We start from the raw sequence: 144,179 nt of genomic DNA, 5'->3' as shown, positions 1-144,179 counted from the left end.
TGGGTCAGACCAAAGGTCCATCTAACCCAGTATCCTGTCTTTTAGCACTGGCAAATGCCAGGGGCTCCAGAGGGAATGAACAGAACAGGTCATCACCAAGTGATCCATCCCCTGCCGCCCCGTCCCAGCTTCTGGCAAACAGAGGCTTGGGACACCATCCCTGCCTATCCTGGCTAATAGCCATTGATGGACCTATCCTCCATGAATTTATTGAGTTCTTTTTTGAACCCTGTTATAGTTCTGACCTTCACAACATCCTCTGGCAAAGAGTTCCACAGGTTGACTGTGTTGACTAGTTCAGGCATGTTATGAAATGTCACAAATTTGGCCAGAACCTCAGCTATGGCCTAGCAACATTCATCACAGCTAAGATGAAAGGAGTGTAGATGCTCTTCATGCTCTCTCAATCCTGGGACTACTCTGCAAAATTGGTTGTAAATTAAGATTGTGAGTGAAAGACTGAAGTCAATGGTAAATTCCCACTGACTTCAATGGGGCCCAGGTTTCACCCTTTGGTTTTAAACAGACTTATTGAGGATTTTCTTTGTTTTGTTTTTCAAAATTATTTGCATTAGAAAAATAAATTCCAAGATGGTCTAGTTTATTTTTCAGTATAATGAAGGCTGGTAGAATTTTGTATACAGCAGATATAAAAGAATCACAGGGCCAGATTCTCAGGTGGTATAAATTGAAATCAGCAGAGCTACCCTGTTTTACACCAGCTGATGAACTGGCACACATCTTTAACACATCTTTTGACTTCCTATGTAAAAGGTGAACAAAATGGAATGTGTATCTCATTCACAACAGGATCCAATAATTAATGTTACCATTATATGTGATCCACCTTTACAGCCCACAGTAGAACTGAAATTAAAAAATCCAATCCCTAAATTGTATGTTTTATTGCTTGAAATGGTTAATAAGTGTGGGAATCAAGACAGGTGGGTGAGAGACTGACAATTCTACCGTCACGATATAATTTAGTTCTTGTCATGCTTTGTTCCTTTGTGCAGCCATTAAGTCAGGCTAATGCAGCCACACAGCACCTAGCATGGTTTTCCCTGGGGCTGGGGATCTAATGTCAGTAGGGTACGATCCAATTCACACCGAGATGGATACATTAAATCTTTTTACTTGGGGTCTTGTCAAGAAAAGCCGATCTGCCTGCTATCAAATGCACTGAGAGCGCCCCAGCCCATAAAAGCGGCTTTTTGTGCTCATTGATACAGAATAGATTGTCACTAAACCTCTGAGGCATGTTGTCAAGGTCAATACTACTGATCTTTTTTAACAATAACTGGGGGGAAAAGATTATATCAAAATATGACCTTTAAAGAACCTCGTCTTTGGAGAATCAAAATATTTTTTTAGTGAAAAAAGGATGAAATATATGTTATTACCTATGGGCTTCCTCCACCCTCCCTTGCTAAGAAACTGGCAGTTTTTATCCACTGTAGTGGAAGGATAGCTCAAGAAACCATTTAGAGGTAGCAAGATAATGTTATAACCAATGACATTCAAGAGAACACTAATTTGGAGAATTTACACAAAGACATTTACAAAATATTTAGGCTATTTGGGGCCATAAGTAAATTTTTCCAGCTGTCTGATTTGCATAGTAATATTGATTCATGTATTTATGTATTTACATTACTGTAGCGCTTAGGAGCCCTACTTGTGGACCAGCACCCCACTGTGCTAGGTGCTGTACGAACACAGAGACAGTCCCTGCCCCGAAGAGCTTACAATCTATGTGTAAGACAAGAAACAACTGATAATTTCAGGCTGCTGGGAGAAGTACAAGGAAACTGTGAGACAATATGGGCAGCATGATCGGTTGTGGTCTTTTCACACCAGCAGCATTTAGATAGCATTTTTCATCCAAGACTCTCAGAGCACATAGCTAGCTCATGTCATTGCATGATCTTATTACTGCTATCCTCATCCACCCTTTCTATCCCTCCCTCTTCCTATTGTTTGTTACCCTCACTTGTTGTACCTGGTTTTAAATTAGATTGTAGGATCTTCGTGGCAGGGACTGCATCTACCTATCTATTCATATAGCACCTACTGCCTTAATCCTGAATGGAACCTTTGTACACTACTGCACTGTAAGTAGTAAATTATTCACACATTACATGCAATCCCAGTGAACTGCAGCTGCCTCTTGGTGTCGCCTATTGGGCTCACAATGGGGGGAAAAGGACACATTAGCCCGGGAACACCAGGACAAACCCTGACTCTGAAGAAATGCGCCAGGGAACCTTGAATGGACACAGTTCTCAGCTCACCAATATGCCTCTAACCTGTTCTGAGGGGGCTGCTTATAAGGTGAAAGGGTCATTCAGTTGCCAATCCACTACGTTTTTAGCACCTCTGCTGAGCCTGACAAAAGGATGCTAGTTTTGATAAAGACAGGTGGGCTAAACCAGAAGCTCATTTCATTTAGGCCATCAAACAGTGCTCAGACAGGAATGTAGGAATTGCTAGGCTGGATCAGACCCAAGGTCCATTGAGTCCTGTATCTTGCCCTTGATGGTGGCTGGTACCAGATGCTCCAGAGGAAGGGGTAAGAATCCACCAGTAGGAAGATGTGGGATAAGCTTCCCCGCACATAGGTCTCATTGTGGTCTCTGATAGAGATTAATTTGCACCCTGAAGCACAAGATCATTAAGAACCAGGCACAGATCTGAACCTGTACTAATGAATGCCCCTTTCCATGCAAAATGCATGCACAACATGGCCAGGACTCCGGCAGAGACACCCACCCTCTGTATACCGTGGCCATCTAGGCCACAGCTTCACTGCAGTCATGCCTCGTGCTCTACATATGGATTTTTTTTTTTACTGCACAACCCATTAAGAAGCCCCCCACCACCGTCCCCCCAGGGAGGTAGTTCCTGTGGCATGCCGAGCTATTGCAGATCTAATGAACACTTGCATATGTAGGAAGTGTGGTTTTTCAATGGGAAAAAGGCCAGTCAAATCAAAACCAATTTTCACCAGCACACTCAAACACACTTCTCCTACATGGCAATCATCTGCCTACTACATTTCATAGAGACATTGATTTTTAAGGCTAGAAGGAACTATTATGACCAGTTAGTTTGACCTCCTGCAAAATACAGAGCACAGAACCTCACTCAGCAATTTCTGTATCTAGCCCACAACGTTTCAGCCATAGTATATATTTTAGGACATCTAGTCTTGATGTAAAGGCTTGGAGTGATGGAAAATCCACCACACTCCTAAGTAAATTGTTCCAGTGGTTAATTACGCTCACTGTTAAAAAAAAAAGTGTGTGGGGGGGGCCCTTGTTTCAATTCTCTAACCCCAAATGTTACAGCCCTATAAGTGTTACAAGAGAAGGATGCATATTTTAAAAATCCTGGACAGAAGTTCATTTTTTCACCACCCTTGTTCTCAGAACAAGTTGAACCATTTTAATTCAAACTCTTTTTTTTTTTTTTTTTTAAATCCACCCGTGGACATCAACAGGGCTTGGAAAACGCCTCACTGGACGTCATTAGTTCCTGAACCTTTTCGCACTGAGATTATTTGCAAGCAAGCTCCTGCAATGTCTGAACAGCCCTGGGTTCAGTAGTGACTCTCCTGGGGCCTTCGGCACGCCTTCTAATTTTGAAGTGGCTGCTACGTATGGATGAGGCTCCTTGAGGCATATGGACATATAAGCACTTTAGCCCTCACATTACCAGGAGAGCATGTAAAATTCATACTGCACAGTAGTGGCTGTTAGGGGCTGCAACTGTGTGGTCCTTCCTCAGATTCCGGAGGACAGAGGGAGCCAAGGGACACAACTCTGACTGACTTCTGTATCCACAGGAGAAAAAGGGCTTGGCTGGAGGGGAGGTGGGGGGGGGGGGGAAGGGGGAGACAAGCGTTCCAGTCACCTGCTGTTTCAAGCACCTGTTAAGGCAGCAAGTTGCCGATCTGCCAGCGGAATGATGGTGGCAGCTGGCTGGGGAATAACTTTGAAGGCGTACACAGGAGAAGGCAGAGTCTCTTGCCCTGCAGTATAGCCAGCAAAGTCCTCTCATTCCAGAGTCCTCCACTTCCCTCCTTGTGTACCAATAGCCCTCCCCTGCCTCTTACACAGCATTGTATGCTGGGGTTCTGCGGCTTATCAGCTGCCAGGTACACGCACGATGGCATATGCCTTTTTGCATACAGTTCAGCCACTGACAGGGGCAAAGCAGTAAGACAGTGGCCCAGACAGCATTATAGTATCACAATAGCTACACTATACCTGAGGTTGAGGTTCTCTTCCATTCCAACCCTCCCCTCCCCCTTCTTTTAGTCACTTATAATATCCCTTAAAAGTGGCACTGAGATTTCTCAAATTTGGCCTGTCCCAAAAGTGAAGGCAGACTGATCCTGTGGTTAATGCACTGGACTGGAGCTCAGGAGAGCTAAGTTAAATTCTTGGCTCTGCCATAGATTTCCTATCTTGTCTTGTGAAAAATGAGGATGATAATATTTATTTTCTCCTACTCCTTGTCTGTCTTATTGTCTAGTTAGAACTGAAGTTTTTGGGGGCAGGGGCTGTCTATCAGTGCCTGTATGGACAGCACCTCAATCTAATCTCTTTAGGGCAACTGTAAGACAAACAGTATTTAATAATATTTTGAAAGTTTGGGAACTTTCAGGCTTTGTGTTTTGCCTACTTTGAGTTATATGAAAAATGGTGTTTTTCAGTACTTGAAACTGTACTCTTCTTTCTTTGGAACTCAGAAAAACAACCAACCACATATCTTAACCTTACCTAATAAAGATGTTCCTGAAATCCATGCACTTTATTTCTAAAATGTACCTATAACGACATGCCAGAGTTTAACTGAATCAGTATGTTCTGCTGATGTCCTGAACCATGAAAGCTCTAGACATTTGTAAATGTCAGCAGGATTCCAACATGAAATTCCAACATTGGTATTTACTTCAGGACCTTCATTACTATTTATTCCCCATGTACATGCTCAGGCATAGATTTGAAAGTATAAATATGCTGAGGAAATTTCTGTGGACAGCAGAAATATGGTTTAGAATATATACAACCATGAGGCAAGAGGAACATGTAATGCACAGGAAACATTAAACAGAGGCTTTTGCTCGGAAATCATCTTTTTATATGCTCTAGTTCAGTTTATACTTCAGCCATCAGCAGCAGGGCCCATGCAGAGGTAAGGAGAAATTACATTACATTTACATTATTTTTCCTGATGTATTTAGATCAGGGTGATAAATTAATCATGACTCATGGTCTGATTCACAAAAGTTTATCGCCTGGTTTACACTCCCGCATTTGCAGAATTTAAATGTACTGCACTAAAGGACACTCCGCAGATTTTCTATGCACTGAACCCATCATGTGCCAAGTGCTTCCTTTCTTTTGATGAACAGAGGACCAGTGCTAACCAGGAATGTAGTGCCCTAGGCAGAGCTCCAGAGGCAGCTCTCCTCTCTCCTGAAGATGGCTTAATGGGTAGTGCCTGCCTTGTGGTGGGAACAATGGGCATGAAACTGACTCCCTTGCTTGAACGCTTGCTAATAAAAACCAGCAAAGAAAACATTCCCTCGTTCACAGAATTAAGATTCTGATCCTGCAAGGTGCTGGGAGCCTCCTGAGAGGTGTGTGGCCTCCAGGGGTGTTGAAGGCAAGCAGAATCTGTCAAGAAGATATTAGAAGCTTACAGAATCAAACTTGAAGACTATAAAAACGGCCATACTGGGTCAGACCAAAGGTCCATCTAGCCCAGTCTCCTGTCTTCTGACAGTGGCCAATGCCAGGTTCTCCCAGAGGGAATGAACAGAACAGGCCTTAATCAAGTGATCTGTTCCCTGTCGCTTATTCCTAGCTTCTGGCAAAAAGAGGCTAGGGACACCATCCCTGTCCGTCCTGGCCAATAGCCATTGATGGACCTCTCCTCCATGAATTTATCTAGTTCTTTTTTTAACCCTGGTGTAGTCCTGGCCTTCACAACATCCTCTGGCAAAGAGGTCCACAGGTTGACTGTGCGTTGTGTGAAGAAATACTTCCTTTCGTTTGTTTTTAACTGCTGCCTTTTAATTTCAATTGGTGACCCCTAGTTTTTGTGTTATGAGGAGTAAATAAAGCTTCCTTATTTACTTTCTCCACACCAGTGATGATTTTATAGACCTATATCATATCCCCCACTTAATCATCTCTTTTCCAAGCTGAAAATTCCCAGTCTTATTAAGCTCTTCTCATATGGAAGCTGTTCCACATCCTTAATCATTTTTGTTGCCCTATCCTGTACCTTTTCCAATTCCAATATATCTTTTTTGAGATGGGGTGACCACATCTTCACGCAGTATTCAAAATGTGGGCGTGCCATGGATTTATATAGCAGCATTATGATATTTTCTGTTTTATTATCAATCCCTTTTCTAATGATTCCCAACATTCTGTTGTTGTTAAGGATTGTTAAGGGTCTTGGCGTAGGCTTTTCTAAGTTTCCAAAAGAGCTAGGAGCAGAGATCTCACAGTGAGTGGGACTTGTGCACCTAATTCACTTTAGTGCTTTTGAAAATCCCACACTATGGTTTTAATAATGCTCAAATCTTGGCTCCTGCCTCAGGCTGACTTCAATATAACTGGGGGAGGAGGGATTACTGCTCCCCTTCGGGCATGACTTACACTTTCCTTAGGTAGGGATGAAATGTGGTGCATTGTGGAGATGGTGAGAAGCAGAAACAGCAGTATTCTGGCCCCAAAAGCAAGTCTGTACAAACCAGGGAGTGGGGATGGGGGCAGTCTATGTTTATTGAGACTTTGTCCTTTGGATGTTGTATCTGCTCAGTTTATAAATAAAAAAAGATGCTGCTTAAAAAAAAAAAAAAAGCCCAATCCCACCAATTTGGGATCTGAGAGCCAAGCCGGGTTCTTCCGTCTCGCATTTCACCACCTGTCCTGCCGGCCACAGTCTGCTCTGACTGGCACCTTATCCTGCCCGTGCTGATTACTCAAATGTGCCTCATTTGCAAGTGAAGAGGTGGGTTTTTTCCTACCCATCCTGCATATTCAGCCTGGAACCTGAAGGTGAGCTGGTTTCTTTCCTTCTCATACGGCCTCAACAATAAGAAAGCTTCTGCTGGCCAAATTATTCCCTCCCTTACACCTGGGCAACTCACTAGTTTAGAGTATTCCACAGCAATAGCTATGCCACCCTATTATGGTCAGTGGTTTTCTTCTCTTTTTTTCTTTATCTTCCTGCATCCTGGTCCACCAGTTTCCACCACTTTCCTGGTCTTGTGCTGATCTGCTCAGGCTTCTGAGTGTCTTGTTGGTGGATTTGGCTTCTTTTTCTCTTATTCTGAGTGACATTTCTCTAAGTCGCCCTCTCTTTCCAGGTGGTGTCCATATTATTACTTGCTGGGGAAGTCGTGTTGGTGGCACTTTTCAAGCGTGTCCTAAATTTATGTTGCAAGAAACTCTTTCCAATGGACTCTGAAACTTGTCTGTGGGTTTGCACAGGTGTAAATGATTGGCTCTGTAACTGGAATCTGTTGCTGATGTAGCAGAAGGAATAGGTCCAGCTTATTCCTCTTAGCTGTGTTGGCTAGGAGGTGACTACAGGGATAAAACAGTCAGCAGCTGTGTCTCTGAATATACATATGGTCCAGTTCTGATCAGCAGGAAGGTACCGTTCTTGTTGTTCAGAGCAGAGTTGCACTTGACAGGGGAGATACTAGTTGGAAACAGTGAGCTCAGGGGCATGGCACGCAGGTAATTGGGAGACAGCAGCATCAGAAGATGAGAGAAGGGGTCAGGGATGGAGCCCTGAAGACACATGCAAGTGAAAAAAGCTGGTAGAGAGGCAGGATTCAGACCAGAGCGCTGAAGATTCTGTTTTCCCGTTCAATAAAAACAGTCATTGAATTTATAGCCCCCCACCCCCATGCCAAAGTGTGTGGGGTTCTGGACAGCAGAAGAGAAACAAATCCAAGATAAAAACATACACTAGACTACTGCTCTTAAAATATAACGCACAGGGATTCGGTTCAAAAGCGGGAAGACTGGAAGGGAAGGAATATTCGCCCCAAACTAGCTGTGTGTGAAACACTAAAAGAAAGCACCTAGCAGATGTTTTTAAGTGGAGAAGGGCCAAAATGAGAGGGATTTCAGAGAGGAGCACATAGTCGTCTGTCAACTTCAGCTGTGATGGGTAGATGCTTTCAGGGGGAGTGGGCAAGAGTGGGTTGCCACCAGGACAGGGCTTAAGGTTGGTTATGCCTAGAGCCAACCCCAGAACCGGCTTTGAAAACTACCACCGCTTAAAGATGTCGGGCGTGATGCTCATTTATACTAAACGGCCCCTTAAGGGCCCTTCCCCCCATTTTATACCATCTGTAAATGGCTGGGTTTCTTACAGTAAATGTAAAGAAGGCCCAAAGGCAGGGCCTTATTCAGCCTGTGACCCTGCTTCTGCATCATGGCTCATCCCATCCCATGGTCCCCTCTTTTCCCGGAGGCAAAGGGGCAGCAGGATGGGGACCCATTCACTCAGGAACATCAGCTGGTCTCTTCTCCTTCCCCATGCCTAGAAAAGTAGGGATAGCAACTTATACCCTGGCTTTCGGAGTCCCTCGGCAAGTGGCTTGGCTGGCCCCACTGCACTCTTCTCCTTCTGCCACACATACTGTTGGGTTGTCGTTGGTGCGGGATATTCCCACCCGAACCGTAGATCTTGGATTTAACACCCATTGTGTATAAGAAAAGGAGTAGTATTCTGTTAAATAGCTTATGAACCCTCGAGTGATGTTCACTGTCTCCTTTATTTTAGAAGCTGCCATAGTATGTACATAGCCGGCTTTGCATGTTTGTGTGTATTTAGTAAACATGGTAATTTGGGACCCAGCTGGGCCAGTGTGACTTCATCTTTTTGTTGTAAAAAGAGCAAAAGATACAACAACACCCCGTTGAGATACCTAGGGAAGATCACACCTCACAGGGCTGTTGTTTCAGGCTGTCTGCAGACTCAGGCAAAGGTAGCATCGGTGATGTTCAGGTCATGTTTTGCAGATTTTCTTCTAAGTATGCGGGTTAGAGTTTTGCACTTTTTCTTTAAATGAAAGCTCAATTTTTGTGTAATCATATGACCTAGGAGTTGGGGCCCTAAGCATGAACCTATAGTGTCTATGCCTTACTTTAACCCTGCCCAAAGGAGTACTATCTGCAGGTTCCATGGAGCAAGAGAGATGCAATGGATCCTCATGGAGGTTTTTCTTCCTCCTCCTGGCAGGTGTTGCCATGGATTGGGGAGAATTGGCCCAGGGAGTGTCTGAGGCTTAACTTCCCTAGATAGGGCTGCCCTATTTGGTACCTTCAAGACACTTGAGAAGAATGATGTGACTGATAGTGTTGACAGCAAGGTGGAGATTCTCTATTGATTGGCACTTGCAAAGTGAACAGCACCTGAAATCTGGAAGGGGTGTAGAGAAAGGGAGTGTCAGTGTTGGGTTCAGTGGAGGTGGTACAGGGGAGGAGATTGGCCTGCAGCGTACATGTGGTCACTGGAGAACAAGGAACCTGGGGTCATGGCAGCAGTGGGCTCATACATAGTTTAATTCTTTGGTTAGCTAGACTTTGCAAACTCCTCCCAGTACTCAGTGAGGGGTGGGAGGGAAGAAGAGACATTCAGAGGTAGAGTAGGCAGCTGGGGCCACCAGCACCTTCAGCAACAAGTGAGAGGAGAAGCTGCATCTTAGCTATCAGATGAGGGGGTCAGGGAACTTGGACACTGTTACAGCCAGGCCCTGGCTTCTGAGGGCATGGGAGGAACAAAGCACTGATTCCAGTGACCACTCACCCAAGCGTGTATGCACCGTTATGGCAACTTAGCATGTTGGCCTTTGCCTAGTTACATAGGGGCGAAAGGTGGGAACATAGCAAATAATACCACTGTATTTTACAGAGGCTTTTTTCCACGCACAGCAGTATTAAACCTTTCAAATGCCAATACTTTCCTTTTTTGTATGGTTTAACACATGTTTTGGGGTGCACTGAAGGACCTTTGTAGCAGTCCTAAGGACTTAGGTCTCTTTCTAATCTCACCTCTGATATAAGAGTAGCCCAGCTGAGGTGAACGGAGTTACATAAGCCTAAAACTAGTGTGAGTGCAGAATCAGGTCCCCAAGATCTAAAACAAAATTAAAAGGGTCAAATCCTCAGGTGGAGTAAGGGTGCATAGCTCCATTATCTTCATATACACCATTGAATTACACCAGTGCAACTAGGCAGTGTTTTAGCCTTGTTGGTTCCAGGATATTAGAGTGACAAGGTGCTCAAAGTCATATCTTTTATTGAACCAACTGCTGTTGGTGAAAAACAAACCTTTCAAGCTCTATGACAGGTTTCAGAGTAACAGCCGTGTTAGTCTGTATTCGCAAAAAGAAAAGGAGTACTTGTGGCACCTTAGAGACTAACCAATTTATTTGAGCATAAGCTTTCGTGAGCTACAGCTCACTAGCTCACGAAAGCTTATGCTCAAATAAATTGGTTAGTCTCTAAGGTGCCACAGGTCCTCCTTTTCTTTTTTCAAGCTCTATGGAGCTCAAAAGCTTGTCTCTTTCACCAACAGAAGCTGGTCCAATAAAAGATATTACCTCACCCTCTTTGTCTCTCTAACTTTATGAATGCAATCTTTTACATTATGAACTGGTGGCAAAGTACAATGATTACTCTAACTACACAGCCTGGATATTACCTCTTGCCAGGGCTGCTAGTGTTTTTACACAAGACAGGCAATTATGAGCTGACCCTGGGCTTGCTGAGAATATCTTAATTCTAAGGATGCACCTAAGAGGTAAATGATGTTAACATTGTAGCAAGGCTTGCTAATAACTGACATGAGATCTGGCAGGTTTCCACCAGGGTACAAAGTTCCCATGTTTATTTTTTATAGGGTAAATGGAAATGTATTGTAATCTGGACGTGTTAGCTTGTCTTGAATTGTAATAAGTGCAAATATATAAAATAAAGAGTTGTAAATAGGGCAGATGCATCCAGTAAAGAGATCATGGTACATCAGACATGCTACTTTATTCAAATCAGCAAGTCCCATTACAGCAATGTTTTCTGTCATACTTTTCCTTCTTTGCTTTGTTAGACCTCCACGTCTCATGCAGTGGGCTGTTTCATGCGGCATTAGGAATTCGGGCTCAGTGGGAGGTACTATAAGCATCAGTTATTTCCATTTCAACTGAGCTGTTGCGATAGGTAATTGCACTACATTTTTGAACGTCTGATGTGCGGTGCACTCCAGATTGTGAAAGCTGAAATGCGGAAAAGTTATTTCTCCCAGCTATTACTTTCATGCTGAAACAAGCAGCATAATTCTTCCTTGGATTTTATATTTAACTATGCCGAGAGGAAATGCATTGTCTCAATGAAAGTATGATCTTGTGCATAAGGTAAGAACCAGGAAGCAAAATCAAGAGAGGGCAAATGTCGCCTCTTATTATATAACTATGGCCAAGATTTTCAAAAGGAACTAATGATGTGGAGTGCCTCAACTTCTCAGGCAGGTAAACAGACACTTTAAAGAGGCCTGATTTTCTGAGAGGGTGGGGGTCTTAGCAATTCCTGAAGGTGTCCTACGTCTGTGCGCCCTAAAATCTGTGGTCACTTCAGCAAATCTTGGTCAAGAATTCTATGTTTTGAGGTAGAATGATATGATCTTAGGACTTGAGTCTGAGGAAAGGGAGTGGGGTAACGTGCAGTGCTAGCCTCTGGTGACATACACAACCACTGACTTCTATTCCGGGGGCCACTAGTGACTTTGCATTGCTTGGCTCCCGCTCCTTCTGTCAGAGGTCTCTTGCTCTTGGAAAAGCCTCCTGATTCATGAGGCTAGTCCAGCAAGGTATCCAGCTGGGAGCTGAGGGTGCCCATGGCAGAACTCCTCTGCTTGGAGAATCAGACCCCATGTCTGTGATATGCCTTCCTTGTCTCACCTTCAAATTCCTCATGAAAACATGGTATTCTTGTACAATCTTCTGATGCTGATTTCCCCAGGGACAGTATCTTCACATGTTCATCTGCTATATAATGCTATCCCACAGATTGTGTCTCTTTGAGTTAGATAGTAACTAACTCAGGGCAAGGACCTTGTCCTTTTACATGTTTGTAAAGTACCATGTGCACTTATAGGTCTCTATAAACAATAATATAATAACCCCTAAATGGAACACTCCTCTAGAATGTAATAGAGAATTATAATCTTACTAGATTTTTTTAGACAACCAATAGAATTCCACAGGAAGGATAATAAATCCTATAGGGGGGTTTTAAACAACTTATAGAAAAGGTAACAAATGAAATTTGATAGGTTTTTAGAATTTCATAGAGCCCTTTAAAATGTCTGTAGAGCCCTCTTGGTTTAATCCTTATTGAACTCTATCAGACGTTTCCATAAGGATGAGATGAAAACAAAATGGGAGGAAAAAGAAGGCAAGTTCATTTTCGCCCAATTTGTGAAAAGCAGCATTTGTAGGTCTCACAATCAATTTTTCAGTTTTTCCAAAGAGCAGAAGGAGGCAAATTTTTTTCAGCTGCCTTTTGTCTTAGCAAACACTCCTACTAAATTTCAGATCAGTCCAAAAGGCTGCTTTCATCAGTCAAGTGCAATGGCAAAAATGGTGGCAGGGCAAAAATTATGAAAAGTCATGGTAAAAAAAAAATTAAACTGATGTGAATTGGGTTAAAATTCAATAAGATAGTCACAGGAATCAACATCTTTCCTTACCTAGCATTGTGTGCAGCCCTACAATATGTGATGACTCAAAATATTCCAGGTTTTGCCTGAATTACTAAGTGGAACTCGATCATGTCAAACAGCTCTGCATAGCAGGCATGGATGAAGATTGGCTTCCTCAACTACAAAGACTTGAAATATAGAAATAACAAATCCTTTTAGCCACTTTTTCTCTCATATATATAATCTGGCTAATATTGTCCTCTAAACAGATTTTTGTAAGTAAAACAGTGACCTTCTTTGTCATTATGCTTGTACTATGCTTTGTACTAGGATAAATGAGGAACTTGTAACACTGCTGTTAAACTCATGATTTAACAGCTCTATTACTTCAGAGCTTTATTTTTCTTGTTGAATATTAATTTAAACTATTTGCAAAGGAGCTGCTTATCTTATTAAATCCAGTGCTACTGGAACGATCAGCTTCACATGAGTGAAATTGGGATTGTTATGCTTGATCAGCGTAACAGCATTTAATAAAGGGATCTTGGCAAACCTCAGAACCAAACACTAGGGGGCTCCAGCACCTTTTGTTAGGAATACGCTGGTGTACAATAAAATAACACAGTGAAAGCTGAGTGAAAAATTACCTCAGGGTACTATGCTGAAGGCCGGCTTTTCTACAAAGAGCGGACTACAACTGTTGGCAGCATGTTTGATGTGTGTCTTCCTCTGATTCCTGTCTGCATAATAAAAATGAATAAATAACCACATGAATCTACCATTGGAATGAATGGAAACACTTAGGGTGTGAAAAATGCTAAGTTTGAGGAATGAGGTTTTGCTGAATGAGTGTGAAGTTTACGTGCTTCAGCAATGAAAAATTAGGAAATGACCAAGGTAAGGCTGCAGCCCGCACTTCAGCTCTGTCCTCCTCTGCGTACACATTATGCTGTTGCTGTTGTTTCGCCTTCACCTTGTCCCGTCAATTGGAGTCTTGTTCTTCACCTCCAAATGCTTGTGTAAAGTACATCTTCCAAACTGACACCAACCTTCCTTATGTCCTCCTTCCCTATCTCCAGCCACCTCTTTCTAGGTCTTCCTCATGGTCTTTGTCCCCTGACTACGGGTTCTTGTATTCTCTGGCTAACATATCCCTCACCTTGTCTCATGTGACCCAGCCATCTCAGTCGACACTCCCTTAGTTTTTCTGTGATGGGGGAAGGGGGGCTAACTGCATCATAGCTCAAAACATTTCATTGTGTAGCCCAGGGGTAGACAACCTATGGCACACGTGCCAAAGGCAGCATGGGAGCTGATTTTCAGTGGCACTCACACTGCCCGGGTGCTGGCCACCTGTCCCAGGGGCTCTGCTGCTGGCCTGGGGTATGGGCCGCCGGCCCCCTGCCAGCTGGGGTTCCGTCCGCTGGCCCCGCTCAGCCTGCTCCTGGCCCCAGGTCCTGGCCACCGGCAGAGGGGGCTCTGCTGCCCACCTGGGGTCCTGGCCGCCGGCCCGGGGCTCTGCAGCTGCCCCCAGCTGTGGCCCACTGGCCCCAGCCTGGGGCAGTAAGGGGTGCAGACAGGGGCAAGAGGGGGTGCAGCTCAGCACCCCCACCTTAAAAATTGTTCCAGCGCCACTGTACTGGGATATTTTTAAGTCCTGATTTGCTGTTTACATTACTATCATGCCACATGGAACAGTGCACTGCGTTTGACGTTGAGATTAGAATGTACATGCAAGAACCGGAATCAGAATTTTCGGACAGATTTCAAGATTTCCAGCGATTTGGCCCAATGCTTTCTTTTCTAATTAAACCTGAAAAGTTCAAGGAAAGCGACTTGGATTTGTCTGTATTTCAGTGGATGGGTGTTGAAGATTTCAAAATGCAGCTCATTCAGTTAAAAAGCTCAGAATTGTGGGCATCAAAGTTTGGAGATCTGCAGGGTGCACTTGAAGCTACCGAGAGAGATCATGGGGCCTCTATTCTGACCTGCTGCATGTTCCTGCCAGTGAAATTTAACTGTTTGAAGAAAACTGGTTTGCAATTCTGTCAGCATTTGGATCCACATACCTGTTTGAACAGGTATTTTCGCACATGAAATCTGTCCTCTGTCTCTCTCGGAGCCGGTTACAACTGATCACTCAGAAGCCTGTGTGCAGCTTAAAGTATCCAAATACGTGCCAGTCATCGGAAAACTCAGCAAGGAAAAGCAAGGGCAAGGATCACATTAAACTGATAAGATCTACATTTTAATTTAATTTTAAATGAAGCTTCTTAAACATTTTAAAAACCTTATTTACTTTACATACAACAATAGTTTAATTATATATTATAGAGTTATAGAAAGAGACCTTCTAAAAATGTTAAAATGTATTATGGCACACGAAAGCTTAAATTAGAGTGAATAGATGAAGACTTGGCATACCACTTCTGAAAGGTTGCCGACCCCTGGCTGTAGCCTATCTGCTCTTGTCTTACTAGCGTCCACCTGAGCATTCTCATTTCAGCGGTATGAAGTAGTTCTTCTCTCTTCCTCATTGGCTCGCATTTTTACCCATAAATCATGGCTGGCCTAATGGTGCTCTTATACACTTTGCTCTTTAGTTTACTTGGCATATGCTTATCTCAGGGAGTTAACAGGAATTCTCTCAATTTATGCCAAGCACTCTTCATGCAGGTCCTAACATCTGTATCCACATGCCTATCATGGCTCAACACTGAACTGAGATATTTGCACAGACTGTAACTCTATACCAGCTAGTTCTACTGGCTTCTTGTTGTCCTCTCAATGAAGCCTCACATGTATTCTGTCTTTTGTCAGCTGATTTGTAAGCCATTTTCTTCTAATGCAGCCCTTCATCACTCTAGATCCCTTTCCAGTTCATATTTATCTTCTTGGCACAACGTAATGTCATTGGTGAAAAGTATGACTCATGGAGCCTCTAACCTAATCTGCTGCATCAAGGTGTTCATTACTATCACAAATAAGAATGGTCTTAAGGTAGACCTTAAGGTAGACTTTGATCCTTGAGGTAGACCTTCTCCGTGACTATAGTCAGTGAATGACTGACTATAGCCAGAGCAGCTCCTTGCTACCTTTGTACTACTCTCATACATGTCCATGATAATCTGAACATACGTCACCAGCAGCTTGCATGACTCCAATCACCACCACAACAATTCTCTGGGAACTCTGTCATAAGCCTTCTTTAAATCCACAAACTCTAAATGCAATTCCTTGCATTTCTTCTGCACTATTTGGGCGGCAAACATGGCATCCGTTGCTGACTTTCCTAGCATAAGCTTGACTTGATTGTTGCTTGGTTCATGCTCCATCTCCTCCTGAAGTCTTTGCTTGATAATTCTTAAATTCTCCTGAAGACTTTTCCTGGTCGAGGTGGGTTTGAAGATGAGGTCTCACTCCCTAGAAAATGCCTCATGTGGCCAGCATAATATATCACCTGTGGCAGTTAAACTCCTATCACTTGCCTTCTTGTGACTGAGGTTGTGATCCTAAGCAGGCCTGTATTCACATCCTACACACTGTTGTAATAATCTATGTACAAAATAAGCCTTGTGAGATATTATCTGAGAACTAATAATTCACTCATTAATGTTCTTGCATGATGTATGTTCGCGGTGTAGATTATGGATCTACATACATGATGTATGTAGATACATAATCTACACCGCGAACATACATCATCTACATACATGATGTATGTTCGCGGTGTAAATTATGGATGTATGCTGGAATTATTACTAAAGTGTGTTTACCAACCACCCCCCACCCCGGATATGCCTGACTTAAACAGGTCTGCCCTAGACAAAGGAATGTGTGCTTCTCTGACCAGCCTGGTCATCAGGCAGAGACAATGAAGGTCCATTTTTACATATTAGATGTAAGCAGAGTCTGAATGAGCTCTCTCCTGACATTTCATGATGTGTTGGGGTGGGGGGAAAGATTTCAGGAACAAACCATGTTCCTGCATAGTCACGCCTGCTTTGCACGGGTACACAGCATGGTGGAGCTGCTTTCCTAAAGTCATCAATGTTGGCTGGTGTTGGGTTACAATTCAGTTTAGTATTAAGTGCAGGGGTAATGAAACATTGTCATTCTTATTGTATGAGTAAAGGAGAGTAGAAGTGTGCCTAGCCTGCCCTGAGTGAGGGGGGTCACCCTAAACTGAACCTCATTCACTAAGCAAGGGGTAGGGATGCCAAATTGCAGTGGGAGGGGGTGGAGGAAAGGTGTTCTTATCTGCTGCCTAAAGAGTCCTAAACAATATTTGACTCTCCCCTCTTTACTGTTTGGAGAAAGAGCTGAGTAAAGGTGACTGAGAGTCCTTGTTTTGTTCAATGATAACTATAGCTGAAGTCACTGATAACCAGGTGCTGAGCCTTAGACCTGGTGTGGGACAGTGCTGCAGTGAAAGAGACTGCACAGCTGGCGCTAGTGGTGAGGTTCCCAGCTACCTGCTGAAATCACTGAGAGCTGGGTGAAGTGGTGGAACCTCAGAATGTGACGTTCCAACAGAGACTCAGCGGGTGGCAGCAGTGGCCAACGGGGGTGGTGGAGTGAATAGCGGCAGGCAGTGACAGCAGAATGAACAGTGGCCACTGTGAACCAGTTGCTGCGGCAGCTGCAGCAGCTGAGACATGGCTCAGTGCCTTCCCCCTGCCTCCTGGGGTGGGGCGTGAACTCATGTGAATGCAACTCTGGGTCTTTGCTGACCTAGGACAGCAACTGCGAGGTGGGTGCAGTGGAGGGAGAGGGGAGTGGCGTGTTAAAGGAACATTTGTTTGTTAGATTTTCACACCTCAAGATGAGAAACTTAGGCAGAGGACACTACTCAATCTACTCTGTCTATATACAGACTCAGAGCTTGCAAGAGGGGAAATATTGACTCTTAGATGCACCCAGGGCTGGTGTTTAATTTTCCCAAATGACTGGGCTGGGGGCTCAAGCTGGTTCCCCAGAGCCATAACTAAGCATTTTAGCAACTGGGGTGAACAAGCATGTAGGGTTGTGTGCCCCCTCCCCCAGATTTCTGCCTTCCATTTAGCATAGACATCTTCAAACTGTGGAGTTCACCTCCCTAGAGGGATGCGCCCCACCGTTTGAAAACTGTCACCTGCTGCCAGGAGCCTGGGTCAGATTTTGCTACCAATAACAGTTACTGACATCGATGGATGCTCTCTTTTGCTGCCTGTCACATTTTGATACCCCTACCTTTGTCATCCCCTGGTCCAGGAATAGCAAATTTTGACAGAGCTTCAATGGTCTGTCACAATTTGCTAATCCTAGACCCGAGGATGACAAAGGTGAAGGGTAGTAAATTGTGACAGATGGCTTGATACATACCCCTGGTGCACCACACTCTAAATCAACACAAGCACTCCTGGTGAGTACACTCACCACCAAGACAAGGCACCAAGTAGGCATGTGCACAAGTGACATACTAACTGCAGAACTGTGTGCTGACATACCTTGAGTTAACAGGAGTTTGTAGTGTAGATATAGCCTTAGGTCTATGAATTATTTTGGAGAGGTAACAGCAACACTATGAGGCTAGGCCAAGATTCAGTCAGGGGATTAAGCTCCTACTTTTGTGGATCTGGGCCTCCTGCACCATAAAGGCTCAGGAACAAAAAGGCACATAAAGAGAACACAATATCAATTATTTATTTATTTAAAATTCCATGACTCGGGGATGTATAACTCATGATTTTTGAATTCTTGTGGTTGTCCAGCAATCTTGGGGTTGTAGATGTGTGTTCACTATGTTGTGAAGGCCAAAACTATAACCGGGTTCCGAAAGGAATTAGATAAATTCCTGGAGAATAGGTCCATCAATGGCTATTATCCGAGAAGGTCAGGGGCACACCCCCATGCTTGGGTGTCCATGTCCCCAGCCTCTGACTGCCAGCTGTTGGGAGTGGATGACAGGGGATGGATCATTTGATGACTGCCTGTCCTGTTCATTCCCTCTGGGGCACCTGGCACTGGCCACTGTCAGAAGACAAGATACTGGCCTAGATGGATCATTGGTCTGACTCAGTATGGCCGTTCTTATGTTCTACTGTCATTTTTACTGATGTTTGCCTTTGAGAATTTTGCCTTTAAGGAGGATTTAATAGGAGATAGTATACTGCCCTTAGTGAATATTTGGGCACCAAGTTCTACACACAAGCAATGACATGTGAAAAAGCACTAAGGGCTGGATCGAGAGGCAAAACAAGAGTTGGGAAAGGCCATCCCCATTGGTGGATCAAATGAAAATGAAGAAGTTTTGACAGCCGACCAGAAAAATCAGTCAGACTGGAAAACACATGAGACAACAGAATAAACTTGTGCTATAGAAAAAATTAGAATTAAAAATTAAAATCACGGTTAAAAACCTAGGACGTGGTATCCTAGAAACAGATGTCATTGCTAAACCTACTAGCAACTCTTTACTTATAAATATTCTCAATCGTTATTTGCTATTAAACTATAAACGAAATAGCCCAATGACAGCCATCTGCACCATGCTGAGAGAGGTAAATGATGAAGTGCTAATAGAAATAAAAGCAAACAATTTGAAGGATCAAAACTATATTTAAAATGGATTAGCAGGAAGGGAGGACCATTCAGAGAATCATCAGCAGCAAAGATAAATTTGTGACCTGCCAGGAGACTTTATACAGAAATATAGACCGATAAGGGACTCAAACACTCACAGCGTGTGACTCAGTTTTTGGGCGGCGTATGTAAAATATTTCACTGAATCGAGTCTCCTGCACCACCTCAATATGCTAGATCAGATAGAGAGGAACTGCCGTGTCCAGGCCTCGGGATGACCTGTGCCTTTGAGGACACAGCCCAGGGAAGCATGTGCTGTGACCTACTGTCCTGTGACAGGGAAAATAAAAAAGCCCCTCTGCCCCACACCTTATTTTTGCAAACACGGCAGGTGGCTCAACCCATCAGAGTAACTATTACCCCCTCTGCCACTCCCTGTGGGTTTTGCCCTCTGCCAGCACCTCACCCATGGGCAGGGGTGTGCACAAGGGGGGCAAGCAGTGGTGCCCCCCCCATAGCTGGCGGGGGCATAGAACTCCTCTGGCCCTGGGGCCACGGGGATGGGCTTGATATCCTCTGGGCCACGGCGGGGGCACAGAACGTGCCCCTCCAAAAGCCATCAAATTTTTATTCCTGTGTCCACCCCTGAGCCAGGCTTAACCCCAGCTCCTACTTCCCTCTCTCATTCCTGATTTTGTCCCTAGGCCCCTCTCTGCCCCCGCCTTCAGCTGATTGACCCCCATGCCAGTCAGTTTGACTGACCCCATGCCAGTCAGTCTGTGTGACCAGAAACAATGGGAGCTCCATTTACATAGGAATCAGCAGGGGCATGGAAGCCCACAGGGGAAAACAGCATGAGGTCATCCTGACTCTTGAACCAAGGTCATTGAACTTTGGAAGACAAGTAAGGACAGAATCCATCTTTGGCATCCATCATGAGACAGATACGAGGGAACAAAGCTCTTGGAAGCTGAAAAATATGCATCCTTCAAACAAGTGGGGGTTGGGGTGAAGTCTCTGGGATATAGGTGAGAAACCGGCTTAGGCAAAGATCCTTCACCAAGGAAGACAAGGGAAGCAGCACCTTGTACTTTTGTGGAAGGTCCTGACTGAGGGAAAGTCAGCCATGGCTGGGAAAAAGAATGACCAGTGAGAGAACCCATCTTGAACAATGCCTGCACCTTGCTGGATTGTGTTAAACTTTTAGATGGGTGTTTTCACTTTTATTTGCTTGTAACAAACTCTACTTTTTTTCCTTTTACTTGGCATCACTTAACCTATGTCCTATTGTTAATACATTTGTTTTATTTTTACTAGAAACCAACTCAGTGCTGTGTTTAAATGGAAGGGTGTATTTACCCCAGGTAAGTTGATACACTGTGATGTGTTTTTGTGTCTTTAGAGAAACAAATGAACCTTATTATTTCTTTGAACTGTCCTAGAGATGGCTGGACATTATAGGACACATGGTTTTGGGAAAATTTGGGACTGGGAGTGTGTTGGGATCGCCTTGCTGGTTGTAATCAAGGCTGGTGGAAGCCAGAGTGTAGACAGGTTGCTGGGGTCAGTGCTGCTGAACCAGGGCTGTTTAGCACACAGACATTCTGGGTGTGACCTGCATATTTGTTGCTGACTATGAATGTCCCAGGCAAGGAGTTAACAGTAGAAAAGCATTCTAAGACAGTCAGGGTTGCAGGATGGTAAGAGGTGACACCCCAGAACCACGACACAGACGTTCTTGACAGAAAGTGGGGTAGGTATTATGTCCCCTAGAACCAGATTGCAGCTGTGGTAGGCCATTCACCTAGGGGGAGGGACTCCAGTTTCAAACCAAGAACCTCTGGCGTGCCCAGCTGGTTTGTAAAAGTTGTGCCAATCACACATAGTCTATGGGTCTTCGTATTCAAGGAGCATATCAGTACAATACTAAGGCGTTCCCCAGAAATGATGCACAATGGCTGTGGAAAATGGGAAAAGGCTACCGCATTCCAAGTGGGTGTGGCCAAACAAGAAAGCCCAAGAACTGTTTGGTTTTCCTGAATGTGGGACCAATGATTGGAAAAATCAAAAGAAGTAGCTGAGACATTGAAAAGGAGACTGCATGTCACCAGCATATAAGAGACAAAATGGAAGGGGTTGGAATCCACAAACATCAGAGAGTTATATTATCATAGCTGAGTAGCAAGGAAGACTAGAGTAGGAATAATTGTAGCAGAAATACCTAAAGGATAAGGTAGTGAACATACAAAGGAAGAGCGAATGGCTGATGAAAGGTACAATTGCACTGAGCAGAGAAGAAATATTTCAGGATATATGCCAGCATGTGCTGCAGGTCAGTTGCATGATCTGAGGAGCAGGAGGAATTCCAGCTGGTGCTGCACGGAGTGATAAGTGAAGTACTGCAGTCTGAGTACCTGACTGCCAGAACCACTCTCACCAGATGTGGGAGAACGCAGTGAGGGTTACAATAATTGGCACCAAGGATGAGGCTTTGGAACCAGAAATGAAGCTGGTTAGGATATCTTAAAGAGCCAGAGCTCATGGTCTGATCGTTGCCAATACATACTTTGTAAAGAAGGAGCACTTAATTATAGACCAGAGCAGTGCCAACATGTCCCAGATTACTTCCTGGCAAGAGGAAGGGATTTTTTTTTTTTAAGACTATAAAGTGATCCCAGGAGAGCAGATTGCAAAGCGACATAGATGGATGCATATATCCATTACAAGCATGCTACAGTCTTTAATTAGGTGATCACATACTATTTCTCAAATCATGCAATGTGTAATGTCATTCAGTACTACTATTACTCCAGGGGGAATTCTGAGTCACTATGCGTGTGCAGAATTCTTGTCCCTCTGCAGAATTTATTTGCTTCCCCACAGAAAATGACCCCCAAACAGAGGAGAGGCATGTGGGGTCACGTGCCACTGCTCCCTCCCATTTCTGCGAGTGCAGAGCTGCTGGGCTGAAGGAGAGTGCTGCTTGGCTTCGCAGCTGGATGCGGCCTCATGGGCCCTAGCACCAGTTGTGCTCCCCTTCTGTGCGCTGGGAGCCATCCTGTTTTCTGTACAACAGTGAGTGCCCGCTGGGGGGAGCAGGGGAAATAGGGATGAGGTGGGAGAGTAGGCGGGAAGGAAGGGGTGGGATAGGGCAGGTGAAAGGGGATGTGGGAGTGAGGGGAGGCAGTTGGGGCAGGGGAAAATGGGGAGAGGGGAGGGGATTGGGTAGGGGACAGTAGGATGGGATGGCGAAGAGTAGGGGATTGGGGAATTGTGGGGGAAGCAGGAGCCCAGCATGCAGCATCCCCTTGGCAGCAGCAGTAGCTGGGGCTCCCCCGTTAAGAAAGCCCATTGAACCTCCACCCCGACAAGCACCTGGACCATCTCAACAAGCTCCCTGCACCCAGACCCCCACCCTACTGAACCCTAACCAGCTGCACCTGGACCTCCACCCCACCCAGACCCACTCCCACAGCTACCAGACCCCCCCTTCTGAGTCCACCACATCCACACCCACCCTGCCCAGCCCCATCACCCAGACCCCCTCGGCTGAGTCCCAGCCACCATCACCTGGACCGCCCTGCAGAGTTTGGTTGTTCCTGCACCTGGAACACTCCCCAACAAGCTTCTGTGTATCCAGATCCCCCACTGAGCCACCTGCACCCAGATTGCCCCCACACAGAACCCTCTTACCCCACACTTGGAGCCCCTCCACAGGTGGATCTGGCTGGGCTGAGCTTGCCTGCCCATGCCTGGTGCAGAGGGGGTCTTTCTGGGGCCCCGGGGTCTTTCTGGGGCAGGCCTGGCCCTTGCGCTGTGTCAGGGTCGTGTGCAGCCTCACCATTCACTCCAGGGCCTGGAGAGCGGGTGCCTGCAAGGTGATCTCCCACTTCCATGCAGTCAGTGGCCTGTATTCCCCACTGCATGCTGGAGCTTCCATGGTTATTTATTGACAAATAAAATTTGCAAAATTTTGCAGAATTTTAAAATACTGTGCACAGAATTTTTATTTTTTTGGTGCTGAATTCCCTCAGGTGTATATTATCTATTTACACATGCACTGAGGGAGAATATACCCATAAGCAGGAGCTATGACCACAAGCTCCAAGCTCTGAAGGACCCCAGTTTCTCACATAATTTAAGCATCATATCACTGTTACACCGACATTGAATGCCCTAAATAACAATAACTCTGCTGGTAAATGTCTGTGGCCCCCAGGGGTCTGTAGTCCAATCAAGCCTGACCTCCATAGGTTTGACCGGTCTCCACTTACCTGCTTGGTCCTACTCCTGCTGATTTAGTTGGTGCCAATCAGGACTTAAACAGCTCTAACTAAATCTAAACAGATTTAACTGCACTAACTACAGTGGATCAGAGCAATATCACAGCTGCTTTTATACAGGCTTGATTTTTTTCCATTGCTAAGATGCTACCATGATGATTTATCGCATTTGTGTGCTCGTCATATAAATAAGCTGAAGCTACTGGCGGGTCATTTCCTGAGAAGGGTCCTTTGATTTGGGACTCTCTCTTCTCCAAAGCTGTTAATCTTTCAGGCATCTTTTTTTCCCTTTTGCTAAGGCTGTTGAGGAGGTGGATTGCAGTGGAGCTAAAACAAGCAAAGGACTGCCCATATTTTTAATTTTTAATTCCTGGGATCAGCACCCAAACATGGCAGGGGCCCCTCTGGCTATAAATATGAGAGCTAGAAACAGGAAAGATCAAGTGGTGAAATGTACATTAAAGCCCACAACTGAAAGGAAATTCTTTGGTTTCAGTCACTGCTGCAGAGCGAGTGCTCATCCCCCACTTTTAAAACTAGACACTCCGCAAAAATAGCTAAAAAGCCTAGTTGCTTCATGTAATTTTTTTTAAAAAGCTCTCCAATACTTTCCTGCACTGTTGAGAAGCTGTTTTAAATCTTTAACTCGCTATTAATAATAAAACAGCTTTCCTCTGCAAGGGATCCGCCTCTGAAAGTAACAACAAAAGAGAAATCCCTTGCAGTGTACAAGAGAGACTTCAAAAATAAAAGCCAAAAGAGCAAACAAATATGTACCTGGTCTATAGAGGCAGCTACCAGGTAAGAGTGATGGGGAATCTGGTGAAAGGGAAAGAGTGAAATTAAAACAACATGGATGTGGTCTCTAACAACAAATGGATAACGCTGGTTTGGTGGGAGAGGGAGCTCCCTGAACTCCGGCAGTACCATTAGTTTCCTTTCAGGTACCTAATACTGATTTAGGCAGATGTGACAGCTTTCTGCCTTGGAAATGTTGAAGAATGTATGGTGGATGTCCTTATAAAATCTTTCATTGGATCATCTGTACCCTCAGCTAAGGTATTGCTAAGTGCAGGAGCAAGAGAAGAATTGAGGTCTTGTTCTGACTTAAGTAGATATTCCCTTCCCCCAAGTGATCCTCTTTATTTTGTTTCTATTACAGTGTAATAGAATCAGGGCCCTATTGTGGTCGGTGCTAGACAAACAGATTGTAAGAGAGTCGCTGCCCTGAATAGTTTACAATCTTAGGCATCGATTTCCTGCATTGTGTAGCATGATGCACAGGTGCATAACGCAGGATCAGGGCCTAACCAGGCAAGACAGACAAATGGTGCTTGCTCTCAATGGTGCTCTCTCACTTACATGTTGCTAATATAAGTACGAGACACATTCATAAGACACTCTGATAGGATTTGTATATGTGCATAAATGACTCGATTTCCAATCAGTGTGTCTGCCTTGTTCCACAGGAACTGTATAAAGTGGGAACTGGGGGCAGATCTTCAGCTGGTACAAAGTGACGTCAATGAAGCTATAATTGACACCAGCTGAGGATCTGCCTCCTGGTCTTTCCTCAGGTTGTGCAATAAGTGATAAATATATTTGCTCCCCTTATAGCTATTCCATCCTCCCATGATAAGGCCCAGTCTCACAAGCTGCGTTGGCACCTTTTGCATAACACCAGGACTCCTCTATTCCCACCACAGTCACTGGGAGCTGAGGGCACTTGGCAACTTGCAGGACTGGGCTGAAAGATGTAGTGAGTTGGAATTAAACCGTACGGCATCCTGGGCACAGATCAAGGCATATGATCAGGCCCAAAGTGAAGAATGAGTATGATACCAGCACCATTACTAACAATGAACAAGTGGGGAGGAAAATCTCTGATCTCTTGTGAAATGACTATTTTACACACAAGGAGTGGGGTTTGGACCTGGGCTTTAAGAGACTGAGCACAGAACTCAGCCCTGCAGAGGCAGGGTGGGGATATGGAAGACAGGGGATGGATCACTTCATGATGACCTGTTCTGTTCATTCCCTCTGGGGCACCTGGCATTGGCCACTCTCGGAAGACAGGATACTGGGCTAGATGGACCTTTGGTCTGACTCAGTATGGCCACTCTTATGTTCTTATATGGTGGCATTAAACAACCTTTGTATCTTCTGGAGCAGCAGCCGGCATAACTTGAACAGCTCTGGGGGCCTGTGAACATTATGGCAACCTGTCTGGGCTGCCCTAATGGCCACAGGGCTGTGAGCTTGCCATCAACATGTCCCTCCCTCCTCAGGCATGTCCCCTGCAGCAGAGCTTGCAAGAGGGCACTTGGATGGCAGGCATATGGCTGCTTTTCACCATGCCTGCTCTAGGGGAATCCTACCCCACCTGTAAAAAGGGCTTTAGGGCCTCTTTACGGTTCCAGCCCTTTTACGCGGCGTACAGGGTCAGAGTGGTGGTGAAGACCTCACACCAGATATAGCATTCCCATGTACTGTGTTACTGTAGTAACGACCATCAGTAGTAGCCATGTTTTGTATGTCTATAGCCCTTTGAGATCCTGACATGGAAGTGTTTTACAGCTAACCCTGGTGACCCCCCTGGGAGCAACATGAATGATATACTCATTTTACAGGTAACTAGTAGTCATCACTTGGACAGGTGCACACCAGGTTTGCATGGTAGACTGCAGTGATGACATAACCTCCTGGGCCAGATCCCCAGCTGGTGTATACAATCATGGAGCTGCGCCAGAGAGGATCTGGCTGCATGCAGTTCTGTGGACGATTTGTTCTCATTTTATTCCTTATGAGCCTGATCCTGCAACCCTTAATTTGTGTCAGTAATCCTTACTTGTGCAAGCAGTGCCATCGGTCTCAATGACACTGCTCACGTGGGAGGATTGGGCCATAGCTCTGCATAGTCCATTTCAGGCCTCATAGTCTGCAAGCAGCTTCCTGTTCGTAGAAACTTGCCAGGTAGAAGGCATTGATTCTCTGATGCCGGGATGCCTTCCTTCCTCTCCGCATTGCTAGTGTCACATTTTTTGCAACCAGCTACCTTAGCATTCATGTAGTAAAAACTACCTGTATTCACCCCAGATCTGATCTTCCCGTTGAAGTCAATGGCCAAGCCCTGACTGGCTTGAACGCTACAGATTCTGAAAGCATATGGGGCTCAATCTGGCAAGGTGCTGAGCCATCTGGTGTGAAGCACTTAAGCATGCACTTAAAGTTAAGCATGCGAGTAAGACGTATTGACTTCAGTGGGACTTCTCCTGTGCTTTAAGTTAGTTTCACTGGATCAGGCCAGAGTTTTCAGCACCTTGTCAAATGGAGCCGTAGCAGCAGATTTCCGGTACTCTAGTGGTGCAGTTTATTAACTTCCCCCAATTAAATGGATACACACTGCATCCAACCCCCTGAACGCTACCTTAGCATGGAGTGCAGGCTCCACCACTGAACAAATGTACAGGGTCTTAATGAAACTGAGCTTTAGAAAATGCAGGTGTTGCAACACCGGCCGTTACTCTGTCAGGGTGTTCATACAATTAGCTTGAAAACCCTTACTGTCTGGGGAGAAAAATACACGGGGCTCAAGGAACTGCCATAGGCAACAAGTATCTCTTTTCTCTACTGTGTCAGAATGAAGGGACAAAACAAAGTTTCATGGGTGGTCCACAAGTGGAGAGAAATCTTTTTCTTTCCATCCTCTACAAACAGCAGTAAAGAATACAGTGCTTTCAGGAAGCAGAATGTCCTGATGGCTTTTCATGACATGTACCTTGCTGTGAGTTTACTAACCATTCTGGTGCCATTCATTAACAGGGGGAAAGCATTTTGAAAAGCTAGTTATTTGGCATATCCTAGTAAGGGTGGCGGTATCTGGCTCTGTTGCTTGTTTGACTACAATCCTGCCAAATTTAAGCAGTTCAATTTGATCATTAGTAAACTAAATCAATTAAAGTACATGGAGGCTTTCAAACATTAACATGTTTCTTTAACTGTTTTGTTAGATAAACCATGTATTTTTATTTGTTTGCTTAGCAGAGATCTAGCTGACAGTAGGATCTCATAGATCTCTTTAGTTATGAGGCTGTACTGTGGCCCAGTGGCTTGGCTGTTGGCCTAGGACTGAAAAAACAGGAATTCTAGTCCTGGGTCTGCTAGTGTTAGGTGTTTGATTTTCGAACAAGTCACTTATCTCTGTGCCTCCATCTCTCTCTGTTAAATGGAGAAGCTGATCAATGATATTTGCCTCCTTTGTAAAGTGCTATGAGGACAGTGAACATAAGAACGGCCATACTGGGTCAGATCAAAGATCCATCTAGCCCAGTATCTTCCGACAATGGCCAATGCCAGGTGCCCCAGAGGGAACGAACAGAACAGGTAATCATCAAGTGATCCATTCCCTGTCACCCATTCCCAGCTTCTGGCTGATGAAAAATGCGAGTGTAACATTATCCTGGTAATTGCTCAGGTGTGTGAAATAACTCAGGGTTTGCCTACACAGGAAAAAAACATCCTGTGGCAGTGAGTCTCAACATCCAAGTCAACTGACTCAGCCTTGTGCTACGGGGCTGAAGGTCTTAGCCCTGTAGTTGAAGAGCCTGGATGGGCTCCAGCTCCACTCTGAATGTCTATGCAGCTATTTTTTAGCCCCACAATGAGAGTCTGAGTCAATTCACCTGGGCTCAGAGTAGGGTTGCCAGGAGTCAGTTTTTGACCATTAAAAGTCTGGTCAGCGGCGCAGCGGGGGCTCAGGGCTAAGGCAGGCTCCCTATCTGCTCTGGCTCTGCGCTGCTCCCAGAAGCGGCCGCCAGGTCCCTGCAGCCCCTAGGCACTGGGGCAGCAAGGGACTGGGAGGCTCTGCGTGCTGCCCCCACCCCGAGTACCAGCTCCGCAGCTCCCATTGGCTAGGAACCATGACCAATGGGAGCTGCGGGGGCCAGTGCCTGTGGGCACAAAAGCAGTGCACACCGTGCAGAGCCACCTGGATGCCCATTCGCCTAGAGGCCACAGCGATGAGGCGGCTGCTTCCTCGGAGCAATGGTAAGCACCGCTGGGATCCTGCCCCCCGCCCCTCCAATCCTCTCGCCCAGCCTGGAGTCCCGTACTGCACTACAAACCCCTCATCCCCAGTCCCACCCCCAGCTGGGGCCCTCACCCCCACAACTCCCTGCCCCAGCCCGGAGTCCGCTCCCACACTCCAAATCCCTGATCCTTGGCCCCACCCAAGAACCCACACCCCCAGATGGAGCCTTCACCGCCCTGCACTCCAACATCCTACCCCAGCCTGGAGCCCCCTCCTGCACTCCAAACCCCTCATCCCTGGCCCCACCCCAGAGCCTGAATCCCCAGCCTAGAGCCCATAGCTCCAACCCCCTGCCTCAGCTGGTGAAAGTGAGTGAGGGTGGGGAATAGTCAATGACAGAGGGAGGGGGGAATGAAGTGAGCAGGGGCAGGGTCCTGGAGACAGGGTGGGGCATGGGTGGGGCCTCAGAGAAGGGGCAGGGCAGGGGTGTTTGGTTTTGTGTGATTAGAAAGTTGGCAACCCTAGCTCTGAGACTCACTGTTGTGTTAGATGTACCTTAGTATCCCACTCCTATGAGAAGCACCTCATGATCCTTTGTTGACTACAAGTCAAGGGTTCCATTTTAGGTCTTACCTGAAGGATAGGTGTGAGTTTGAGGCTCTAACACAGAACTGGTTGCTGAAGAGAAAGTCAGCCACAGAATCTTGACCTGTTTCTGTTAAGTGTGTTTAGCAAAGGGGAACATAACCTCAGCTGTGGCTGGCTTTGTTAAATCTGTCTATACTTGTGCTAAAAAGGTGCAGTGTGTTCCTCCCCCAGCACAACCAGGATACATTGAGCTGTGGCCAGGAGAGGGCATGACTATGCCCCAGTCTAGAGCTGGGCAAATAATGGATTTTTTGGTTCACTGGCAACTTCAAACAGTAAAAAAACAAATTGTTTTAGGTTGGACCAAAGAGAAAACTGGTTTATTTCTTTACTGAAATTTTTGGCCAATGTAGATGTTAAAGAAAAAAATCATCTTGAGTTGAATGAAACATTTGTTTGACCCAAAACAAAGTGTTTCATTTTGATTTTGAGCATTTTTAAACATCTTTGACCCCAGTCTCAGTCGTGGCCTCTAGGTGTTGCTGAAACACAAATAAGTAGTTACCATACAGTAGCTCTCACAGCCAAGACAGCAATATGTAGATAATACACAGAGAGAGACACACACACACAAGACAAATAAATACAAATATAAAAGATAGGGCTCAATTCTCCACCCTTCTTGCATCTAGTGTGGTCACTCCCACCTAAGCACAATGGCTGTAAAAGGCTACCATTCTGGTGTGGTAGTAGTAAACACTGACTTTGCACAAACAGGTCTGACTAGTGACTACACGACGTGCAATCCAACGGTGAGTCTTACCTCTAGATGGCTTTGCCATGTCTCTTGACTATCTTCACTAGAAATGAGCGGTGCGATATCTGCACTACTATCACCACCAAGCATTAAAATCCAATTTAGGAAATGTTAGTCCTGACCCTGTATATGCTTGTTCTGTTGGGTGCTCCTTTCTCATGCAAATAGTCCAGCTGAAGTAAATGCCACTAGAGTTTTCAGGACTGTGCTCATGCTTTGTTCCATGCACAGGGCCTGATTTTCATTTAAACTAAGGCCATTTTATTCATAGATTCCATGGCCAGAAAGGGACCATTGTGATCATCTTGTCTCACCTCCTGTATAACATAGGCCATGGAACCTCCCCAAAATAATTCCTAGAGCAGATCTTTAAGAAAAACATCCAATCTTGATGTAAAAATTGCCAGTGAAGGAGAATCAACCAGAACCCTTGATAAATTGAGTTAATGGTTAATTACAATCACTGTTAAAAAGGGTACACCTTATTTCCAGTCCGAATGTGTCTAGCTTCAGCTTCCAGCCATTGGATTGTTATGCCTTTCTCTGCTAGGTTGAAGAGCCCCTTATTGAATATTTGTTCCCCATGTAGGTATTTATAGACTGTAATCAAGTCACTCCGTAACCTTCTCTCTGGTAAGCTTAATAGATAGACTTGTCCTCATTCACTAAGCCATGTTTTCTAATCTCTTAATCATTCTCATGGCTCTTCTCTGAACCTTCTCCAATTTACCAACATCCTTCTTGAAGAGTAGACATCAGAACTGGACACATGATTCCAGCAGCAGTTGCAGCAATGCCAACTACAGAGGTAAAATAACCTCTCTACTCCTACTCAAGATTCCCCTGTTTATGCCTCCAAGGATCATGTTAGCCCTTTTGGTCACAACGTCACAAAGGGAGTTCACGTTCAGCTGATTATCCACCATGACCCCCACATCTTTTTCAGTCACTGATTCCCAGGTTAGAGTCCCCATCGTAAGTATGGGTACATTCTTTCATCCTAGATGTATACATTTAGCCATATTAAAACACCTTGTTTGCTTGTGCCAAGCTTAGCAAGTGATCCAAATATCTCTGTATCAGTGACCTGTCCTCACCACTCCCCCAATTTTTGTGTCATCTGCCAACTTTAGCAGTGGTGATTTTATGTTTTCTTCTAGGCCATTAATAAAAATGTTAAATTGTGTAGGGCCAAGTACCCATCCCTGCGGAACCCCACTAGAAATACACCTATGCTATGATCATTCCCCATTTACAATTACATTTTGAGACCTAGCACTTCACCAGTTTTTAATCCATTTAACATGTGCCATGTCAATTTTATATTGTTCTAGATTTGCAATCAAAATGTTGTGCCATACCAAGTCACATGCCTTACAGAAGTCTATATATTACAGCAACCCTATTATGTTTATCAACTAAACTTGCAAGCTCATCAAAAAATATATCAAGTTAGTTTGACAAGATCTATTTTCCATAAACCCATACTGATTGGCATTAATTATATTACTCTCCTTTAATTCTTTATTAAGACTCCCATATCAGTTTCTCTGTTATCTTGCCCTCAATTGAATATCAGACTGACAGGTCATCTCGTTTACTCTGTTTAAATATTGGCACAACATGAGCTGTCTTCCAGTCTCCTGGAGTTTCCCCAGTGTTCCAAGATTTATTGAAAATCAAAATTGAGTCCCACAAGTTCCCCACCCAGCAATTTGAAAACTCATGGATGCAAATTATCTGGCCCTGCTGACTTAATGTCTAACTTTAGTAGTTACTAATTTAACATCCTTCTCAGATACCAGTGGAATGGAAAGAGTGTTGGCATGTGATATGACCACATCTGATTTTTCTCATATATAAAATAGAAATATTTGTTGAACACTTCTGCCTTTTCTGCATTATTGGTAATTCTACCACTTCCGACTAGTAATGGACCACTATTATTGTTAAGATTCTTTTATTCCTAAAATACTTTTTTTAAAAATCCCAACTCCTTATCATGCTTAATTGCAGTGGTCATCGCTTTTTCATTGTGTTGGTTTGCTTCTCTTACTAAATTTCCTGCATTTCCTAGCTTCTGATTTATATTCATTACTATCGACTTCCCCTTTCTTCTATTTCTTTACCCCACCCTAGCTATGTATATGGGTCTTAAAGTTGGGTATATATTTTAATCTTTAGGGCCATTACCTTTAAAGATGATTATACCTGAATGTAATTATTTCCCCAAAGATTTTCAATAACCCCTAAAAGCAAAATGTGATTCTGCAAACTCATCCCCATGCTGCTAGTGTTAACTCATATGTGTAGACGGATTGGGGCCAAAATTGAGGCCTGCCTACAGTTTTTACTTAGTCCATGCTCAGATAAACCCCTTTGACCTTACAGTGACTTAGAAAGTAGTTTGCCAAAGTAATGAATAAGTAAGGGCCTCAGGAGCTGGACTGCTGATCTCAATAGAACTACCTGCATGAGCAGAGAGTAGTAATAGTTTCCTCCGCTCTAGAGAAATTACAAAAGGATTACCGGTTGATCAATGTTGGCTTTAAAACATTTTTTAAATCATGGATTTTTTTTTCTCCAGCATATATATGTGTGTGAGTGTGTATGTGTAAATGTAACTGAGTTACAAACAATCACCGATGCTAGAAAATGTGTATTACATTAATGGTGAGTTTCAGCTATCGCTACCTAAACTCTAGTGTAACTTGCATTTGTATCTGAGAACAATTTCTGCAACAAAACACAAGCATGTGATGTGTGGCAGATGAAATCAATGGAGCTATGACAACTTCCACCAGCTGAGCACCTGCTCTTCGTCTTTACATAAGGATGATGATGTAGGAGCACTAGTTAAAAATGTTTGCCCTTTTCCATTTCAGACTCTGTTTAAAAAAAATGCTCAATGAATAACATGATCGAACTTTCCTGCAGGTTGCAATTCAGTTGGAAAGTATTTCATGAAGCTACTTAAACATTCGTATGGGACAACACTTAGCAGTAACAACGGTAGGATTTTTGTTTTGCAGTTTTAGACTTCCTGCAGCTGGGCTCAATACTGCGTCTCTTACTCATGCCAGTAATCCTTACACTGTGAGTGAATATTATTCAAGCAAGTAAATACTGGATTGGAGCCAATATAAAGTAAAATCTTGAGAAACAATAGTTGACTTTATAAAGCTAAAGGCACAATGTTCATGAGACCTCAACCTTATTCTCAACTTCGAGACTATTGGGGACTAACTTCTGATGGCAAACTCCTTGTACAGAAAAAAGTGACTATTTTGACCACTAGTCTGAAATCGCACATTCTTTCACTGAAAACAGTTAATTAGGAATTGAGCTCTGAAGTTAATTTCACCAAGGTCATCCACTGTTCTATTGGGCCCAGTGACCCTGTCTCTAGTAATCACAGCATTACCATACAACGTTATAGCTTTCTTTTCAGTTGATGACATAATCTCTTTAATTGGTGTCAGGAGGCCTGCTTATGAAAGAACCATGGAAAACACCTATAGACTATAATTTTACTCTCCCTATTCACAGAGCAAAATGAAACAAGCCTTAAGAATGTACTAGAGACTCATTACATTCCCTCGTAATGAAAGCCCTTGTATTTCAACCAAAGGCATTAGGAATTACCAATTCTGTTTACTTCTAACTTCAGCCTGTGAACTATTAACCTTTTCAGCAAAATTGGTGAATAGTAAATGTCAGGTAATCCTCTCTGGGAAAGTTAAGAGGGTGGATAATACATTTTAATTGATTAAAACTTTCATGAGCAAAAGTTTAAAATATCAACAGGAAAATCCCAATTGATTTATGTATTTTAAGCTTGATCCCACAATTCTCCATTTACTAGAGTAATTCTATTTTAACTGTCCCTTTTTCAAATCCAAGTGCTACAACAGAAAACCTATATACTGTCTATTATAAACTCTACTGTTTATCTCCCTTACCACATATTTGACAGCATTCTACAGTGATGATGACTAAAAAAATCTTCAGTAAGCTATAGTGGTTTGGACACTTGGATAATTCCTGTAGAATACTAAGATCTATTTTACCAGTGCTTTACTGGCTTCATGTTTTTGTGCTATTTCATCCATCACATTCTCCCGCCTGCCCTAAGTCCTATATAGTTTCAAGCTGTTGGGATCTTTCTGAGGCATCCATATTGCCAAGTCATTTTATTCTTTTAGTGATGCTATGTAAAGTCTCCTGATGTTTTCATAAGGCTATGTAGCGATCTCATGGAAATTTATACTCATTGGCTGAAGTTGTCTTTACATTCTTCTCACAGGCATATTGCTGGTTGAAAACCTGTTTTAGCTTTCTTTAAAATAAGGATAAAAATCATCTGAATTTTTAAAAAAGAAGTAGTAATTATTTTAAAGATACAGCATTTGAAATGCTTTAGATTGTCATAATTCTAGATAAATCAAGGAAACTACATTTTCATAATTGCAAGCAAATGGCATGTTTGTATAATTCCCAATCTCCCTTCAGAGAGGACCTTCACAACCCTTGAAACTTCATTTTTGAATGACGCATGTCATACCAAATATCAGACTTAATGCTACTTGCATTAAATCCAACAAAAATCATCCATGTCAGAATACTTGCACATTACTTATTAAAATTAGGGAAATAAAGCATCCAGCTTGATCCTCAATACACAAAATGAAAGTAAAACTAGACAAACAAGGTCAAGATGAAATAGAAAGTATAAATGTGTGCTCTCTAGGGAAGAGAATAAACTAGAAATTATCCATACTCCATAATTATTAATGAAGCACAGAAAAAGAACCTTATTGCAACAAATCATTCTTGGTGAGAGCCTGCGTCAACTCTCTCTGCGTCAAATACTACCAGACAGAGCTCAGAAGACAAAATCAGACCATGAACCACAATTTGAGTGAAGAGTGTTTTACTAGTGTAAAACCTATTTACACGAGTCCCACAAAAACCTGTGGGCCCATGGAGATGGACTGCCTGGATGTGTGTATCATCTGCTTTGTCAGTGATATTGTGAAAACGAATGAGTGGTCTCACTGAGAATGCATTCAATGAAGTGAGCTGTAGCTCACGAAAGCTCATGCTCAAATAAATTTGTTAGTCTCTAAGGTGCCACAAGTACTCCTTTTCTTTTTGCGAATACAGACTAACACGGCTGCCACTCTGAAAACTGAGTATAATGGGACTGCTTACAAGACTAAAGTTAGAGTGAAAGGGTAGTCTAGTAGCTAGGGTCCTCACCTCACCTCACCTAGGACTTCAGAGACCTTGGTTTGCATCCCTGTGTGACCACAGATATATCACATTGCCTGTTGGTACCTCAGTTTCCCATCTGTTAAAGGGGAATAAGAGGCCTTGCCTCCCTCATGGGGGTAGATATTATTAAAGATTGGGGAGTGATCAGACATAACAGTGATGAAGAAGCTAAGCTATCTAGACATGTAGATAGAGGTGTTTGTAGGATGGAGGCCCACGTGGCAATATCTGATCTGTATGGGTACTTATTTGGCTCTGATTATTGTCATTTAGAAGTTTGCTGCCAATCATCCATTTGCACATAAATTCCTTATATGATTCTGCTGCATAAATACTAAGGATTAGTTATTCTGTAATCTGAATGGGAGCTCTTTTGTGGAGCAATGAGATATTTTTCTCTCTTGTGTAGCTGTTTTGGAGAGAAATCATAAGCATACACTTCCTTTGTGTACACAGGCCCATCTGTTTGTGTATAAAGAATATACTATCAAAACAGAGTTGGATTCTGATTCCCATGCTCCCCAGTCCCACTGGATATCAGTGGCTACTCATGCAGTGTGATACTACTCATCATAGATAAGGGTTGATTTATACATTCCAAGTGATGGGGCTTCTATCGTTCTGCTTGGATGGCTATTTCACAATCCCAGAGAACTTTGCATAAAAATCTTTTCTCAAGTGTTCTACCTAAACTTTCCTTTAACTTCAACCCATTATACCTAGCTATACCATGCCCTGGCACCAACCTAAATAATTTTTGTCCTCAGAATTATTATTATTAATTATAAATTATAAATTATATAAATTTATATAAATTATAAATTATAAATAGTAATGCAGTCTTCCCATTGACTTCAGTTGTCTTTGGATGAGGTCCTAAGAGTCAAACTCATGTCTCGTGTAACGCCATCTAAATCAGGGGAGTTGCCACAGCAGAGATGAATTTGTCCCAGTCGGTAGAATTTGACTAATCAACAATGATGAGATAGGGGCACAATATCTGCAAGTTTTTGCAGATATTGTGCCCCTATCTCATCATTGTTGATTAGTCAAATTCTACCGACTGGGACAAATTCATCTCTGCTGTGGCAACTCCCCTGATTTAGATGGCGTTACACGAGACATGAGTTTGACTCTTAGGACCTCATCCAAAGACAACTGAAGTCAATGGGAAGACTGCATTACTATTTATCATTCCTAGTATCACCATAGTACCTTGGAACCCCTAGTCATAGACCAGAATCCCATTGTGCAAAGTGCTGTACAAACACAGAACAATGACAGTCCCTGTCCCATATAACTTACAGTCTAAATAATGAGATTTGGCTCAAGCCCTTAGTTCCTGTGAGGGCTTATTCGCTTCCAGTGAGTTCTTTCTATAGGCATCAAGGAGAGCCAGATGGGACCATAATCTTGCTTCGTGACCTCCCACGTTTCCCTCCACCCCCAACTCGCTCCTGAAATCAACAGTGTAATATCTACCATTTTCTAAAATGTAATAATAAAACAATCTTCCTACAGTCCCATTGGTTGTGTCCAGTCTGTTCCCTTCCTGGAGTGCTGTTTCAGTAACCATTTTTACTCTCATGGGGGCAATAGCAACATCTCTATAAGTTTCCTCTAGAGGAGAGACCAACCAGACCTCTGCCACTGACTGTAGATCACTAGATCAAGACTAAGGTCTTTGAAAACCAGCTCCCAGTTTATTCCCCCCATTCACATAGCCAGTACTCCAAAGCCCAAAACTAACTCTAATATAGATGTACTCAGGGGAGTCATGGGGTATTGCCTGTACCTTGTAGCAGTGTGGCTGAGGATACACAGGAATAAAACAAGACACTTTCTCCGCCACAAGTGCTCATTAGTTATCCAAACCAATTACAAACTATGTTGCCTGCATTATGGTTTTGTCCTTAAGCCGGCCAACCAATTTTTTGCAGAAACTAGCGTAATTTTCCTTTTTGCTGCTGCCTTTTTTCCCCCTCCCCTTGTTTAAGTTCTTAGGAAACAGACTTGCCCATTTAGTTACAAAGTGTGTGTATGTGTTTGTGTTTTCAATGAAAAGAAAAAGCCCCACTGGGTTGAGTTTTTACAATGTTTGCCCCTTTTCCCAGCAGGGATGTGTTTTGAGTGCCAGGAGACAAACAGTGTGGCCTCAACAAGCCGAATTTAAAAAAGAACATCATTACCATTATGTAGTCAATCTCAATTACAAGCAAATGTTTTCTCTGCTGAGACTTTCCTCTTTTCAGAGCATTATGCAAGCCTCTTTTGTGGGTTGAGAGAAAGGATCAGTGGTCAATAGGGAGCAGAGTGTTGTGTACAGTGGATTTTTGTATCCTTCAGTCTACTACATAATGCGTTTTGTCAGGAGAACAGCCCAACATCCTGAGCAGATTTGCTGAATTAAAGAGCACAGCAGGGATAGGAAACTTGTTGCTAGGTGACTGACAACTGCTGCATGTCAGTATCTCTGTGCCGGAGGTTACTCTTTCCTTTTCTTCCACTACTCAGTCTTGCCTTTTAATCTGCATCTATAATTAACTCTGTTAATACCATGTATCCATTTGTTTCCCTTTTACTGTGCTTCAGATGGCCAAATTACCATTATTTAATCTTAAACTGAGAGAGAACTATTTAATGTTTGTGCTTGGCTTGGCTTAGATGAGTTGAAATATTATGCAGCGCAATGTCTCATGTCTGCTCTGCCATTATATGGCTCTTAAGGGATGTTTCAAAAGATATGTTCTTTGTTAATCATAATGCTCAATGAAACATTTGTCCATTTGCCATTATTTCCGTGGCCTGTTTGTTCTGGTGCAACTTAATTAAAATGCAATTGCTTTTAACCATTTGGGGTTGGTGACTTTCCAAGTGCTTCCACTAATATACTTTGCAAAACAGATTTCCTTCGTAACAGTCTGTCTCTCTTCAATGACTGCAAGTCAAGGATTGAATCTGATCTAGATTCCCAGTGGTAGCTGTAAACTGAACAATGGTTCTTGCTGTGATTATTTCTGAGAAAATACTTTTTCACGCTCAGATGAACCATTTTAGATTTATAATTCTGTGACTCCATGGTGTTTTGCATATGGATTTGTGTTTAAGAATTGCATTACTGGCTTATGTTCTTCAGTCACCCAGAGAAAAATGTCTTTTATCTTATTCCAGTTTGTGTTTAGCCATTGATGCAAAATACAATGTATTTATCAGACATACCGATTATTATTGAAGCATGTTTCCTCTTTATTAAATGACATGAAAATACACTTTGTCCTTCTTTCAGGTTTGGTCTTTGAGGAAAGAGATGCAGTACCCTAATTTTATTGAGACATTTGTATGTATGTTATTGGGAAACTGAGTTCCCTAGTTTGGATGGATTAAAATGACCATGATGCTCTTATTTATTGTTTATGCTTGTAGCAAGGCCTGAATCTCATGTGTCTGAGTGTGTGTGTGTAGGTGTCATACTTTATATGAAAAGTAGAGGGTAACTTAAAACTAAAAAAGGAAAAAAAAAAGACAAAGGTCCAAATTCCCTGGTGTAAAGGGATGCCATTCTAATTACCCAGTGCTTAATTTGTGCCAGGGCTTGCCAAGGCTGAGCCTCAGCACCTCTAGGCTTGGCAGTTCATAGCCCCGGCACCTCTGGGCTTGCTGCATCAGTGATGAACGCAAAAAAATTGCTTGAGCCCCGGCACCCAATTTCTTGAACCCCGGCCCCTCTTTCATGATGAATTAAGCACTGATTTGACCCAAAGAATTCAAAGAAAAGGACAAAATGCAGATGTTTCCAACAGAGGACTTACAATGCAAAACTCTCCTTCATATTATCAAATTACTACAATTCTGGCTATTGGCCTGGATTCAGCATGGGTAGATGAAAGCCCTGAGGCAGGGCTAGCAAGGTTGCCAGTGGAAATCATCGATGTCCCACTCTGTGGTCAGCATGGCAGATAGAGGTCATGGTCAGCATGGCATGGGATTTGCTAATTTCAGTTCTTCTCTCCAGTTTCAGTGGGGCAATTCGTAGGGAGTGCCTGGCAAGAATTAACCCTTGGTCTCCCAGAGAACCCAACAGAGAAAAGGTGGTGGGACCACTGGTTTCCCTTCCTGCTGGTGAATTCCTGCCTCCAGTGCAAGGGTCTCTGTGGTGTAAGGAGCTGTAAATTATACCTCCATATGCCAGCGTCCATGAGAACAGGGACAGCCACTTGGATTTGTGCTGGAAATGGCCCACCTTGATTACCATGCACATTGTAGGGAGAGTGGTCACTTTGGATAAGCTATTACCAGCAGGAGAGTGAGTTTGTGTGTGTGGTTTTTGGAGAGGGGTGGGGGGGTGAGAAAACCTGGATTTTTCCTGGAAAACCAGGAAATGGCCCACCTTGATTCTCATACACATTGTGAAGAGAGTTGTCACTTTGGATGGGCTATTACCAGCAGGAGAGTGAGTTTGTGGGGGGGGGGGGCGGAGGGTGAGAAAACCTGGATTTGTGCTGGAAATGGCCCAACTTGATGATCACTTTAGATAAGCTATTACCAGCAGGACAGTGGGGTGGGAGGAGGTATTGTTTCATGATCTCTGTGTGTATATAATGTCTGCTGCAGTTTCCACGGTATGCATCCGATGAAGTGAGCTGTAGCTCACGAAAGCTCATGCTCAAATAAATTGGTTAGTCTCTAAGGTGCCACAAGTACTCCTTTTCTTTCCACTTGGAAAAGTATAGTGTAAAGAGTGCTCTCTTATTGCATCTACAGTCCTCAACATCTCAAGCTCCTTGTCTGTAGCAGTGTCCTCCAGCATGTATAGCGGAGGGACTAAAATTCATAGCAGCATTTTTGGCAGTAATGGGTGCAATGCTGAGCTTCCCAACACAGATACGTAATGAAGAAAGCTCACAAAATCTGTCTGGAAGTATTAAGGTATGCGAAGTGGGCAGTAGTATGGAAGGCCAGCAGCAGGCAGCAGTATGCTGAGATGGGCATGCCAAACTAGTGTTTTGCAAGCAGTGTAATTTGAGGAGTAAAAACTTGGTTGGCCAAGATGTGCAAAGCACCCATGGACTAACAACAGGGAAATCAGTGGGGAAATCTGCTCATTATCTTAGATGTCTGTACACAAATGCAAGGAGTATGGGGAATAAACAAGAAGAAATGGAAATATTTGTACATATGCTAAATTATGACTTAATTAGCATCACAGAGACTTGGTGGGATAAGTCTCATGACTGGAAGACTGGTATAGAGGGGTACAGCTTGTTCAGGAAGAACAGGCATAGTAAAAAGGAAGAAGGTGTTGCATTATACATCAACAATATATACACTTGTTCTGAGGTGCAGAAGGAGGCAAGAGGCAGACTGGTTGAAAGTCTCTGGGTAAAGATAGGGATGAAGTGATAGTATGAGTCTACTATAGACCACCACATGAGGAGGAGGAGGTGGATGAGGCATTTCTAGAACAAATAACAGAAATATCCAAAACACAAGACGTAGCAGTAATGGGGAACTTTAACTATCCAGAAATGAATTGGAAAAGTGATACAGAAAACCACAACATTTCTAATAAGTTCTTGGAACATACTGGGGAAAACTTTTTGTTTCGGAGAGTGGAGGATGTAAGCAGGAGGACAGTCATTTTAGACTTGATTCTGACCAAAAGGGAGGAATTGGTTGTGAATCTGAAGATGGAAGGCAATTTGGATGAAAGTGATCATCAAATGATAGATTTAATTATTCTAAGGAAAGAAAGCAGTGAAAGCGGCAGCATAAGCAGAATAAGGACAATGGACTTTAAAAAACAGACTTTAACAACTCAGAATTGGTAGGGAAAAAAATCTAAGGGATAAAGGAGTACAGGAGAAGTCAGTTTCGCAACGAGACTATTAAAGACCCAACTGCAAATCCCAGTGTGAAGAAAAGATAGGAAGAATAGTAAGAAGCCAAACTGTCTCAATCAGGAGCTCTTTAATGATCTGAAAATCAAAAAGAAATCCTAAAAAAGTGGAACCGTGGACAAATTGCTAAGGAGGAGTACAAAAGAATTGCACATATGTGTAGGAACAAAATCAGAAAGTCTAAGGCACAAAATGAGATACAACTAGCATAGGACATAAAAGGCAATAAGAAGATGTTCTTTAAATCCATTAGGAGCAAGAGAAATATGAAGGCAAGTGTAGGTGCTCTACTTAGCAGGGAAGGATAGCTAATAACAAGAAAGGTCAGGTATTTAAAGCCTATTTTGCTTCAGTCTTCACTAAAAGCGTTAAAGGTCACCAGATACTCAACAAAATTAATATTAACAACAAAGGGGAAGGAATGCAAGCCAAAATAGAGAGAGAACAAGTTAAAGAATATTTAAATAAGTTAGATGTAATCATATCAGCAGGGCCTGATGAAATTCATCCTAGGATACTTAAGGAACTAGCTGAAGCAATCTTGGAACCGTTAGCAGTTACCATGGACACTGCTAGAGCACACTGAAGTCCCAGAGTTCAGGACTTACATGGTGCGGTAGCAATACCCACACAGGATGTTACTGGAGGGCAAGTTGGTGCCATGTAGATTCATTCTCTGGCTTGCCACTCAGTAACTTGCCATGTAGACAACAGTAGTTTCCCCCGCTTTGCAAACACTAAATGCACATGAACAGTGCAGACTCTGGAATAGATTCGCCTGTAGATTTTTGTCAGATTTGTTCTGTATAAGGTACTGCTTGTAAAGTAGTCTGGTACTCTTGCCCTCCTGTACTTAATGTTCCTTTTATTTTCAGAACATCAATATGTACACACAATTAAATATGAATGCATTAAAGTTGGGACTCTTGTTCTTAAGGTGTGACATAAATGTAATGCACTAAGGGTAGAGCCTGCAAATAAGAAAGATGTATTATTAATGAAACAAAAATTGTCCAACTCCTCTCCTGCCACAGTCTCACATGCTTGTGACTGACCAGTTCAGAATTGCTTAGCCAGTCATTAGTGCTTAAAGTAGTTTTTTCATAGTTAACTGAACAAACCAATTTGACTTAGAATTATAAATTGCAGAGAATGACATCTATTTAATGTCCTGAACTACCCTAGATCCACTTAAAGTAGAGGCTGCTCTGTATTCTTCCTTAAGTTATCTTTATATCACATATTAATAAATTATGGATTCAGAGATGATTTTGGCCCACCATTAACCAGCAGCATTCAGGTCTGTATTTAGAAATCATTTTGATTTATGGCATGGGAACTATAGGGGGAAAATTTTGCAACAGAAAAATTTTAGGAATTTTTTTCTTAATCTCTAGTGCATAGGAGGTAAAAAAAACATATTTTGGTGGAAAATGGCAGCATGAAAATAACAGGAATAAAGTATTTATTAAACCCACACAGGGGCGAGGACATTCTTAAAAATTTCATTGTGCAACAACTTTCCCCCTAGTCTCATGTCAACCTGTTGTAGCCCCTGAGCCCACCTGCTACAATGCCATCACAGAGACACCAGGGAGACAATGCTTTGTCCTGAAAACGGATTCAAGTGAAATAGAGGCTTTTGGGTGGTAGCAAACCTTGACACTGGGCTGGAACCTTAAACTGTAGGTTCTTTGAGGCAGGATGCTGAATTTTAAGAAGCCTATAAAACACCCAGCACATTTCAGTTGTGTAAACATTAAATGAATACAATTAAATCAAACCATCCCCACCCACCACTCCCCTCTCTCTCTCTCTCTCTCTCTCTCTCACACACACACTCACTTCTTTGTGTTTCATTGCATACTGTGGGCACCATGTTCTCATAACAGGCTTTCATCTTGAGGAACTGGACCAGCCATATTTAAGATCTGATTTTGTATTTGCTCACTTCCAGTCTGTCTGTAGCCATGTGTTGTCGCTTGTCTTATACATAGAATGTAAGCCCCTTGGGGCAGGGACCATCTTCTTGTTCTGCACCTAGCACAATGGGCTCCTGGGCACTACGATAATACAAAGAAATAATAATATGTATTGTAGTTGATGACCGCAGATCCAAAATATGGCCACACATAGGGAATTTGCTGTTTTATTTTTTGAGGGAGACTGCAATGGGAATAAGAAAAGGAGTACTTGTGGCACCTTAGAGACTAACCAATTTATTTGAGCATAAGCTTTCGTGAGCTACAGCTCACTTCATCGGATGCATCTGATGAAGTGAGCTGTAGCTCACGAAAGCTTATGCTCAAATAAATTGGTTAGTCTCTAAGGTGCCACAAGTACTCCTTTCCTTTTTGCGAATACAGACTAACATGGCTGTTACTCTGAAACCTGCAATGGGAATTATGCCACTACCAAATGTTTCAGTTGTTGGTCAGTTATTCACAGTGTGAATCATTGCCCATGCTCAAAGTCAAGTTGAATCCTTTGGATTGATTGGAGTAAGGAGACCCTCTCTTTCATCTGCTTCTTGGCCTATACTCAAAGCATACTGTGCCCCTACCCTGTCCCCACTGACTTCCTCTGCTCTATGACTCCCACTCCAGGACTTGGATCTCTGGGACCCTGTATGCAGACATGCCAAACCTGCAGAAAAAACGCAGAAATTGGGCTTGTTTTTGGCTTCATTGGCTTGTGAGTCGCTTGTTAGCTAGTTTTTGGCTTGTAGCTTGTTGCTTGTAGCTTCTTTTTTTTGATCAGCTCCCAGCAAGCAGGAGCAAGGGGGGAGACAGTCAGGGATGCACAACGGGCCCACCACAGTCCCAGACTGCAAGCTGGGGGGATCTAGTCATATAGGGTGTTGGGGTTCTTAGGGATTGGCTTGTTTTGAAATGGGATTAGCTTGATTTTTGGCTTATAATGAAAGTCGGGATGCTTATTTACCACGTGAAAGTTGGCAACTGTGCTTGTATGTCAGGCAGGCAATTCCACCTGGCCAAATTATTTTTATATGAGGAGCTGGTAAAGCTGCCTCTTGTTAAGGTTGCCCAACATTTCCCATATAAGACCTTGTTTTCAGTTGCTTTTAACTCTGCGAAACTTTAACCATTAAGGCTGAAATTTTCCATGCTGGAGGTCTGCCACAGGCTTCTTTGTTTAGGGAAGCTTCAGCAAAAATGGTTTGGCCATTTCTGAGAATGAGTCTAGGGAAAAATACGCTTTTTGCCGATACACAGGGGACTGATTGCACAGGCAGCCTATGTTCTGGCATTTCCTACCATTTCAGTGCAACCTGCATTTTCTTTTAACATCGTTTTTTTTTTTAATGTAATATTTATTTCAGTAGCACATAGATACTCCAGCTGAGATCAGGATCCCATTGTAGAGACACGGAGTAAGAGACAGTCCTGCAAAGTGAATGGTCAGAATAGTATCATTTTACATACAGTGTGCATGCGTGTAAGTGACTACTCAAGATACAAGCCAGTGAAGAATAAAATGTACACATTTCATCATCCAGGTTATCTGACTGATCTTCCAGGGTTCACACATCAAATGGTACGTCACTGGGTTCCATGTTCTGTTTACCAACAGCTTCTAGACTGTATTTCCTGAAGAAAAATGACAAAGCTTACACAATTCTTTTAGGTGCACTAAGAAATGGTCTCTAACTTTTGTTAGTGTAAACGTTTAATTACTCCCTGAATGATTTGAAATTCTTTATTTCAGAACAATAAAAAAGCCAGGTTGAAAAATGGTATCAATAGACAATATAAAATGATGATGATCAAACACTAAAAGTAGCAAAGTCACTTTTTTCTATTTGGTAGTGAAATGTAACCAAACTTGTGGTTGTTTATGGAACAGGGAGCAATTATGTCATTAAATTAGTTGTGACATCTTAATATAATTATACAATATTAGTGTCAGATTAAGTTCATTAATGGACCTTGATGTTTTGGGGTAGTTCAGAGTTGATTTTTGCACTGAAAATCTGCACAGGCTTTTTTAAAACTGTATTTCTTAAATTCACCTTTCTGCTAAAATGCTCAGCTAATTGACATAAGTAGGTATAATGAGTGCAGTGTACTAATAGGATTATATCAATATTCCCTTTGCATCTGCTAAAGACCTAGCAGCACTGATCATTAATCATTGCCTTATAAGAATCTTTTGCAGCTTTTGCAGAAATGGATGTAACCTTGTGCTTGAAAAGATCTTTCTGATTTGCTATTTTCCCCCATGGTTTGGGCATGAATCTGATCTCACTTACCCCAGTGTGACCCCCTTGGCCAAAATTTTCAAACCAGGGTGCCTAAAATTAGGGTTCTAAATCCAGATTTAGCCCTTCCTTCCCTCAACACACATGCACAAAAGCCTCGTTTTTTCAAAACGGCTGAGCTGTTTGAAAACTGATTTTCAAAATTGAAATCAATGAGACAGCAGGTCTCTTTTAATTTAGGAAGGTAATTGGGGTTGGGGGGGTCAAGAACCTGTGAAGGATTTAGGAACCCAACGCCTATTAAAAGCCAAAATGCTTTTGAAAACCCCACACTTAGGAGCCTAATTTTAGGTGCCCAGCTTTGAAAGTTTGGATTACGGCATTCAAACGGATTTACTCCTGATTTACACTGATGTGAGAGCCCAGTCAGACACTTGGTCTGTATTCCATGTGGTAAGTCATTTCCTCTGATGTCTGTCACATTTCTTATAGTGTTAACATCTTGTTGAGCAGGCACAGTCATTACAGGGAAAGTCCTTCTGTGCCTTGTAGCTGTGGGTTGGGACATGCTCTGTAGGGATGTCACATGCCCAGGACTGACACGAAGGTGTGAGAGGTACAAGCATGCACAGTGAGGACAAAATCTTTGAAGATTTTAGCTGCAATTTTTTCAAAGACTTGGCCACATTTGGGGGGATACGCATGGGGACAACAAGAGTCCCATCCCTTACTCAAAGGCCAGCAGCCTCTTGGCAAATTCAAGCCCCAGCTCTAAAGCATGGAGGAGCTAGAGCTGCTAAATGCAAAGCTCTCGAGAATTTTTTAACATGGACAAGACATTTTCCCCCAACCTCGTGCTTGGAAATGGCTGCACTGTTTTGGCTGAAATTTTCCAAAACCAAAACCCCAAACCTTCAGCCTGAATAGAGAATCCAGAATAGAGAATTTCAGCCCAATGATTTAAAGTTTGGCAGAATTATAAGCAGCTGAAGACAGGATCTTATCATAAAGAACTAGGGAACCTTACTAATAGGTGGTGGTAGGAGCTCTTCCTAACATATGCCATCTTAGGGCCAAATTTAATCTTCAGTTACTAGCTACTGACAGGTTTCAGAGTAACAGCCGTGTTAGTCTGTATTCGCAAAAGGAAAAGGAGTACTTGTGGCACCTTAGAGACTAACCAATTTATTTGAGCATGAGCTTTCGTGAGCTACAGCTCACTTCATCAGATGCATCTGATGAAGTGAGCTGTAGCTCACGAAAGCTCATGCTCAAATAAATTGGTTAGTCTCTAAGGTGCCACAAGTACTCCTTTTCTTTTTACTAGCTACTGTCACTATTTAAAATAAAGGCACCCAAACTTGTGTGAGGTGCCTCCCAAATAAAGATGAAAGACACACACACCTAAAACATTAAAATCCCTGCCCCAAAGGGTTTACAACCAATTTTAGAGACAACATGAAGAGGGTTAAAAAAATGTAGGAAAGGAAAGACCAGGGGCACATCACTGAGGTTATGCAAATACTCAATGACACTAATGCATAGCAGGAAGGAGCAACAATTCTTGCTCTTGTGTGCTGAGAGGATAAAATTGCTAAGTGGATGTGTGTGTCAGCTGGTTTCCTTGAGGGCCTGTGGACGAAGAGGAAATAAAATAAAATAAGAATAGTTGAGGGTGATAACTTTGCAGAGCAGCTCAGGAAGGGCGTGAGTAGTGACACAAGAGGGAGCACAGGGAAGTATTGAGAGAAGCAGATAAAGGGGACACTGAGACGTCCCCTAGTGGAGTGGGTGAAGGAGCAGCATGAATAGAGACTACACCAGATCAGTGGAGAGGTGTGGAATTATGCAGGGTGTTGAAGGCAAGGACAAGAAGCTTGAGTGTGATGCAGCAGAGAAGGGGGGGAGACCGTGCGGGATTCAAAGAGGATGGTGAGATGAGCCTTTTGGCAAGCAAAGAACATGATGTTAGCGGCTGTGTTTCAAACAATCTGGAAAGGGCGAGCAGCGTATCAGGGAAGCCAGAGAAGAGGAATAACTACATTGCAATACATAACTACATTGGATTCAGTGGAATTACTCTGGATTTACAGCCGCGTAAAAGAGAGCAGAATCTGGCACTTAATTTGCATTGCCTACAATTCCCTGTCCACTTCCTGCAAGCGCTGCTCAGAACTCTAGTTTTTATTTAGCTAAGCTTTCATTTTTGTTTAATTTTTCTTTCACAGCCAAACTGGTTATAAAATTTTGCATCCTGTACTGGCCAATACATCTATGTGCCTCATTCTGATCTCATTTATATCAGCTTTACACCAGTGTAACCTCAGTGACACAACCTCTTATTTGCACCAGTCTAAGTGCACAGAGACTCCAGTCCTTTATTTGGATTGAGGGTAATGGCTTCTTCTTAGTAGAAGCATAATGAAACCATCAAGAGTTTTCATGCAATTAGACTTCTTTTCCTCCGGCCACTGATTATCACACATTTATAGTGTAATGGGCAATTACTTTATACTCCTTGTCTGTTGACATCTTATTAACTCTACATTTTCTGTCCCTAAGAAAGGAATTAGATATAATAATTAGGAAATATAATGAATACATCCCTTACTACCAGAATACATGTGAGCAGAATGAATCTCCCCCTCTCTCTGCGTGTAGTGCATGATATGTGAGTACAGATTTTGCCTTTCTCCCCTGCACTAGGATATCTCAGTTCTGCTCTCGATACATACATGAACTTTTCCACTTGTGTGGAGTGAGTGCAGAATATATAATAAAGTCTGTATTTGCAAATAAGGATTGAGAGATGCAATGTAGGCTACAGAGAAGTGCTTTGCCCTCACACTCTGTGAAGATTTATGTACTGTTTCTTTAGCCTTGTATGAAGAAAGGCAGGCAAGGCAGGAGCTGATAGAGATTCTAAGTGAAGCAGAGAGCATCTACCTTTGGGGATGATATTGTTTTCCTTATTCTAATCAGGTTCCATGTTCAGCATCTGAAGAAAGTGAATCCTTACGTGATTCTTTACGGCTGTCATATGACACAGCCTATTGTTTAAAGTACTGACACCGCAGACGGGATGGCAATTGGTGCATCTAATGACGTCTTCATTTTCACACTTGTGTCCAAACTCACTCAGCTACGCTCATGAACATCAATGGGAGTTGTGCCTGTATATCTCTAAAAATGGAATTTGGCTGTAAGACTGTATGATTTGTAAAACATGTACACATGGAGGTTTAACTGTATAACCAGACCCCAGGAACCAATCCTTTTTGGCATGGTTCTGCAGAACCCCATTGAGTCACCCATGAGACTGCACAGAGTCCAGCACTTAGGATGGAAGAATCCCATGCACTGCTACAGGCTGGGGACTGACTGACTAAGCGGCAGTTCTGCAGAAAAGGATCTGGGGGTGACAGTGGACGAGAAGCTGGATATGAGTCAGCAGTGTGTCCTTGTTGCCAAGAAGGCTAATGGCATATTGGGCTGCATGAGTAGGAGCACTGCCAGCAGATCGAGGGCAATGATTATTTCCCTCTATTCGGCACTGGTGAGGCCACATCTGGAGTACTGTGTCCAGTTTTGGTCCCCCCACTACAGAAGGGATGTGGACAAATTGGAGAGAGTCCAGTGGAGGGCAACAAAAATGATTATGGGGCTGGAGCACATGACTTATGAGGAGAGGCTGCGGGAACTGGGTTTATTTAGTCTGCAGAAGAAAAGCGTGAGAGGACTTAGCATTTGGGGTAGGTAGATTTGGTGGGAAATAATTACCTCTGAAGATATGAAATACATCCAGCATGTCCCTGCATCCTGCAGAACCCTTTCATTTGGAGCATAGTAAGTGATGGATTGTGAAGCATTTTAGAGTCACTGATGGCATGGTGCTGGGCCCACACTCAGAAGGGGTCCCAGCACCCAGACCATGCCTCCACCCCTGCCCCTGTTTGGCCTCTCTCCCCCGAGGCCCTGGCCACCGCGCACTTCTTTCCTCTCCCTTCCCCCACCCGCTGCTTGCTCCTCTCCACTCCCTCCCCCCATGCGAGTGAAGGGTGAGGCCTCGGGGGGAAGAGGCCAAGCAGGGGCAGGGCTTCGGGGTGGAATGTGGGGGCAGGGCCTTGGGGTGGGCACGAGGGCCCACAAAAGGTTAATCCAGCCCTGGTTTTAGCCTTCTCAATTTCAGCCATCTCTGGCCTGCTCATATCTTTCTAGCCCTCAAAAGCATGGTCGCTTGCTACAACAGCTTTGGACTCGTGACCATGAGCCAAAACCTCTTATTTGGTAAGGATGAGGTCATATCAATTTACAACACAGGAACTGGCTTACTAAGAAGATCCTCAAAGAAGCACAGATGGGGGTGGGGCCTACAGAGCTACCGAAGCAGGGAACAGGTGAACTTGTAGGTAGAATAACCTGAAAAATAATGTGCCAGAAAGAAAATGTAATTAGCTATTGCTGCTCTGATGGCTTTCTCTAGACAAACATCAGCACCTTGGACTGGGGTGGTGATACAATGTAGTAAGCAGTCCAAAACTCGTAAGCAGGTAAAACCACAAGGTCCAGCTAGGTCCAGCAGCCTTAATAAAGAATCTCCCTTACTTCAATAGCTGAGTCTTGGCTCTTTGCAATCAAGAGAGGTGCCCCTGGTATATGGGCTTCCTTAGGTTCCTAGGTATGCAAGGGATCATCTGCAAATGGTGGGTTGGTGGGCTTCTTTTCAAGCTGCAAGGGGCTCTGTTAAGCATTCATTTTGTAGTTACAAATGTCTTGGGTCCCTGTTCCAGATGCTGTTGTGTGTGTGTGTGTAATATATAGGAGTGCAGTGCTCCACATCTGTCTCAGCATGGTATGTCTATATTTTACACTTGCTTCAGTGAGTGTTCGCAGCTCTGTCCCTGTTTCTCAGAAATGGATGCCATACTGTGTGTTAATTTGTGTAACCCACTTATATAGCTGATTGCTGCAAATCTTGGCCTTTTCCAGTATTACAAGGGGGAAGCAGAAAGACTGTCAGGTAGGCCATTCCCCCTTAGCCTAGACTGCCTACTATACGTACTCTTGCATCTCAGATGTGGGAGGAAAATTAATTATGTGAATCTTAAACTGGATCTTTTGAACTTGTCTTTCCCATTGGCAAACCTTGTCACTACCAGAAGCAATAAGCTTCTTGGCTCTAGTAGACGTGTATTAATTAAGAAAATGGGCTGACTGATGGCATATTCAAGAGTGGCCAAACTGTGGCTTGCGAGCCACATGCAACTCTTTTGCCATTAAAGTGCAGCTTGTGGAGCCCCTCACCCCCATCCCCATTCTCCACCTGCTAGACTGGGTGGTGGGGAGCTTGGGACCTCTGCCTTGTAGCAGGGTGGTGAGGTAGGGGCTTCTGCTCAGTGGTGAGGGAGGTCTTGGGGCTTCAGCCCCGCAGGGTGCACCTGCCAGGGCTTGGGGCTTCAGCAGGAGCAGGGCTGAAGCCCTGAGCCCTGTCAGGCACCTCCCGCAGGGCTGAAGCCCCGAGCCCCGGCAGATGCTGCCTGGCTCCTGAATTTCTGAAGATTGTTGTATGTGGCTTGGAGGGTCAGTAAGTTTGGCCACCTATTCAGTGGATGGGAAAATGGAGGGCTGTATTCTGCTGTAGAACTGCTATACAGAGATCTATACTTGCCTCATGTATAGGTCCATTCTTATCTTTTCATCTCATTAATTCCAGTTTAGAAACCGTATGTTTTTCTATACTCCATCTAAATTATCTGCCTACGAGCCAATTTTCCACATGCAGATTATTTCTTTTATGAAGGTGTAAGCGGTGATTGTTGTGGAATTTATTTAATTAAATACCTGTACATGTTCTTATGCCTTCATGCTGAATATGAATATTGCTATTCTTGGTGTGGTGTTTAATGACATAGCGAGAATTTTGATTAGCAGTGTCAACTTTTCTGAATAGCTCCTTCAATAGAAGGACACTCTCTATCAGCTTTTTCATAGGAAGAAAAAAGACAATTGGGGAGAAAGTCAGCTAGGGGAAAAAAGAGACTTGTTCCCTTGACCTAGGGGAATGGAGGTGTCCTTTTCAGAACAATGAATTAAGAAATGCTTTTCAATATTAAACATGTAAATAGTGATTGCCACTCACCAATCTGTTAAAGGAAATAACTGTGGTAAAAGATGGAGTGTAAGGGAAGAAGGAAATATGTGGGACCTCTTGTCTGTGCCTTTATGTTGAAGAGGGTGCATGGGAGAGTAACTATTGTCATGTGGGGGCTCCACAGCTTTTAATACATTTCTCTATGAATTACCTTCCTCTGTGCCATTTGTTAACAAAGAGACCACTTCAAACTGCTGTCAAGACTGACCAGAAAGTGGGTTTAAGAAGAAAATAAAGTAGAACAATACCAAGTTTAACTCACTGCAAACCAGCAATGTAGGGCATCGGAAGAACATTTATTAGAACAGATCTCATCCAATAGCTGAACCTGCTGTGTTTCATGCATGCTACCACGACTGAATCTGGTTTTCTAACCTGTAACCAGCTGGTGCTAAGATACTATCAGATTTTGTAAACTAAGCAAGGTTAGGCATGGTCATTAGTTGGATGGGTGAAGTACCAGGAGCATCTAGATGCTTCAGGGAGCAGTGTGGTTTGATCATGTGGGACTTTTCCCTTTTGAGTCACTAAGTGAGCTGTAGCTCACGAAAGCTCATGCTCAAATAAATTGGTTAGTCTCTAAGATGCCACAAGTACTCCTTTTCTTTTTGCAAAGACAGACTAACACGGCTGTTACTCTGAAACCTATTGAAACATTATTGCAGCTTGACAGCTGTCCAAATCATTTGTTGCAAACAATACACACTCACAAATCCCTTTCAAATGTGTCCAGAGATCTGTGTACCTCCAATACTGAGAACCTCTATTTGGAGACTTACCTGGGGAAAGTACATGTAGATGCTGATGTGAGGTTACTCATTCTGAATGTTCTTTTAGTACTATATTGCAGTGCAACCAGTGTGGCCATTCTTGTGTGAATGAGACTTGTAACTTAGCAAACATGTACGAGCTCTTTGGGGCAGGAGCAGTTTTTTTTTGTTCTTTTAGTTTGTACAGCCCCTAGCACAATGGGGTCCTGGTCCAGGACTGGGACTCCTTGGCGTTACCACAATACACATAAATAATAATAATAATAAAGGTTAAGGTTTTCAAAGCAGTGCAGAGGTTTTAGCTATGTATCTATCAGCATGTGGCAGACTAAGATGTGCCTTTGATACGTGGCTAAATCATCTATCCTGCTTTCAAAATCTAACATATTAATAAAGTGCCTGCACAGAGACCACATAACCTGGCAGCTCCAACTCTCAAATGCAACAAAAACACCAGTACTGTACCCTTGTGACTGGGAGTAGGGGAAATTGCGCTGCTTAAACCACATTCTAAAAGGAAAAGGGTATGGAAGTAATTGGAAGATCCTAAGCCTGTGACTGACATAGATTTATGAAAGAGGACAGCCTGTCTAACACACATGTGGACGTACAAGGAACAGTGGCATGAAAAGCTGAGCAAACAATTTGCAACAGGTAATGCATCCAACCAGTTAATTCAGCCTCTTTTTCTGCTGACTGAATGTGGACAAGCAGCTCGAGTTCCTTGAATTTAGTAAGTATTTGAAATTATTTACCACACTAATTTTATTTTTATTTTTTTATTTTTGTTAATGTATGGCCTAATTCTGGACAGTTCTCTGTAGGTATTCAGTCTTGGCTCCTGGAGAGGAGTTGGTTAGCTGTGATTAGTGAGACAATCTCTGTTCCTGTTCCTTTTACTGGATGAGTACATAAACATTTCCAGCATGAATTCTCATGCAGGAGAATCTGAAATGCATTTTCTGTGAATACAGGACTTGCATATGCAACTTTGAAGTTCACTTTCTGTAAAAGTTCAAGGCAGCAAAACTGAAATCACACAACTGCTTACAGAATGCAAATGTAAAGGGACATTAGCATGTCTAGAGCAAATGTATTTAAAAATTTGAGTATTACTGGACTCTTTTTGCTGTTTTGACCCAGCTCAAATGGTACATTTGGATGTCAGATCTGCAAGTGAAAAATCTGTGAGCTTTATGAATACTTTACTATGTGTTAACTCTTCATTGTTGCAGCATCCATCTTCCAGAGGTTAAAAAATAAATCTCAAACTTTCTGAGTTCAATGACTTATGGTTATGCAGATTCCTAAGGGATACTTTCCTGTTTTAACATATATATATTTAATACGCTTATATGAAGTATTCAGTCCCTTTCTTTAAAAGCAAGATGCTAGACTCTGTGTGGCCCAAGCTAACTCAGTTCTAGTATCTGTAAAAACTCCCAGGCAGTCAGAAGTCTTTTCACAAGAGTTGGATGAACAGTATTCATGTGGACACAGCAGAAATTGAAAAGTCCAATAAATAACATCTAGGTATTGCCCAGTACTTTGTCGCTGTCAGAGTCCTAGTGATTGGCCACTAACATTCCACACACACAAAAAAATCTTATTTTTCTTCATCAAAGTGATTATTGATTGGCTTATGGCAAAGCTGGTGACTAACCATATGGGGATGTCTGTTATCCGATTGGATTAGCACTCAAATCTAACTACCCTCCATCTGAGAGTCTTTAGGATCAATAGAAGATGAGTGGCAGTGAAGAATGATTAGCCTTGTAGACTCGTATTTTGTTATTTTTCAGAGTAGCACAGGAAGAAAATAGAGAGAAACTAAAAAGTAGCTTTAGAAAAATGTCAAATATCCCTAGAGATTCCATTCTTTCATTTCCTAAGTAGGTAGAAAAAGTATCTAATAATGATTAGTAGTAAAGTAATATCAAATGTTGATTCCAGTATAGTTCTTTCTTCTAACCCTTCCATTAAAAATGATAAACAATTTAAAATTGTCAGTAATTTTCATTTGATCTGATATAGTTCCTGCTCCTGACCATTACGGGTAACTGTTTTAATTAATGACAGATGAAAATTAAAGTATTTGCTTTGCTTCATAAAAATACATATTTATGAATGGAGGAGCATGTAAAGATTTCTAGGAAGTATTGTTTGAAAGAGATAGTGTCCTCTCTTTATTACATTTCTTAGAGAAGACAGCTCAAAGGTTTTTTTTCTGCTTGGAGATGAGCCTGAGTAAAATAAATCTTTATAGTGGAAAAAAGCATCCCTTCCTATGTAAGAAAAAGCTTGGACTTACTAATCCCTATTAGTAGGAGCAGATGTTGATTGTCCTATTAATCAAAGCAAATCATTAGGCAGTAATTACACTTAGTAACAGAATAATTGCTTGTTTTACCTAAACTGTAGTAGGAATGTTTTTCCCCTGAGTAAGATAAGCTTGTTTAACTTATGTCATGTGCATACTCAGTAAGCATAATGAAAGTAGAGCAAAATCTGGTTTACTATGTACATTTAAGAGGTAAACAGTTTGCTAAGGAAAGGTCAACTGTTAGCTTTTCACAGTCTAAGAAGTGATCATCATCAGTCAAATGTCTGTTGCTTTATTAGTATGATACAGTACAGGAAAAGTAAGCCCAACGCTGACACACTTAACTGCTGCAGAAATCTGGGTCTGCTTTTCAGATGTGCTTAGTATCTTCCAGTTTGAACTCTGAGTGCTCAGCGTTTTTGAAAATCAGACTCAAATACAGTATGGAAAGAGCAGAAAGACTCTCCAATGCTAGTAAACTCCATTATCAGACCACTTCAAAAATCTAAATAACTAAAAATCTAAAGCTACAGCATAACGCCAGATGCTGATGTTTGAAATACAATCTCTTTTATAAAGGAATTGCTTAGCTTCCACAAGGTTGGGCAAATGGGATTTGCATGCCCATACTGGCCTGAATTCTCAGTTACACAAGACCCTCTTACACCACTCTGGCAACATGGAGGGACATTAGAATAAATGGAAATCATAGATTCATAGATACTAAGGTCAGAAGGGACCATTATGATCATCTAGTCTGACCTCCTGCACAATGCAGGCCACAGAATCTCACCCACCCACTCCTGCGAAAAACCTCACCTATGTCTGAGCTATTGAAGTCCTCAAATCGGTTTAAAGACTTCAAGGAGCAGAGAATCCTCCAGCAAGTGACCAGTCCCCATGCTACAGAGGAAGGCGAAAAACCTCCAGGGCCTTTTCCAATCTGCCCTGAAGGAAAATTCCTTCCCGACCCCATATATGGACATCAGCTGAACTCTGAGCATATGGGCAAGATTCACCAGCCAGATACCCAGGAAAGAATTTCTATAGTAACTCAGATCCCACCCCATCTAACATCCCATCACAGGCCATTGGGCCTATATACCATGAATATTTAAGGATCAATTAATTACCAAAATCATGTTATCCCATCATACCATCTCCTCCATAAACTGATCAAGTTTAATCTTAAAGCCAGATAGATCTTTTGCCCCCACTGCATCCCTTGGAAGGCTATTCCAAAACTTCACTCCTCTGATGGTTAGAAACCTTCGTCTAAGTTCAAGTCTAAACTTCCCAATGACCAGTTTATATCCATTTGTTCTTGTGTCCACATTGGTACGGAGCTTAAATAATTCCTCTCCCTCTCCGGTATTTATCCCTCTGATATATTTATAGAGAGCAATCATATCTCCGCTCAACCTTCTTTTAGTTAGGCTAAACAAGCCAAGCTCCTTGAGTCTCCTTAAGACAGGTTTTCCATTTCGCGGATCATCCTAGTAGCCCTTCTCTGTACCTGTTTCAGTTTGAATTCATCCTTCTTAAACATGGGAGACCAGAACTGCACACAGTATTCCAGGTGAGGTCTCACCAGTGCCTTGTATAACGGTACTAAAACCTCCTTATCTCAACTGGAAATACCTCGCCTGATACATCCCAAGACTGTATTAGCTTTTTTCACAGCCATATCACATTGCCGGCTCATAGTCATCCTATAATCAACCAATACTCCGAGGTCCTTCTCCTCCTCCGTTACTTCTAATTGATGCGTCCCCAGCTTATAACTAAAATTCTTGTTATTAATCCCTAAATGCATAACCTTACACTTCTCACTATTAAATTTTATCCTACTACTATTACTCCAGTTTACGAGGTCATCAAAATCTTCCTGTATGATTTCCCGGTCCTTCTCTAAATTGGCAATACCTCTCAGTTTTGTATCATCCGCAAACTTTATTAGCATACTCCCACTTTTTGTGCCGAGGTCAGTAATAAAAAGATTAAATAAGATTGGTCCCAAAAGTGGTCCCTGAAGAACTCCACTGGTAACCTCCCTCCAGCCTGACAGTTCACCTTTCAGTAGGACACACTGTAGTCTCCCTGTTAACCAATTCCTTATCCACCTTTCACTTTTCATATTGATCCCCATCTTTTCCAATTTAACTAATAATTCCCTACGTGGCACGGTATCAAACGCCTTACTGAAATCTAGGTAAATTAGATCCACTGCGTTTCCTTTGTCTAAATAATCTGTTACTTTCTCAAAGAAGGAGATCAGGTTGGTTTGGCACGATCTACCTTTTGTAAAACCATGTTGTATTTTGTCCCATTTACCATTGACTTCAATGTCCTTAACTACTTTCTCCTTCAAATTTTTTTCCAAGACCTTGCATACTGCAGATGTCAAACTAACAGGCCTGTAGTTACCCGGATCACTTTTTTCCCCCTTTCTTAAAAAAAGGAACTATGTTAGCAATTCTCCAATCATACGGTACAACCCCTGAGTTTACAGATTCATTAAAAATTCTTGCTAATGGGCTTGCAATTTCATGTGCCAATTCCTTTAATATTCTTGGATGAAGATTATCTGGGCCCCCCGATTTAGTCCCATTAAGCTGTTCGAGTTTCGCTTCTACCTCAGCTATGGTAATATCTACTTCCATATCCTCATTCCCATTTGTCATGCTACCATTATCCCTAAGATCCTCTTTAGCCTTATTAAAGACTGAGGCAAAGTATTTGTTTAGATATTGGGCCATGCCTAGATTATCCTTGACCTCCACTCCATCCTCAGAGTTTAGCGGTCCCACTTCTTCTTTCTTTGTTTGTTTTCTTCTTATTTATATGGCTATAGAACCTTTTACTATTGGTTTTAAGTCCCTTTGCAAGGTCCAACTCTACTTGACTTTTAGCCTGTCTCACTTTATCCCTACATGTTCTGACCTCAATAAGGTAGCTTTCCTTGCTGATCCCTCCCATCTTCCACTTCCTGTATGCTTTCTGCTTTTTCTTAATCACCTCTCTGAGATGCTTGCTCATGCAGCTTGCTACAACTCCTGCCTATGAATTTTTCCCTCCTTCTTGGGATGCAGGCTTCCAATAGCTTCTGCAGCTTTGATTTAAAGTAATCCCAGGCCTCCTCTGCCTTTAGATCCATAAGTTCTTCAGTCCAATCCACTTCCCTAACTAATTTCCTTAAATTTTGAAAGTCAGCCCTTTTGAAATCAAAAACCTTAGTTGCAGATTTATTTTTGTTAATCTTTCCATTCAGTTTGAACTGAATTAGCTCATGATCACTTGAACCAAAATTATCCCCTACAACCATTTCTTCTATGAGGTCCTCACTACTTACCAAAGCCAAATCTAAAATGGCATCCCCTCTAGTCGGTTCAGCAACTACTTGATGAAGGAATCCATCAGCTATCGCATCTAGGAAAATCTGAGCCCTATTATTATTACTAGCATTCGTCCTCAGTCTATATCTGGGAAGTGAAAGTCTCCCATGATCATGCAGTTTCCATTAGTATTTACTTCATTAATAACATTAAAGAGGGCTCTATCCATATCCAAATTAGATCCCAGCGGTCTACAGCACACCCCAAACACTATCCTAGGGGAGGCTCTAATAGTTTTCTTCCCCAATGTAATTTTTGCCCAGACGGACTCGGTCTTATCCATTCCATCGCTTCTTATTTCTTTACATTCTACCTCATCATTGATATACAATGCTACTCTACCACCTTTACCTTTATTTTGGTCTTTCCTAAACAGCACATACCCTTCAGTACCTGTAGTCCAGTCATGACTCCTATTCCACCATGTTTCTGTTATCCCTATAATAGCTGGTTTCACTTCCTGCACCAGTAGCTCTAGTGCCTCCATTTTGTTACCTAGGCTCCTCGCATTGGTGTACAAACATCTTAATTTTTGCTGTTTGGCCTCGCTCACATTCTGTACCCTATTAGGCATGGTCATTCTACAGCCAGTATAACCTATTAGACTGGTATCTACACTGCCCTTCCTCCTTATATACATTCTCCTACCCATGGCTGTATCCTTTCTTACTTCATTTTCTTCCCTCTCAATGCTAAAATCCGGCATGAAGATTACCTGGACATCTCCCAACCATCTCCCCCAAATTCCTAGTTTAAAGCTCTTAATCAGTTGTGCCAGCCTCCATCCTAGAAGTCTATTTCCTTCCCTACTCAGATGAAGTCCATCCCGAGAGAACTGTCCTCTGTCCATGAATGCCTCCCAGTGGCCATACATCCCAAAGCCCTCCTTATAGCATGACTGCCTAAGCCACCTGTTGATAGTCATAATCTTGTCACACCTTTGTTGCCCTTCTCTAGGAACAGGCAGAATCCCACTAAAGATCACCTGAGCCTCAATTTCCTTAAGCATCTTCCCCAGCCTAGCATAGTCTCCCTTAACACTTTCCAGTAAGAATCTAGCCGTATTATGAAGGATAATTAGGGGATTCTTTCCTGCTCCCTTTAGGATCCTTTTCAACCTCAGGTCTACATCCCGTATCTTAGCACCTGGGAGACAGCACACCCTTCTATTCTCTGGATCAGCTCTGGTTACAGGCCTGTCTATTCTTCTCAGTAAAGAGTCCCCGATCACAAAGACCTGCCTTTTCTTGGTGACGGTGCTATTCTCCAGTCTATCCCCTGTTCCCTCTGGCTGCAAGTTCTTTCCATTCCTATTCTCCCTTGTAATCCTCTTCAACCCATCCTGTATCCTCCTGGGGCTCATATTTGGTGTAGTCTCCATTGACTCTTACCCTTTTCCTATAGGACTAGCCACTCTTCTCTTCTTCCTTGCCCTTCCACCTTCCACCTTCAGTGACTACCTGCTGAGCCCCTTCTTCATTTTCCAACTCTGCAAACCTGTTCTTGAGCTCTATTTCTCCTTCACTAGCCCATCTTTTCCTCTGCCTGGTTCTTTTAGTCACATGCTTCCACTGACCACTTTCCTCACCCAGTCTCCCCTCAGAATTCCTCAGTCCTGCTTCCATCTGCAAGTCTGAACTTTTCCCTTCAGATACCTCATGTCTTTGCTCCATAATCTGCTCAAACCCCTTTCTAAACTCAACCAGACTTTCCACCTGCATCTCCAAACCTCGGATCTTTTCCTCCATCAGCTCTATCAGACGGCATTTCATACAGACAAAACTCTTACCAGGCACCCCCTCCAGGATCATGTACATACCGCAGCTTCCACATCCAGTCATCTTCATTGTGTCTTCCACGACATGAGTCACTCCCACTGCTGCCTCTGAATCTGTCATAGCCTTCTGACCTAAAATCCTGTTAATCTGGGAAACACAAACCACACCCAAACACCACCACCCACAGCAAAAACAAACCCCAAACAAGCACCACAACACAAACTCCCCTCCAACAGAACTCCCACTGAAACTCCCCTGTTTACAGCTCTGTTTGCTGGCTCCTGTGCCCCTACAGCGGTCTGTGCCACTGCCTGACTACCTTTATAGGACCCCTAGTCAGAGAAGCCCCGCCCCCTAATCAGGGCTCAGCTTCTCTTCCAATACAAAGCCCCTACAAGCCTCTACACATACAAATAATACAAATACAAAACCAAATACAAATACCTTCTCCTTGAGGATTTGTCTACACTACCGCGCATGGTCGATCTAAGATATGCAATTTCAGCTCCATGAATAGCATAGCTGAAGTTGACGTACTTAGATTGACTTACTGCAGTGTCTTCACTGCGATAAGTCGATAGCTGACACTCTCCCGTTGACTCTGCTTGCGCTTCTCATTCTGGCGGAGTACCGGAGTCAATGGGAGAGCGCTCAGCGGTCAATTTATCGCGTCTATACTAGATGTGATAAATCAACCCCCTGCTGGATCGATTGCTCCCCACTGATCCAGTGGGTAGTGTAGACAAACCCTGACTTCTCAAAGATTCAGGCACTGCCCCTACAGGAGGAAGAGGCGTGGAAAGGGACAGGCTGTTTCAGCATGACTTCAGCTGTGCTGGTTGAGGACAGTGCTGGACTTTTCGTAACAGTAACTAAACATTCCATTGAATGAGGTGAACAAGACTGGGTGGGCCTCTTGCAGTGAAAATGTGCTCATAATTAAATCTCTAAAGTGGGTGCATGTATAATCTTTATCATCGTACTTTAGGAACTGGCTTCCATTTGAGCATCTGAACAATGCTGTACTGTCTTTATTATTGTAGGACTGTATAGACGTCTTGATGAGTGTTTGTAAGGTTTCAGATACCAACGATTGTATCCCCACAACACCCTGGCAAGGTAGGGGAAGTGTCCTCATCCCCATTTTAAAGGTGGGGAATTGGAGGCAGAGAACTCTATAAATGACTTGTACAAAGCCCCACAAGTACTCGGGGGAAGAAGAACTCACATCTTCTGCTTCTTATGCCAGGTTCTGAACCCCAAGATCATGCATTCTTCAATTGCTTTTCAAAGGTATGTCTCAATTAACAAGCTCATGTGAGAGTGGCATTCTTATAAACCCTTCTGTCCTCAGCCCAGCAGTCTGACAGGTACATAGGAAGCATTAGTCGCCATGAATAAATAAAAATGTATCTTAATGTTAAAGGCCTGGAAGATGTCCACAGTGCCCCAGCTGGAGAGAGCTGCTCGTACACCACCTCCTGGCATGGTGGGGAAAGCTGGGAGTGAGTATGGCCGCAGACGCCTGTGCTCCAGCTCTCTTCACCAAGAGGTCAGCACCTGGGAGTAGTTCCAGTTGGCATCGGGGTTTTTGGGAGGGTGGGGGTGCGGTTTGTTTTTTAAGAGCGGCCTTCATGCTGCTCCAAGTTTCCACATGTTTCTTACAAACTGTATCTCACACTGCAGTACAGCGTTAGAGAAGACCATCACAAAGGCAAAATGAACAAGGAATGGAGAGGGAGCTCAGTTCAGCCGGCATAAGGAATGAGGAAAGGACATGCTTCCAGATGGGATTCGAAAAGCAGACGGAGGGTCTAAGGAGCAGAGATGTACACAAAGGCCGTTCCTGAGGGCAGGAGCTCCTGTGGAGAGGTCTCTTGCACAGTCAACATCCACACTCTGCAACGGGCCAGGGAGGAGGATGCTGACAGACAAAGGGAGGGAGCAGGAAGCGTAGAGAAAGACGAGGTCAGTGAGACAAGCTGGATCATGTCAGTAGAGAATTGTGAGGGTTTTTTTTATTTTTAAAGGGACAGTTGTGACCTGGATCCCTGATGTGAGTGATGCTAATTGCTTAACACCAATTCAGAAGAGGCTTGTTTATTATTTATTAACTTTACTGTGGTAGTATCTAGAGGCTCCAGCAAAGACTGGGGCCCTATCCTTGTAGGCACCATACATGCTCATAGCAAGAGACTGTCCCTGCCCAGTAAAGCTTACAACCTAAACAGACAAGACAAAAGGGGTGAGAAAATAAGTTGTTGCTGTTTGTTATTATTTATGTACCTTTATTTTTACCAGTGGGGAGCTGAGGTACAGAAATATTAAAGGTATGTCTACACTGTGAAGTCTTTCACGGGTACTTAAACCCCCTCCCTCCCTACAAAAGACAAAAGTTTTGCCGACACAAGTGGCAGTGTGAATGCAGCTTTGTCGGCAGGAGCACTCTCCTGCCGACAAAGCTAATGCCGCTTGCAGGGCTGGAAGTATTTTGTCTGCAAAAGTGCTGACAAGGTACTGACAAAGAGCCTTTATACACGCTGACTTTTAGCAACAAGGCTGTGTCGACACAGCCTTGTCGCTAAAAGCTGCATGGTGTAGACAAGCCAGTGGCTTGCCCATGGGCAGACAGGAAGTCTGGGACAGAGCTGGGAAATGAACCGAGATCTGTATAGGACAAAAAGAAAAGGAGTACTTGTGGCACCTTAGAGACAGCTGTAGCTCACGAAAGCTCATGCTCAAATAAATTGTTTAGTCTCTAATGTGCCACAAGTACTCCTTTTCTTTTTGCGAATACAGACTAACACGGCTGTTACTCTGAAACCTGTATAGGACAAAGTTAATTAAGGGAATTATTCCTTCTCCCTGAGAACTCATTTGGAACTTTGCCACTGATTTCAGTAGGATCGGGTTCGGGCCGTATCTTCAAACAACTGAGACAACGTAAACTATTCTGTATTTGTTTAATGCCAGCAGTGTGCTCAGCACTGTGCAATAAAATAAATAAAAATAAAAAAGAGGGCCCCAAAGCTCTTCCATCTGTTCAGCAGGATCTTGTAATCTATGTACTGGCACCAGGACACTGATGTGAACAAAGTGAAGCGGCCCCTCCAGGCATAAAGGGGAAAGAAAGGTGGGGGGGGGGGGAAGGCAGCTGGTGGGGGGAGACCGGGAGGGGAGTTGTTAGTGCGTTAGAGATTGTTGTAATAAGCCATCAGTCCAGGGTCTCTATTTACTCCATGATTTTTAGTGTCTAGCAAAGTTTTGAATTTATGCTCCCAGGCTCATCTCTTGAGGGTGTTGGGCAGGTTTCCTTTGAGAATAAGGACTGAGGTCAGATGCAGGGTGATTGTTTTGAGTAACTATAACAGTGTTTGCTATGAAAGCACTACCAAGTGTGAAATAGCAGTTTATCACAAGAGATGGTATCTCCTGCTCAACAAAAGAAGGCCTATAGATACTAGTCAAACCATTGTGGAATATCAGTGAACAAAAGACTTTGTTGATTGTTTTTCCTCATCACCCAGGATGAAGGGTCTTGTCCCATCACAGCTTGAATTCTAGGGAAAGGGAATAAAAATTCCTGTCAAGAAGACATTGTCATCACTGTGCTGCTTGGAATTTGGAGAGTGCAATATTTCTAAACTTAAGCAAGGGATCCCCAAGCCTGAACATTGTTGTGATTTTTGGTGTAAGGGGCCATCTATCACAAAGGCAAGCTTGCCTGGGTGGCAAGATAGACTGGAGTGCCCAAGAGGCCTGTCTGTGACTCCATGTTAAAACTGTTATAGTGCTTGAAGAAAGAAATGGAGTACTTGTGGCACCTTAGAGACTAACCAATTTATTAGAGCATGAGCTTGATGAAGTGAGCTGTAGCTCACGAAAGCTCATGCTCTAATAAATTGGTTAGTCTCTAAGGTGCCACAAGTCCTCCATTTCTTTTTGCGAATACAGACTAACACGGCTGTTACTCTGAAACCAGTGCTTGAAGAGTTGTTTTCGTCACCAGAGGACAGACAAGGAGATAAACTTCAACGGGACTTCTGAATCCACGCAGATTGGGATTGAGGAGACTAGCAATGCAAAAATAAACCAAACAAAATTCCATGCTTATCGCTGATATCTGATGCTCTGAATGTCCTTAAATCCTTAACAGTAGATACTGGGAGACGTCAAAATACCAGTACTACTGAGGTTACCTCTCGGGGGAGGGAACTCCAGTCATTAGGAAAAGACAGGTGTTAGTAAAGGGAGATTCGATCATTAAAAGAATAAATCACTGGGTTTGTGATGACCAGGAGAACCGTACGGTGACTTGCCTGCCTGGTGCGAAGGTTACGGATCTCTCAAGGCATCTAGATAGACTTATGTGTAGTGCTGGGGAGGAGCTGGTGGTTGTGGTACATGTAGGTACCAATGACGTAGGGAAGGGTAGGAGAGACGTCCTGGAGGCCAAATTTAGGCTGCTAGGAAAGAGACTGAAATCCAGGACCTCTATGGTGGCATTCTCAGAAATGTTTCCAGTTCCACGCACAGGGCCAGGTAGGCAGGCAGAGCTTCAGAGTCTCAATGTGTGGATGAGACGATGGTGTAAAGAGGAGGGGTGTAGGTTCATTAGGAACTGGGGAAACTTTTGGGATAGGGGGAGCCTATACGGGAAGAATGGGCTCCACCTAAACCAGAGTGGATCCAGCCTGCTGGCACTTCACATTAAAAAGGTTGCAGAGCAGTTTTTAAACGAGGAGATGGGAGAAGCTGATTGCTGCAGAGGTGCATGTGGATAGGACAGAGACTTCTCTTAGAGGAGAGTCTATTGATAGAGATTCTCTAGGTTTTAGTCAGGAGGAGGGGATGAAAGAGGATAAAGTATGGGCCAGATCAGACGAGAAACATTCACATAAAGAATCTGACACATCAGAAAAGGGCAGACAAATAAGCAGTGATAAATTTTTAAAGTGCTTGTACACAAATGCTAGAAGTCTAAATAATAAGATGGATGAACTAGAGTGCCTCGTGTTAAAGGAGGCTATTGATATAATAGGCATCACAGAAACCTGGTGGAGTGAGGACAATCAATGGGACACAATCATTCCGGGGTACAAAATATATTGGAAGGACAGAACAGGTCATGCGGGTGGGGGGGAAGAGTGACACTATATGTGAAAGAAAACGTAGAATAAAATGAAATAAAAATCTTAAATGAATCCACATGTTCCGTAGAATCTCTATGGATAGTAATTCCATGCTCTAATAAGAATATAACAGTAGGGATCTATTATCGACCACCTGACCAGGACAGTGATAATGAAATACTAAGGGAGATTATTCATAAAATATCAGGATTGGAAGGGACCTGATGAGATCATCTAGTCCAACCCCCTGCTCAAAGCAGGACCAATCCCCAATTTTTGCTGGAAATGGCCCCCTCAAGGATTGAACTCACAATCCCGGGTTTAGCAGGCCAATGCTCAAACCACTGAGCTATCCCTTCCCCCTGGCTAGCAAAATAAAAGCTCAATAATAGTGGGGGATTTCAGTTATCCCCATACTGACTGGGTACATGTCACCTCAGGATGAAATGCAGAGACAAAATTTCTCGATACTTTAAATGACTGCTTCTTGGAGCAGCTAGTACAGGAACCCACAAGGGGAGAGACAACTCTCAATCTAGTCCTGAGTGGAGCGCAGGATCTGGTCCAAGAGGTAACTATAACAGGACCGCTTGGAAATAGTGACCACAATATAATAACATTTAACGTTCCTGTGGTGGGAAGAACACCTCAACAACCCAACACTGTGGCATTTAATTTCAGAAAGGGGAACTATGCAAAAATGAGGAGGTTAGTTAAACAGAAATTAAAAGGTACAGTGACTAGCGTGAAATCCCTGCAAGCTGCGTGGACACTTTTCAAAGACACCATAACAGAGGCTCAACTTAAACGTATACCCCAAATTAAAAAACACAGTAAAAGAACTAAAAAAGAGCCACTATGGCTTAACAACCATGTAGAAGAAGCAGTGAGAGATAAAAAGGCATCTTTTAAAAAGTGGAAGTCAAATCCTAGGGAGATAAATAGAAAGGCGCATAAACACTGCCAAATTAAATGTAAAGATGTAATAAGAAAAGCCAAAAAGGAGTTTGAAGAACAGCTAGCCAAAAGCTCAAAAGGTAATAACAAAATGTTTTTTTAAGTACATCAGAAGCAGGAAGCCTGCTAAACAACCAATGGGGCCCTTGGACGATTGAGATACAAAAGGAGCAGTTAAAAACGATAAAATCATCGCGGAGAAACTAAATGAATTCTTTGCTTCAGTCTTCACGGCTGTGGATGTTAGGGAGATTCACAAACCTGAGCCGTCCTTTGTAGGTGACAAATCTGAGGAATTGTCACAGATTGAAGTGTCACTAGAGGAGGTTTTGGAATTAATTGAGAAACTTAACAGTAACAAGTCACCGGGACCAGATGGCATTCACCCAGGAGTTCTGAAAGAACTCAAATGTGAAATTGCAGAACTATTAACTATGGTTTGTAACCTGTCCTTTAAATCAGCTACTGTACCCAATGACTGGAAGATAGCTAATATAATGCCAATATTTAAGAAGGGCTCTAGAGGTGATCCTGGCAATTACAGACTAGTAAATCTAACGTCAGTACTCGGCAAATTAAATGAAACAAGAGTAAAGAATAACATTGTCAGACACATAGAAGAACATAAATTGTTCCGCAAAAGTCAACATGGTTTCTGTAAAGGGAGATCATGTCTTACTAATCTATTAGAGTTCTCTGAGGGGGTCAACAAACATGTGGACAAGGGGGATCCAGTGGACATAGTGTACTTAGATTTCCAGAAAGCCTTTGACAAGGTCCCTCACCAAATGCTCTTACGTAAATTAAGTTGTCATGAGATAAGAGGGAAGATCCGTTCATGGATTGAGAACTGGTTAAAAGACAGGGAACAAAGGGTAGGAATAAATGGTAAATTTTCAGAATGGAGAGGGGTAACTAGTGGTGTTCCCCCAGGGTCAGTCCTAGGACCAATCCTATTCAACCTATTCATAAATGATCTGGAGAAAGGGATAAACAGCGAGGTGGGAAAGTTTGCAGATGATACAAAGCTGCTCAAGATAGTTAAGACCAAAGCAGACTGTGAAGAACTTCAAAAAGATCTCACAAAACTAAGTGATTGGCAACAAAATGGCAAATTAAATTGAATGTGGATAATTATAAAGTAATGCACATTGGAAAAAATAACCCCAATTATACACACAATCTGATGGAGGCTAATTTAGCTACAACTAATGAGGAGAAAGATCTTGGAGTCATCATGGATAGTTCTCTGAAGACATCCACGCAGTGTGCAGCGGCAGTCAAAAAAGCAAACGGGATGTTAGGAATCATTTAAAAAGGAATAGAGAATAAGATGGAGAACATCTTATTGCCCTTATATAAATCCATGGTACGCCCACATCTTGAATACTGGGTACTCATCTCAAAAAAGATATACTGGCGTTAGAAAAGGTTCAGAAAAGGGCAACTAAAATGATTCGGGGTTTGGAACGGGTCCCATGTGAGGAGAGATTAAAGAGGCTAGGACTTTTCAGCTTGGAAAAGAGGAGACTAAGGGGGGATATGATAGAGGTATATAAAATCATGAGTGGTGCGGAGAAAGTGAATAAGGAAAAGTTATTTACTTGTTCCCATAATATAAGAACTAGGGGCCACCAAATGAAATTAATGGGCAGCAGGTTTAAAACAAATAAAAGGAAGTTCTTCTTCACTCAGCGCACAGTCAGCCTGTGGAACTCCTTGCCTGAGGAGGTTGTGAAGGCTAGGACTATAACAGGGTTTACAAGAGAACTGGATAAATTCATGGAGGTTAAGTCCATTAATGGCTATTAGCCAGTATGGGTAAGGAATGGTGTCCCTAGTCTCTATTTGTCAGAGGGTGGAGTTGGATGGCAAGAGAGAGATCACTACTTGTTAGGTTCACTCCCTCTGGGGCACCTGGCATTGGCCACTGTCGGTAGACAGGATACTGGGCTGGATGGACCTTTGGTCTGACCCGGTATGGCCATTCTTGTGTTCTTACTCTTTTAGTCTGCAAACCCCTGCGATGTGGAGATCAGCATTAACAGAGCAGTCACATTCCACACAGCATGTCAAACTGGGGTGGCACCAAGCTTGAATGCAGTCTATTTCACAAGCAAAGAGAAACAGTCTTCGCTTGCTCAGGTCAAAAATGCACAACTGACAAAAAGCCCTGGCATTCCCGAGCAATGTAGTGTAGTAATTCATACACTCGAATCACATCATAAGCAAAACAGAAGCTAAACAAACACTATACAACTAACATCTGTGCTGTAGGAGAAGCTGGATTTTAGTCATTCCTTAGATTACTCCTCATCTAAGTTGCTTTAGTGGTGGCAATCAACTGTATCTAGCTACTGACAGTAAGCAGGAGAAGCAATCAAAGAGCTGGACTCCTTGCCTAACTGCAATAGTTCCATTCATTAGGCGTAGAGCAAGCCTTCCACAGCAGTCGTGTACACCCGTGGAAGAACACTTAAGCAGGAAGACATGGGAAATAAAGGAAAGAAACAGAGCTGAAATGAGCAGCCCTCCATTTTAGGATATGTGCTCTAGCTCAGGCCTCAATCCTTGTTTCTTTTGTTGCCTCCTCCCACTCTGGATTCTGTTCCTTTTTTTATCATGGTGCCCCTCTTCTCATGCATGCCAGGTGTTCTCATCCTTGTGCTTCAAATCTCCACATAAAGCCCACACCCCTCTGCTCCATACCTCATGGCACATTATATAACTGATGGACTGAGCCTGGTCAGTTTATATTGGAAGCACCTCTAGAGAGGGGCTCCCGAGCTGGGGGGTCACAAGCAGGCATCAGGCTGTCACAGCCACTGTCCCTTGTTTTATGTCTAGATGGGAAGGGGTGGGAGCATTGCTCAAAACTATTTTCTGTTGTGGCATCGGGTCAAGGTGTGGAAGAGGTTGAGAACCACTGGGCTAAACTGTAGGCCAAACACTATCCTTAGGTAGACTTCACTCAACCTCACCGATGTCAGTGGGATTGCATGGAGAGCGAGTGAGGGCAGGTCCAGCCTTGTGTTTTTTGTTTAGTTTGCAGGGAGCGTGGAGGGGGAGTAGTAGTGGGGGAGGGTTGTCACGTGCTGTGCACACCTGTGCCACTGTGTACACCGTGATTGTTCTCATCAATTATTATCTTGTTGCTGAGGATTAAAGGCTACGTCCATTGAAGTCCACTGGCTTCAATAATACAATACCAGGCCTTAAATGACCTGCCAGTGACAATCTGTAAGAACTGCTACCAAACGCAAGATCTCTCCGATAAGATTAGTGGAGCCACATGGACAGCCTTCTTTTCATATCCAGCAACAGTTGCTAGAATCAGTTTATCTGACTCTACCAACAACAATAAAAGTAACCCTACTGCTGGTGGTTTTTACCACATAAAAGTAGGACCAGGTCCTATGTAAACAGGCATAGTTCTGTTGACTTACATGGTGCCATGCTGATTTACACCAGCCAAGGATAGGCCTACTGTGTTGCACCACTGTGGTACAATGGGACATTTTTAATACAGGGGCACGGTTCCACCATGCTGTGACTCTACCTAACTCTATTTGGAAAGCACCCATCACCAGCGTGTCTAGGCAGGGTTTGATCTTTCTGGTAACCAGCTCTGTACACAACAAGGAGCAGCGTGCCGTATCAGTGTCATGATTTATTGTTAGCTGATATTAAGGGTTATTTCAATCCTTAAAATCACATTTCCATCTCGCCACTGGTCTCTCCTTCCCTCATCAGATTTGTTTTTTCACCATCTTCCAGGGCTGACATACACTTGAATGGACATTCAACACTTTGGAAGCTGCTGTTTTTCAAGTTTTATAAATTTCTCCTGGCTTAGTTCTTGATGACAGCTCTGCTCAGAGCATTATTTGTCATGCAGTAGCATCGATTTAGTGGAAAAGGCCAATCTGAATTTGATGCACAATGTGTTTCCCAGGTATCCTAAGGAAAGGAGGTATGGATCTTGGTTTTCTTAGTTTCTGGATTTTATTTTGCATGATTTGGGAATTGCAAACATTTAAGTCGTGGCATTTTTCACTTCAGCTGTTGGGCAACTAGCAAAGAAATCACTTATTTACACAGTTTTTTCAGTTAGCTCACTGGGCTTGGTCCAGCATGATGATGAATGCTTTTGAGATGTCTCCAGTGCCCTCAACAATCATTGGAAGTTCAGGGTGCTTAGCATCTCTGGGAAGCACCCAGCACCTTGTGTGATCAAGCCCATCCTTTGTATGCCTTGTCTATTTAGATTGTAAAGTCTTAGGGGCAGGAACTAAATCTTACAGTGCCTAACACAATGAGGGTCCAAAATCAGTTGGGGTCTCTAGGCATTAGTGTAACATAGATAATAATTCCTACAGTTCTGCTGGATTATCATTCAAAGCAAACTCAGTGGCTGATTTCTTTTGCCACTTAAAAAGAAAAGAAAGGGCAAATTAACTCCCCAAGTCTGGTGTCATAAAAATAAGCTTCAGACCAACATTATGGTGTCCCAGGAAGCTCAACCCAGTCTTCAAGATGATCCAGCATGGACATAAGTCAAGGACTGTGTTGAGACCATGCCTGATAAACAAGAACAACATGAGACCAGAAATCAATGAACTAAAATTGGTGTGTTAGGTACTAGGCTTAACTGGTGGACAAAATAATGAGGAGATGGGTTATTCACCCCCATTACTCCCTTTTGGGGCTCTTTTTTTTAAAAAAAAGAGACATTTGGGGGAAAATATGAATGAACAGACAGAAGCTACCATAGTCCTGGCTGCCTGAAAGAAGGGGAAGGAGTGAGCTGTATCAGGCTGCCACCCCGCCATCTTCTAAGATGCTGGACCTTCTTTGTCCTGGTCAGAGCGCAAACGGAGTGAGAGGGCATGAGGCAGCTGCCTGCAGGAGTCTAGAAGCCAGAAGCAGGCTTCCTAAATGAGCCAGCCAGAGACACCTGCCATGGCGAGGGAACCTCAAGCAGCCAGATCCTTATAAGAGAGCTGAAACAGTTGTCTGAGAGGGCTGACTTTGGGCAGTCACCCCCTGAGAACTAATTTTAAAAAAGGACGCTGTGAAGGAAGAGTCCTTACCCAGGCTCTGAGGTAAGACCCAGGCCTCGGGGACAGGTCTGTGGGACTTTGAGTTTTACTTTTGAGTTAGTTGTCTGACTAAATCCAGAACCCAATAAGGGTGGTGATTGGCTGAGCTAGTGTGTGGGTTGCTGTAAAATGGCCTGGAAGAGGGAGAATAAAGGGCAGGCCAGTGCAGAGGCATCCCGGCTCTGAGAAGGTGTGCGGGAGAAGCCAACTCATTTACAATCCTAATCCTGAGAACTCTCCGGACCAGGCCCGGCCAGAGAGTGGGACCCACATGCCATCACCCCCGCCGTTGCTTTGGGCTCCAGCTATACCCCAAACACCCCTTGGGATGTGAGACTTTGTCTCTCTCTCACACACACACATACACACTCTCTGTGTGTGTCCTTTTCCTTCCCCACCTTGTCTTGCCTCTTTCCTCTCCCCCTCCTTTTTGCCTTCTGTCCAATAAGAGTCTGACTCAGCCAGGCAAGACTGTATATTTTGCAATGGTGCTGTAAGCCTGTGTCAAGAAAGGGGCTGCTAAAAGCAATGTCCTAAACAGCCCGATGCTGGTACAAGTTTGCGGGGTCTTGGAATGGCTGATCAGATCGTGTGCTGTGCCTATGTTTTTCCATCAACAAGGCTGCAAGTGAGAATCAACATCAGAGACAGAAGCGGCAGTTTCTCTCTTTTGTGTGTGTTTGTTTTGTTTGGTCTGAAAGAAAGCAGGATCTGACTTTAAAAACAATTCCCGCCCATCTCAACTAACTTCTTCTCTCTTCCCCAAACAGACAGTTATTACCACCTTTAATACCATCTGAGACAATGGTTCTCAGCAAGGGGTCTGGGGCCCCCCGGGAGGGCTGTGAGCAGGTTTAGGGGGTCCGCCAAGCAAGGCCAGCATTAGACTCACAGGGGCCCAGGACAGAAAGCCGAAGCCATAGGCTCTGAGCCCCGTCCTGAGCCCCGCCGTCCGGGGCTGAAGTTGAAGCTTGAGCAATATAGCTTTGCAGGGCTCCCTCTGGCGTGGGGCCCCCAGCAATTGCCTGGCTTGCTCTGCCCTAATGCTGGCCCTGCCTTTAATGTGCAGAAAAAAGTTTGTTGTGGCACAGGTGGGTCGTGGAGTTTTTATAGCATGTTGGCGGGTGGGGGCCTCAGAGAAAAAAGGGTTGAGAACCCCTGATCTAAGAGACTGCCAGCTAAGGAGGGTTTCTTTCTAAAGACTAGCTCCAGCTAAAGGGAAAGGAAACCTGGGATATGGTTGAAAGCCTTCGTTAATACTTTACATTTCAGATATTTTAGCTGCCCCCTCTTCTTTTCTGTGTCTTTAATAAATGGTTAAAATATTTGTAATGGTGTGTTAGCTATGGTACCAAGAAGGCTGAAGTCTCTGTATACCCAACCCAGAACCTTGTTTAAAATGGACAGTTTCAGGGTCATGTTAACACCTTTGACTCCTTGGGTCCCCTTTATTCCACCTAAATTAATACAATGGCACATTAATCAAATTGTATATACAGTGTAACTTTCAATCATGTAAGACCCTCCAGTTATAAGGATTAGTGGTAATTACTGCTCTAGTGTAATTAGAGTGTAATTGCCAGGTAACTACTATATAATTACAGGTTTCAGAGTAGTAACCCCCATTGTTTCATGTTCTCTATGTATATAAATCTCCCCATTGTATTTTCCACTGAATGCATCCGATGAAGTGAGCTGTCGCTCACGAAAGCTTATGCTCAAATAAATTGGTTAGTCTCTAAGCTGCCACAAGTCCTCCTTTTCTTCTTACTATATAATTAGTCACCGCATTATAAAATGGAACAAATAAATGAAATAAAAGATCAAATATTCGTTCCACATTTAGCGGTCATTCCTAGATCAGCTAAATATCTTAGCAGAGCAGTCCCTATACCACACACAGGCCAAAACCCTGATATAAATAGATCCAAATGGTAATTACTCAAACAGTAATTTGGCTGGGATACTGGGGTGAACATCATTGCTCTGGGGGAAAATGCCACCAGATCTTTAATAATCACCAGTAATCAACCTGGACCTCAGTTTTTCACTTCACCTGAAAGACAGCACCTGCAGCAACACACTCCCCACCCTGTACCACTCTGCATTTAGTCTAGTACTGACTCTGCAGGGGGAATCACAGAAACAACCTCCCAAAGCTACCTGAGTTTTTTCATGGAAGTTTTTTTAGCTTGTGAGAGTTGGTAGGTCTGGAAACAAATGATACAACACCACCTACCACTTGTCAGGTGCAATACGATTACCACAGTTAAATACAGGACTGATGATCTGTTTGTAGACTTGGGAAAGTCATTGAAGCTACCATTTTCAAACTTGGGTGTCTAAAATTAGTCCCCTATCCAACCTAAATAAATGCCCTTGTTTTTCAAAAATCACTGGGAGTTGTGGATACTGCACACCAGTGAACATCAGGTTTCTTCGTTAGGCACTTAGGCATTTAAATCCATACTTAACTTTAGGCATCCATTTTAAAAGTTTGGTCCTCATCTTTCTGCCTCAGTTTCCTCTTCTGTGAAAGGGAAATAATTCCCTACCCCACAGAGGTTTGAGGATTAATAGTAATTTGTAAAATGCTTAGAGGATGAAGAGTATGTGCTCAGTACTATCATCTTTCCTACTCTACTAATGCAATAAAAATCTTGTTTTAAAATTGCTTTGCATGCACATGAGATACCAAGATAATTAGCAATACTGCATTATAAATAGATGACAATTGATTCAATGAAATTAACCTTATAAGTAAGGAGAAATATATACACTGATCCTAACTTCACTTTATAATCTACAAAGACAATGTAAAAGCACTGCCCATCAACTGTCACCCCGATATGATAATAACAAGAGATAGCGTAACTATTTTTGAAGCCTTGGAAGAAATCACTAAGCCCGCAGCACTTCCTTGTCAAAACCATCCCTGTACCTGACAATGTAAGCAACAAAAGACAGAAAACAGAAATCCAAATCATTATTTTACTTTATGCCAATACTTGCAAATGATCTAAGCACTCTGCCCAGCCTTTGACAATCTACTTTATTCCAATAGTGTCATCTTAGGTAAGGCTGAACAAAAGGAATGGAAATACAATACCCTTTAGAATTTCTCTCTATCTTTTTGTAAGATGTGAAGTGTTCTGTGCTGACATTATGATATGTGAGCTAGTTGTAAAAAAAACACAATGTGAATCATAGAGCTGTCAGGCTTATGGGTTTTTTTTGGCAGCTGTAAATTACACACAGAGAAAGACGTGGTCCTTGCCCTCTCATTTGCATCATGCAGCAACATAAGGTCATCCTAAATCCAGTTTGGCCAGAGAAGGATGACCCCGGTATTGACCCTCTATGCCATCCTCTTTCTGCAACCAGCATCAGGGTGTGGCCAAGAGAAAGGGGGCATGGCCAGGGCTTCCCTCTACCCCAGCAATCCTTGGCTGGGGCCATGGGCATCCAGCATAATTTTGAACAGCCCTGAGGCTGTTCTACATGTGGAACTGGCCTGGCACCCAGTCACGCTACCCACTGCTCATAATGCTATGGTGTCTTAGCTGCAGCTAGGAATTGCAGCTACCTTATAGTTTGGCCTGCTGACAACCCCGCACTGTATTATGATGGCGTATGGTCAGAGTTAACAGCCCACTTGTTCAACACCTGGAATAAGACATAAACCATTTTACTGGAAAACAAGCATGTACACATTTATATCTATTCTCATGACTTTGGAGAAATCCTATAGAATTTAATAGGAATGGAGCCAAAAGCTATTCTGTGGAATTTGAGAGGGAATGAGATCTATTGTACAATATTAGTAAACAAGCCACTATAATTTAACTGAGAATTGTATGGTTGCTTCAGAATTCTACAGCCTAGTTTAATCATTCTAAAGAGAGGCTGTTAGTCCCCATTACATTCTATAGGACTGTTCCATAAGGGAAAACACAATTAATGTTCAGCAAAAAGGCATGAGGATCAACAAAGCTCACTCAAGCCTTCTGCCTATTCACAATGTGTCACTCGTGAGCCACAATGTCCCAGCTCCCAAGGTGTTTTTGAATAGCTATGATGCAAATAACTGGATGTGAAAGAGATTATGTATAGTATGTTAGGCTCGTGGGACCAATCTTTGGTTCCAGGTGAGTGTGTGTGACACAGCACCCGATGTGGGAGAAGGGACACAGAATGCTGCATGCTTACCTTTGCGCTCCCCCGATCCCTGGGATTGTTAAGGGACAGTTCAGCCCCCCAGCACAAGCTAGAGCCACTTCAGGGGCCATTACACAATCTGGAGATTGCCAGAATGCAGCAGTGCTGCAACCAGGAACAGCCCTAATCTGTCCCTTAACCCAGGGAGCTGAGAGAAGTGGTGGTGCTCTACTCCAGCTGAGGATTCCCCCATGCTGCCTTATTCATGACTGCCCAGTTAAGAGCACTTTAATGGCCCCTTTTTGCCAGGCCAATGGTTAATTTTTAAAGATTTTTATCTGTATTTAGTGCTTGTGAAATTTACCAAATTAGCAGTCAGGAAGAGTGATGTTCTGCACCTATGCATGGAGAAGAAGGAGGGTCAAGTGGTTCACTGCCACAGACTTCCTGTCCTTGGGTAAATCACTCAGGGTGGGATTCACAAAAGTACATAGGTGCCTAACTCCCACTGACATCAATGAGAGTTAAGCGCCTAGATATCTTTGTGAATTCCACCCTTAGTCTCTCTGTGCCTCAGTTCTAGGATAAATTAAAGATACAAGATGTGTTGATACTATGGTAGCAGGCCAATAAAAGTATCTTAGATAGATAGATTGATCCACAGATCAGGTACAGGAGAAGAAGCAGTACCACTAGTGCCCCATTGACGTCCCTGAACCTTGCCCCAGGAGGGCAATTTCTAGGAAGCTGAGCAAGTAATTCCATCATGGCCATTAAATTGTTGACCTTTATTCTCTAACTACCAATTTCAGTGGTGGCTTTTGGGATATGGACACCCACTGGAAGTAGATGGCCACTAAGCTCTTATCATATCAGTGACCAAACAACCATGTTTCAGACACTACTGCCAGTGCTAAATTTGAACTCGCAATCTAGAAGTCAAAGATTCTGTAGCAAAAATACCAATTGCTGGAGCCAAATTAATATTACCTATTTAAATCATGTAAAGTTGGCTAAAAATTCAATGTATATCCAATATACCTTTAGGCATCAGACTGCATCGCCTATGCTAATACCAAGCCTGCTTATCTTGTGAGATCTCTTAATGGCACAATCCAAGGTGAAGTGGAGACTTACAGGACACAGCTACCCACTCCTCAAAACTAACTCCTCTTGAGCACTCTGGAACCGATGAGAAGTTGAGTTTAAAGGACCCTTGCATTGAAGTTCAATGCTGAAGTTCTCCACATGATCTGTGATTTAAACTCTAGTTTACTGGATAAACGAGTGCTGCTTGGCCTCTCCTTATGTTTCATGAACATTAGTTCATGATTTGAGGGGATTTGAGCTTAGACAATGCACACAGAATAAAGACTATATTTAACTGAAAATACAGGGAGAATGTAGTTAGATGGAATGTAATTACTAGGGTTCAAAACTGGCTAAGAAGCCAGCATTATCATCTCTATTATTAACAGAAATAAAATAAAAATTGCCATGGGATCTTTAATTACCATAGCTGATCAGGGCCTCACGTTTACATCTTATCTGTAAAATGTCATCTCTGGGACATAACTTCAGTGGAGGCAGCTGAGACCCTCTTTCTGCTGTGTGGTGGGAGGGGCGGGGAGAAGATGAAGGAAAACTGCATGTGGCAAGCCCCTTCTGCATGCAGATCTGGAAGAGGCATGAGCGGGCCAAATGTTTGGGGCAAGATTATCACATTTAGAGGTGAAAATCCCTAAAATATGTATCAGATAGAGTGGTATCTCTGAACCATGAGGCACGATTTGGAAGTGGGTCACACACCTGTCCTGATTGGGTCATGGCTAGAATGCTTCAAAGTGTTTGAAACGTCCATGAAAAATTTTTCATGGAAAATTTCACTTAAAAAATTTGTCAGAGAAACTTTTGAAGGAAAACATATTTAGACCAGCTCCAGTGGAGTCCTTAACTTCTGGGGAGCAGAGCTCTCTGGCCAGGGTAACAAGGCAGCGTCAGCCATCGCAGCATGCTGCATTTTGTGGAGAGAGCAAAATTTGCCATTCCCATGTCTCAAGAGGGAAAGAAAAGGAAGCAGAGATGGTGCTTAGCTCCAGGCTGTTCTGCTGTAGCACTAAGCAGACATGGGAGAGAAGAGAAGCCTTCCAAGCCCCAAACTCAGCCCTGGACTGGCAACCCCCAAGCCTTCACCAGCCAACACCCTCAGCAATTTCAAACCCAGGCCTCTTGCCTGTGATTATCCCTCGCCCATGGCACACAAAGCCCTCCTGTTATTTCTTCCCATGACACAAATCCAAAAGGATTGTGGGATACAGTGTGGCACATAATTGGGTTGGGTTTTGGGGGGCGTTTTTGGGACCATTTTGTGGGTTGTGGAAATTCCTTTTGGATAATGTTTATGGTTACCAAATTTATGCCACTAAAATATTGTATGTTGCTCTACTTCTGTGAGACTTGTAGCTTAAATTAGTTGTATACTGTGTATTTTTAGACTTCTTTAACTGAAAAATGTCCATCTTTTCTTTGATTTAACAATCCTTTAGCAGCATCTTGTGAAAAGAACACAAGTACAGGGCATAAATGCTTTTCTAAGGAATATAATAAAGACTATTGGAAAGAAGGAAATACTGAAAAATAAGAAGTTACCTTTTCAAAGGTAAAGTGTTACAAGTGCTAAAAAGAGCATCATCTTCACATCAAATCAAGCTAGGTACAGGATTCAAGAAGCACTGTGCCAACAGGCAATTTCTCAGCAAGATGTTAACATCAGAACAGAAAGTGATGTGTCTGGAAGCAGAACTGCTGAGCTGCAAACAACCTGGGTGTGAGTCAGAGAATATTAGGACAGGCCCTGTCCACCAGGAATATAGACTTGATTGCATGTGACTTGTGTCAACTCTGGAGACATCAAGAGAAAAATAGAAAACCAAGGCAACAGCGATATTTCTAAATGAGCCATTCAGCCTCTAAGGCAAGTAATCTGGCAACAACTCCAATTCCAAGGGGAGAAGTCAACATGCCAAGTTTGTGTTCTACAGTTAAAGCCTTCATTCATTTCTTTCCCCCCAGGAAAAAAAAATCACTAACACGTCAAGTTTTAAATTATGATTATGTCTTAGACTAGCCCATACTTTTGAAAGCAGAATCCAATCACCTGCTCAGGCTCATTAGTGTCTTTAGGATCCTAATGACCCACTCAGTTGCAGTAAATGAAAAACTAATCCTCATTTTATGCCATTGACCGAAAAGGATTAACCAACTCTTGCTACCCATGCAATCAGCCTTGTAGTAGGGCGATTACTGCCTTCTAATACAGTAAGTCTACACATTCCAAGCTGTTACAGTAAGTAGCATTTAAAGCTTAGTTCCTTGAAATGCTTAAGCGTATTAATGCTGTAGTATGTACGACTGTTTTCTTACGATGCAATGATTCCTTTGTCACTGCGACTAAACTTTGTATTTACACTATTTCCCAGAAGACATTTTTTAACTATGCCAAATTAGCAAGGGGGCAGCTAAATGTCATTTCCCCCAAAATGTCATTTCCATCTTGACAAAAGGATGCGAAAGCTGGAAATCCGTCAAAGTTACAGCCAAACATCTAAAGGCTAGATTCACAAAGTAGTGAGTAGTGCGATGCCTGACTCCTAGGCACCCTGCCACCTTGTGGAACTCCCAGTGCTGCATGCCCAGCTTCCCTATCCAATGTATGAGGAGAGCTAAGCACCTAAAATGAGATTCACAAAAGCTAACACACTGTTTGGGGAGCAGCCTACACTAGCCAATGCTGAGGGGAGGGCTGAGGCCTAAGTCCTGCCCCTTAAAGGGAGTTAGGCACCCAAGTCCAGGCTGGGGGGAGGTACCTATCACCACTTGGGTTCACAGCTGTGAGCCCTCTCCTGAAGTTAGGCACTTATACCAGGTCAGCCCTTTATGAAGGTGGTGGTGGTGCCCCCTTTAACCGAGGGGCTAACACTAGCCCCAGGAACAGGGACACCTGGGTTCAGTTCTCCCCTGCCTGGTGTAGGACAGGGATTTTAACTTGAGTGTTCAACCTCTGAAGTGAGTACCTAACTACTGTTCCAGAGGCATTCGTACACGTGGGACCCAATAAATATTTCAGTATTTATACACAGTGGAACAGCTTCCACAGAAGAGATTGAGAGGTTTGTCCCAGAATACCCCATAGCCCAGGGGATAAGGCACCCACTGGGGACGTGGGAGACCCTCATTCAAATCAGTGCTCTACATCAGGTAGAAAAAGGTATTGAAGCTAGACAAGTGATCTAAAGCCAGAAGGGGGGCACTGCCTCCTCCTCTGGTGTACTTTGAATGGCTTTAAGTGGGCTCACAGCACCAGCTGGGGCCCCAAAAGCAAGATGGGTGGGACAATGCCTAGTCTGAGCACTGGGGCAGTGGCGGATTAGCCCCTGGGCCAACAGGGCCCATGCCCAGGGGCCCCAGCCAACTGGGGGGCTCCTGGAAAAACCCACCACTGCCGGCAGAAGCCCAAAGTCCTGGCCACCAGGCGGGCAGGGTAGAGGAAGCCTCTGCATGCCGATCCCACTCCTCAGCAGCAGCACTGGGCAGGGAGAAGCCCCCCCCCCAGTGGCCCCAGACACCATCCCCAGCAGAAGCCATGGGACAGCAGGGCAAGCCTCTGCACTGGACCTGCTCTCTGGTAGAAGCACCTGGCAGGTGAGGCAGGAAAAGCCCCAGCACCCCGATCCTGGTTCCCCGGGAGGGTGGCAGGGGAAGTCCTGAACCCTCACTGCAGCCCTGGGACTGGAGGAGCTCTCCCTCCCTACTGAGGCCCCGGGCAGTGACCTTGGGACAGAGCTTCTCCAGCCTTGGGGCTGCGGGGCAGGGGTGGCAGAAAGGACCTAAAGAGGTTGTAGGGCTGCAGTGCGGGGTGTGGAATGGGGGGATACTGGATGGAACAGGGGTGGCCCTGGGGAAGGGGCAGAAAGGGGTGGGGAGGGGCTCCTCACTTGCTCTGTCCCAGGGCCCCTGGAAACCTTAATCTATCTCTGCCATGGGGGCGGCGGGGGGGGAGGCGGGTGGTGTTATGCACTGGATGGTGGCAGAACTGAGGCAACTGTGCACAAACTCAGCTGCCAAAATGTAGGGACTTCAGGCAGCAACCTAGTGAGGTTTTGTGAATGACAGTGCCATCTAAATGCTGGACTTAGGTGTCTAAAGTTGCAGCTAGGCACCTAAGCCCCTTTGCGAATCTAGCCCCAAATGCCCTTGAAAGTAAATTTCAGCGTTGATATAGCTGTGTTGGTCACAAGGTGGCTAGGTAATATCTTTGATTGGACCAACATCTGTGGGTGAAAGTTCGAAAGCTTGTCTCTTTCAGCCACAGAAGCTGGTCCAATGAAAGAGAGTACCTCACCCGCCTTGTCTCTTTGAAAGTAAATGTCTTAGAAAAAATACTAGGGATCTGTGATGCTCCCTGGAGCTACCTACAGTTGTAGGGTACCTCACCACTACCTGCCCTTAGTGTTAGGTAGTACTGTCTGTGCCTGAATTATCAGGCCCACTGTCCCCAAAGGAACAACACACACCAGCTTGTAAGATTCAGTGCAAAACCATCACTTTGTTTAACACCACAGCACTTAGATATATTTAAAATGAAAACAAGAATAAATTTATCATCAAAGAACAGAGCTTCCAGTAAGAGTGGGTCAGAATATTGGAAACAAATGGTTACAGATAAAACAAAAACAAAACTTTTGAGAGACCAAACAACTAACAGCTCAACCGTCTGTCTAAAGAAGTTTTATCTTAGCCAAAGTTCTTCTCAGTATTTTCAACCAAGCCTGGTTGACCCCTTTCCCATAAGCAAAACTCCATCCTTTTTACTTCCTCATTGAAGGGTGCCTGGGAGTCTTCTATGCCTCCCCCATCCCCAGCCCCCACATATAGTTAAGCAAACCTCTGGCGTGCACCTCCAGATAAGCCTCTTGCACCTGCTGTTTTACTCTTCCTGTTAGATTCTTTCTTAAGTTCTGACAATCCTTTAATTGCATTCACGGCAGAATGGCAATAGGAAGCCCACTGTGAATGAGCCAATACTCAATGTACGTGTAAACGGATAGATGGACAAAATGCCTCGTCTGATAGAAAACCTGTTTTTCACCTTTGCTTTTCACCAGTTCCTACAGATTTTAAGACCATATTTTCAGTATATATTCATAACTCTTTATATAATATTTGTACATACATTGCACAAGGATAGTGATTCCCAGAAGACACAGGCTTGTATTCGAGACCTCACATGACACACTTTGGTGAACTAGAATGTACACAGCAGACCCATGAGATGCCTGTAATCACTCAGCACCTCCCCTTGCCAGCTGGAATTGAAAGGTTCTTAGGTCACAGTGTGAAATGGAATCAATTTATAACAAATGCCAAGATTTGTCAGAGAGTCAATAGTTCATTATCTCTAAAGTTATCCAGAAAAAACAATGGAAAAATTTGGGCTGTGTTAAGAATGAAGTCAGAGAATCTGCCATGGCAGGCATGCCATTGTGCTGCTGGAGGGACGTGCAAAAGGTGCCACCCAAAAGAATTCCTTCATTGAACACTACTCAGCAAAAGAAAACGTGTGGGCCTTAACAACTATAGGACATGCAAACAGCAGCCCAAGATAGACAGGGATAGTAGAGCCGTGGTCATGCCTGGGAAGGATTCCGATTCAGATGCTACTTTACTTCTCACCTGTAGCTAAGTCTTAGGGTATGTCTACACTACGAAATTAGATCAAATTTATAGAAGTCGGTTTTGTAGAAAGCGTTTTTATACAGTTGATTGTGTGTCTCCCCACACAAATGGTCTAAGTGCATGTAGACGGCGGAGTGTGTCCACAGTACCGAGGCAACCGTCGACTTCTGGAGCGTTGCACTATTGGGAGCTATCCCACAGTTCCCGCAGTCTCAGCTGCCCATTTGAATTCTGGGTAGAAATCGCAGTGCCTGTTGGGGCTAAAACATTGTCATGGGTGGTTCTGGGTCCCCCTTCCCTCCCTCCTTCCGTGAAACCAAGGGCAGACAATCGTTTTGCGCCTTTTTTCTTGAGTTACCTGTGCAGACACCATACCATGGCAAGCATGGAGCCCGCTCAGCTAACCGTCACCGTATGTCTCCTGGGTGCTGGCAGACGTGGTACTGCATTGCTACACAGCAGCAGTTTATTGCCTTTTGGCAGCAGACAGTGCAGTATGACTGGTAGCCGTCTTTGATGTAGTCCTGGGTGCTCTTTTAACTGACCTCGATGAGGTCAGGGGCGACTGGGCAAACATGGGAGTGACTCAGCCAGGTCATTTCCCTTTTAAGTTTCGTCTCATGGTGATTCAGTCCTACTGGCAGTGCACTGTCTTTTAACCTCCAGCCAGCAGAAGATGATGGCCAGCAGTCACACTGCACCGTCTTCTGCCAAGCACCCAGGAGATGACGATGGCTAGCGGTCGTACTGCACAGTCTGCTGCCAGCAAGATGTATAAAGATAGATGAAGTGGATCAAAACAAGAAATAGACCAGATTTGTTTTGTATTCATTTTCTCCTTCCTCCCTCCGTGAAATCAAGGGCCTGCTAAACCCAATTTTGAGTTCTAACCTTGAGGTTTTGAGTTCTATCCTTGAGGGGGCCATTCTGTTTCTCGCAAAGCCACCCCCTTTGTTGTTTTTAATTCCCTGTAAGCCAACCCTGTAAGCCATGTCATCAGTCGCCCTCCCTCCGTCAGGGCAACGGCAGACAATCGTTCCGCGCCTTTTTTCTGTGCAGACGCCATACCACGGCAAGCATGGAGCCCGCTTAGATCACCTTGGCAATTAGGAGCACATTAAACACCACACGCATTATCCAGCAGTATATGCAGCACCAGAACCTGGCAAAGCGAAACCGGGCGAGTAGGTGACGTCAGTGCAGTGACGAGACTGATGAGGACATGGACACAGACTTCTCTCAAAGCACGGGTCCTGGCAAGGTGGGCATCATGGTGCTAATGGGGCAGGTTCATGCGTGGAACGCCGATTCTGGGCTCGGGAAACAAGCACAGACTGGTGGGACCGCATAGTGTTGCAGGTCTGGAACGATTCCCAGTGACTGCGAAACTTTTGCATGTGTAAGGACACTTTCTGACTTGCTTTCCCCTGCCTTGAGGTGCAAGAATACCAAGATGAGAGCAGCCCTCACAGTTGAGAAGCGAGTGGCCATAGCCCCGTGGAAGCTTGCAATGCCAGACAGCTACCAGTCAGTCGGGAATCAATTTGGAGTGGGCAAATCTACTGTGGGGGCTGCTGTGATGCAAGTAGCCCACGCAATCAAAGATCTGCTGATATCAAGGGTAGTGACCCTGGGAAATGTGAAGGTCATAGTGGATGGCTTTGCTGCAATGGGATTCCCTAACTGTGGTGGGGCCATAGACGGAACCCATATCCCTATCTTGGCACCGGAGCACCAAGCTGGCGACTACATAAACCACAAGAGGTACTTTTCAATAGGGCTGTAAGCACTGGTGGATCACAAGGGACGTTTCACCAACATCAATGTGGGATGGCCGGGAAAGGTACCTGATGCTCGCACCTTCAGGAACTCTCGTCTGTTTCAAAAGCTGCAGGAAGGGACTTTATTCCCAGACCAGAAAATAACCATTGGGGATGTTGAAATGCCTATAGTTATCCTTGGGGACCCAGCCTACCACTTAATGCCATGGCTCATGAAGCCATACACAGGCAGCCTGGACAGTAGTCAGGAGCTGTTCAACTACAGGCTGAGCAAGTGCAGAATGGTGGTAGAATGTGCATTTGGACATTTAAAAGCACGCTGGCGCAGTTTACTGACTTGCTTAGACCTCAGCAAAACCAATATTTCCATTGTTATTACTGCTTCCTGTGCACTCTACAATATCTGTGAGAGTAAGGGGGAGACGTTTATGGCGGGGTGGGAGGTTGAGGCAAATCGCCTGGCTGCTGGTTACGCGCAGCCAGACAACAGGGTGGTTAGAAGAGCACAGGAGGGCGCGGTGCGCATCAGAGAAGCTTTGAAAACCAGTTTCATGACTGGCTAGGCTACAGTGTGAAAGTTCTGTTTGTTTCTCCTTGATGAAACCCCCCGCCCCTTGGTTCACTCTACTTCCCTGTAAGCTAACCACCCTCTCCTCCTCCCTTCAATCACCGCTTGCAGAGGCAATAAAGTCATTGTTGCTTCACATTCATGCATTCTTTATTCATTCATCACACAAACAGGGGGATAACTACCAAGGTAGCCCAGGAGGGGTGGTGGAGGAGAGAAGCACGAGGAGGGGTGGTGGAGGAGGGAAGGACAAGGCCACACAGCACTTTAAAAATTTAAAACTTTAAAACTTATTGAATGCCAGCCTTCTGTTGCTTGGGCAATCCTCTGGGGTGGAGTGGCTGGGGGGCCGGAGGCCCCCCACCACGTTCTTGGGCGTCTGGGTGAGGAGGCTATGGAACTTGGGGAGGAGGGCGGTTGGTTACACAGGGGCTGTAGTGGCAGTCTGTGCTCCTGCTGCCTTTCCTGCAGCTCAACCATATGCTGGATCATATTAGTTTGATCCTCCAGCTGCCTCAGCATTGAATCCTGCCTCCTCTCATCACACTGCCGCCACATTTCAGCTTCAGCCCGCCACTTACTCTCTTCAGCCCGCCACCTCTCCTCCTGGTCATTTTTGTGCTTTCCTGCACTCTGACATTTTCTGCCTCCACGCATTCGTCTGTTCTCTGTCAGTGTGGGAGGAAAGCATGAGCTCAGAGAACATTTTATCGCGAGTGCATTTTTTTCACCTTCTAATCTTCTCTAGCCTCTGGGAAGGAGAAGATCCTGTGATCCTTGAAACACATGCAGCTGATGGAGAAAAAAAAAGGGACAGTGGTATTTAAAAAGACACATTTTATAGAACAATGGGTACACTCTTTCAGGGTAAACCTTGCTGTTAACATTACATACATAGCACATGTGCTTTCATTCCAAGGTCACATTTTGCCTCCCCCCCAGCGCGTGGCTAGCCCCTCATCCCTCCCCCCTTCCTGTGGCTAACAGCGGGGAACATTTCTGTTCAGCTACAGGCAAACAGCCCAGCAGGGACGGGCACCTCTGAATGTCCCCTTAAGAAAAGCACTCTATTTCAACCAGATGACCATGAATTATATCACTCTCCTGAGGATAACACCGAGAGATAAAGAACGGATGTTGTTTGAACGCCAGCAAACATACACTGCAAATCTTTGTTGTACAATGATTCCTGAGTATGTACTACTGGCCTGGAGTGGTAAAGTGTCCTACCATGGTGGATGGAATAAGGCTGCCCTCCCCAGAAACCTTTTGCAAAGGCTTTGGGAGTACATGCAGGAGAGCCACGAATGCCAGGGCAAATTAATCATTAAACATGCTTGCTTTTAAACCCTATATAGTATTTTAAAATGTACACTCACCAGAGGTCCCTTCTCCGCCTGGCGGGTCTGGGAGGCAGCCTTGGGTGGGTTCGGGGGGTACTGGCTCCAGGTCCAGGGTGAGAAACAGTTCCTGGCTGTCGGGAAAACTGGTTTCTCTGTTTGCTTGCTGTGAGCTATCTACAACCTCATCAGCATCATCTTCCTCATCCCCAAAACCTGCTTCCGTGTTGCCTCCATCTCCACTGAAGGAGTCAAACAACACAGCTGGGGTAGTGGTGGCTGAACACCCTAAAATGGCATGCAGCTCATCATAGAAGCAGCATGTTTGGGGCTCTGACCTGGAGCAGCCATTTGCCTCTCTGGTTTTCTGGTAGGCTTGCCTCAGCTCCTTAGGTTTCACACGGCACTGCTTCGGGTCCCTGTTATGGCCTCTGTCCTTCATGCCCTGGGAGATTTTGGTAAATGTTTTGGCATTTTGAAACCTGGAATATAGTTCTGACAGCACGGATTCCTCTCCCCATACAGTGATCAGGTCCCGTACCTCCCGTTCGGTCCATGCTGGAGCTCTTTTGCGGTTCTGGGACTCCATCCTGGTCACCTCTGCTGATGAGCTCTGCATGGTCACCTGCAGCTTGCCATGCTGGCCAAACAGGAAATTGAAATTCAAAAATTCGCAGGCCTTTTCCTGTCTACCTGGCCAGTGCATCTGAGTTGAGAGTGCTGTCCAGAGCGGTCACAATGGAGCACTCTGGGATAGCTCCCGGAGGCCAATACCGTCTAATTGTGTCCACAGTACCCCAAATTCGACCCAGCAAGGCCGATTTCAGCGCTAATCCCCTTGTCGGGGGTGGAGTAAGGAAATCGATTTTAAGAGCCCTTTAAGTCGAAAAAAAGGGCTTCCTCATGTGGACAGGTGCAGGGTTAAAGCAATTTAACGCTGCTAAATTTGATCTCAACTCCTAGTGTAGACCAAGGCTCACTTATGTTCAAACTCTTGAGAGATGGTCCAGAACAAAAGTTCTCTTTACTAGGGGACTGATCTTGCCAGCAATGCACATGCAGAATGTCCATTGATTGTAATGGATCAGGCCTTAAATAGCTCAAACTGAAAACAGCCTTTTAATTAGCTGATTAATATCGTAAAGTGTCAGGTCGTATTTTTGCATTTTAAAATATTCTCAACAGATAAAGGCAATGAAAACCACTACTAACAATTAACATTCTCTCCCATCACCATTTTGGATTAAAGCTCAGTGCTGTAGCCCTTGTACGCTCTGAACTTGTTCCAAACGCAGATCTCCTGTTGATGGGTATTTCACACATGAAATGAATGAATAATTATGTGACAGAGAACCACAGCATGAATCCAGAGGGACAATTTTTCTCAAAATATTGACTTGTCATTGTCAGTAAAAAACAAATATGGCAATGAACCAGTTGTGAATTCTAACACTATTATTTGAGAGTAAGCAAACTATGTTCTCATGTGTCAGTGCTAAAGTTTTCGCTGATGTAAAATCCAGGTGCTCCTGTATTTATTTGTAAGCATTTTTAATCATCACAAAAACTTTGTAGTGAAGAATATTAATGTAACACTTTTTTTATTGTGTGAATGTCAACCACAAAATGACTGAAGACGAACTGCAGCTGCTATCTGGGAAATCTGTATTTTGAGTGAAAACAATTTTGTGAGTGTCCAATTTTGCACCAGCTGTGCAGTGTGCCATAATATAGCAGCATTTCAGCAAAGTAAATTCTGTATACAAGGAGGAGCACAGAGACTTCCCAGTTCTCTTCACTTATCTTTGAAATTCATCCTTTGTGATCCAACTTGTCCTCCTGTCATTTATTTGCTTTATGCACATGTTGTGTCTTATTTATACAGTTTGTAAGATCTATGGGGCAGAGACTATCTTTCTTTATTGCCCTTGCCCCTTATCAGACCCTCTTGACACTGCCACCATATAAATAAACAATGATAATGAATTCCCAACTTTAAGGTGATGTCCCTTGACAAACTTCAGACCTTTTAAGGCAGTGGTCCCCAAACTGTGGAGCATGCCTGGGGCCAACCACCCGGGGTGGAGGGAAGCCCCACCAGGCCCACTCTGCCTCCAGCTCTCCGCCAGCTCCGCCCCTGGTCCCAGTCTCCAGATACAGCTGCAGCCCCAGCTCTGCTCCTGGCCCCTGCTCAGCCGCCAGCCCCCACTCTCGACCACCGGCCTCCAGCCCCCGCCCCCTGGCTGTGGCTCCACTCCTGGCTCCCAGCCCACAGCCTGGCTGAGACTCCGCTCTCAGCTTGCGGAGGCGGGGACACATTCCATTACTGGTAAGGGGAGTGCAAGAGGAAAAGTTTGGGCACCCCTCTTTTAAGGGGCTTATTGTGGACAAATAACTCATCTCGCTCATTGTTGGAGGACAGGGAGAGTCTTTTTCCCCCCCATGGTTTTCCCATTAACTCCTTTCTCATCCTTAAATTTTTTTAAATGATGGATACAAACATACTTGTACTAAGTGGAAGCCTCTTCTGGACAGTAAAAACTCATTTTGAAGTAAATATGATGGGAAAATATTCTTGTGGCATTTCTGGTTGAAATACCAGAATACTGACATATTTCTGTGGGTATTTTTCTGTGAGAAAGATGACTGAGAGGCATGCAGGGTTTTCCTCCTGGCAGCACCGGGTGGGTAATAGGATAACGATACTCTATGGTATATACATATTGTATTCAATAGATTCAAATACAAGAAAAGTAGCTAAATACCCTGATATTTATTAACATTTTGTTGGACTTATGTGTGCTGCTTAGTTTTATTAAATGACAGGTTTCAGAGTAACAGCCGTGTTAGTCTGTATTCGCAAAAAGAAAAGGAGTACTTGTGGCACCTTATTAAATGTTTCCTTTGGAAGAGAGAAAGTATTTAACAGTGCATAGGTTCTATGCTGATGGGCACAAAGTAAAACCTCAGACAGCCACTAACAGTTAAAAAACAACTGAAATATAAAGTTAGGTCCCCGATGGATGTAAATTGGCACAGGTTCAGTGAAGTCAATGGAGTTATACCACTTTACACCTGCAGAGAATTTGGCTAATAGTATCCATTACAGGCATTGATATGGTGCTTTTCATTATAGGGTATGTCAATTAAAAACCAACAGCTGGCCCGTGCCAGCTGGCTCAGACTAAGGGGCTGTTCAACTGCAGTGTAGATGTCCAGGCTTGGGCTGGGGTCTGGGCTCTAAGATCCTGCAAGGTGGGAGGGTCCCAGATCTCAGTCTGCAGCACAAGCTGGAATGTCTACACCGTAATTAAACAGCCCTGCAGCCTGAACCCTGGGAGCCCAAATCAGCTGTCACAGGCCAGCTGCAAATGTCTAATTGCAGTGCAGACATACCCATGTCTAGGAGCACTGTACATTGCTTACACTGAGACAAAAACAATTCCCATGTATGTAACTAATATTCTATAACACCACCCCTCTTTCCTCCACTTCCAGGGACGCAACTTTAAAAAGATAGAGACAAGGATGACATTGACAGAGTAGATGACAGAGGAAACCAAGAGTCAATTATGGAATAACTAGACAAATAGGTTCATTTTGCAAGGCTTTCTAGATGTGGCCAGTATTGGACTTAGAAAGATTTGGAATATGCTACAGCCAGAAAGTCTCCTATCTACAATGACCTAACTCCAGCTCCCTCAAGTCTCACCCTTACCTTAAGTGTTCCCGATAAGTACAGATTGGATGGTGGGTCAGAAAGAGAGTTCTGAGACAGATCAGGCCTACATCATTTGGGCCCCACACCACAAAGGTATTAAGGCACTAAGTTCCAGTTTTAGGCTCCACTGCAATCCACAAAACTCCCACTGAACTCTGTAGGCACCTAAACTCACTTGGTGCCTATATTTTCAGGGTAAAAATTCCCTCAGCACCTAACTGATTCTGGGCATGCACACAGCTGCCTAACTCTAGGTGTCCAGATGTCTATCTCCCAGCTAAGCTCCAGAGCGATCCACAAACTGGGGGAAGGCAGGCAGATGAATGCCTATCTTGTGTGCTGGGCCCACTCCCATAGGTGTGCTGAGAGGGTGCCTACCAGGTCTCATTCAAAATATGATCACTGGACGAGGTGGTGCTGCTACCCAACTTATAGCCCAATGGTTCGAGCACTCAACTGGGATGTAGGAAATGCAGGTTCAGTTCCCCCCTCTCTGCCAGAGGGGCAGCAAGAATTTGAAAAGGGGTCTTCCACTTCTCAGGAGAATGTTCAGACAACTGAGCTATGGAATATTCTGATGTGGGACTGCATCAGTCTCTCCTGTTGAAACTGTTCCACTGTGGAAAAATAATGAAAGAGTGTGTGGAGCAGGATAACTGGACCCTGGGTGTCCACCTCACAGGTGGGTACCCTAACCACTGGGCTACCCAGTCATTCTCTCTCTTTCTGGCCCAACAACTGTTCCGCTGTGGATAAATACTTAAATAATCATCAAACTTCACACACAACTTAGGTGGCTGAATGCCTGTCTTCCCTGGGTTTGTGAATTGCTCTGGGGTTTAAGTGGGTGTTTTGTGCATCACAGTGGTACCAAAACTGGGATTTAGGCACCTAACTCCTTTTGTGCATTCTGGCCAAAATATCAAATACTCTAATTACAGAATTATTTCAGTTTGCAAAGTTGACTAAAACACTCATTCACAAAAACATATACGGTAATTGACAAACAAGTTTATTTTAAAAATGTGTAAATTTTTACTTTAAATGAGACAATCAGCCAATTTCTGAATGCTGTATTTAACCCAATAAACAAATTCAAACACTGTTTAATGCTGCAGTAAAATGGTTATTTTTTTTTACAATAAATGAGTTAACTAAAACCATACAAAACAGTATTTATACCACTGACAACAAGTGTTCTGTTGCTATTACTGACACCAAAACCAGCCTCCATTTTTTGATATCATACATTTAATTTATTCAACACGGAGGTTTAATATTCAGTAAGAGGCACTGAATAAACGGAATATGCTATTGCCATTGATATTTTTTCTGTTTATGTTAACGTGTGCAGGTTAAAGGAGAGCTTATCAAAAGGTTTCATGCAAACAATACATTAAATCATTAAAGTGATAAAAAAATAAAAACATCTAAGAGCATGTATGATCAGTGGAGAATATTTAAATGCTCTTGATGCAAGTACAGTAATGTCACCTTACATTAAATGACAGAGAAGTGAAATGTTATGAATTTTTCTTAAGTTGCTGAAAACAAGGGTCAAGGCTAAGCAGCAAAAATATTCAAAAGAAAGTCAAGAAATGTATTCAAAAGAGTGTAAATGGCTTTGTATTTTGTGATGAAGAGTGAAAACCTTTCAGAGAGGAAGAATGTGATGATCTCTGATCCTGTCCAAATGCAAATGGAAAGCTGAAGTCATCTTTTCCATCCCCATATGCATGAGAAGACGACTCTGATGGAAAGGAAAATGTAAATACATCTTCATTTTCCGATTTCCCAAATAAGTTTCCTAGAGGGAATACATATTTTAATTAATCTGTTAAATTAGATGAAATCTTATTTTAAGACAACTGCAATTGACTGTATTTCTGAAATAATGTACTGTATTTTAACATCCTGTTGAATATCAGCATACAATGGCATGTTTATTCATGCATTAGAAATGGAGCTCCCATTACCGAGACACTGTATTCAATGAAGGCTAGCAAGACAGTTGCATCTAATTGATTAGAGTCTTTCATGGCGTTCTATAGACCTCTTCCTGATGGTCCACAGAATGAAATATTTTGAGACAAGCTGTAGAGGGATTGGGTGTTGAGAGGGGAGGTGTTCTGTAAAACGATCTCTTTTCTTACAAAGTGGTCACAAAATGAAAAGCCCCACTATTCTATGATTCTATGATATTCTAAGATTGAGTTCACTACGTCCGGGTGAAGGGACCACTTGTGGCCGTGGAACAACCTGCTCAGATGGTCCGCCAACTTGTTCTGGAATCAAGGGAGGTACGATGCTTGCAGGTATATGGAGTCCTCTATACAGAAGTCCCACAGAATGAGGGCTTCCTGGAAGAGGGGAGAAGAGCATGCACCCCCCCTGTTTGTTGATATAAAACACCACTGTGGTGTTGTCTGTCATGACTGATACACATCTCCCTTCTAGGTGGGCTCTGAAAGTGTGGCATGTCAGGTGCACTTCTCTCAGCTCTCTGACACTGATGTGTAGCGCGAGATCCGCCTGAGACCAGAGGCCTTGTATTCTGAGGTCTCCCAAATGTGCTCCCCAGCCCAAGTCTGACGCACCTGTCACTAGCAAGAGGGATTGCTGAGGACTGGTGAAGGGGACCCCTGCACATACAGAAATGTGATAAAGATGAGCTTGTATCACACATATGTATATAATTATATATACTTGCTTCGCTATATTCTAACAGATAATGACTGGCCTTTGAAGTTCTAGTGCTCCAAATGAGATGAGAGTATAATTCCCAACTATGAGGTTATAGAGAGACAGAGGGTGAAATCCTGGCACAAAGCTTCCATTGACTTCAGTGAGGGCAGGATGTCAACAAGAGGGTACAAATCAGAATAGCACCTTTGATTTCACTGGAGCAATGCTGATTTACACCAGTTGAGGACCTGGCCCAGAGGGGCTGATTTTCCTCTCATTCACTTCAATTTTACATTGATTTAAACAGAAGGAAGTGAAAGCAGAGTCAGGTCCAAGGATTTCACTAACAAGATGGAAACATTACTTGTACTTTAGAAAGAGATGCCCAAAGATACACAACTTCTCCTTCTTACATTGATAACCCAAAATGTTATTAACAGAACCAACGTGCACTTACAGTTAAGTGGAAGCCTTGGGGTAACCCATAGGCATTAGCTGTGCTATGGCTGTTTTACATTTAATAGGACAGAAATGAGGTTTTTTAATGAGTGACAAAGCTCTCAGAATTGCTCCTTTCACCTTGGTGTTCTATCTCATGGATTGTTCCAAGTACATCTAATGCCAGACTTCCCCCTGCCCCTCCACTGCTTCCCTCTCTCCTCCCACTTCTTCTTGCCTCCTCCTTCATGTAAATGTTGTCCAGTTTTTGTGGCTCTGATGTAATATTCAGGGACATATTTTGTGCTGTTTCAAATACACATATATACAATGGGCCACTAATTACAGGGTCACAGTTTTACTATTGCATCATTATTGAACAACATTTCTATTCATCAGGGATCTCTTTTTGAACAGAGCCACATGTAGTTAAATTATCAATTACATGAATATGAAATATAAAACTACTTTTCACTTTCAAAGCTTACCAATATCTTTGTGTGGGGAAATAGGGTTTATATTTCCTGCAGAATAACTTTCATCAGTCTGAAACATAGAAGCCATTATGTTTAGCAGATGAGAAAACTACAATATAAACTATAATACTGATGTAAGTATTGATTAATTTTACATAATTTCATAATGATTAAAGTTTTTAATTTAGCTAAATTGTTACATTTAAAGACATTAAAATAGTGTGTTTTACCTCTTCAGTCAATATTTAAAGATACAGATGATTCAACGACTGCAGTGGTAACCAGTAAAACTACAGTCCCAAAAATCAACTTTTGACCAGCTTCTAATTCCGGCAGCATATGCCTGCAAAGGGCTAATATTGTCATTATCATTCCATCTTTAATTCCAAAAAGTAATCAATAACTCTCAGAAAGATGGCATCTAAAGTCACCCTATTGGATAGCCTTTATATGACTACTCTTTGGTGTATGAAGCTATATCCTACATTGCAAAGAGCTACTGCAGTAAAATGTTGTTGATCTCCATGCCATGAGTGCAGAGGTTGGACTAGATGGTCTCAAGGTCCCTTCCAGTTCTACAATTCTATAATTCTTCTGTTAAATGAAGTTCGAGCACAAGCACTCACTACTCTTGTAAGCCCTCACTACAAGCACTCACTACTCTTGTAAGCCATCTTATAAAGATGTTCCGATCAATTACTAATCTTTCCATATGGCTTCTGAAAAGTTCTATAGACCAGACAACATGAGGGGATCAATCCTCAGATGCTCTATGCAGCTGAGGTGTGAAGATGGGGAACAGGAAGGTAGAAGTGGCTCAATGCTACATTTGTGACTCTCCATCCTGGGGAGCAGCAGGGGGCTGGTTCAGCTCCCAGTGCCTAAGTACTCCATGGAGTTCTAGCCATGTCCTTTTGCCCCAGCCAGATCTGCCAGGCTTACACATGGCAGTGGGCCTACACAACAGAAACTCAACCAAAAGATAACTTGGGGTGACATCATATTCATATTCAGGGCTTGAAAAATCCATTTGCTCTGCATGAGTAGGAAATTTTCCCATGGAAATGATATCACCTTCTGCAGAAACTAAGCTTTCTTTAAAATAATTTAAAAAAAACCAAAACCCTAATATATGGTTGCAAAGTAAACCTTCTAAACTGGAACTGAGTGTTACTAATGCATTGTTTGCTTGTACCTGCAAAGTCCTGTCAGTTTTCACTGCTGTTTTTCAAGTTGATAAGAATCAAAGCAATTTCCTTCTGCTGCCTCTTAGGAAACCTAAGCAGAGGCTGGCACTGGAGCTATGCACTGAAGAGGGGGACACAACAGTGAAGGCTGAAGGAAGGGAAGAGTAGTGGAACCATCTCCTCTTTTCCCTGTTCAGGAGCCAAAAGTTGCAGAAGGGTCCTTGGCCAAGATTCTCAAAGGTATTTAAGTGCCTCATTTCCATCAGAATTAGGCACCTAAATACCTTTGAGAATCTGAGCCCTGTTGCCTTCCATTGTACCAAATGCACAAGGGCCAGCCCCAGCGAGAAAAAAATTCATACCTGAGCTGAAATTCTCGTACTGGAATTAGCAGTAGAAAAGCAGTGCCAAACGTTTTATTTTATAAAAGTAAACAAGCTAGTAAACAAGTGACAACGTAAGTGAACACAAAGGATGCTGGAAACCTTTTACGCAATCAATGAAGTTTTCTAAGAATACTTCACTTTGAGAAAATCAACGGATCATATCTTTAAGATTCAATATTACCTGGTCTGATAAATTTTCTGCTCCAAATATAGATGAGTCAAATAAATTAAAGCCAGGTGACTTCTGGGTACAGGGCATAAGAAAAGAAAAAGCAGGTGATTTGGGGGCAGGTCCTTCACAACCTAAATTATGACTCCTGTAATGAAAGAAAGGAAGAAACATTTTAAGAAAGCATTTTATCTTGAGAGTTATAAAACAGAGTCTCCCTATGATTTAATAGAAGACCCTAGGTACACTGGGTTTGATTCTGATCTCACAATGGTTTTACATTGGTGTAACTTCATTGACCTTAACAGAGTTACTCCTGATTTACACCTATGTGAAATCAGAACCAGGCATTAATTCCTTCCCCTTACACCAACAATTGCTTCCTGTAGCACAAAGCAGGTAACAGTATTACTCATAAGAACATAAGAACAGCCATACTGGGTCAGACCAAAGGTCCACCTAGCCCAGTATCCTGTCTTCTGACAGTGGCCAATGCCAGGTCCCCCCAAGGGAATGAACAGAACAGGTAATCATCAAGTGATCCATTCCCTGTCACCCATTCCCAGCTTCTGACAAACAGAAGCTAGGGACATCATTCCTGAACCTGGACCCATTGATGGACCTATCCTCCATGAATTTATCTAGTTCTTTTATGAATCCTGTTATAGTCTTGGCCTTCACAGCATCCTCTGGCAAAGAGTTCCACAGATTGACTGCACTGTGTGAAGAAATACTTCCTTTTGTTTGTTTTAAGCCTGGTGCCTATTAATTCCATTTGGTGACCCCTAGTTCTTGTGTTATGAGAAGGAGTAAATAACACTTCCTTATCTACTTTCTCCACACCAGTCATGATTTTATAGACCTCCATCATATCCCCCTTAGTTGTATCTTTTCTAAGCTGAAAAGTCCCGGTGTTATTAACCTCTCCTCATGTGGAAACCGTTCCATGTCCTTAATCATTTTTGTTGCCCTTTTCTGAACCTTTTCAAATTGCAATATATCTTTTTTGAGACAGGGCAACTCTAAGCATGTCACATGGTTCTCCCCCTGCACGGATGCCCCAAGCAAAGAGTTTAAGAAAGAAAAAACACACAGTCTAGCAACTTTTTCACTAGATTAAAGAAAAACGTTCAGCCTTTGAATGTTTCCCACAGTCATAAATAACCCCTGTCTATGGAGCTTTTCTCCACCAGGAGAAGCAGAGTGAGCTCATTGTAGCCAGTCAGAGCAAAAGATCAAACATTGGTTCTTATTTACAGATAAATGCTGTAATACTAAAATCAATAATATACTGTAAAAATATCCCTTAACAGAAGGACTTTCATACCAGGGGAAACATTTAAACTTGTTAGAAATATGTGGCAAGAAATTGGAAGTAAAAAACAAAAACATAAGCAATCAAATACAATCTCATATACACAAATCCTCAACAAGAGAGTTATTTGGAAAGCAAGAATGCTGAAAAAGATTTAGTGTGCTGGAGAGCTAGTTAGACATGAATTTCAAATCTAACATGGCAGCAAAAGAAGCCAGTGCCATTTCTGGCTACATAAACAGGCAGATCTTTTTCTCCTGCAGATTCTGTAGTTAAGAAATAATATCAGATTTATGTTTTCCCAATGGCAATAGAGTGAGAGATCATAAATGCAGGATTATGATTTCACTTCAGTATCAAAGAGAGTAAGAAGTTGGCCTTCTCCCCCAGAATCTCTTATTTAGGCATCAATGCCCCAAATAAAGCAAAAGAAAAACAAAGAATAAGTGCCCAGTACACTGTTGAATGTATAAAGGTTCTCTTTCAAGTCTGCTTCAGTATGAACGTCCCTCTAAAACAAAATTCTATTTGCTATCATAATAATTTAAATAAAACCCGAACATTGTTCAGCACTGTCTTGCAGGAAAAAAAAGTGTGTTTTTGCATAGCAAAATTAATCAAAATATTTATAAAATGCATATCAACATCACATGATTCATGAAAGATCAATAAAACTAAAACCTTACAATTCAAAAGGAGGAGTTTTAGGGAACTGGGCTTTCTTCCCATTAGATTTTGGTGTTCTTATAAATAAAGGCATCTCAGGGGTTTGCAGAAAATGTTCACTACTTCCTTCTGTTGCTTCAGGATTATCCTCACTTGACTTAATAAAACACTCTGTGTGTACATTCTGTTAAAAAGAAATGTCACATAATAAAAAACAAGCTTATGGCATTTTCATCTTTTACAAAATGTCAATAGTCCTTTTATCAATAAATATATTGACTGTATTTTTGTCTCCTTTGTTTAGGTAAAAAGTTTAATATTCATAAAAAATAAGGGAAGACTTTAATAAACTGCTAAAATTTTAATATATTTTATTTTTTATTGGACCACTTTCTGTTGATGAGAGAGACAAGCTTTCAAGTTTACACAGGGCTCGAAAGCTTGTCACTGTCACCAACAGAAGTTGGTCCAATAAAAGATATTACTTCACACACCTTGTATCTTTAATATCCTGGGACCAACACCACTACATATGCACACTATAGTTACCTTTGCATATTAACCTATGTGGTTTACAAAAAATCACAGCTGGATTGAGACCATACATTAAAAATTGCAGCACAAAAAGAAACTGGGAAAACTTATGAAAAGACTGAAAATAGGGATTTAGAATGGAAGAGCCACCTCAACCTTACCCATCTCCAACAGATCACTATATTTCTCACAGTGGAACTATTTAGATTTAATGCTTTTAATAGCAGTGGAAAGGGATAACCTTTCAGTACTCTCTAGTGGAATTAGGGGACATCACCATGAGAACATACTTCAGTTCACCGAGATTCTCTCTTCCCAAAGGAAAGGTTAGATGAGAATGGACACTTGAACTCTGAACAGGAAATCTCCACCAGGACACAGGTGATATTTTTGTAAAGGAGATCCTTCTCTACAAGCAGCACTCAAAATGAGAGCTTTTATTAGAACTTAAAACATAGTTCTGATGGGTGAAAGTTGACACTAGACAAATTGAGACTATAAGGTGAAAATAAGGTGTAAACTTTTAACAGAGAGGGTAACTAAGCATTGGAGCAATTTACCAATAGTCATGGTGGAATCTAAATCTCTGGCAAATTTTAAATCAAGACTGGATTTTTCTTTTTAAAATGCAGTGTCTAGTCAAAAGGAATTATTTTGGGGAAGTTCTATGACCTGAGTTATACTGGAGATCAGACTTGGTCCCTTCTGTCCTTGGAATCTATGAACCTCAATAAATGGAATCCTATATTTGGAAGACAGAGTCAAGTGGAACAACTACAAAAATTCTACTGTGATAACTGTATGGGACATTGGTTATGAAATAAAAAGGTACAAACACACTCCGGGTTTCAGTAACCTGATTAAGGATTCCAGGATTTGGCTTATTTAGTTAAAACTGACCTCTACTATGTAACTCTTTTCCCACGAATCGAGGCCTTTGCTGCCTGTCCTTAATTAACCAAATCCTACAGTCCTTACTCAGGCAAAAATTGCATTTATCTGAAAACTCAATGAGCTTTACCATGACAAGTTGCAAAGTGCAATCTTGGTAGTTTAACACAGTTAAAGTTCAGTTTTCCCCACCTTTGTCTAGATTGTGCAATTTAAGGATTCAGAAACCTGTGGATGATCATTACTTGGTTGGGGGATGGTTGTTAGCACATATATATTTGACTATGGGATACTCCTTTATCTGGCTGTGGTGGTTTCAGTGAAATAAGCAGTCCTGGTGTTTAGCAACCAAATTCTTTTGTTTTTTAGATCTGTGTACAAAACACTGAATCAGCACATCCTTTCACCACCTGGCCATACCTCCTTCACAGTCAGCATTATTTACTCTTCTAGATTGTGCTGGCTCTTCCCAGAGACCCCAGTGAAATTCATAGGTTCTAATGCCAGAAGGGACCAAGTCTGACCTGCATAACACAGACAATATAACTTCCATAAATAATTCCTATTTGATCTAGAGCATATCTAGTGCCATGGAGGCTGTGGCTGCTTTTCACTATAGCAACTTTGTCCATTACAACTGAGGATTTAGCACTTTAGTTTAATCTGGTAGAAGATGTCTTAATTATTAATTATTCTGAGTGGGTGAAATTTGCCCATGCACATGGCTGTTCCCCTGCATGGGGGTGCACGGGGCTCTGTAACCTCTGTACATGGCAGAAGTGACCACTTGTACACAGCACACCACAAAGGGATATGCATCAAATGAGGCCAAGAGAAAGCGGTCCTGGATCCTGCTCCTATTGAAATCAATGATAGAGAAGCTGTGCAGGGTCTGTGAAGCTGCCCCATACTCTCACTCACATGGGCTGCACAGAGTCTATTTGCTCTAGCTTTGTGGGAACAGGGAAGGGTTAGGGTTTCACTCCAGTTTATTTGCAATTCTAAAAAAATATATATTTAAAAATTGTAATTCACTTTGACGAAAACCTGATGTGCACCAATTTTATAAAGCTATATTTAATGTGTATGAAAGAGAGATTTTACATATAGCAGAAAGCTGCCACAAACTCCGCATAGTTAAGGTACTGTAGGGAGTCAGGGGATACAATATGGGCTAGAGGACAGAGCAACGGACTGGGAATCTGGAGATCTAGATTAGCCACTGACTTGCTGTGTGACTTCAAACAAGTCATTTCACTTCCTTGGTGTATCTTGTGTATTTAAACTACAAGCTCTTTAGGGCAGGACCTGTCTCTTACTATGCGTTTGTATAGCGCCTAGCACAATGTGCTCATCTCAGTTTGATGTGGTGTGTCCCTGTCCAGCTGTCTCAAATAAAAGGGTTATTGTCCCATTAGGGTCCCCCACCTAACTAGTAGCAAAGATGGAGAAAGGGAGGAAAGTTTACTTGTACAGAGCAGGGACAAGCAGGAAAGGACTGGACCAGGCAGGAGATCTGCTGACTGGAAGAGTATATGAGGGTGGTATTTATACCCAATGCAGCCCTGGAGACGTTCTCTTTTACCTGAATTGGGCTGGTAGCACCCACCCATAAAATCTGCCTAGGGACCATGTTTCCTCAGGACCTGCTGTGTGCTTATGCTAGATACCCTTTTTTTCTGGAGGTGGGGAAGAAATTTTTCCCTCACCTCGTGATTGGAGGAGGCGGAATGCGTTTTTTTGCCTTCCCCACAGCGGTTCTGGGACCCGGTGGACTGGGGTTGAGGGGATAAGTTATAATGTCTCATCTCAGTAAGTAAAACTCATGGTGGAGGTCCAAGGCATGTACTCATTATGGAAAGAATATGGTTATCGGACAAAAGGGACTAGAAGAGGATCTGAAGGGAATTCTCCGTAAAGAGATCTGAGTAAGCGGGGGTTGGGGCTCTTATGTCTGGTACAGTGGGAAGATGTCCCACCTCTTTTTTAGCTCCTTTCTTGCCTCAGACAAGGGGCGGGCAGGGTACCAGGTTGGGGATTATGTGCCAATGATTAAGAAAATGATGATGACCTGCACTGTACAATTTACTGTCAGATGCGCCCAGATGTTTTAAATGAATAAAGCTGCAACCTAATTAAACCACATGCATTGCCTCCTGTCTTTCTTCTTCTGGCATGGCTGGAAAATGGGGCCTGATCTCAGCTGGGGCCTTTAGCAGTGCTTAATTTGTAATGAAAGAGGTGCCAGCCAGGGCTCAAGCAAATAGGTGCTGGGGCTCAAGCAATTTTTTTACTCTCATAACTGATGTGGCAAGCCCAGAGGCACCAGGCTATGATCTGCCACACCTAGAGGTGCCAGGGCTCAGCCCTGGCAAGCTCTGGCACAAATTAAGCACTGGCTTCTAGGTGCCACTGTGATGTGTCTGTACATAATGAAGTAGAAAGGACAAAAATGTTGAATATCTTATTTTATAGGACAGCTTCTGAGCTTCTGCCAGTGTAGATACAGGGGTCCCAAGATAGAAAGTTTCTGGGAAGAGGTTGAAGTGGCTGAAAGCTGCCACAAGCACCACTCAGCTGCGGGACTATAGGAGTCAGTATAGCCCCAAAATTGGCTAGTGCTGGCTGAGGAAGGGGCATATAGGCAGGATGATTGAGGTATGTGATGAATCAGTGTATCCTCTCAACATCTACTCTCTGTAGAAACTAAATGGCCTTCATGCAGCAAAAGGAACAAGGAAGTATCACCATCTGTCCTTACACCAGGTAAATATCCTGTATTGCGCAGAGAAATCAACTGTTATATGGAAATATAATTTGTACCTCATTCTACCACCTTATTTGAACCAGGCTCTGTATACAATTAATTCCCAAACTATTAGTCCAATGGCAATCTGAATGTAGCACATCTCTACCATAATACAAATACAGTAATAAATCAAAATAGGTTCATATTAGGTAACACTCTAATTATTTAGTGACTTTAATTAATACCAAAATCCACAAACATGTACCAGAAAATTTCACAAGTTAATGTTGGCCCACTTGTTGTTTCTAAAAAACAAACAAACAAACAAACAAAAACCAAAGAAGTCCCTGGTTTCTTAATAAAAGTTCTTTATTCAGCCACCTGAAATTCATTGTGCAACAAAAAGCCCATAGCCTCCTGAAGAAAAATTTTATAACAGAAAGGTTCAGAGCTCTTATAGATATAAAACGCACAATTTTCACTACCAGCTGATATGGCTTTCAGTAAAAATTCCCTCCAGGAGGACTAATCTTTAATAATCCAAAACAAAAGAAGACACTAAAGCTTGCTTGCTACAGCAACAACTCCTTTGTTCAATCAGCCACAAAACAGAATCTCAGGGACACTCATATATTATAGTAACCACATTTTCTCCTCCCTGATAAAACTATAGAAGTAAGTCATTTCATTGAGGTCCTAGAGTCACGAACAAGCTGACTGTGCCGAAAGAATGCATGGTATTTCATAGCGATCTGACCACTATCCAAAAACTTTCTTGCCCTGACAGAAAGCTCTACTTTTTACAAGTATCATGAGTATATTAATTAAAAAATTGTCACATCTTGGAGGATGTGTAGTGAACTTAAGCTATCTTTAGGGGTGACTTGGATATTGGAGGAACATATCATTTTAAAATTGAAAAAAATCTTTAATGTGCAGATAAATGATTATATTGAAGGCTGTAAAAACCAAGGACTAAATCCTGCTCTCCTTGTTCTTGCCAGTAATCTCATTTCAGGCAGAGTAATCTCATTATTCTAAAAAAAATAACTAGTTAAACAAGAAAAATATTTAACTTACTTGAGATATATACGCAGAATCTTTTGACTTACTTGCTGCTCCCTTATCTGCACATTCAGCATCTTTGTTTCCTATACAAAGAAGTTGGCATTGTTTGTATCACAAATAACAAATAGCATTTATTTTAAAAAAAGATAGTTCTTGTAGCTAAAATGAGAAACCTGATATGGGAAAAGGGTACTTGAAAATGTTTACTAACTTTACATTGCTATTCATAGACTCGCAGACTTTAAGGTCAGAAGGGACCACCATGATCTACATATTGTAGGCCACAGAACCTTACCCACCCACTCCTAGAATAGACCTGGCTGAGTTACTGAATCATGACTGAAAGGGTATGTCTACTCTAGCACTTTTGTCAGTAAAACTTTTGTTGGTAAGGAGTGTGAAAAAAAACACATCCCTAACTGACGTAAGTTTCACTGACAAAAGCATCAGTATGGACAGCGCTATGTTGGCAGGAAATGCTCTTCCATCGACATAGCTACTGCCACTCATTGGCAGTGGTTTAATCATACCAACAGGAGAGCTCTCTCCTGTCGGCATAGAGCAGCTACACAGGAGATCTTACAGCAGCGCATCTGGAGCCGTACACTGTGCCACTGTAAGCTTTGTAGTGTAGACATAGCCAAAGACTTCAAGTTACAGAGACTCCACCGTTTACACTAGTTTGGGTAACATTTGTATTGAAGCTGCTGAATTTGTATATTCATCTTACTGATTCTGCAAAGCATTTGATGATGATCAAACCAATTCAAATTCCATGACAATGCTTTTCAAGTGTCCTGTAATCTCAATGGAATCCCACTTTGTGGCCATTTTCCAAGTAGTTTTCCATCATTCTGCCACTTGTTCCAATATTATGGAAGCACTGCTTAGGCTGCTATCATAATGCCTGGTTTGCTCTGTTCCTCCTGACTGATGCTACTACTCTCTGAGAATGTTAGTAGCAGACACAAGAATAGAAGTAGATCTGCTGATGTGGAAGCACCCCCATACAAGGAGTGACAGAGGAATCTCTAGCGATAGGGAAAAAACAAGATGGGAAAGATAAAAGATACAGAGGGAAATGGGAAATGTTATCAGACTTTTTGTCCTAAATTTTAGGATTTACAATGTGAGACTTGCAGTGTCCCACATATTGTGGGTCCTGATCCCACATTGCAGTACTGGGAGGTCTAGGTAGGATCTTCACATATACAAACTGCACTACAATTTCTGACAAGGATTTAACCTGACAATACCATGGAAATACAATTGAAACCAAAACTCAGACTTGTGATTTTAAAATTATTGGTTATCTTCTCTTATTTCTGTTCTAATTTTGTACCTGTTCAGCATGTATCCCACAAATAAATTCCTATTCCCTTACAATTTACCAAAAAAACTACAGTTACTGTGCCTATTCTCCCAATTCTTCTTTGCCCTCCTATGTCTTTTATTCTCTTATTTAGTGTTTGTTTCCCTTCTATTTATAAGTTATTTATCAGATCTTACTTCGACCATTCTTGACAGCAAAATCACTTAATTTGTTACAGCCCTTTACTTGCCATTTTCTTACACCTTTCTGGCCACTGTTTCAGACACTGGCTTCCATTTTTATGCAGCCAATTTGTGTCTATAATTTCTAAGTCACTTGGATGTCTCAGAACCTCACTGCATCTACAAACCTAAATTGCCTAAGTAACCAAATTGCAGGTGCAAAAATGGAGGCCCAATTTATTCCAGGATGAAAATTTGGCCTCTCATCTTTATGTCATGTTTTATCTGGGTATAGAGGAGCTTGCATTTTGATACAACCTTCCATCCAAAAATCTCAAATAGCCCCTTACCTATTACTGTAGCTTCATTTTCAAACCATTGCTTGCAAGTTGTTTGCTTCTGAGGAACTAGCAACCTAAGAAAACAGAAATAATGCTGCTGTTTGTCTGAATGTGGATTATTTCCATGCAATTCATCTTCATCTATAATTTCAGCAATGAAAACAAGTTTACTAAAAAAAGTTACCTGAACTGCATTTGGTTTTGCAAGCTTGCTATGGATGGAACTTTGGCAATTTTGGGATTGTTAGACCCTGCAGTCTCATTAAATTTCTAGAACACAGGAAATATTTCAAATGAAGGCATTTACAAAATTGTTACTTCAGCAATGATATTTTGACTTTTCCTTAGGCTGTGCAAATTCTGTCCTCTTAACCTCTATTTATAGGTCATAACAAGCAAACCTTGTTGTTTTGCTGCTTTTCTTTGGATTACCTCCAGATGAGCATTTTTTCTACAGTATGGATTCCCAAATGATGTCCTTTTGCCAATATGACCTCAACAATGTTGTACAGAGGGGAATATTTCCTGGTTCCTAAAGTAATACTATAATTTCCCTCTTAAAACCTCATTGGCGTCTTTGTGGCAGCATCATGTTCCATGCCCACATTTGATTTGTCTATTAGCAAACCCAAATCATTCTTGGTAGTTATTCCTTCACAGCCATGCAGAGAGTGGGGCCATAGCCTGCCTCCATCTCTAAAGGCCGATGTATGCACACTCCTAAGCTGAGATACAGTGAGCCTGCAGTTCCTGTGTGTTGGGGAGTTCCAGAAAGCAGAACTAATACCGCCCAGCAGAGTTCCCCCTGGGGTGGTCCTACACGCTGTGTGTAGCACATGTCTGTGCCTTAATGGAATGCCTACGTAGCAGAAACACTGTACTTTATAAGGTGCTTAAAGGCTTTTTTTTATTTGCAAAGCACATACCAAAATGAACTGAGCACCAAATAGAGGACACTCATTAACTTATCTCACCCTGTTTGGGATTTTAGAGAATACAGTTAATAGGCTAAATTCTACGATCAGGTACTCCTGGGCAACACTTTTTAAACCAGTGAGGTTGTACAGGTGTAACAGATGGCAAAATATGGCTAAGTTTGTGTGTTTCCTGTTTCTCTACATCTTTTGCCCTGTGAAGCATTATCCTGCAACTGATGTATGACTTTTACAAATTCTGATCATTAAAATCTTCCAGAAAATATTTCATAATTCTGGAACCAGGTAGTTTAGTGGATGCTAAGTGCTGTGGGGCCAAAATAGACGTAATTTACTCATGGGTTAGATAGCCTTGTGGTTCAGCGTATCTCTAGATTCACTATCTGAAACATTTTAGCTATGAGACATTTTCAAAACTGATTCACTAGACTCAAAGTGAACAGTGAATCCAAAGTACATCCTATGTTAAGTATCAGTATACTGTGCTTCTACTAAATAACTGGACTTTTTCTCTGCTTAGCCTCCTTTGTTCTATTATGGTGTGTTAAAATTATGCCGAGACCTCTTAGACTCCAATCATGCAAAAACATTTACATTTGCTCAACTTTGTCAATAGGGACTATTCACATGCTTAATGTTAAGCCTCTGCATAAACAGGGCCTTAATTAATATTGTATGTATTTGGAACTAATCTGTACCCAGGAAAGAACTAGTTTAACTGTATTGTTCCAGCTATTCCGTCAATTATCTTAATGTTTGGAGAAATGGGAATAGAACTTAACTCATGAAATACAGAAAATTGATGAAGAGAAAACTTATAGAACATAAAAAAAATCTGTACTGATTTCATAATGCTACAATACTGTATATAGTCTGATTCAGTGTAAACCTTTGCTGACAGAAAACAAAAACAATCGTTATTCAGCATTTGTGGTTTTCACTCTTCTATAAAGGCATATATGAAATCCAGAAATCAATACTATAATTGGAATAATACTTAGCATGGTCCTTGAAGGGATGACACGACGGGAAGTAGGTGGATCTGAGGGCTGAATTATAAACTGGCTTGAAAAAAACCGCAAAACACTAGGATCGTTGTGTGTGTATGCATGCACGCACGTGTGAATGTCTTTTTTAAATCAGGTTAGCTATCCAGAGTTTAGCTAATTCAGGTTAAAATAGCAGTGAAAACACAGCAACTTGGCTATTAACTCAGGTTAACAGTTTAATACCGGGCTCCTCTACAGGCTTTGACTGTAGCTGCTAACCAAAGTTAAAAGCCGAGTTGCCATGTCTTCATTGCTGCTTTAACCTAAATTAAGAACATACCCTGTTTTTGCAGTGCAGACATACCATGAGACAGTGGACTCCAGTGATATGAGAGCTTTCTGGGACTGAATTGAAAGAAGGAGCCAATAGAAAATCCCACTCCCCTATAGGGATAGAGAATGCTGGGGTTGATAAGAGGAGGAGGGAAAAGAGCCATGTATACCTCTCCCTCTACAGAGAGACAGGGAATACTCCTTTCTCCTAGAAGGAAGAACTGCAGGTAAGAAAACTGCCACAAGCAGTAGGGAAAAGAAAGCCCCCATCACCTTTCTAGTGCTGAAAGATACACCTCTTTCACTCTTCTAAAAATGCAAAAAGCCACCCTCACCACACACCTAGCTGCCCATAAGTCTACCTTTTCCTTTGACAATTGCTTCAACGTATATCTGTTGCAGTTATGTATTATTAATATTAAATTCTGCAGCAGCACTTTGACATTCAGGGGCAGCATAAAATAAGCAGCTTTCCAAATGAAAAGCCTGTATTCACAATTAAATATAAATATGAATGCTAGGTACATTTTACTGATTGCTATTTATTTTAATATTTAGTTCCATAAAAAAATAAGTTACTGGATCTGCTTTAAGCTGTAATACATTTCAATATACCACAAAATCTGTTTTTCTGGGCATGGGAGGGAGAGACAAAATGTAAGTACAGGTTGTTCCAGTGTATGGAGAGGCTCTGTCTGTGCCTTTAAGATATAGGGCCCTGATTTATTTTCCCTGTCTAATCTTCAAAACTGAGCTGTCAACCACAGAGTCTAATGTGTCTTGGCGTCAGTTCTTTATTAAATTCTTTATTGGGGTAGCCAGCTGATGATTCTTCAGTGATTCAGGAACATGCCCCTGTTTTAGGATGCCAAGATCTTGCTAAACATGCCCAAGTGAATCTTCTGATGTCATTTAAAAGACTTGGATACCATGTATGAGTGCGTAAGGCATAGTCATAGACCTGGATTTTGAAAAAGAGGGCAATGGTGGAATGCATTGTATGATGACCAATCTCATTTCATAATGGCCATCAGAGACTAAAAGCATTCAGTCACTAGTGACTTGAGTTTGATTTGAAATAGCAACCCTAGGGGGAAAGATTCTCTACCCTATTACCAAATCCTGAGCCATCTACATCCCTGTGTTATCTAGTTTTAAGATACAGTATCCCTGGAAATATTTAAGTGCTTTTAATTTAAACAAATAAAACACATTCTGTGGCATCATGTCCTCAAGTGGAGAACTGCATACCTGTATTTCATTGTCCATTTGGCTCAAGGAAATACTAGCAATGCCTGAATGGTCCATGGAATTGTCTCTTTCTTCTCCACCTGCATTATTCAATAAACATTACTTAACATTGTTAGCAGTATTATATTTAAACAGTGTGCCATAATTAAATTGAACTTGTGAATAAAACTAATCAACTTGGCATTTAATATGGATCTGAGGGAAACATATTGCACGGTATAGAAGTACCAGGCGATTTACTGTAAACTAATGTATGCTGTTATTGTATTTTATTTGTATTTGAAAAATTTTATCAATGCAAAATTTCTAATATTTCAATACTTTGTACTGGATTTACCTAAAATGAGTAAAATACTGTCATGTCCCTTATGGCAGAGAAGAGACAAGAATCAGAGGTGGGGGAGATTTTCAAAGCACAAAGGGCAGTAAGACGTCCAACTCCCATTGAAAGTCCAAATTTAGTGCCATAGTAGAGACTGTTGATTAGATAAGTTACTATGGTTTCTATATTTTCATTACTTTTTGAACCAAATTCCACACACCCCTGGCCCCCCACAAAACAAATAAAAGAAAGAATATCATTAGAAACACACACTGCACCTGTTTCTGTCCTTTGCGAAGACAGTCTAAAGGTCTGTACAGATTGGACTAATTTCTGAGGAATGCAAGGCAGATGTAATGGTTTATACTGTTGATTTTTCCCATTTAATAAATATAGATTTCCAATCTCTTCAAACATCCTAAATTAAAAATGGAGTTAACAATTAAAAATGAAATTTAGTAAAACATGACTATTCTAAGTGGAGTTTTCAAAGGTGTTTTCCTCCCAAGAGCCACACTTCAAGAAAGATCCAAACTCTTTTAGCCCAGAAATCCATCAGATTTCAAACTTTCCTTAAAGCTTGCAAACCAAGCATCAAGAGGTCTTGAAGACAGCAGAAGCTGAAAGTAGCAATGGCTTGATCATCATAACTAAAGGGACACAGTCAATTTGAAAGTATGTCATTATAAAAGAAAAAAATAAAAGTAGTTTCAGGTACCTGCCCTCAAGTCCTCTTTGCATTATTTTGTCATTTTGAAATAAAAATTTCCTAATTAAAAACAAAAGTTTTTCCTTCCCTGTTGCTGTCTGAAAGATCCACATAACACAGCAAACACACACACAAAAGAGGACACTTTGACTTGATCTATCAGTGCACTTAAGCACATGAACGCAAGTGTTTACTTTAAGCAAGTGAATAATTCCAGTGAAGTCAATGGGACTACTCACAGGCTTAAAGTTACGCATATGCTTATTGCTTTGCTGGATTGAGGCATAATGAACTAAACAGGTGATCATACACCAAGTGCTGTCTAATGCACAAAATAAACGAACTGCGGGAAAAGAGAAGAATCTTTCGGCTATAGTATTCATATGTATTACTTCTAGCAATAGTGGATACTAAATCTTCCAAAAGAAGTGTGATATTAAAGCTTATGGTGTCATTTTAAGATGTCATAGAAATCAATGCATGGCAAGTGCTGAAAAGCAACCATGGATAAAGTTGGAGATAAACTGAGAGCTTTTGCTAGGACTACGTAGCTGCATTTTGTTCAGGACTAGTCTGTTTGGTGACACCTTGTTGAGGCCTTCATTCTGCACTGAATTGGACAAGGCTGTGATATAATGGCGGTTATGAGCAAAAACTACCTGATACTACAGGCCAGATTTTTAAAGGTATTTAGATACCTAAAGATGCAATTGGGTGCCTAGTGGGATGTTCAAAAGCCAGTGGGAGCTAGGCATCCAGGTGCTTTTGAAATCTTTAGGTGCCTAAATACCTTTAACAATCCGGCCCTATGGGAATAAAGTATTTTTACATTATTTATCATTCCAGGAAAATACATCTTTCAATCACAGCTACTGAAACAAGACTTCAGTGACACGTCATAATTTCTTAAGATGACAAAGATAAATATTTAAATGAAGTCTTAGGAATAAAGACCTTCAAATCAGCTTGGAGTTAAACTTAACACATATACAAGGTGGTTATATACTTCCCCCCTAAAAATGCCATTGAAAAATCCATAGAAATCATATGGTCTTTCCTTCTCTCTGACTTAATTGATAATCATTAAATGAAAAATCAAACTACAGACTGAAGTTCAAAAGCTTCAAAATTGCAGCACAAACAAAAAGGATAATTTTTCTTCAGTATCTACTTCAGCTATACTGTTATTAGTCATCTGAGTAGATAAGAAATCTTTATCTTGACCATAATTGCAAAACAGATAATTCTTTTGGTTTTTTGCAGATGGCAAAAGTAGAGGCTCTAAAGCCAAAATAAAATCTCATATCCACAGCAGTAATTTCTTTATCCTAGCTTGATGAAGCTGCGAGACATCAGTGAACATGGCCTTGTCTTCACTACAATATTTATTGTGTTAGAACACAACCTTGAAGAGCCTCATTAACACAATGCTCACGGTGACTTTGCAGTCAGCATAGACAAAGACAAGTAGTGCTGAGTATTTTTAACCATGACTAGCTGACATGATGCTGAACATGACTTGTCCTTACCTACAGCGCCTGTGCTTTCATGGTTGGCACTGACTCTTCAAGGTCATGTTCTAAATTTCATAGTACAGACAAGCCCCTTATGAATATTTTTATTCTGGAACATATCATGAACTTTTTCCTAGTAAATAAAATCTAATCAGTCATGATCTAGAGAGGATGAAAGAATTACAATTACAGTCAATGGAATAGGCTTTCCAGACAGCTTTGACAAAAATCTCTTATTTGGGAAACAAATATTGTAGATACTCAAAGGGAGAATTAAAATCTCTAGTCAAATTGGGAAACAATTGTGCACTTTGTCTCTCAAACAATTTTGGCGGCACGCAAGCTGATTTTCAGTCGCACTCACACTGCCCGGGTCCTGGCCAGCAGTCCCAGGGGCTCTGCTGCCAGCCTGGGGTACCATCCACCGACCCCCTGTCAGCAACGGTTCTGTCCGCCAGCCCCACTCAGCCCGCTGCCAGCCCCAGGTCACAGCCACCGATCCCAGGGGCTCTGTTGTTGGCCTGGGGTACCGGCCGCCAGCCCCTGCCAGCTGGGGTTCCTTCCGCCGGCCCCGCTCAGCCTGCTGCTGGCTCCGGGTCCTGGCCACCAGTCCGGGGGGCTCTGCGGCTGGCCTGGGGTACCGGCCGCCGGCCCCCTGCTAGCCGGGGTTTGCCGGCCCCTCTCAGCCCGGTCCAGGGGGCTCTGCTGCTGGCCTGGGGTACCGGTTGCTGGTCCTGCTCAGCCCGCTGCCCGGCCCCAGGTCCCAGCCACCGGTCTGGGGGACTCTGCTGCCGGCCTGGTGTCCCGGCCGCTGGCCCGAGACTCTGCTCCTGGCCTTGGCCCGGGGCTCTGCAGCTGCCCCCAGCTGTGGCCCTCTAGCCCCAGCCTGGGGCAGTGAGGGGTGCAGACAGGGCCAAGAGGGGGCGCAGCTCAGCTTGGATCGTATGGATTCTTATTACTGGCACGCGAAACCTTAAATTAGAGTGAATAAATGAAGACTCGGCACACCACTTCTGAAAGGTTGCCGACCCCTGACCTACAGCATGAACACCATGTGTGTCAGTGTCATTTTTTAATACTTTGACCTTTCTGAGCAATAGCACATTATCTATAACTGATAAACAGAGGGTGGGATTTCTCAAAAGAGACTGAGTCACTTGGGAGCACACATCCCTTTGAAAAAGTCAAAGGAATCTGTGTTCCTAAATTACTTAGGTCCATAAATTACTTAGGTCAAAGGTATTTAGGTACCTAATTCACACTTGAATGAGAGAAATTTGGAGGATCTGGATCTTAAGTGTTTTTGACAATCGCACCTGAAGAGTTTCAGTTCGTTCTTATTTAGTCTTGACTACTGTTAGCCTTTTTTGCTTCTCTTTATTTCTGAAGTCTTACCAACAAAAGGGGGGAAAAGGAGACAGGGATGCACGCTAACAAATTTATTCAGGTGCAACTGATGTACATGTCCAAATAATCAGAAATTATTTGAACACATCCTAAGTCTGTGAGAAGATAAACAGAGACTTCAATGAGTGGAGATTTCTGGAAGAGATTTCAAGGATAGTAAAAATGATAAATGCTTCCATTTTTTGTCTCATAAACACTAATTTAAAAGCTTTAAAAATATATCATGTTCATTTTACAAGGAGATCATAATGCAAGACAATTTAATGCACAAGGATCAGGCCAAGTCCTTAAGACATACTAGGTGTACATGACCACTGACTAATTTACCAAGCCATTAATCCTGTCTATACAGCTTTCAATCATGCATTTTTTTAAGAATTAAATTAGGGTTTAGATTTCTTAAGTGGCTCAAAAAATGAACTGATCACAGATGACATTTGGAAGCCTATAAAACCTGGATTGTTAGTTATGCACCAAATATTTACAACTCTTTTTGTGTGGCAAAGAAGACGTGGCTGTTACTTCTGATTTCACAATAACGGCAGCAATATTCAACAGCTGCAACATGTATACATAAATCTAAGCAGTGGTGGTGTGAATCAAAGACCAACACCTAACAGATCTGAATAAGATGTCTTCAGACAGATTCAGCTTTTTAAAATCAAGTTTTCCCCAGCTTTTACTAAAAACCCAAGATATATGAAATTTTATTAAATAATTAAATCCCTTTGTGTTGAGATGAGATGTGCAGCAGTCATAGCCACAACCATGGGTGTAGTTTGGGGAGCAGGAGGTGTACTGTCCCCTGAAAGTGCAAGCCTCGGGCAGGCGCAGAATTCCACCCCCTCTCCCTGACACATAGCCCCATTTGCCTGACAGGAGCTGCCCCTCCATAGACAGAAGTCAGACTACACCAATGGGCTGGTGAAGCCACTGTGGAGAAGCTGAGCTGGTTCTCTGCACAGGACTGTGGGAAAATTCTAGTGCCACAGAGATCCCAGGCTCTATACAGGGTTCCAGGCTTTGCCCCATCACACTTATCTACAGACTGTAGAACTGAGTTTAAAAGTTTACCTTTCTTTAAACTCCTTCCTTTTCTCTAGATTTTTTTTATTTTTTCCTTCAATAATTTTAGAATGATTTTGATCTTCTGTACTCCTTTCAAACTGCTTAAAAATTAAAGAATAAAATAAATGTCAAAAGTTGAAAAATATTAACTCCCTGCCACAGACGTCTGCTGATGTTGCTAAATCCATTCATAGTTAGGAGCTCTTTAGCTCTTTAATTATTATAACATGACTGTCCCTAAGCCATTTTATTAAGTGTTTATCCAGAGCGCTGCACAGTGGGACCTTCTCTGATTGGGGTCCTTAGGCACTACGGTAATACAAATAAATAAATAAATAAAACTCAAATAGGGACTGACTCTGCTCCTACTGCACTTTTGACTTAATTTTTGCCATTGACTTTAATGGAAGCAGGACTGTCCCTTAGTTTATAGAACTGCAATGGAGCTTCTTGATCATTTTTATGCCTTTGATACAATGAAGTTGTACCAGTGATGGATCAATTTAGGCTATTGTTCCCCTTCAAAATCCTTTATCAATCTGCAGCAAGCCAGCAAGTAGCAAATTAATAGAAATATATCAAAAGAAGAGCAAATAATAAAGAATTGGACTAATATATACAGGAAACATGAAACTAATATCAGATGAAACAAAAATATCTGTCCTAATGCTAAATCTTTACATGGGAGAATAATCTTTCTTCCCATAGCTTCCACATTTACAAAGAGATGTGTATGTTTTAGATAATCCGATCCTTTTATGTGATTTCCAATTCTCACACCTTCATAGTGGAACTATAAGAGTCTATATTAAAAATTCATTAACATTTAATTCTTTTTTGGTTAACGTGCATAAATGTATTACAATAATTCTAACAAGGCATCAACTACATAATGCTATACTCAGGTTGGAGACTAATTTCCCAGCTTCTAAAGTTTTGGGAGTCTTCAGGAAGAACTCAGGATAAACTGTTCAGGAAGATATCACCAAGAGGTCCTGGACTGGAGAAAATTTCCCAAGCATTTAAGGAATTCCAAATTCCCATACAGTATATATTTTATTATGCTAAAAGTATTCTGGATGAAACACTACTGACCGTGAGCTAACCTGGATATTTTGGGCCATACTGTGCCTTACTGCCACTGCCCACAATCTCGGGGTGCAGAGGAGCCACAGGGCAACAGAAGGAATTTTGGTTAAGTTAGCCAAAATGCCTCCTGGGCAGTGCATGCTGGAGTATCCACTGACAGGTATACAGTGTGCCTTCCTCCACACCAAGCCAGCTCAGTTGGGCAGTGTGTTAGGAGTGTGGGGCTATGGCTCTGTCCTTACACACACCTTGTTAGGAAGAAGAAAAGGAGTACTTGTGGCACCACAGAGACTAACAAATTTATTTGAGCATGAGCTTTCGTGATTACAGCTCACTTCATCGGATGCATTCAGTGGAAAATACAGTGGGGAGATTTATATACACAGAGAACATGAAACAATGGGTGTCACCATACACACTGTAAGGAGAGTGATCAGTTAAGGTGAGCTATTACCAGCAGGAGAGCCGGGGGGAGACGGGGAAGGACCTTTTGTAGTGATAATCAAGGTGGGCCATTTCCAGCAGTTGACAAGAATGTCTGAGGAACAGTGGGGGGCGGGGGGGAATAAACATGGGGAAATAGTTTTACTTTGTGTAATGACCCATCCACTCCCAGTCTCTATTCAAGCCTAAGTTAATTGTATCCAGTTTGCAAATTAATTCCTATTCAGCAGTCTCTCATTGGAGTCTGTTTCTGAAGTTTTTTTGTTGAAGAATTGCCACATTTAGGTCTGTAATCAAGTGACCACAGAGATTGAAGTGTTCTCCAACTGGTTTTTGAAAGTTATAATTCTTGATGTCTGATTTGTATCCATTTATTCATTTATGTAGAGACTGTCCAGTTTGACCAATGTACATGGCAGAGGGGCATTGCTGGCAAATGATGGCATATATCACATTGGTAGATGTGCAGGTGAACGAGCCTCTGATAGCGTGGCTGATGTGATTAGGCCCTGTGATGGTGTCCCCTGAATAGATATGTGGACACAGTTGGCAATGGGCTTTGTTGCAAGGATAGGTTCCTGGGTTAGTGGTTCTGTGGTGTGGTGTGTGTGGTTGCTGGTGAGTATTTGCTGCAGGTTGGGGCCTGTCTGGAAGCAAGGACTGGCCTGTCTCCCAAGATCCATGAGAGTGATGGCTCATCCTTCAGGACAGGTTGTAGATCCTTGATGATGCGTTGGAGAGGTTTTAGTTGGGGGCTGAAGGTGATGGCTAGTGGCGTTCTGTTATTTTCTTTGTTGGGCCTGTCCTGTAGTAGGTGACTTCTGGGTACTCTTCTGGCTCTGTCAATCTGTTTCTTCACTTCAGCAGGTGGGTATTGTAGTTGTAAGAATGCTTGATAGAGATCGTGTAGGTGTTTGTCTCTGTCTGAGGGGTTGGAGCAAATGCAGTTGTATCGTAGAGCGTGGCTGTAGACAATGGATCATGTGGTGTGGTCTGGATGAAAGCTGGAGGCATGTAGGTAGGAATAGCGGTCAGTAGGTTTCCGGTATAGGGTGGTGTTTATGTGACCATCATAGGGCCTAATCACATCAGCCACGCTATCAGAGGCTCGTTCACCTGCACATCTACCAATGTGATATATGCCATCATTTGCCAGCAATGCCCCTCTGCCATGTACATTGGTCAAACTGGACAGTCTCTACATAAATGAATAAATGGATACAAATCAGACATCAAGAATTATAACTTTCAAAAACCAGTTGGAGAACACTTCAATCTCTGTGGTCACTTGATTACAGACCTAAATGTGGCAATTCTTCAACAAAAAAACTTCAGAAACAGACTCCAATGAGAGACTGCTGAATAGGAATTAATTTGCAAACTGGATACAATTAACTTAGGCTTGAATAGAGACTGGGAGTGGATGGGTCATTACACAAAGTGAAACTATTTCCCCATGTTTATTCCCCCCCGCCCCCCACTGTTCCTCAGACATTCTTGTCAACTGCTGGAAATGGCCCACCTTGATTATCACTACAAAAGGTCCTTCCCCCTCTCCCCCCGGCTCTCCTGCTGGTAATAGCTCACCTTAACTGATCACTCTCCTTACAGTGTGTATGGTGACACCCATTGTTTCATGTTCTCTGTGTATATAAATCTCCCCACTGTATTTTCCACTGAATGCATCCGATGAAGTGAGCTGTCTCTCACGAAAGCTTATGCTCAAATAAATTTGTTAGTCTCTAAGGTGCCACAAGTACTCCTTTTCTTTTTGCGAATACAAACTAACACGACTGCTACTCTGAAACTCGTTAGGAAGGTGGACCTAGCTGGGAGCAGTGCTTCTGGTACCCAACGGGATTATGTTTAGCTCTGGTGCAAAGGCACAAGCTGTGGAGATGAGGATCATCTGAGACTGAGAATTATCTAGCATTACATCTATTCAAAGGAGAACAGGAATGTTTGCCATTCTGACAATGAACTCCATATTTAGGTACAATGCATTCATATTCACAAGGTTAACTTGAAACATCTTAAATGCCAGCAGGAGCTGGGAGCACTGTGGCTCATTTAGGAATGGCACTGATAGGTTTAGCCTTCTTGAGCTGGAAGAGAGGCCACCATGACACTGTGCCTTGAGGAAAATGATGGTGTAAGCTGAGATCAATATAAGGGAATCCTCAAGAGTCCATAAATTCATGGAGTCACATTACCCCCTTTCCTAAATAGAACACCTACAATGCAACAGAAACAATACAGTAATTACTCATTCTGGAGTCATCCTGTGTGCTAAGAAACAAAATATACTGTTATCACTACAGAAAGACACAGTGACATATTAGTGTATATCCATGCATATACAAATGTAAAATACAATTGTATATAATTAAATTATATATTAATACACTGTTACCTGTTTGAAATAATTAATTTTCATTTCTACTTCATCTGCTTCTTTCTCTAGTTCAAAAGATTTCTGGGTAAAAACTGCAGCATGCTTGAAGACGTCTTGTGTTTTTTCCCTCAGATAAGCACTTTTATGTTAAAGAATCAGTGAGTATCGTATGTATGACATGACATGTTTGACAGTCATGTCAAAGAATACAGACATTAAACTATTAAATCTGTATGTATATTATACTGAAAAAGTTTCTATCTACACAGTCTATGAATTACACCTATATGATCCCTATAAGGGGTAAAATTCCCACTGGGTCATATGCTGAAGTACTATACTCAGGGTCTGAATGTCACCTGCACTGTTAAAACCTGCTGTAGGGAGATTTGGGGGAGGAAATCTTAGTGATGATTTGTTTTTGGAGATTTTCCTACATTGTCTGTCAGGGGAGTAGAGTGTGTCCACTCACAAAAAAGGGTACAAGGGCCACCCACAAGCCTGCAGAATCAAGGAGACCAGGGTCATCTACGTGCAGGCTATGTGCCTCCACATTAGTGTTGAATCCACTGGAGATGCACTAACAGGGACTCCCTGCTGGTCACAGTAAGGGACTGGGCACTAGAAGTACTCTGGGACTGTACTCCCTTTTCCAGATAAGGTACATGGAGTCCCAGCCCACCCAATCACACCCTTATCCCCTCAGTGCAGACACTGGATATACTGAAAGAGTTCTGCCACACCCAGGTGGTGGTGGGGGTGCTGAAGAGTTGGCTGATCTCCCATAATGTGCAGAAACGGGGAGATTCATGAAAGGGCAACCCCTCTGAGGTAAGGATCTGGCCCAGAGTTTTTACTCAATCCTTAGGCAAACTCCCTTTAAAGCCAATGGGAGTTTTGTATGAGTAAGTTCTGAGGGCCAGAGGTTTCCTTAATTGTATGCATGTAACTGCCATTTTAACTAAAAAGGGGTGTGAATGGGTAAGAAATGGCAGTATTTGAGCAGTAAGTGGGAAGAGGGGTCCAGCCAGCTACACAGCACTGTTTCCAACATGTGTGCGCACACACACCTATTTCCTGGAGCCCTTTCGGATTCCAGATCCACAGTGGAGAGACAGTGAGGTTCAGCGGAACCCTTTTGGATTGGAGAAAAGCATTTCCTCCCCCAAGCTGCTCTGGAGGTTACCTTGTAGTGCAGCTACAATGTAATTATGCAGCTGGGTGCTTCAGGGGCCTTGGAGCCAGTGCAGAGGCACATACTATATGTGCAGATAGCCTCAGCAGACTCTTGAGTCAAGGTTTGGAGACTAAATCTTCTTATTCTTCCATGGTGTAGCAAAGCCCCACCCTTCTCTATTGGAACATTTTGATAAAAACTTCATGAAAGGAACCTCAGTTTTCTTCCTCCAGGGGCCCCACTCATGGAGGGTACTATTTGGCCCTCAATTTTCCCTCGGGCAAAACTCCTGCAGAAATAATGTCTAAGTGTAAAGCTGTAATTTAATTACAGTAATTTCTTGTGGCTATTATCACATTCAAGGCTACAAAGATAGTGAAAAAGCCAAACAAACTTTTCTACCAACCAGCCAGTAAAGAATGCATAGAGAATGTGTCATGGATACATCTGTAATGCCCAATCAGAAAGTGACCTAAAAGGAGCAGGCTCTGAAAAAATAAAGTTGCATTTTAGGATGTTCATTCACTAATGTCATATTCTTTGCAAAGACAATTAATATATAATATTAATTGGTTGGGGAAGCACTTTGCGTTTATGCTGAAGTGCTGTACAGAAGAGCAATATAATACAGATGTAGAATAACAACAATACTAGGAACAGCATAAAATAAATGTTTGAAAATTAACTTCAAAATAGTAAAAGAAGCCTCCAGTGCAATGGAATACTCTAAGGACCTGTTACCACAAGCCAAAGGACATGTGGCCTAGAGGAATGAGCACTCAGAAAGCCCTGTGTTGAAATCCAGGTTTTGCCACTGACTCCATTTGTATAATGGAGAAAATAATTCTTACCTATGAAGGAGATTAATTAGTTAATGTTTGTACAATGCTTTTAATCTGCAATGCACTATAAATTATTATTATTTAGATTATACCAATAGTGTACAATATGGTAATACTGGTACCTAAAATATCCAGAAGGGTAGCTTCCTTCCATTTAAATTGTTCAGAATGTTTCAGAACTCTATTCTGGATTTCTTCAATCTCTTTTTTTTTCATATAATATTCCTGAGCAAGAGCATTTTCTGCATATTTTGCTTTGTGTTGTTTCAAAATCTCTTTATACTGATTCATGTGATCCTGATACATTTTCCTGTTAAAACAACAAAGTGGAATAATGTTTTGATTCAGAATATTTCTTGCATTGAGGTATTGTAAGTCATTTAACTTAAGAAAGAAGTTAATTATGTAAAAAAAAAAAAAAAAATCAACCAACAAAATTAGATCTGTTACTCTGTTGAAAAAGGTCAGGTTATAATTAGTACAACCTTATCTGGCTGTAATTATTCCCTTTCATGGAATACTATGCAGTACAAAAGAGTACACAGTTGTGAAATGAAAATAATAAGTTCTCATTGTTCTGAAAGTGATGCAGAATATACATGTTCAAAGACAGCTTTGCAGCATTCAGATGGTTTCATTTTTATATGGCTTAACATAAAACATACAGGAGGCCAAATTCTCTTTCAATGGAGCTGAACCAATTTATGGCCCAGCTTCCTTAAGTGCTTCTCAGCTTTCTATGTTAACAAACAGGGGCCTAATTCATAAATCGTTTAAGGGCTCTCTCTTAGGAGGTACTGAGCACTCTGAAAGCACACAAATTAGTCCCATTAAATGGAACTATTCACATTGCTTAAACATTTTGCTGGATAAGGCCAGAACCCTCACCAGTTGGCAGGACTGACCCCGAAATCAATTTTATGCTGGTATAAATCCAGTGAAATCATCTGAGTACACATCCCCAAAATTAAAAAGATACATAGCATCAGTAAAAGAGACCACATTAAAAAATTATTTCATTCTCTAAATTTAAACCAGCAATGTTTGGGAATGCTTTTGTAGGCATTACTACAAACAGAAAATAAACACAATATAGAAAACATGTCATTGGAAGCATTCAGCACAAAAAGTGCTAACATGATCCATATCATCTTTGGAAAACACAGGAAAGAAAAGGAGCGTTGCATAGAAAGGTAATCATCCTGTGTTAAATCAATAAAGGTAAACCATGTTGCAAATGACTAACTTTGGTCTGTTTCTTCATCCTTACAAGTTATTTATAGGATAGATGGCCAATGACAGATCATATCTCCAACTGTCTCATTGGCATGAGTCTTTAATGTATGCAATAATTTGGCTGAATATATCTCAAGTATTGCAGACCATTTCCATTGCAAATTTTTCAAACTAGGAACTAGTTCTAGTTTCTTAAGGCCACCCACAAATAATACAAGTTGTGGGTCTACAGGAAGTTTATACTGTTACAAAGATAAAATTTTCACTAGTACAGCCTTCAAAAAATCAATGTAATAAAAAGCAGTGCATATATAGATGCAGAGTTAACAATGCTTTCACATTTCCTCCTATATTTGAAAATTATGAATTAAGCTATGATATTGTCACGGATAGGAGATATTGCCAATACAAAAGAGGACTGGAATATCATACAATGTGATCTGGATGACCTTGTAAACTGGAGTAAAAGAAATGGGATGAAATTTAAGAGTGCAAAGTGCGAGGTCATGCATTGAGAGATTAACAACAAGAATTTTTGCTATAAGATGGGGACTTATCAGTTGGAAGCAAGAGAGTAGGAGAAAGACTTGGGGGTATTGGCTGATCACAGGATGACTATGAGCCACCAATGTGATGCAGCTGTTAAAAAAAGTAATGCAGTCCTAGCATGCATCAAGCGAGAAATTTCAAGTGGAGACAGGGAAGTGTTAGTACCATTATACTAAGGTGAGATCTCATCTGGACTACTGTGTGCAATTCTGGTGTCCCATCTTTAAGAAAGATGAACTGAAGCTGAAACAGGTGCAGAGAAGAACTACTAGGATGATCCAATGAATAGAAAACCTACTCTATGAGAGGAGACTCAAGAGCTTGGCTTGTTTAGCCTAATCAGAAGAAAGCTAAGGAGAGAGATTATTGTTCTCTATAAATGCATCAACGGGATAAATACCGAGGGTGGCGTGGGGGGAGAGAAAGTATTTAAGTTAAGCACCAGTGTGGACACAAGAACAAATGGCCATCTACAAGTTTAGGCTTGAAAGTATACAGTTTCTAACCATCAGAGAAGTGAAGTTCTGGAACAGCCTTCCAAGGGAAGCAGTGGGGGTAAAAATCCTATCTGGCTTCAAGGCTGAGTTTGATAAATTTATGGATGGGATGGCATGATGACTGCCTACAATGACATGTAGCTGATCTGCAACTGCTAGCAGCAAATATCTCCAATGTCTGGTGATGGGACACTAGATTGAGAGGGCTCTGAGTTACTGCAGGCAATTCTTTCCCAGGTGTCTGGCTGGTGGGTTTTGCTCACATGTTCAGGGTCTAACTGATAGCCATATTTGGGGTCGGGAAAGAACTGTCCCCGGAGTCAGATTGGCAAAGACCGTAGGAAGTTTTCGCCTTCCTCTGCAGCATGGGGCACAGGTCACTTGCAGGTTTAAACTAATATGAATGGTGGATTCTCTGTAACTTGAAGTCTTTAAGTTTGAGGACTTCAGTAGTTCAGCCAGAGGTTAGGAATGGTGGGTGAGATTCTGTGGCCTGCAATGTGCAGGAGGTCAGACTAGTTGCTCATAATGGTCCCTTCTGACCTTAAAGTCTATGAGTCTAAGACTAAAGCTATAAATTGACCCTTCCAGGATTCAAATCTGTGAATCTAGGGAAGCTAGGTATTTCAAATCTGATGTGTAGATCCTTAAGCCTTCCATCTTGTACATGAATAGTTTTGAATCTGGGTTACAAACACATTTTTGATTCACTGAATGTTTCTGGGCTCTGTATCAGATTTGCTGGATGTGACAGTTAGAAAATGTATGTTGGAAAATGTACATCAATAATATTACAAATAATATAAAACACTATTTTGTTTATTATAATAGATGCCCGTAAAAATAAAGATGACTGTAGCAGAACAAAATAATTCATTGACAAGCCAATTATTGATTCCCAGAGATATTTTAAAAATTACCGATAAAATAAAAATAAAGAGATTTTGGATAACTCAGAAAACTAAATTGCAAGCTGTTGAAAATAATGTCAGAATACTCAGCCATCCCCACGAATTCTTAGAGGACTACATTTCCCAGAATACCACCAGCCAAATGAATATTTCTGGCAGTATATCCCCAGTAGCCTTGAAAGACTGTCATAGTTTTTAATATTCCTTAAGAATAATCCAAATTTTCAGACTCAGCGATTTAAAGGCTGCCATTTAGTGCATGATACTGCTCCCACTGAAGTCTGTAACAAACACCCAGTTAACATCAATGGGCATAGATTGGACCCATCAAAAACCTTAAAGTTATACGTATGACTGTCTTCAAATATGTTAAGTGCTATTATAAAGAGGACAGGAATCAATTGTTCTCTGTGTCCTCTAAAGGCAGAACAAGAAGTAATTGGCTTAATCTGCAGCAAGGGAGATTTAGGTTAGATATTAGGAAAAACTTTCTAACTATCAGGATAGTAAAGCTCTGGAATAAGCTTCCAAAAGAGGTTGTAGAATCCCCACCATCGGAGGTTTTCAAGAACAAGTTTGACAAACACTTGTCAAGGATGGTCTAGGTTTACTTGGTCCAGCCTCAGCACAGGAGGCTGGACTTGATGACCTCTCAAGGTCCCTTCCAGCCCTACATTTCTATGATTGTTCCTTCTTTCCTGCTTTATATCACTAATTTTCAGACTATTTTTTCAATTCCAAAATTACTTGTACAGACAACAATAACACTATTAGAGACACTCTTAGAATGCAACATTTTTAGAATGGAGAGCCTTCATACGACAAGCCTAATTAAATGTTCACTTTGTAATAACTGAAAATGCAAATTGACCTAGCCATCTTTTTTTTAAAAATTTCCTCCAACTGTACAAATATGTGCTGAATGCCTCCAGCAGCCAGGCTAAGTGGGGCATTCAACACATTAAGTTTTAAATGTGCTTATTTTTCTTTACAAGTTTTATACTTAGAATTTGCTGAATGCCCATCATGTGACTCTGAATCACTCCTCACATACAGCTATAAATGGAATATTTTTTAAATTGTGGACCACTTTTAAAGAATATTTATTAAATCCATTACATTTATTTTATAATTTACAAATAGTCACAATACTTATAATTTGATACAGAAGAATAATAAATTAAATCAAACACTTTTATATTAGAATTGAAACTAGTCAACTAAACAAGCAATTTAAAAGTAATGCTTCTCCGGCTTGTCACCTTAAATTAGTGAAAGCTAAAATGGCTTAACCAAAAACTCACCGAAAGCCAGTTTGGACTTGTTTTTCACCAAATACACAGTTCTGAAGAGTAACAAGACAGATAAACTACTAGCTGAGTTAATTAAAGACTATCAGGCACATCATGTTATTTTGGTAATCATAGACTCCATTGGCAAAAAGCACAATTACAACAAGATGTGAATTCAGGCCAAAATTTTCAAACTTGAGTGCCTAAACTTAGGTTCCTAAATCTGTATTAAATAGATCTGACCTGATTTGCTGCATTGCTAAGCAACTTCAGCTTCTGCTGATACTCAAGGGAACTTGAAAGCACCTTGAAAAAGAAGCCCAGTTCTACTTAAGGTCTTGTCTACACTGCACAGTTTTGGCAACAAAAGTCAGCTTTTGTCAACAAAATAGTGGAGGTGTACACACTTCAATGCTCCGCTCACTGATTTAACTCTCTTGCTAAGCCAACAAAATAAAACCACCTCGACGAGAGGCATAGAGCTTTTTGCGGCAAAGTTAGATCAACACAATGTCAATGTAGACACTACGCTTGGTTATGTCACTGTAAATGGCCCCTAGGAGGTATACCCATCCTGACTGCTCTGCTCAGCAGTTCAAACTTTGCTGCCCTGCACCCAGGTACACAGGCATCCGCCCCTCCCCATTTAAAGGTCTGGGAATTTCTGAAATTCCACTTTCTGTTTGCTCGGTGTGGACTGCTCATATCACATCTTTCCAACTGACCACGGTGGCTCCATGCACTAAACGATCTTCCACCTTGAGTACACTGGAGTTGTTAGATCTACCGGCTTGGTGGGGAGAGAAGGCTGCGCAATCTCAGCTCTGCTCCAGCCATAGGAATTTTGATACCTTTTGGAGGATTTGTCGTGGCATGTTGGATAAAGGCTACGAATGGGACAGGCATCAGTGCTGTGAGAAGATCAAGATGCTGAGGCAGGCATATCGGAAGGCAAGGGAGTCAAACCATCATAGAATCATAGAATATCAGGGTTGGAAGGGACCTCAGGAGGTCATCTAGTCCAACCCCCTGCTCAAAAGCAGGACCAATCCCCAATTAAATCATCCCAGCCAGGGCTTTGTCAAGTCACTCTGGTGCTGCACTGAATACTTGCCACTTCTATAAGTAGCCGGACTCTATCCTCGGTGGCGACCCTACCTCCCCTGCCAAGAGCCCCGTGGATACTTTGGGGGGTCCGGAGACATCAGCCAGCTGACTCAACCCCGCGCAACTTCCCGCAGCTCCCATTGTCCGGAACGGCAAACCATGGCCACTGGGAGGCCATAAACAAACTGTCTTGCAGCCGGCCAGTGGATTACTCTGATGGGCCACATACGGACTGCGGGCCGCAGGTTGCCCACCACTGACCTAGACCCTTTTCCCCATATTGACTGTGCCTCCCACCCCGACCCCAGGCGAAACTCACCATGTTTAGGGCATTCCGCCAAGCTGTGTGCTTGCCAAGGGGCAGTGAGAAAGAGGTGTAGTTTACTATTATGATTTAATGCTGTGAGTGCACTAACAATCTTGCCTCTGTTTATTGTTTCTTGTGCTTCTGCAGATGTGCCCTTGAGGGGAACCCTCTACTCTATGGCAGAGTGTGTCCACCAGATAAGGAACCAACCCAGAAGGAGCAAGGAGGACATGTTTCGGGAGGTGCTCCAATCCTCTGATGCTGTAGATCAAGAACAGAGGGTGTGGAGAGCGACAATTAATGAAAACTTTAAAATAGATAGCCACGACAGGAAGCAGGGCCAGGAGCGAATTTTAGATGGCCAGGAGCAGATGATAAAAGTGATGGAGGCCCAAAAGGAGATGCTGAAATCCCTAATTGCGCAGCAGGAAGAACACATGCGTGCTCCCCCAACTCTCCCTGACCACTCCCCCCACAGCCTATATAGAACTGATTGCCATGCCCTCCCCAAACTCCTGCCACATATTCCTTGCATCCTCCTGGCCCATCGCAGTACCCTGGTCACTCCACCCCAAATGATAGATGTAGTTACACACAGCAATGAAAGCCTCCATCAGGACAATGCTCCTCTCAGTGCTATGTCCCTTTCAAGAAAGCGTTTTTTGCGTGTTGGTTATTGCTGCTTAATAAAAAAATACTCTCTGAAAGATAATCAATCCTTATTTGTCTCCTATACATGGTGGTTGCTGCTGGAATTAATACACAATGGCAACTGGCACATTTGCACACTACAAATCATAGTCAGGAAGCACTGATCAAAATTTTCATTCAAGGCGGCAAGGTAAGAAAACATGGCAGAATGCTTTATAGCAGTGGTTCCCAAACTTGTTCCGCTGCTTGTGCGGGAAAAGCCCCTGGCGGGCCGCACCGGTTTGTTTACCTGCCGCGTCTGCAGGTTCAGTCGTTCACAGCTCCCAGTGGCCGCGGTTCGCTGCTCCAGGCCAATGGGAGCTGCTGGAAGAGGCGGCCAGTATGTCCCTCAGCCTGCGCTGCTTCCAGCAGCTCCCACTGGTCTGGAGCAGCGAACCGTGGCCACTGGGAGCTGCGATCAGCCAAACCTGTGGACGCAGCAGGTAAACAAACCGGTGCGGCCCGCCAGGGGCTTTCCCTGTACAAGCGGCGGAACAAGATTGGGGACCACTGCTTTATAGAAAGACATATTGCTGGTGTGCAGTGTCAAAATGGTGCCTCAAAGCCTCCCTGATTTGAATAGCCCCCCATTGTGCCCCTCTAATAGCCCTGGTATCTGGCTGCTCAAAATCAGCTGCTAGATGATCTGCCTCCACATGCCACCCCTGGGGAAACTTTTCACCCTTTGCCTTACAAATATTATGCAGCACACAGTAGGCCACTATGACCATGGGAATATTTTCCTCACTGAAGTCTAACCTGCCATAAAGGCAGCGCCAGCAAGATTTTAATCTGCCAAACGCACATTCAACGGTTATTCTGCAACTGCTCAACCTATTGTTGAAGCATTCCTTGCTGTTGTCCAGGTTTCCCGTGTAAGGCTTCATGAGCCATGAGAGTAAGAGGTACACCGTGTCTCCAGGATCACTATGGACATTTCAACATTCCCCACTGGAATCTTCTGGTCTGGAAAGAAAGTCCCTACTTGCAGCTTTCTGGACAGGCCAATGTTCCTGAAGATGCATGAGTCATGCACTTTTCCTGATCACCCTAGGCTGATATCAGTGAAACGACTCCGGTGATCCACAAGCACCTGCAATACCATAGAGAAGTATTCCTTTCTATTGATGTACTCCGTTGCAAGACGGTCCGGGGCCAAAATTGGGATCTGCATGCCATCTCTAGCCCCACCACAGTTAGGGATCCCATTGCCACAAAGCCATCTGCTATTTCACGCACATTTCCAAGAGTCACAGTCCTTCATAGCAGGATGCGATTAATGGTCCTGTGAACTTCCATGAACACAACTCCCACGGTGGACTTCCTGACTGCAAACTGATTTGCAACTGACCGGAAGCAGTCCAGAATTGCCAGTTTCCACACAGTGATCACCACATGCTTCTCCAGGGAGAGGGCAGCTATCATTTTGGGACAGGGCAGGGGCGAGCTCCACACACAGTTCCAGGAAGGTGGCTTTCCAAATATCCTGCAGCCACTGCTCATCATCCCAGACTTGCATAAAGATGCAATCCCACCATTTAGTGCTTGTTTCCTGAGCCCAAAAGCAATGGTCCACTATGTGCAGCTGCTCCATGAATTCTAAAAGTAGTCTGGAATGTTTCTTTCCATGACACACAGCAAGGCAGTCACCACGGATTCCTGTTCAGATTCGAAGCTCATGAAATACTGCATGATCAGCCATGTCGTGTTCATAACACTGACCACGAGACGGGAGAGCAGTGCAGGATCCATGCATTCAGGCAGAGATGGAAGGGATGCAATATATAGGGGCTGCTGAAAAATATAGCTGGAAGGCCATGGAATGATGGGACAGAAAAAATGCATCATGGGACATTAAGCCTCCACCCATGATGCATGCAATCCACTCCACCTTCCCACAACTCTTAGCTGCAGAAGGTGGAAAGTTCCACAATGGGATAGCTACCCGCAGTGCATTGCTCTCACTGTCAATGCTAGAGCGTCAACTGTGAACGCACTCTGCTGACACGTGAAGTGTTGTGTGAACATGCACAACTGATGTAATTATAACAGTTTGTAATCGTCAGCGTAACTTGCATCGACTTAACTCTGTAGTGTAGATGTAGCCTAAGTACCCAAATATAGATACAGGAGTTTAACTTTTGGGCACTCAGGTTTGTAAATTTTGGCCAGAATCTTAAGATCCACGTAAAGAAGTCCTTGATCACATGGAAGTTGTTTTATGCAGCTACACAATTCTTGTCTTCAGAAGGTGTAAATGTCTCTATTAAGTGAAAGTGAAACCTATGTGGAACACTACTCATTCAACAGTGTGCATAGTCACAACTAACCAGAATCTCATCCCCAGCAAACTTTAACATGGCATCAGAAATGGCCTTCCTGACCTACATCCCCTAATCTTCAAGGCACAATTTTCAATTTGGCATGCTCTTTGGGCACTCTGAAAAATACAGAGCCAAAGTATACAAAAGTTGATTTGACTACGCAATATAATGGTCACATTTAAATAGTCACACTAAAGTGAAACAGAATTATTTTAGTACTTGTAATTACCATTATCTGAATGTGGTGCCCCACTTCACTGGCTTCAGTCAAGTGATGTATCTCATTAAAAAAATGAAAACTGAATGCTTTTTAAAAAGACTACTTGAACTACTTCTCTACAGTAGAACCTCCGAGTTATGAACACCAGGTTATGAATTGACCGGTCAACCACACACCTCATTTGGAACCAGAAGTATGCAATCAGGCAGCAAAGACCAAAAAAAAAGAAAGCAAATGCTGTCCATTACAGTACTGTTAAACGTAAACTACTAAAAAAAGGGAAATTAAAAAAAAAAAAAGATTTGACAAGGTAAAAAATTGTTTCTGTGCTTGTTTCATTTATGATTTATTTCAAGATGATTAAAAGCAGCATTTTTCTTCTGCACAGTAAAAAGTTTCAAATCTGTATTAAGCCAATGTTCAGTTGTAAACTTTTGAAAGAACCACCATAATGTTTTGTTCAAAGAATTACATACATTTCAGTGTTATGAACAACCTCCATTCCTGAGGTGTTTGTAACTCTGAGATTCTACTGTATTATCCTAAAACTACTGACACTACAGTATACTTAGAAATATGTCATAGTGATGACAGATAAGTCATGGCAGGCATCAGGCTAACACTATTTAAATAGTTTCTCATTAGTACTCACTGGTTTTTACCACATATGCCTGCCAAACCTGAAATATTATTGGTCTCTGTTTCAAGGAGGAATTTTTTCCTTAAATTGTATACAGTAGAGCAAGGGTTTGAAATATTCCAATATGTACTTGAAAAGCAGTGAGGAGTTGGAGTCATTTCTAATGAAGGGCCACATTTGACCCTTAATTTTTGTATACTTACATGAAGAGCTGTACAAGCATAAGGATAAAATATGTCCCAAAATTAGTATAAGACAGAATGTTCTGAATATGCATGAACTCATATATCTCTAATGAATATTCTTTCAATTATGAAGACATTTGTTATTGTCCGGAAAATTGAAAGTATCAATTAAAAAATGATAGCTCCCCTGCAATGCTGTTTGCAGACTTCTACACTTAGCGGCTAGAGTGCTTATTATCATTGTTTGAAAGTGTTCTTAACATAAAACAATCTCAAATTCTCATACTTACTTGTCGTTTTCTGTAGTTTCTTGGCAGTTTTTGAGTCGGTTATTCAAATATTCTTCATGCTTGCTAAGAACTACATATGTTGGTTTCCAGCTATGGCACAAGTTAAAAAGTGTATTAATGATTTTTTTTATTAATTAAAAGTCATTTCAGAATTAAGCACATCAAGAAGATTAATGAAATCAATCAATTTAACTGGGGCTAATTCATACGAATTATTCATCTTATTATTTGAAAATCAAGCGAGGATTTTTTCTGTAAAGGTTTTCATATACAGAAATTTGTTTTCCCAAAGCTTTTACAGCTGTGAGTCCAAAAGCATACATGGCTTAGAAAACCTGCCAATGATTACTGTTTGATGAGACTCATTTTTTAAAGAAAACACAGGGCTACATTCACAAAGGGGACGTAGGCGTTGCAATGCTAACTCCTAGAAGCCTTCTATGCAGTGGAATTCACAGCTCTGAGTTAGGCATCCAGGCTTCCCATACAATGCATGGGGAAAGTTGGCACCTAATAAAGGGATTTGCAGAAGCCACCAAGCTGAGTATGGAGTCCCTCCTGCCTAGGACTGAAATGCAGAGGAAAAAGCCAGGGCTTATGTCAAGGTTCCTCCCCCACTCTGAACCCTAGGGTACAGATGTGGGGACCTGCATGAAAAACCTCCTAAGCTTATCTTTACCAGCTTAGGTCAAAACTTCCCCAAGGTACAAAATATTCCACCCGTTGTCCTTGGATTGGCCGCTACCACCACCAAACTAATACTGGTTACTGGGGAAGACCTGTTTGGACGCGTCTTTCCTCCCAAAATACTTCCCAAAACCTTGCACCCCACTTCCTGGACAAGGTTTGGTAAAAAGCCTCACCAATTTGCCTAGGTGACTACAGACCCAGACCCTTGGATCTTAAGAACAATGAACAATCCTCCCAACACTTGCACCCCCCCTTTCCTGGGAAATGTTGGATAAAAAGCCTCACCAATTTGCATAGGTGACCACAGACCCAAACCCTTGGATCTGAGAACAATGAAAAAGCATTCAGTTTTCTTACAAGAAGACTTTTAATAAAAATAGAAGTAAATAGAAATAAAGAAATCCCCCCTGTAAAATCAGGATGGTAGATATCTTACAGGGTAATTAGATTCAAAAACATAGAGAACCCCTCTAGGCAAAACCTTAAGTTACAAAAAAGATACACAGACAGAAATAGTTATTCTATTCAGCACAATTCTTTTCTCAGCCATTTAAAGAAATCATAATCTAACACATGCCTAGCTAGATTACTTACTAAAAGTTCTAAGACTCCATTCCTGGTCTATCCCCGGCAGAAACCAGCATATAGACAGACACACAGACCCTTTGTTTCTCTCCCTCCTCCCAGCTTTTGAAAGTATCTTGTCTCCTCATTGGTCATTTTGGTCAGGTGCCAGCGAGGTTACCTTTAGCTTCTTAACTCTTTACAGGTGAGAGGAGCTTTCCCCTGGCCAGGAGGGATTTCAAAGGGGTTTACCCTTCCCTTTATATTTATGACAGCTTAGGGCCCAGATCTACAAAGAGCCTTAGGTGTCTAACTCCCATTGATCTAGGCCTTACATGACTGACAGGCCAGAGGGAGGCACCTATCTCTGCTCAGGATTCTCAGCCATAAACCCTCTCCTGGAGTTAGGGCTGACCTGGCTTAGATGGAAGGTGGGGAGAGGATGAAGAGATAGACCACTCCCAATGTAACCAAATAGTCCAGTGGTCAGGGAACTCCCCTATGAGGGGGATAAATCAGGTTCAAGTCTCTGCTCCAATGACTATTTAATTAGGTACATAAAGTTGAACAGCTTCAACAGAAGAGATTGAGAGATCTCCACCCCAGAATAGCCAAGAGCATGTGGTTAGGGCAATCACCTAGGACGTAGATAACCTGGGTTCAAGTCCCTAAACTAAATCAAGCAGAGTGGGGATTCAAACCTGTCTCTCCCACACGTTCTAAGTAACGAGTGTCCTAGCTGCTGGGAATTCTGATGCATGCATGTACACACCACCTGCCTCCCAGCTGTCTTTTGTGCAGGTTAGGCTTGCTCAAGAGCATGCCTACCGGATCAGGTGACACAGGCTTGGGAATGCTTAGTTTGAGAATCCCGCCCAAACTCAAGTGTGAGCTAGGCTATCCAGCAGCTCAGTAATGTCAGGACTTTGGTGGCATTGTGCATTCCCACCAGCAGAAACTTAGGCACCTAAGGGGATTTAAGTGGCAGCTGAACAGTGATTTTGTGAATGTGAGTGGTACCTAAGTGTTGGACATAGGTGCTTTTGTGAATCTAGCTCCTAGTTTCTTTTTCCAAAGAAAAATCAAACCAGACTACTTGTCTGCACCATCTAAAATAATTAATTGATCTCCAATGTCTTAAGAAAAGAAACCTGACTGACAGGACTAGACAATGAAGTTCTCAAGAACATGGGCTAAATGCATCTTTATAAACTAGCACAAATAAAATCTATCCATAGAAAGGTACAACATGAATGATACCAGGGATAGCTAATGTCCCAAACCTTGCTCAGTCTCAAACATTACCTGAAAGAATGACCTTTGCGAGTAAGCAGAGAACTCCATCCACATGCTCACTGAACCTCTGGCTTCTCTTAAGGCTAGAAACAAGGGCACCAACTGTAATGCTGATTTTTGAGATGTGGGCCCTGTCATTTGTTAATGGGACTAAGACCACCAAATTAACATATGAGCACCTTTGGTTAGGACTAGAAGAAAAGGAGTACTTGTGGCACCTTAGAGACTAACAAATTTATTTGAACATAAGCTTTCGTGAGCTACAGCTCACTTCATCAGATGCATCCGATGAAGTGAGCTGTAGCTCACGAAAGCTTATGTTCAAATAACTTTGTTAGTCTCTAAGGTGCCACAAGTACTCCTTTTCTTTTTGCGAATACAGACTAACACGGCTGCTACTCTGAAACCTTAGGTTAGGACTATTTGCATACTTTATTATCCTATCGTTAAATCATTTATTGTTATTTATTTCAGTATTAAATTCTTTTTTTTTTTTACACTGCCCCTAAATCTTCAGTTTTAAATGTGATGCAGAATTTTGTTTTGAAAATGTAAAACTGCATTGTGAAAGTTCTCAGGGAGGAATCTGGATGTTTTGGAAATCTAGTAGGAAGTTTTTGTGACTTTTGGCACTTAGAAAAACATAGGGGTTGATTTGGAATTGTGAGATAAGCATATCAGTTTCATGTTGCAACTAAAACAGTCATCATGAAGTAGTTAACACTGTGGGCAATTATGTCATTGTAATTAGATTTCAGAGGTAACACCTTAGTGACATAAATGGGACAGTTCACATCACAAATAGGTATTTATTCACGCTCTGTTTGCAGACAAAGGAAAACAGCATCCCATCCATTTACATTCCCACAATGAAAATTTTCTTAACAACCAGAAAGTTAGAAACTTATTTTTTTTAAATGAAAGCAGATATTCTGCTACATAATTCTGCAGCAGGAGTAGATTCTGCAGCAGATTCTGTGGCTCCAGAACAGCAGAGTGAACTTATCCCTGTTGATAGTCGGTAAAATCACAATTTAATTCTTTAAAATATGTAATATTTTTTCTTGTGTTAATTGTTTACTAGTTGTAAAAATATTAGGTTAAGGAATATAATCAGTAAATTAGATTATTTTATTCTGAATAATATACACATATCAAGATCCCTGCCTTTCTTTTAAAAAACAATAATATCCATCTATTCAAAGAACTTTCCCAATTTGTATTGTGCTGTATTGTCCCTGCTTGTGTTGTAAGGTCTTTAGGGCAAGATCCTGTAACTTGGCAGAAACTCACTTATTGTACATTGTCATATATACATATACCACTATATAAATAATGTTAAAAATGGAGGATATAACCAAAACCTGAAAAATAGTTGGTTTCATGACTGTTACCAAAATAGTGACTTCAATAATGGCTGATTTAGTGTAATTGCTAGCAAGAAGACAAATATTTAAAGAACAAAGACCTGACATTTAATTTGCTGAACAGGACTGCAAAAACCTTGAATAAGAAATAATATATTCCAGGTGCTGAGAAGACACAAGAAGATATAATCAACATTCACCACATCATTAAAGTTGCAAATAAAAAGTGAACAAAAATGCAATATCCATCCAGACAACTTAATATTACTGTAATAAATGTTTGATACTATTTATGACTAAAAATGTAATTACAAAATTCTAATTCACTACATGTATTGCAAATTGGGCAAAAAGCCACATTAAAAAAGGGCCAAGTTTTTAAACAGCAGAGACTGATGGTGCACACACAAAAAACCCACTGGCACACAGGGATTGCTGTGACTTTCCTCAATTCAAAAACCAAAACCCCTGCTTTTCTTCTGGAGAAAACAAAATAACACTGAAAAAAAAAACCAAGAAGCTTTTATTAAATGAAACACAAAATGTTTATTATTAAACTCACTATGCAAGCATATTTATTCCTCAGATATAAAAAAAGACTCACTGTTCAAACTGAAGAGTTGGAATTCTGAAGTAAAACACAGGAATGCAATATGCAAGACACCAGTCTAACAAGTTAGGCTTATCACTTTCATATTTTCCCTTAAATACTACTACACTGTTACCACATTTATTTGCTTTTCCATCACTCAGCCTATTATAAAGTTTCAACCAAAGCAGTCCAAATATGCTAGAAATACATCTGATTGTTAGTTAGCCAGCAGAATGAGAGTAGAGGTTTTTAAAAACTGATGAAATTCTGGATTGATCTGTCTTGTCTTCTATGATTTTACTTCTACAAGTTCTCTGATGCAACACACTGTGATATAGTCTCCTTCTCAAACAAAAAATTGGGATAAATATCTGGATTTTCAAATTTAAATGCTAGAAGAGAAGGAGGAAGATCAGGATTAGATTCCATCAACCTTGTTTCATCTTCTTCTTTCAGTTCTGGGCTCAACCTTTGTATTTGTGATCACCCATGGTGGGTAGGTAATGGAAAAGTTACCTAAGTTTTTCTAAATCATTTTTCAGTTTTGTCCTTGTACGATTCCAGTTCTTTCCTGTTAATTAGATCAAGAAAGATTTCCACAGAGATATGACAATAGGTATCATCCACCTGTAATCTGTCAAAGCTCTCAGAGACCTCCTTTTCTGTAGATTCCATTGTGTAAAATGAATCCAGTGTTGCGTTCAAAATCTTCTAATACTCAATGCAAATTTCAATATGCTTATGGTCCGTGCTTAATTTGTTTCCAGGGCTTGCCAGGGCTGAGCCCCAGCACCTCTAGGCTTTGCAGTTTATAGCCCCGGCTCCTCTGGGCTTGCCAAGTCAGTTATGAAAGAAAAAAAAAATTGCTTGAGCCCTGGCACCTCTTTCATTACAAATTAAGCACTGCTTATGGTATTTGGATACAAATGTAGAGACTATCTTCTTGAAAGTTCCTCTGAATGTTATTTACAAGCTAGTATATTAATCCTCCTTTTTACGTCAACCAACCATGAGGATGATCTTGAGGAACTTTCACTCTGTATAGCAGGACAGTGGAGGCCAGAGTGTTCCTACTTTCTCAATTATCTTTAAATAGTGTGCTGACCACATTTCAGAAGTTTAGAGGGATTCTAACTGAGCAGATCTCTTATTTCTTTCATTTCATTTTTATTGTCTGAATAAATGGAAAAGGCTTCTTTATTATACTTTTCAATGCATTCTTGAATGCCTTCTTCATCATTTTAAAACACAATATTCTGAAGTTTTCTGAATACATTTTCCTTATATGGACACTGTAGCCACTAACAGGTCACTTCTCATTTTCAACCAATCATCCTGTGTTAATGTCAAAGTTTATTCTTTTTTTTTAGGGCCTGAGCCAAAGCCCACTGAAGATCAATGGATTTTAAATCAGGTCCTTAGTTCCTCCTTTACTTTTGTCTCTATTTCTGTGTCCAGTAGTGGAGCTGAGAATTTAAAACCTGTCTGGAGGAATACATTCAAAGCAAAATGTTTCAATAGTTCATTAAAACTGTTCATTGTGTACTATGTTAGAGGTGAATTGTTAATATAAAAGAAGGCTACAACTTTCCTGTCAAGTTCAAGTCTTTTCCTTTCCCTTTTTTTCATGGCATAATCGCGGCTCAGTATCCAATGACAGTTAATTCCACCAAGTAGTCACCTCCCTTTCTCCAGTCACCAATGACTCCACTCCTTCCCCTTCCTCTCTAGGCTTTTAGATAGTTCTAGCATTAATTTATTCTTTCCTAATAGGCATAACAAGAACTTTCACGTTCTCATCACTTCTCCTTTTACTTACACTTTTCATTCAAAGGCTGAAGTTAAAGCCTAATTTTTCTAGTATCAAAAGTCTTTCAAATATGTGTTGTATACTTTTTTATTCCAACATTTTTATTTAAGTAGAAAATATTAACAAAAGAAACAAGATTTTTTTTTATAAAACATCAATTAGGTTACATAGGAGCTAAACCAGGACATTGTACCAGGGAGAATCATAGAATATCAGGGTTGGAAGGGACCTCGGGAGGTCATCTAGTCCAACCCCCTGCTCAAAGCAGGACCAATCCCCAACTAAATCATCCCAACCAGGGCTTTGTCAAGCCTGACCTTAAAAACCTCTAAGGAAGGAGACTCCGCCATCTCCCTAGGCAACCCATTCCAGTGCTTCACCACCCTCCTAGTGAAAAAGTTTTTCCTAATATCCAATCTAAACCTCCCCCTTTGCAACTAGAGACCATTACTCATACACACACTTTTAGACTACTGTTTGGTAAAGCTTCTTGCCGCATTAGACTCAGTGACCCTTACACTCCCTTCTAACCCTGTGGTTCTATGGTTACAACCATCTGTAATTAAAAGTTCAGCTTATATCATACTTACACATTGCAATTGTCCTTACTAGTCTTGTTATGCTTGTGCAAATAAACAATTGCATCATTATTGTTGTTTATATTTTCATGTAATCGACAGATTTCATTCTTTCTTTCCACAATACTTGCAGTATATACTGAAATAAAGAATACGTTTATTTTATTTACCATATATCACTCACAACAGACAAAATAATAGACTGGATTTACATAATACTAGGATCTGGCCTTGTGCAGTATCTGGAGTTCTTTGAGATTTGTGTCTCTATGGATGTTCTGCTTCAAACGTGCACGTGCCCCTGCACCTTTCATCAAAGATTTTCAGTAGCACAGCAGTCCTTTTGGTCCACACATGCAACCTACACATCCTTGTGCCCCCTACCAAGGATACATAGGGTTGCACAGGTGAATTGCCTTCAGTTGCTTCTCTACCGCAAAGTCCCTGAAAGAAAACTCTGAAGCAGAGAGGAAGGAGGACAGATAGTGGAGCACACACAGGGACACACATCTCCTATGAAAGACACAGGGGCATATATGCATGCCTGAAATGGAGCACCCATAGGAACACTACTCGAAGAAGAAACAATATGTTGTACTAACTGAAATTACCAACAATTACAAGGAAGTATTTGAGGTTAGGCTGATCTAGCAGAAAATTATATTTCATTCACACTGGTCCTCACATAGATTAAAGTGCATGGGCCACAGACTGCTCCTGGAGATGTGAGTCTCCCAGAGTTACATTGGCTTACGTGTTTTGGGAATGTCTCAGGATACAATCCTTTTGGCTAGAAGTAGACAGGAGAATTAATACGATAATACATATCTCCTTAAAAATTATGTCCCAAAACTGTATTTTGGAATATATTCCATCATCTTGGAAACTCTCCAAGTTGGTTCTCTAGAGCGGTGCATTTAGTCAAATGACTCATGTTGCTTACATGGAAGAGCAGACTGCCTTCAAAGACAGAAGGCACCGAGACCTGGCTGACCTAGCAGCTAAAGATCGGGTAAAATCTTGAAGAAGAGGGACATCAGACGAATCTGAAAAGATTTGGTCTAACCTTTTAGAAACCTTTGATTAATTCCTAGTGGGTGGAAACTGAAATGTTGCTCTTCTTCTCCCCTTCCTTCCTTACCTTTCCCTCATTTCCCATTTTTTTTTTACTTTTTCTGTTCTTCCCTTATTTGTGGGGGGAGGGGTGTCAATAAAATATAAACTGAGGTTTTGCCAGCTGCAGTATTTCTGCATGTTATATACACAAGATTTAATTATAAAATCAGCTCTTAGGGTAGGAATCATCTCAGCACAATCAGGCTCCAATCCTGACTGTGGTATCCAGGTACTACTGTAATATGAATAAGGAATTCCCATTATTCTGTGGTTACATAAATTGGCAGAGAATTTAAATGGATTACATCAACTTAAAATCAAGTCAGTTTTTAAAATTAAGTAAAAAGTAGTTTCACATATTACAGCTTCCTTTGAATCCTCATGTCAGTATTTGTGGGTTTCCATTCACATTTCTCTCCCCTGCTGCTGGGTGAATGACCCACACAAACAGGGGAATGTGACTCTGTTTGTACAGGGGTAACGGTGACATTGACTATAAAGAATAACAAATGAACAAAGCAAAACAAACAAAAAATAGATAAAAATATTAGCAAAATATTTTACTCTAATCTGTTAGTTATAGTCGTCTTAAGTGTTTCTTGTAACAGCAAGTAAACATGTTCAGAAAAAGTGTGATATTTAAGTTGAGGTGCAGATTTAAGTTGCTGTCACATAATTCATAGTATAGCAAAACCTATCTCAAGGGACTGACAAAAACAAGTTGCTTAATGGAGGTGGTCTCCCGATAAAGGTGGAGGAAAACTGTACTCTTTGGCTGACATCAACTGACGTAGCTCCATTGAGAGCAAAGGAGCTTTATTAATTTACCCCAGTTGAGGAACTGCCCCATATGCATTAAGGCTTCTTTAAAGAAGTCTTCTAAGACATGAGGAAGGTCTATAAGAGAGGTTTCATGTAGTTATAATATTTCCAATGTTTTACTTTTGTCTACTCTTATCATTTTTAATCTGTATTGTTCTGACCTTCTGCAAAATACAGTAAGCTTTTTGGCACAATTTACTGATAAAGATAGCTGTGGAGAAACAACCTGATGTATTTGTAGATAGGTTGGATAAATGATTATATATTGCAGTGAATAGGCTATTTCCTGCAGCTGAGGCTGGGGTTTGCAAGAAGTCTAAAAATTCTGACACCTCCCCCCCCCGAAAGGGTAGAAAATAAATGGAGAGAGCCATTATGAATTAACGTGCCACAGGATATCATATCAAGAATCTCTCTCTCTCTCACACACACACACACACACACACACACACACAGTTCAAGTATCTACCCTCACTGATTCAAAACAGAGACTTGAATCTGAGTCTCCCATATCCCACGTGGGCACACTAACCAGGCTATTGGCTGTTCTGGGATAGGTATCTCTTTCTGTTTTTGACCAGAAATTCCATTTTGGAGAAACATTCCTGACAAAAATTATGTCTAAACTGATAAATTTCAAAAGTTTTGATTTTAACAAAACAGCATTTTCCAACCAATCAAAAAAAAAAATTCTTCACCAGCTCTAGAAAGAGGCTAGAGAAAACAAGAGAGGCAGGTAAGGGAGATGTTAGAAGCTGAGCAAGGGAAGCTGAGCGGAAGAAGTGCCAGCCAGATGTGAGGAGCTACAGCTGTGTGCCAGCCAACTGGGCAGGGGCAGGTGTTTGAGCAGCATGCCCCTGGATGTACAGAAGAAACTGAGCACCACGAGATAATAGTGAAAGGAGAAAGTAAAGGCTGCTGGAGGAATAAGAATAAGAGTAGCTGCAGGCAGCTTTCATTATTCATTCATCCACCCTTTGAGCTCAAAACAGCTCTGATGTACTAGGACTAATGGGTTAAATGCAATACGTTCAAATGTCTGAAAAAAGTCTTATAATGTAAGACTACTCACAATTTATCTGGTGCTTCACATGTTCCTTAGCATAAGAAGTTTTCTCAAGCTGGAAAACTGAAATAAAAATATTCATTTTTTGTTTACTATCATTTTCTAAACAGAAATTGAATGATTAAACAATTAACATTTCACAACACAACTTATTCTTTTTTAATATTATATCTTAGCAAGAGTTACCTATAATTATTATCTCTCCCTACAAATAGCCCAGTTATTAAGTATCTGAGGGGTAGCCGTGTTAGTCTGGATCTGTAAAAGCAGAAAGGAGTCCTGTAGCACCTTATAGATTAACAGACATATTGGCGCATAAGCTTTTGTGGGTGAATACCCACTTCTTCAGATGCATGTCTGAAGAAGTGGGTATTCACCCACGAAAGCTTATGCTCCAGTACATCTGTTAGTCTATAAGGTGCCACAGGACTCTTTGCCCCAGTTATTAACTAACTCCTAGCACCAACCTCCAACAAAACCCCATACATAACAGAATAAAATAAAGACAAAAATAAAAACTGATTACTTAAATGAAGAATGACTGCTTAAAGTTGAAATCTTCATTATAAATCAGTCCTCACATAAAATATTACTCAATTCCAGAACTCTCAATATAATATATAGTGACCTACCAAGCTCTAGCAGAAGTTTGTCTAAGTTGCTTAAGAGAGTGTCATTCATTGTGTGGACTACAGCAAAAGAAAAAAACAATACAAGGACTTACTGAAAGAAATTCAAAAGCTCATATTAATAGAATAAACAAGACAAAATTATAATAAAATAACAGATATTTAAGATAAAAAGAAAATAAATATTTTAAAAACTATAAACTGTCTAAACTGTTTTGACAGAACTCTCACGTGTACTTCATTCAAATGGTAATGGACTCCATTATGACTCTGAGCTACGTTGAGGAGAGAAGGAGGTGCATCACCTGAGCAAAGCTGTCTGGAGGAATTATACCTCTAAAACACATATCTACCTTCAGAGGCCTAGGGCAGTGCAGGGAATGGTGCCCCTTGTTATACCTGTACAAAAGTTGCAGCCACTGTTCCCCCCAGTTTAGCCATTCTGTCAAAGGCCATCCCAACAGGGAAGAGGCTACTCCCTGCTCTGTTCACACCTCTTGGAGAAGCTGCAGCATAGTTAAGGCCCCAGTTAGCACGATAAGCAGTAATAAAAACACCATATATTGTACTTGCAATGTATACTTAGGAAATGGCATAATGGATCAGACCAACAGTATGTTTATATAGCATCTAGCCTGACTGGGGTCTCTAGGCACCACCATAATACTAATAATAAATACGAATAGTGTAGCCCTATATACTGTCTAACTACTAGCACATTACAATATTAGATGCTTCAGAAAAGGTGAAAAATACTCATAGTGGATAGCATGGCTATGGGACAAGTTTCTTCTTAATCTCTAGCAGTTAGTGGTTGGATTATGACCTGAAGCACAAGAAATAACATCCCTTACACATATTTATCCTAGCTAGAGTAACTATGGATAGTCCTCATAGTATTCATATGATGCTCTATTCTTTAAAATCCTACTACAATATTAGCCTCAGTAATATCTTGCGGTACTGAGTTCCACAGATTCTTATGTGTTGTGAAAAGTATTTATTTTTATCGGTTTTAACTATGCTGCCTTTAAATTTCATTGGAACACCCCTTGTATGTTATAGGAGATGGTAGCATCACCTACTCTATGCTGCTAATTATTGACTCTTTTATATCTTCTCTTGTACATCTCTCTAAATGTAGTAGTTCTAATCTTTTTTCAATTTATTTTCATATGTCTAATAACTTTTGTTGCCATTCTCCAACCCTTTTCTATTTCTTTCATATACTTTCTCAGATAAGACTGAACATAATATTCAAGGTAAGGGCCATGCCATCTGTTTATGTAACTGCATTATACTTTCAGTATTATTCTCTGTCTCCTTCCTAATACAACCCTAGAATCTTGCGGGGATTTTTTTATCACCACTTTGCCTTAAACAAATGTTTTCACTGAGCTGTCCATAGTGACATATACGTCCTTTTGCTGACGGATTACAATTAATTACAGTTAATGATAGTCCTCATAGTATTCATATGACTACTCATAATTACAGTTAATGTGGCAGAGCAACCATTACTATAGGATACCTTGATTTATGAACTTCCCAACTTTTAACGTTTATATTTTCAAACGAGTATTTCATTAACAAATATTTTCTTTGCATTCATGTGCAATGTCTTCATTAATATCTGCCAGCACAACATATCCCTAAAATCCTCACAAAATCAGAATGATCACTTGATTGACATGCTCTATTTCTGCTGAAATGTGCCAAATAGAAGGATTTTGATGAAGAAGTTTCCCTGGACTGAAAACCGAGTCTACTGTCTGCAAAGCATTAGAAAGAAAATCTTGCAGGCCACCCTGTTGGTTGTGCATAAGCACTAAAATACTAACCATCTTATGCTAAATTCTCAAAGCAGGATAGAAAAGGTGCACCCCCAAAAATGTGTGCCTGGATGCCAGTTGCAGGCCCAAAATTTTACATGTGAATTTTTGCAGGTGCTACTGCTAAGGCTGCATATACTTTTGAGGAGCACTTATTAGGCCCTGTGTTGAAAAATTAGCAGGACATGGTCCACTAAAGAACTTTACAGGCTCTGAAAGAATTTCAGGAACAAGACAGAAGAGATGATGGAGCAAAAAGCTGCTCACAAGCAGCAGGCACCACCTGTGCTTTACCTTTAGGCAGAAGCAACATAAATGTTTGGCACCTAGGGGAGACTCCTCAACACACACATTACCCCAGTCTTCCCGTCAGCAAGACGAGGGAGGAAGACAATGTATAGATACAATCTTCCACCTCCGGCAACTTGAAGCCTCACTTTTATCTGGTGACGCCACAATACTGTTCATCTGAGGCCCATGAATTGAGTCCAGCACTGGGGAGACAATGGGGGTTCTGGGCCTTAATGAAGAGTGATAATAAAAGGGAGTAATGGCCTTAAAAAATAAACCTATAGGGAGCCCCCTCACCCAAGGTGTATTGACAAAAGACCCAGGAATGGTGATACTATGGTGGATGCTATAGAAAACCACAACTTGACACAACTCCGGTGTCAAGTGGAGTGCCCCAGGGGTTGGTCCTGGAGCCGGTTTTGTTCAATATCTTCATAAATGATCTGGAGGATGGTGTGGATTGCACTCTCAGCAAATTTGCGGATGATACTAAACTGGGAGGAGTGGTAGATACGCTGGAGGGCAGGGATAGGATACAGAGGGACCTAGACAAATTGGAGGACCTAGACAAATTGCCAAAAGAAATCTGAGGAGGTTCAATAAGGATAAGTGCAGGGTGCTGCACTTAGGACGGAAGAACCCAATGCACAGCTACAGACTAGGGACCGAATGGCTAGGCAGCAGTTCTGTGGAAAAGGACCTAGGGGTGACAGTGGATGAGAAGCTGGATATGAGTCAGCAGTGTGCCCTTGTTGCCAAGAAGGCCAATGGCATTTTGGGATGTATAAGTAGGGGCATAGCGAGCAGATCGAGGGACGTGATCGTCCCCCTCTATTCGACATTGGTGAGGCCTCATCTGGAATACTGTGTCCAGTTTTGGGCCCCACACTACAAGAAGGATGTGGATAAATTGGAGAGAGTCCAGCGAAGGGCAACAAAAATGATTAGGGGTCTGGAACACATGACTTATGAGGAGAGGCTGAGGGAACTGGGATTGTTTAGTCTGCAGAAGAGAAGAATGAGGGGGGATTTGATAGCTGCTTTCAACTACCTGAGAGGTAGTTCCAGAGAGGATGGTTCTAGACTATTCTCAGTGGTAGAAGAGGACAGGACAAGGAGTAATGGTCTCAAGTTGCAGTGGGGGAGGTTTAGATTGGATATTAGGAAAATCTTTTTCACTAGGCGGGTGGTGAAACACTGGAATGCGTTGCCTAGGGAGGTGGTGGAATCTTCTTCCTTATAAGTTTTTAAGGTCAGGCTTGACAAAGCCTTGGCTGGGATGATTTAATTGGGGATGGGTCCTGCTTTTGAGCAGGGGGTTGGACTAGATGACCTCCTGAGATCCCTTCCAACCCTGATATTCTATGATTCTATGAACTTCCATGAGAATAAAAATAAAATACAGTAAAAACCCACCCTCCTACATACTAACAAGACAGAGAAGCAGGTTAAATACCCAGGCCTGCCCCAGCCCTTCTGCCCCCCAGGGCACGATGGGAAGTGAGCTGGGATCATGGGGGTAAATACACCCACCCTTCCCCCCTCGGGGCACGGTGAGGAAGAGATGGTGGGTCACAGGGGTAAATACCCAGGCCTGCCCAAGCCCCTCCCCCCTCAGGGCACTGTGGGGAGTGAGCTGGGATCATGGGGGTAAATACCCCAGCCCCCCCTCGGGGCACTGTGGGGAGTGAGCTGGGATCACGGGGGTAAATACCCCAGCCCCCCCTCGGGGCACTGTGGGGAGTGAGCTGGGATCACGGGGGTAAATACCCCAGCCCCCCCTCGGGGCACTGTGGGGAGTGAGCTGGGATCACGGGGGTAAATACCCCAGCCCCCCCTCGGGGCACTGTGGGGAGTGAGCTGGGATCACGGGGGTAAATACCCCAGCCCCCCCTCGGGGCACTGTGGGGAGTGAGCTGGGATCACGGGGGTAAATACCCCAGCCCCCCCCCCCCCCCGCGGGGCACGGTGAGGAAGAGCTGGGGGGGTCACAGGGGTAAATACCCAGGCCTGCCCCATCCCAGGCACTAAGCTGAGGGCGGGATCCGGCAGGCGAACACCCGCCCCAGGGCACCGCGGAGAGAGGGGGCTGAGAGCGGTAAGTACCCAGCACCCCCAGGGCAGCTCCCGCCAAGCCGCGGCACCGCCTCAGCGCTGCCTCCAAGGCCCGGCCCGCCGCTGCGGAGCGCGGGAAGGAGGCGGGACGGCGGCTGCCCGCAGCCGGGTGAAGGGGGGCACCGAGGGGGGCAGCCGGGCAGGGGCTCTGGACAGAGGACGAGACAAACGGGGGGGCAAGGATCCAGACCCGGGAGTCCTGAGGTTTGGGCGGGATTCCCCTCCCCCATTTTCATCCAAATCTCCCGACCCGACCCTTCAGCTCTGCCTGCAGGCGAGCCCCGCCCGAGCCTGGAGCTCTCTCTGGCCCCCGCCCTTTGCTAGCCCTAGGGGCGGCCAAGGCGAGCAGGATCGGACCTACTGACGCCGGTGGCGCTTGCCCGCGGCTTGTCTGCTCCCTTCTTCCCCGGGTGCCCTCTGCCGTCGAGGCCGTGGCAAGAACTGCGGGGCTGCCGGCGACATTTGGGTGGGGGGAGTCTTTACATCGGCGCGCCTACCGGCACGCCAGGACCTGAGACGCCCCCCCCCAGACTTTTGGGTTGTCGCGAAAAGACGTTTCTAAGCCTCATGGTTGCACAGGAAAGCCTTGAAAGTGAGGCCTAAAGGTACCTCGGACGGTCTTTTTTTAAAAGAGTACATACAAAAGAACCCCAAATGCATTATTTTTATTTGAAAACCGCATTATATTTAAACCAATCTCATTAGTGTGGGGGATCTAACTCCTGTTTTTGAATGCTTGGGGTTGGGATTACTGGGATTGTATCCAATATCAATGCAGCATGCTGCCACACTAGGTATTCAGGTACAGAATCCAGTTCATGTCCTTTGGTTACTGACTGGCACAACTGCAGGATCCTTGGTTGGGAGTACTGCCCCCAGGAAGTCAAAACACCCCATGTAACCCTTCACTGCAGCTTTAACAGGCTCTGGAAGAAGCTGCTTCTAATCCTCCTTGCCAGA

General features: G+C 42.5%; 1 protein-coding gene across 1 annotated transcript; it reads right to left on the bottom strand.

The window, feature by feature from the left end:
• Positions 1 to 90,933: 90,933 nt before the first annotated feature.
• C6H14orf39 (chromosome 6 C14orf39 homolog) lies at positions 90,934 to 143,681 on the bottom strand. Its single transcript, XM_077820015.1, has 14 exons — positions 143,581 to 143,681; positions 128,452 to 128,541; positions 118,307 to 118,513; positions 116,203 to 116,323; positions 112,263 to 112,357; positions 108,147 to 108,208; positions 107,237 to 107,316; positions 103,913 to 103,998; positions 103,738 to 103,802; positions 101,906 to 101,976; positions 96,672 to 96,835; positions 94,683 to 94,818; positions 92,941 to 92,998; positions 90,934 to 91,136 (listed from the first exon to the last, which is right to left on the bottom strand). The coding sequence occupies exons 1-14, from the start codon at positions 143,679 to 143,681 to the stop codon at positions 90,934 to 90,936; spliced, it is 1,539 nt and encodes a 512-aa protein (XP_077676141.1).
• Between the last annotated feature and the right edge of the window lie 498 nt (positions 143,682 to 144,179).

This window comes from Eretmochelys imbricata, chromosome 6, assembly GCF_965152235.1.
Source record: "Eretmochelys imbricata isolate rEreImb1 chromosome 6, rEreImb1.hap1, whole genome shotgun sequence".
In the NCBI taxonomy this organism is placed as follows: domain Eukaryota; kingdom Metazoa; phylum Chordata; order Testudines; family Cheloniidae; genus Eretmochelys; species Eretmochelys imbricata.
The sequence above is the reverse complement of the archived record's forward strand: the minus strand, read 5'-3'. Positions and strand labels throughout refer to the sequence as shown.

Coding starts and splice junctions, on each gene's coding strand:
- C6H14orf39 (XM_077820015.1), bottom strand. CDS start 143,681: ATGTCGCCGGCAGCCCCGCAGTTCTTGCCACGGCCTCGACGGCAGAGG. Junction 112,358..116,202: donor AAATTAATTATTTCAAACAG/GTAACAGTGTAT, acceptor TTAATTTTTAAG/CAGTTTGAAAGGAGTACAGA. Junction 103,803..103,912: donor CAAAACCAAATGCAGTTCAG/GTAACTTTTTTT, acceptor CTGTTTTCTTAG/GTTGCTAGTTCCTCAGAAGC.